Source organism: Panthera pardus, unplaced genomic scaffold, assembly GCF_024362965.1.
Source record: "Panthera pardus isolate Hobbes unplaced genomic scaffold, ASM2436296v1 HiC_scaffold_16, whole genome shotgun sequence".
NCBI classification, from domain to species: Eukaryota; Metazoa; Chordata; class Mammalia; order Carnivora; family Felidae; genus Panthera; species Panthera pardus.
The window spans coordinates 3,288,322-3,429,535 of NW_026526721.1; the positions used below are offsets into that span (position 1 = coordinate 3,288,322).

A 141,214-nucleotide genomic window follows, 5' to 3' on the forward strand; every position below is an offset into this window, starting at 1 on the left:
CATTTAGTGAGGTGCACGCACAGCTCGTAGTAAAATGCGTTTCTTCTCGGTGATGGACTCTGGCTTTTAGCCAGGCACATTGCTGCCCAGCCAGGGGACTGCGTTTTCCAAACGTGAGGGAAAATATTGGGTCCTCTTTTCCTTCCTGGCATGTAGTCATGATGGCTGGTGCTCCAGCAGCCGCCTTGGCCTGTGAGGCACTGCACCAAGGACGGCAGAGCAGGAAGAGGCTTATTTAATAAATACATATGAGGGGCACCTGGGTGGCTCAGTCAGTTAAACGTCCAACTTCAGCTCAGATCGTGATCTTGCGGTTTGTGAGTTCGAGCCCCGTGTCGGACTGTGCTGACCGTTCCGAGCCTGGAGCCTGCTTCGGATTCTGTGTCTCCCTCTCTGTGCCTCTCCCCTGCTCACACTCTATCAAAAATAAAAATTAACATTTAAAAAATTCACTAAATACGTATGAGATCTTATTGTGGGGTCTGCTGTTGTCAGGCCCACTCCCTCCCAGCCCCACGCTCGCTCGCCAAGCCGCAGAGATGAGGCACAGGCTGGTGTGAGCAGTGCACACTGCCCCCCGTCACACTGTCTCTGTCCCCCTACCGCCTCCTGTCTTCGTCTTTTCTGCCGCGGCTCATCTAAAGGTGCGAAGTTCAAGTTCATCTTGTACTCGGTCCATCCCACGCTTCTTCTCCTGCCTGATCTCTGCCTGAAACCAGCCCGCTGCTCCATCTGCCAGTTGGGAGACAAAAATAAAATCTTAACGGCACGCGGAGCGAGAAGCTGAACGCTGGGTATGGGGGCTGGGTGTGGCGGTTGTGGGCTAACCGCTGACCTCTCAGGAGCAGTGAAGACGGCTGGACACGTAGTGGGATGGTCAGCGTGCAAACCGAGGATGGGTAAACCCGTCTAAGTTGTTGTTCCTCAACTCGGATGACACGAAGACGTTTCCCAACAAGCACACCCGCGGGGGGCTCACCGAGACAGGAAGTGAAGGCCAGAGCAAGACAGCTCGGATGCAAGGGGAACGGTGAGCAAGAGCGGGAGATGGGGGTGAGCGTGAACGTGTTGACTGCGGAGGATCAAAACGATGGTGAGAGAGTCTTGTGTGAGCCGTTAACACAGCGGGGGCACACCCCCGAGCCCTGGGCCACAGCAACGCAAACAACAGGGGCCAGTCGGCGTGGGGCCCCCGAGGGGTGGGTGTCTTGCAGGAGGGCCGCGCAAGTGACTTCAGCCTTGCCTGATCTAAGCAGACAGGGAAAATTGTAAACGGCACCACTAGAAAATAAAGATAAAGAGAGTGGCTCTCGTTAGTAGCGAGAGAAATGGGATAGGAAGATTTTAATCCACAGAGTGAGGAAAAGATACCTAGAGGAAGCCCCCTGCCAGCAGGTGGTGGGAGGAGGGTGGCGAGGGGGAGGGGCGTGGCCGAGGGTCCCTGGGTGCCAGAGCCCAGCCCATGCTCCGCTCCCCTCCAGTCCCAGTGGGAGGCCCCATGGCTACAGGTGGAGACGGGCGGATTAGCATCCCCTCTGCCTCCGGCCAGAATATCAGCTGTGTTATGAGTCTGTGTGTTTTTTCTCCTCTACTAGATTTTCTTTTTAATTTAATTAATTTATTTACTTTTGAGATACACACACACACACACACACACACACACACACACACACACACACACAGTGTGCAAGTTGGGGAGTGGGAGAGAATGAGGGAGAGAGAAAATCCCAAGAGAATCCCAAGCAGGCTCCCACTGTCAGCACAGAGCCTGATGTGGGGCTCGAACTCACGAGCCTGAGATCGCGACATGAGCCAAAGAAATCAAGAGTTGGTTGCTGAAACCACTGAGCCACCCAGGTGCCCCAACAACTAGATTGAGTCTTAAAAGCAGAGACTGTTTTAAAAAAATGTGTCTGGGCGCCTGGGTGGCTCAGTTGGTTAAGCGTCCGACTTTGGCTCACGTCCTCCCCCGGCAGGTGCGTCCCCAGGGTGTTGGGGCGTGTCCTCCCCCGGCAGGTGCGTCCCCAGGGTGTTGGGGCGTGTCCTCCCCCGGCAGGTGCGTCCCCAGGGTGTTGGGGCGTGTCCTCCCCCGGCAGGTGGGTCCCCAGGGTGTTGGGGCGTGTCCTCCCCCGGCAGGTGGGTCCCCAGGGTGTTGGGGCGTGTCCTCCCCCGGCAGGTGGGTCCCCAGGGTGTTGGGGCGTGTCCTCCCCCGGCAGGTGGGTCCCCAGGGTGTTGGGGCGTGTCCTCCCCCGGCAGGTGGGTCCCCAGGGTGTTGGGGCGTGTCCTCCCCCGGCAGGTGCGTCCCCAGGGTGTTGGGGCGTGTCCTCCCCCGACAGGTGCGTCCCCAGGGTGTTGGGGCGTGTCCTCCCCCGGCAGCTGCATCCCCAGGGTGTTGGGGAGTGTCCTCCCCCGGCAGGTGGGTCCCCAGGGTGTTGGGGCGTGTCCTCCCCCGGCAGCTGCGTCCCCAGGGTGTTGGGGCGTGTCCTCCCCCGGCAGGTGGGTCCCCAGGGTGTTGGGGCGTGTCCTCCCCCGGCAGGTGGGTCCCCAGGGTGTTGGGGCGTGTCCTCCCCCGGCAGGTGGGTCCCCAGGGTGTTGGGGCGTGTCCTCCCCCGGCAGGTGGGTCCCCAGGGTGTTGGGGCGTGTCCTCCCCCGGCAGGTGGGTCCCCAGGGTGTCGGGGCGTGTCCTCCCCCGGCAGGTGGGTCCCCAGGGTGTCGGGGTGTGTCCTCCCCCGGCAGGTGGGTCCCCAGGGTGTTCACCAACTTGGAAGCTCTCTGAACTTCAGCTAGGGTTTTTATGGAAGCATCATTACAGAGGCACAGTTGATCAAATCGTTGGCTGTTGGTGATTAACTCTTGTTTAGTTCTCGTGATGGCTGGATGTGATTCTTACTTGTCTTTAAGTCGGGCAGCTGAAGCCCAGGAGGTTAGCAAAGAATAGGTCCTGAATATGAACCCGGCCATTCGGCTTCAGAGGCAAAGCCCAGAGTCCCTGCTGGTCCAGGGAAAATTACTGCCCCGTGGCCGCGCCTGGGAGCCCGTCCAGGTCCCAGCGCCCCCCTCACCTCCCTCGAGGCCCCTTCCCGCTCGGAGCCAGCAGTTTCCCAAGAAAGTCACCTCAAGGGCATGTGAAGCAATGCGTTTCCCAGCCCTTCCCGCCCGAAGCGGGATGATTGGGTCTCTGTCTCCTGAGAAGCCCTTTCTTGTCAGTTACAGTCAGACGTGATCGGAGGACCGGTTCCCATTAAATTGCCAATGATGGATCAGCTCGTCACTTCTCTTTAACCATTAGAAAGTTTCCAATCCAATAATTTCCTGTTCTTCCTTCTAACTATTCCTGCTTCAAACTGTGCAATCAAAGCAGGAGCAGGCAACACTTTTTCCCCCCTCCCCTGGGGTTTTCAATTTCCATCCCCCAGGACTCGAGGTGCTTTTATTTTTCTCTCTGTAGATTGGAAGTCACCACTGGAAACCTCTTCCTGTCATGTTACCCTTTAGTAACGGACACTTCCTTAAATGAGTTTCTGATGGAGGAATGGAAACGAAGAGTTTCCGTGGCGGGGCTTGGTGGCCGGCCGACCCTACGTGTGTTCCCCGGGTCACGTGGGGAGCGGCCCTTCGTCTGTGGTCAGCGAGCTGCCCGGACGCGGCTGCAGGACAGCGCAGAGTAGAAAGCACCTTCAGCCAGTGCTGGCGGCCGAGAAGGTTGAGAGCCCCCCGGCAGGAAAGGCCTGTGGCATGACCATGCGCGTGCACGCTTTGCCGGGAAGCAGGTGCACACAGTGGTCGCTCTCAGTTCCTGAGGACTTTGGATGGGTTGATGGGAAGCCCCAGAGAGCTGCGGGCGAGACTGGGAAGCCCCTGGGCGTGCCCCTTCCTGCCACCTGGGTGTCTCTCCAGCGAGACTCCTGCTGCAGCCCCAGCTGCCAAGGCGCCCTGTCCTGAAAGCAGGTTCAGTCTCCAATGCGCAAAGCACCCATTTCCACGCCTTTCTCCAGAACACGGTCTCTCCTCAAGTCAGCGGTCTTTCCGCTTGGGTTTCATTTCTTCCTTTCCAGAGGACGTCAACGGTACACTTCAAGGGGCGTGACTATTATGCAGTGGGAACAGTGCTCCAGCCCGTGGGACCTCCCCGAGTCTGGTGGGGAACCTACCAGCCCCACAAGAAACCCCCAGGAGTCCTTAAGGGACGCCCCACCCCATCGGGGTGGGCTTCTGCCTGAATCCCTCTTTCCGCCTGGGCAGTCACTAAAAGCCAGCTCTCTGAAGAGCCAATTTGCCAAGTGACCAGCTCCCCGAATTTATTGTTTCTTTGAACTAATTCGCTTCAGCTGAGCAGTTTTCAATTTGTGTTCATATCTGTGTATTCAGACTGCTCTCTTTTGTCTCTGCCTCAGCGCCCTGGAGACGCAGGGACATGGAGGGGGGGGGTTGGGAAGGCACTGGGAGCACATTTTGTGCCTATAATCTTGACTACAAAGAGTTCAAATCAGCCAGTTCTTTATTAAAATAATTGTCGTAAGCGAACAACTATTTCATGTTGAAGAGTAGATTCAAGACTGTATTCTTATGTATCCCCTTTTTCCACCTGAAGAATTTTTCAATCTGAGAAAGAGGTTGCTGGCTGCCTGGCCACTGTCTACTCTCCCTTTTCCCTTTTACAGAAGGCCTCTCTTTTGCGGAGGCATCACTGCGCCCCGCAGACAAAACACATCTCCCTGCCTCTCTGAAGGCAGGGAGGGTGGGAGAGATGTAAGCGATGTTTCTGGATGGATCCTCATTTTACAAGTCCTGTAAAGGGACTCACCTGGGAGGCATGCACTTTGCCCTTCTTCTTTTTCTAATTTTTAAAAAAATATTTAGTTTTGAGAGAGTGCAGATGGGGGAGGGGCAGGAGAGAGGAAGACACAGGATCCAAAGCGGGCTCTGCCCTGACAGCAGAGAGCCCGATGAGGGGCTTGAGCTCACGAACCGGGAAATCATGACCTGGCTGTTGCCAGGGGTAGAGGTGAAGGGGTCAAGCGATCAGGAAGGCATCAAAATCCTAAATGTGTGTGTCCTTATGTCAGAGCTTCAAGGTACATGAAGACAATCCTGAAGGGACTGAGTCTTGAAGTAAACAAATCCACAGTCACGGCTGGAGACTTGCGTGCTGCCTTCTCAGTAATGGATAGAACAAGTGGCCAGAAGTCCCCGGGCCCAGAGAGCTGCGCCCGTCGTCTCCTGTGGGCCTCTATCTGGTCAGGGGCCCGGCCAGTTGGGGTTTGTTGTTGCCATGGTTACCTCGGTGCAGACTTCAAACCCCTCAGGCTGTGGGTTGCAGTGGCCTTGCAGTTACACTGGGGTGCAGTGCTGGAGGGGAGGGTCCTTCTCAGGCTTCCTGGCCCCCTCAGCTTTCAGCTGGCCCTGCAGGACGGCCCCACGGAGCCTCCCGAGACCACTGGGTCTCTGCTTCTGCCTCAGGGGTGTGACTGTTTGATGCCTTTCCCTCAGCTGAAGACACTTGCTGGTGTGAGTCTGGGAAGAATGGGGAGCCTAAGGAGCCGCTGGTCCCTCCATGCACACCTGTGTCACCCAGAGAGCTCTCTGCACAGGACCCCATCTCTTAACCAGCTGTCATACTCACTAGCCTTTAAGAACTTCTTCAAATTAACTGAGTTTTTCTTGTCCATTTTGTGTGGTGGTCACGTCCTCCGCGTCCCATCAAAGATGAAACAGTTCGTGCCCTTTCTCTGTCTCTCTCTCTCCTTGAAGGGGCTCATTCCTTTTTGGAATTCAGTTTACTTTGTCCCTTTGTGACTCATCATCTGACTTTCACCGTTGTAGCGTGGGAGGGATGTTCTTTGCAGCTTTTGGCATTCTGAGTGGAAATGCAAGTCTCTTATGCATTTTATTGCAGCCCAAACCTAACTATTTCACTCCATGAGCTCATTTTTTGGTGGGAATATCCACCGTAGGAGTCTGGGGTAATAGCAGTAGCCCTCTGAGATATGTCTCACGTGATGAGGCCACAGCAGGAAACAGACGGCACAGAAAACTGGGTCACTGAGGAAAGCGACAGTGCGGTGGGGTGGGGCAGAGTTAGAGAACCCAGTATCCTAGGGCTCACGAGAATGGTGCTTGGCATCTGGAAAGGATCTGGTCTGCAAGGGTGAGGGAGGAAACTGTTTCTAGGGTCCAGAGAGCGTGGCCACATGGCAGAAGGCTGGCAGCAGCTGCGGCCTTCAGTGAAAGAGCTCAGCCAGTTTGTGGCTGGACATAAAACAAGGGATGCCATGACTGGTTGGGCATCCAACTCTTGGTTTCCCTCAGGTTACGATCCTGGGGTTGTGGGATTGAGCCCCATGTTTGGAGCCTGCTTGGGATTCTCTCTCTCTCTCCCTCTGCCCCGCTCCTCCCCAGCTCACACACACACTCTCTGTCTAAGAAACCCACCACCACCACCAACAGAAACCACAAGAAGAACTCGATGCTACCACCAACCAAGAGGACCTACTCAGCATTCATAGACCACTTCCCCCAACAACAGCACAGAACACACGCTTCTCAAGTGTTCATGGAACGTATCCCAAGATAGATGGCATCATGAGCCATAAAACGTACCTTAACAAATAACAGATGAAATCACACAGAGTGTGTTTTTTTGACCACAGCACAATCGAACAGAAAGCCAACAGGACCACCTCCACAAACAATTGGAATTGGCGCAAATAATCCATGGATCACAGAGGAAGCTCTCAAGGGAAATAAAAAATACATCGGGTTGAATGAAAACGAAAAGATAACACATCAGAGCAAGGTCAAGAGAGAAATTTATCGCACTAAATGCTTACATTAGAAGAGAAGGAAAATCCCAAATCAATAGTCCAGGCTCCACCCTCAAAAAGAAGGGCAAAATAAACCCAAAACAAGCAGAAGGAGGGACACAATAAAGAGAAGGCATCAATGAAATTGGAAACAGAGACAACAGAGAAGGTCAACGAAACAAAACCTCTAGCAAGGCTGAAGACACAGAGAAAAGACACAGATTACCCAAACCAGGAACAGAAAGGGAGATATCACTAGAGACCCTGCAGACGTCAAAAGGATCATAAGAGAACACTTCAACTCTACACACGCAAAGTTTACAACTTCTATGAAACAGATCAGTTGTCTGAAAAGCACAGACTAGCAAACTCACCCATTATGAAATATATACTTTGCATAGCTCTGTAACCATTAAGGAAGTTGAATCAGTACTTAAAATATTTCCCCCCCCAAAGAAATTCCCAGACCCAGATGTTTTCAATGAAGAATTCTTCCAGGCTTTTATAGGAGAATTAACACCAATTCTGCACAGTCACCAGCAGACAACAGAAGAGAAGGCAGCTCTTCCCCATACATCTTATGAAGTTAGTATCACCTTTATGACAAAAACCAGACAGTACAAAAAAGGAAAACTATAGACCAATATCCCTTAGGATATTACAAAACTTCTTAACATATTAGCAAATAAAATTCAGCAATATATAAAAAGAATTAACCACCATGGCCAAGCGGAGTTTATTCCAGGGATGCAAGGCTGGTTTAAGATTCAAAAAGTGATCAACGTAATCCACCACTTTAACAGACTAAAGAAGAAAAAAACCCATAAGGTCATATGAATTGACGTAGAAGAAACGTTTGACAAAACAGAACAGCCGTTCTTGATAAAAGCTGTCAGAGAAACAGGAATGGAGAGGAGCTTCTTGAAGCTGATCAAGAGTGTCTACAGAAGTTATGCTTAACACTGAAAGACTGAATGCTTTTTCCCTAATATTGGGAACAAGGCATGGATGTCTCTTCTCACCACTGTTACTCAACGTGGTTTTGGGCATTCTGACAATGCAATAAGGCAAGAAAAGGAAAGAGAGAGTCTCGCTTCCAAGTGGCACACCATGCGCCCCTGTGGCAGGCACTGTGCCAGCCTCTTCTGGGACACAACAAAGGACGGAACAGTGTGGGGTCCCCTGGGTGCCTCCTGCAGAGCTAGCCTGGTCACCGAGTGCTTCATCTGATAGGTCCTCTGGCCAGATGACCATGGACAACAGTGGGAGTGCTGACAGCATGGGGCTTGTGAGCACACCCTCAACGCCCGGCATCTGCTACCTCACTGCCTCCCACTGAAGCCCTAGGATGCTGACTGGGGCAGGAGTGGGGCTGTGCCCATCCCTCATGGGCCAAGTCAGAGAGGCCTTCTTCCACGAGGCAGGTGGGCATGAGCCCTGTCCTGTGGTCTCACCCTGAAGAGCCTCCCTCCAGAACTTGACCCTGGGCCTGGCCAGCAAGCCCTTGGGCCTCCTGCATCCAGAGCCCTACTGTCCCCTCCACAGCCACTTTGCCTCAGAGGACTCTGGCCATGCTAGCCCCCCAGTCCCTGGCCCCACCCCTGAACTCCCTGCCACCCGTAGTACTGCCCCTCTGTCCCCAGCACTGAGCCTCCACCATGGGGAGCTCCGGGGACTCATTTCCCAAGGTGAGCACGTTGGGTGGGGGCAGAGGTCTCCTCTTGGAACCATTTGCACCTCCATCCCTCCCACACCAGATTGGCTCTTCTGCATTATTGATATAAAACTGACACACAAAAGCCAGCTAACAACGACATGCCCCCACATCACGAGTACTTGTACATAGAACACTTGTACAAACAAAACTATTTTCTTCTTCTGCATGAAGCCGGGACACAAAGAACTTGACGGTACAAGTCAGACCCCCACCCCGCAAAGCATGTGTGGAGAGAGAGACACACGGAGAGGCAGGAGCCCGGCCACGAGCTGCATCGACACGCTTCTCCCACCTTGAGACAGAAGCACAGAAACTCTGCTGTCTCCCCTCCTACTCAGCATCGCACTTACCTTTGTGCTTCTGACAAAGACCAGGATCCCAGCTCAGGGTCACCGCATGCGATTTCCCTGATTTTACTGATCCAAGAAAGCCAGAAGTGCTTCAGTGCGTGGGTGCTTGTGTGTTAATACCTTCTTCTGTGAAAAGAGACCCAGCACCATGTTCAACAAAGGCTATGTTTCTCAAAATAAAAAGCAAATAAAAGGCATTCCGTTCAGAAAGGAAGCAAAAACTGTTCAAATGTTCCTGTTCGCTGATGACTTTGATGGTCTACGTGGAAAGTCCTAAGACATCTACAAAAACCTCCTAGAACTAGTACACGAATGAGTCAAGGTCACAGGATACAAGATTAATACATAAAAAGCAATTTTTTTAGTTTCTTTATTTTGAGAGAGAGAGAGAGACAGACAGACAGAGAGAGAGTGGTGGGGAGGGGCAGAGAGAGGGCCAGAGAAAAGCCAGGTTCACACTCAGCACAGAGCCCAATTCGGGGTTCAATCCCACGAACCAAGAGATCATGACCTGAGCCCAAATCAAGAGTCAGATGTTTAGCCGACTGAGCTGCCCAGATGCCCCTAAAAAGCAATTGTGGTTTTAGCCACTCTGACTAGCATGAGGTGGTATCTGAGTGTGATTTTTGATTTGTATTTCTCTGATGATGAGTGACATTGAGCATCTTTTCATGTGTCTGTTGGCCATGAGAAAGAATGAAATCTGGCCATTTGCAGCAACATGGATGGAACTGGAGGATATTACACTAAGTGAGATAAGTCAGTCAGAGAAAGACAGATACTGTATGTTTTCACTCATATGTGGAAGTTGAGAAACTTAACAGAAGACCATGAGGGGAAAGACCAGAAGGGGAAAAAATAGATACAGAGAGGGAGGCAAACCATAAGAGACTCTTAAATACAGAGGACAGACTGAGGGTTGTTGGGGGGTGGGGCGGGGGAGAGGGGAAAATGGGAGATGGGCATCGAGGAGGGCACCTGTTGGGATGAGCACTGGGTGTCGACCCACAGGAATCTACCCCCAAAACCAAGAGCGCATTGTACACGCTGTATGTTAGCCAGTTTGACAAGAAATGATATTAAAAGCAATTGCATTTTTATAGATTAACAACATTTGGACACTGAAGTTAAAAATACAGTAACATTCATAGTCACCCAAAACAAAAAAGAAATACGCAGGCGTAATCTCACCGAACCGAATGTGTATCCTCAAAATCACAAAGCACGGCTGAAGGGAGTACACGAAGATCTAAAAAAAGGAAGGGCACGCCACGGTGATGGACGGGAAGAATCTACATAGTAGGGATGTTGGTTCTTCCCTGTGTGCAATAACGTGTTTAATGGCGTGCCTGTCCGAATCCCAGGGTGCGGATAAAATGATTGTGACACTTACAGAAAGGTAAAGAAACTGAGTAGCTGAACACTTCTGAACCTGAAGATAAATGACAGGAATCAGCGTATCTGATTTCAGATACATATTATGTATTATGCTACATATTATGCAGTTACAGCAAATAAGACGGCGTGGTGTTGGCGGAGGGACACACACAGAGATCCGCGGGACGGAACGGGAACCCAGACAGAAGCCCACACAAACACGGCCAGCAGTTTGTGGACAATGGTGCAAACACAGGTCAGTGGACCAGGGACAGTCCTGTCCACAGAGGGTGCCGGAGCCCCGGACATCCCGAGGCGAAAACACAGACCTCTTCATGCAAAAAGTTGGATCGTGGATTAAAACGTAAAACTATGAGGGGCGCCTGGGTGGCTCAGTCGGTTAAGCGTCCGACTTCGGCTCAGGTCACGGTCTCGCGGTCCGTGAGTTCGAGCCCCGCGTCGGGCTCTGTGCTGACGGCTCAGAGCCCGGAGCCTGTTTCAGATTCTGTGTCTCCCTCTCTCTCTCTGACCCTCCCCCGTTCATGCTCTGTCTCTCTCTGTCTCAAAAATAAATAAACGTTAAAAAAAAAATTAAAAAAAACAAAAAACGTAAAACTATGAGACTTTTGGGAAAAAAAAAACCCACAAGATCTTCAGGGTCCAGGACTAGGCAGAGAGTTCTTAGACTTGACACCAAAAGGCAGATGGGTAAGAGGCAACGTTCAAGAATCAGACTCTGTCCGATTTGCAAAACATATTTGCTCTGTGAAAACCGCTGTGAAGAAGATAAAAAACACAAGTCACAGCCGGGAGAAAAGCGTCACAAACCGCACGTCTGACAGAGGAGTGGTGTCCAGAATATACAAAGCGCTCTCAAAGTCAACGGTGAAAAGAGTAAAAAAAAAAAACCCTCCCAACACCCCCCAGATTTGAAAGTGGGTGAAAGACAGGAACACACATTTTACCGAGGATACTAGCGTTCACCTTCCCGGAGGTTCAGCATCTTAGCCGTGGAGGAAACACAAATCAAAGCCCTGCTGGGTTTTGGCATGCACCTGTCAGAATGGCTAAAATGAGACAGAGACAGTGCCACATGCTAATGAAAACGTGGAAGAATTGGCTCACTCGTGCATTGCTGGTGGGACCGGAAAGGGGTAGGGCCGTTCTGGAAAATGGCTTGGCCGTTTCTTGAGAGAAGAAGCACCCAACTGCCCTGTGGCCCAGTATCACCTTCCTGGCACCCAGCCCAGAGAGATGGGAAGTCACAGTTACACACAGCCTGTGGACGAGTGTGTACAGCTTTATTCGTCACAGCACCGAGCTGGAATCAGCCTGCATCCTTCAGCCGGTAAATGATTCAGCAAACGGCGATCCGTCCACACTGCAGAACACTACTCGGCAGGAAAAAGGAATGCATTCCTGATACAACAACCTGGATGAACCTCCACAGAATGGCACTGCGTGACCCCATTCGTGTCACATTCAGCAAATCACAAAATTACAGAGATGGAGAAGAGGTTAGGGACTGCGGGGGCCGGTGGAAGGACAGTGGGTGGGCTGGAAGGGGGCGGCAGGGGGACCCCCGCGGGACGGAGCGCCCGGTGCCCACACTGTAACACCAGCATCGTGACCCCAGCATCACCATCCCGGACGTGACCGCGCACTGGAGTTCTGCAAGGTGTCACCACTGGGGATCTGGTAAAGGGCACGCAGGCTCGCTCTCCAGTCTTTCTTGGCGACTGCGCAGGAATCTACAGTTGTCTCAAAATTAAGAGTTTAACCTAAAAATGGTCACTTTCTTGGTTATAACATGAAGCATGTTGAAGAGAAGTGAATGTATTAGACTATTAGACTTTCCCACGTTTCCCGGACATCCCCGTGCGGGGAGGACTCTCACAAACCACTCCTGAATCCCTTTTGCCTTTCTGGCCACCTGCTGATCCAGTCCTGCCCTCAGCAATTCAGGCCGGAGTCAGACTTGGCCGTGGGAATGGGAGCCTGACAGGGTCACTGCAGAGAACACAGTTCACTTGTTGACTTTGAATGGTGCTTCCCAAGATTTGGGGATGGTGGGGGCAGCCTGTGAGCCGGGGAGTGGGGTGTCCTGGGAAGGGCAGTTTGTGAGCTGGGGGTGTCCCGGGAGGGCAGCCTGTGAGTGGGGTAGGGGGTCTGGGGCGGGGGCCGCCTGTGGGGTGGGGGTGTCCTGGGGGGGCAGCCTGTGAGCTGAGGGGATACAGGGTGTGAGGGACGCAGTCTGCACACATATTGGTCGCCCAGCCCCCAGCCTTGCTGAGGAGGGTCTCCTGCATGGACCCTCCTGTGGGGAATTTACAAGAACCACGGAGGATCCCACTGGAGGGGATCGTGGAGGCCTGGCCTACCACCACGGATGCCCCTAGAGGCTACGGTGCCGTGCCCTGAGTCACAGCGAGAAATGGCCCGGGAGGGACAGACCCACCTGGAGTGGGGGGCTCTCTCTAGCTCCCAAGAAGCCTGCTGGAATCGATGAGTTGCCCTGGGGGCCGGGGTCCCTCATTGCTGTCCTTGTGAGCACAGCGGGCGGTAATGGTGACTCACCGACCAGGAGACCAGGCTTCCGTCAGCAAGGAGGCCACCGCCAATCGTCGAAGATGCAGGGACCTCGTGGGCTTGTGTCACCGCGCACCTGCCCCAGGGCGCTGCGTGGCCCCACCAGCCCCTCGCTCATCAGGCCGCGGGGGGAGGCAGGAGGCCCCACCTGGCGCTGACCCAGGCAAGCCTCTGTCCCCTGCCATCATCCCTGGCTCGGTTTCTCCACCGCTGACAGAACTGCCTCCTTTTGCCCCTTAAATGACCCTTAAAGACCAGGAGAAAAGAACCCCCTTTCCCTTCCGCAGTGGTGCTGACACCCTCCCGTGGCCTCCCTCCTTATACCCTTTCATTCCTGAACAGGAACAGGCGTTATTTTCCTAAAGACAAATACATTCAGCACCTGCTTAGTCGAAATGGTGGACAGTGGCCCAAGATAACACGGATCAAGCGGATCAAGATAACACGGCGTGCTTTTCCCCGAGGGGTTTTGTGAAATCCTACCAGAGGTGGCTGGTCTAGTGTGTGGGGGCCGTGGCATGCCTTGGCTGCTGCTCTTTCTTTCTTTCTTTCTTTCTTTCTTTCTTTCTTTCTTTCTTTCTTTCTTTCTTTTTAATGTTTATTTATTTATTTTGAGAGAGACAGAGAGACAGAGAGAGAACAAGCAGGGGAAGGGCAGAGAGAGAGGCAGAGAGTCCCAAGCAGGCTCCGTGCTGTCAGCGCAGAGCTGAACGACCCTGAGATCATGACCTGAGCTGAAATCAAGAGTCGGATGCTTAACCGACTGAGTGAGCCCCCCAGGTGCCCCCATGCCTGGCTTCTTGTTCCCGGGTGTCCTCGGCCCCAGCGTGGAACATTAGGACTTCAGGGGGCCTGGGGTCCCGGGGTGGGGCTGGGCTGAGCGCCCCTCGCCGGGGCTGCCTTTACCGTTCCGCGGGTGGCGTTTCTCGGACAATAAGCAGAAAGGAAAATCTTACCACCTGATTGGAGGCGCGGAGACGCGTCCTCTTCGCCTGGACCGGGCTCCGCGCACAGGCGCTGGGCTCCAGCATTTGCATCCTCTGGGCTGCGACCTGGTCCAACCTCTGAGCCTCAGGCCACTGGCCAAGCTACCCCATCCAAATATAGTATTGCTCGCGGTTGTATCTTCTGATTGAAAAATGATACGTTTTTCTTTGTAGAAGATGAGGAGAATAAGCTGGAAAAACATTGGTTTTCATTTTACGCGGAAACAACCTACGGTAATATAGCCGTTGTTAACACTTTTCTTCAGCAAAATCGGGATCAGACCGTACAAACCATTTGGCATCCACTTTGCCCAGTCTGGCATCACCTAATGAGCATTTTTCAACGACGTGAAGTGTCCTCGAAGCACACAGTCTTTGGCTGTGGCCTCAGCTGGTGGGACCCTGTGGGCGTGCCCTGGCCTATCTGCAGTCTCCTCCACTCGTGAGACGCTGGTCCCACCTTCCTCAGAGTTGCCTGGAAACCCCAGCCTCCTCTGAATGTCTTAGAAAATTGAGTGTTCCTGCTCTCCCATCACTTGAGAGACCAAATGTGACACCTTCCATGAGCTCTTGGGGGCTCAGAGTAAAAGGTTGCACTCGTTGTTAGAGTCCCTTCATTAGATGCTTTTGCTGCAAGGTTAATGGTTAAAAATTCTTTGGGTTTTATTAGGTACCTCTGATGGCTTGGTGCAGTGAGTCCCGTGCAGAGAATCTGGTGAAACGAAACAATGCCAGGGGCAGGAAAACCCCCTTTGGGCTGCGGCACGTGGCCCTGAAAGTGGGGCGTGATGCTGTCCCCGACTTAGCGGTCGGAACAGACGGCGGCCAGAGCTGGTGGGAAAGCCGAGTGGAGACCACACGGGACGTCTGGGAAGCCCTCCGAGGACCACACAGAAGCGTTCAAGAGCTTCCAAGCCACACCCTTTCAGTGGGAGTCCAACGATCGCAGCATCGGGATGCCAAGGTAACTTTTCAGTGACACGGGGTCCGTGGGGAGCCGTCACTCCCGAAACGGCGCGGGGAGAAGAGGCTAAAACTGGGGCATGGGTGCCAGTTGTGTGTTTAGACCATGGGCCTCCTCACTCTGGTAGATGGCAAACCGCGTGTCCCTCTGTCGTGAAGTGGAGTCTGTCCCTGCCCCCCTTACACCCAAGCTTGACCGCGTGACTTGCTGTGGCCAGACGGACGTAACGTAACAGCTGTGTGTGTGGCAAGGCGTGAAAAGTTCCCCGGGCACTGGGGCTTAGGCGCTCTTGCCACTGGGATCACTTTGCCACCCTGAGGATGAACCACGTTGGCCTGCTGCACAGCGACACAGCCCGGGGCTGGAACTCTGGCTGGTACCAAACAGCTCCACAGACATGTGGCCAAGGCCCTTTAGACCCACCGGCTCCAGCTGAGCAAGGCCAGACCACAAATCCTGCCCCTCAGCCCCCAGAGCCACAAGGAGTGAAAAGCGATGTGGTTTCCAGTCCCTAAGTTTCAGGGCGGTTTGTTACGCAGCAAGAGCTGACTGATACGCTTCCCGTTTGTAGCCAGAGGTTTGAGCTTTCCCCGGGCAGATGGTCACACTTTGTCCTCCTGGGTCTGTACCTTCCTGTCAACCTCTCCTCCTAACCCCTTGCTGTCAGCCGTACCCTGTGAGTCCCCCTGCGCCCGGTGCCCCGGTCCTCCCGCAGAGACCCTGCTGTCCCTTCCTGTGTCTGCACTGGACTCTGAGTCTGACGTTCTCCCGCCTCACGGGTACCTGCCCTCTGCCTTCCTCGGATCCCCAAAGAGCTGAGCCCCCGCCCTGCCCGGGGCCTCAGCAGTGACGCCTCAACCCTCAGAGAGAGAGGCGGGCTCCCGAGGGGCCTGCTGTCGATGGAGAGCTGAGAGCCAGACCTCATGCTGACGGCTCGGCACTCACGGCCGCTGGACAGGCAGAGATGGACGGACGGGAAAGCTAAGACTGAGCGCGTAGGGGGTTGAACCGTGCCCCCCCCGCCCCCTGGGAAAGAGCGTAACCCCTTGCACCTGTGAACGTGAATTTCTCTGGAAATAGGGTCTTTGCAGAATAGTAAGTTAGGATGAGGTCACCCTGAGGTGGGCGGGGCCCTGATCCAGTGACTGATGTCCCCATAGCAGAAGCACATCTGGACACAGACACACAGGGAGGAGGGCCACGTGGCAGCAGAGATTGGGGTGACGCAGCCACACCTGTCCCTTTCCCCCTGAACAAAGCGCACACGTTCCTTGTTTGTCAGGCCCGGACTCGGTGCCCCCATCTTCCCATCTTTCCAGCTTCCCTCTCCAGCCGGGAGCGGGGCCTATGTGCCAGGAGGGGTTATGTGCCTATACCCCTGGGACCTGCCTGAGTATCCTTGACCCCACCGCTCGCACACACACACACACACACACACACACACACACACACACACACACACATTTTGCTGTTTTTTCCCCTTACGCGATTTCTCGGTCAGTGGCCACAAACGAACGCAGACTCGCTCATCAGTTGGCAGATGTCTGAGTTCGTGACGTGTACATCACCAGGGCTGCCCCCAACGCGGGTGGGGTCCTGGGAGATCATTTTGTGTCGGTGTCTGCCTTTCTCAACCATTCCAGTCACCTGAACCGGGAGCCGGGCATCCGAGCCAGGGAAGGGCCGGGGCCCAGATGGGCCCAGTCACCGGCTGGTCAAGCCCACTCGGTGGGGACCCCGGGTGGGCATCGCCCCCCTTGTTCTCACCAAGTCCAGCTGGGCCTAGGGCCTGCGCGGCCCCTCAGACCCCACCTCCCTCTCTTCCTGGATGGCGCGGGGTATCTCCCTCACCGGCCGCCGGCCTCCCTGTGTGGCCCTTCTGCACGGCCACACTCCAGGAGGCCCCGCCTTGCCCCAGGCTCGCCGTCCACCTGGCGGCCCTCGCCGCACACCCCAAGCTCACAAGCCCGCCTCCTGTCCTCGCTGCGGGGCCTCTGGCACACTGTCCGATCTTTGCCGGGCTCGCTGCGTCGATCGCCCGGCTGGACACAGGCTGACGGGTGAGCCTGGGGAAATGTGGGGACCCTGCGTGGATTCACTGTGAGTCCCCAGCAGCCTCATGCAGCTCCTCTGGGCTCCTGACAGAGAACAGCCCCCCCCCCCAAAATCCAGAGCGACAGGTTTACCCGCCCCTTAGAGAAATCACAGTTGAATTCTTTTGATTTGAACTTTACAAACTCCCCAGCGGTGATGCTGGGAGAGCGGGGAGCCAGAGCAAAGCCTCTCGTCTGGAACACGTGCCCGACTCACTGTCCCTCTTCGGCCCTTCCCGGGGTGGGGGCGGCGGGGCCTGGCGCCGCAGCTGCCCTTGGAGCCCGAGCCGGATAGGGCGTCTCCTGCGGGGGACGTGGCGGGTGGCCTTGTGGCACCCGGCTGGCCACGTGGGGCAGAGGCAACCGGAAGCCAGCGGTTCCCGCCCACGGCTGTTCGGCCAAGATGAGGTCTTTTGCGTGTTTAATGTTCATTCGTTTAACGTCCATCCGTTCCACCAGTGGAACTGGTTTCACGATGTGATTTGGCTAAAGGTGCCAGCACGCGAGGACTGTCCCGCTGGCCTCGGACAGTACAAGCAGAGGAAGCCTCAGACGGTACCCGTGGTCCGACACGCGACAGGCAGAGAGACAGGCGGTGTGGGGGCGTCGGGCCCGGGGTCACCATCCCGGGTGGGAGTGACGGACGCTCCTCCTTTCCTGTCTCCTTCCCCCCGGGGTCAGCGCGGGGGCCACAAGAGGCTGCTGTGTCCTCAGCAGGGGGAGAAGGGGTGCGCCGGGAGCCGCCTGCCCAGCGCCTCGTCAGGGCCCGGCTCGGGCAGGACATTTGGGAGTGGGGTTTGGGGGGGGTCCGTCGGAGCCGGGGTTTGACCCCACGCATCATTCCCTGAATCGCTACAAAGTTGGGAGAGGAAGACAATGCAAAACAGCGTGTTCTTGTCCCCTCGTGTGAACACAGGGTGATGGGGGCGTAGGGGGTTTGCAGGAAGGTGCCGGTGTCTTGCTGTCGTGTGCCGTGTGTGGGGCCGTGGGGGCGGCCGCCCGTGTCACGTTTGGACCGCGCCGGGCGCCGCGTGTCTCTGATGGGCAGTGCGGCTCTGAACGTTTTCTCCTTCACGCTGATGCTGATGCTCTTGTCCCCGTGTCTAAGCTTTCCGCTAGGAAACCAGGCTGTCCCACAAGGAGGGGGACTGTCACCGACGTCCTCTCCTTACAGGCCCCTCCTAGTTGCGGATTTCCTCGTTCCAGGACTTGGTGGGACCGCAACCCCGTGATGCAGACAAAGCGTGCGGGAGTGTGTATACGTGTGTGTGTCTGCAGCCGTCCGTGTGATTATGTGGATACGTGCACGTGAGCGTGTTGTGTATTTGCGTGCGTGTGCGTGCATCGGCATGTGTCTACGTACAACCCGGTGGGCAAGCACACGTGTGCAGCCCTGTGCACCTGTTCATGCAAGTGTGAGCGTGTGTGGATGTGCTTCTGTGTATGTGGGCATGGGTATGCTCATGCAGACGCGTGTGGACCTGTGTGTGTGTGTGTGTGTGTGTGCCCAAGTGTTGAACGCAGAGGTGGCTGTGTCAACTTTGACAAGGGGGCAGAGTGTGGCAAGTGGGTGTGGAGCACAAGTTAGCAGGTGGCCAGAAGGCTGCCCCGCTGGGGGAGCAGGTGGAGGGAACCGGGTAGAGCCTGGCTCACGGGGGTGGGGGCGTGGAGGGAACTGGCCAGAAGGCGGGCTCGGGGCGGGCAGGTGGGGGGCACTTGTCAGAGGCTGGCTCGCTGGGGGGAGCGGGTCACGGACTTCAGTGCAGGGCGCCACGCAGGCATGGGGGAGACCTGCATCGGGGACACCTGCTGGGTTTGCGCGTGTCGTGGCCATGTGCACGGGCTTTAGCGGGATTAAAATGAAAAACAGAACCGCGAAGGGCAATAGAACCGGGGTCGCCGTTCATACGGAACTGGATTCAAGAAGTGACGGAAAACGTCACAGCCCACAGATGAATTATTCAGAGGTGGAGAGCAGTATTCTGGAATTCACCAAGGCGTGCTCCGAGGAGACTCCGCGGCAGCGGGTGAAATGTCCACAGAGCTCAGATTAGGCGGGCGGCCTGACAGGTCAGTTCATCCGAGAGGAGCCTCTTCTGTCCCGAGGGGGTGCAGGGAAGGAGCCAGTGGCCCTGGGAAGCGTCGCGGGGTCTAAACACACGCAGCGGGGCCGAGGGAGAGCGTGACCGCCCGCCAGCCGGGGTCGGGTCTCCCTTTATGGGCACGGGGCTCCCCGGATTGTTCCCAGTGCTGGTCCCAAAAGCAAAGGCAGGAAGAAAGGACAGCTGTCCTCCCCTGAGACGTGCAGTGCACAGTCTGCTGACTGACGTGGCACGTTCCCACCTCCCCACACGCAGCCACCAACGCCCCCTCGCTGCTCACAAACAGGACACGCGCACGTCCTTGTGCTCCGGGCACCGCCTGGCATTTAATTCTGAATTTACACGGGAGGGAGCGTCACATCACACCGCGCAGACACATCTGCGAGCAAAGCACAGTTCCTGTCCCCCCGTGAGAGCTCGGGGGCTCTGGGGACTGCCAGACGCAGCCCCCGGATACACAACACTACAAAGAAAAAGTACAGTACCCGTTTCTGTATAAGAATATATTATTTAAAAGACAGTTTAAAAATAAAAATTCTGTACAGCATCATGAATTCCGCTTTCCTTTTTTTTTTTTTTTTTTTGTATCAGTGAACAAAACAGTTCTTAGAAAACGTGGTCTCGTGGAGTCAGGCGCTCGGAATGAACTTCTCGCCCGCGCGGACGGCTCGCGAGGCTCGGCCAGCCTGGTCCAGAACCACGGCCCGCATCGTCCTGCCTCCTCCAGGCTCCGTCTGCTCGGAAGAGGGAAAAGACCTACTGGTTTGTTTTCGTGGGGGCTGAAAACGTGCGGGCACAATCAACATCGTCACGGGAGGACGCACGGGATGTTTAAGGACTGGACACACGGCTGAGCACATTTAGGCCAAATGAAACGATTTTGATCCTTCTCCTGAACCACTAAAAAATAGGGTGTGACCGAAACATGCAAAGCCAGTGTTTCCCGAGCGCTTCTGATGGACCGGCATGTTGCTCATGGAAGGGGTAATGACCGTGTGATTATCTCGAGGCCGGAGATGAGGGCTCTGAGGCTCAGAGAGGCTGAGACGCCTGTGTGGGTCTCTCAGCTTGTGGTGGCTGCGCTCAGTTTCTCGGACGCCAGAGCTGGCCACTGCCCCCCTGCACCAAACAAGACGCAGGTTCCCACACCCCGCGCCTGGAAAGCTTTGTCCCGAGAATCTCTCCAGGGGTCCTTCAGACGAGCGTGTGCCAACGACCTTACCACGCGGAGGCCGAATGAGCTTGGTTTCCCTTTGACACGGACTAAACGAACAGCTTGCGTCAGGGGCACAGGAAAACGCTCACGGCGACAGACGCAAATGCTTTATGTTTGGAAAGATTTTAAAACGTGCTTTTCCTTATAAGCGGCACATAGGCTAATTACTGATCTTTGGCTATCAACCCAAGCGTGACCCCCCCCCCCCCTTCTTTCAGAGCCTAATTCTAAGAATTATAGGCCAGGAATAAAAGTCTCACTTTACTGAAAAACCATCCGTCTTTCAGGGGCGCCCGGGTGGCTCAGTCGGTTAAGCGTCCGACTGTTGATTTTGGCTCATGTCGTGATCTCACGGTTCGTGAGTTCGAGCCCTGCATCGGGCTCCGTGCTGGCAGCGTTGAGCCTGCTTGGGAGTCTCTGTCTCCCTCTCTCTCTGTCCCACCCCTGCTTGTGCGCACGCCCTCTCTCACTTTCAAAATAAATAAAAAACGTTCCAAAAACTTTAAAAAACCCATCTGTCTTTCAGATTTCTGCCCCCACCTTCTTTCCTTCCCCCCTCCCAGAGGGAGGCCCGTTTTAGGCTCTGAGTTACCATGTGCGTCGAGACGTCAGTTCCGAATATCACCCTCTTCTCTGTTTCTCACATCTCTGCTTTTCTCTCTCGACGACGACGACGTGTCGGTGCCCCCCGCCGTCAAGCTCTCCGTCTCCCTCTGTAACCGGGACAGGTACACAGAAGGCGACGATCAGGTCCCAGGAGACGGTGAGGACCTGACTGTCTGCTAAGGTGCTTCCTGTTGACTGAGACGCTAAGGCGTGTAACTGAGGCCAAAACACACGCAGCTGCACGTTGCAGACACGGCTCCGCGAGCGAGCCACCTTCCTAGCTGCGGGAGGCCGCCCCTTCTCGGCCAGCGTCCGGAGCTTGGACAATGCACTCACGGTGTCTGCCCAGCCCGGTGGCCTGGCGGAAGGGAGCACGGAGCCCGTCCACCCTTTCTCTTCTGGGGGGGGGGGTCTGTCCTTTCTGGGGGTAGGGAAGCATCCTGGAGGTCCCGGGGGCCCCCACTGGGCGGCGGGGCCTGGGACCTTCATAGCGACGGCCGGAGTGTGCTTTAGCGATCCTGCCGGGGCCCTGCCGGGCACACCTGCTCTGACATCGCTGTCTGTACCATTTGCTCTTAGCCTCTGGAGTCTCAGGACCTCTCGGGGACCTTGTAGTGGAGGGATCCCTCTAGAAAGGCCAGTCGTGGGACGCCCATCGACCAGTAGGCACCTCCTGAGCACTGACACATGCCCAGCGTCACACACAGAGCAGTTCGGGGGGTGGCGAGGGCAACACGGGGCGCCTGGGAAACCGCTCAGCGCTCAGTGGGGCTCGGGGGTTCCCGGCGGCAAGGTGGGGGGACGCCATGACCAGGGAGCCCCGACTGAAGTGAGCGGGGAACGGGACGGGGTGCGTGACGCTGGTGGAGGCCAGACCAGGACAAAGCGAGAGGCAGCAGGGACACCGGAGAGGAGGCGGCAGGGGGCTGAGGGGAGGCACACCCTGGTGGCTGGACGTCACACAGGGGAGGCCTGCAGGGGTCCCTGAAGCAGAGACGTGCACACGTGGAGGCCCTGGGGCGGTCAGCCCACTCGCACGCTTTGCAGGAAGCGTCTGCGCCGGTTCTGCCCACGTGAGCTGGACCTTCCCTGCGAACGGTCCCGTCCTGACAGCGACCTGGGGCCACGCCCCGTCTCCCCGACCCCGAGGGGGCCGAGCCGCCGTGTGTGAGAGCTCCAGGGTGCTTTCCCTGTGCCGCGAGGAGCGCCTCCTTCCACCACCCTCTCGCTCAGCAAGGCCAGCCCCAGGGCTGGAGGACGGGGACCCGCAAGGGGCCAGGGCGCGGCTCCGAGGGGGTCTGAGATGCCGCGACGCCCTGGCCCACCCGATTGCAGCACAGCTTTTGGGGACGACGTGGCCCCTCCGAGGGGCGAGGGCCATCGGGGGCCGTTTGGTTTCGCTGAGAGTAGACGCTCCCCGGTTTGCCTGGGTCTGGACTTCGGGGGGTGGTGGTGGAAATGAGTCCACAGCGGCCCCTGCAGGGGTGCCCGGCTCAGCCCGTCCCCGGGGAGGACCGCGTTTCCTGCCCGGCTCGCTTTACCTCTTTCACGGAGTCATCTCTTTGTTTCAGTTCCTCGTAACGGTCTCTGGATTCCCAAAGGGGCCGCAGCATGAGTTCCTCGACCACAGGGAAGAGCTGGGAGGGACAAGAAGATGTGTTCAGTCTGTCTTTCCACGCGGCCGCGGCGTCCGGGAGGCCAGGTGTCGGGTCCTGCGTGGCTCAGTGGCTCAGGCAGTGAGTCAGTCCCCTGCACCCTGTGGAGCTCTGGGGTCCCGCCTGCAGCAGGGTCCACGCTGACCCGGGTTCTGAGGCCGTCGGGTCAGTGGCCCCTGCAGACCCTCCTGGAGACCCTCCCACCTGCCCCGGCCCACCCACCTCCGGGTCCTGCTCTGTTTCTGCCCTGTCCCTTCGCACGGACCTGCCCTCCACCTGCCCGTCCCCCAGCGTCCATCTTCCACACGCCAGCCTCGCCTCTGGTCTCTGCACAGCCGCGGTGGCCGGAGGAGACAGGCCATTCCCGCGGCAGGGCCTTGGCCGTCCGCCTTCACGCGGGCCATCCTGCCATCCCGGCCCCACGGAACCCTGCGCACGTAGCTCTGGGCCCCGGGATGCCTTCCGTGCCTCCCCAGTCACATCCCGATCCTGCTGCCGGAGGGGGGCAGGCCCGATGTGGCAGCGCTGTGCCCCTGTCCCCGCTGGCCGTGGCGAAGGCCCAGAAGTCCGTGAAGGAATGTGCAGGAAGGCCAAGGCCCCAGAGAAGCAGGAGTGAATGGGGTTTAGGGAAGGGTGTGCTGAGGCGGTTCTGGAAGGCTGGCGGGTGGGACGGGGCCAAGGCCAGCTGAAGGGACACAGTCAGAGGTGGTCTGAAGAAAGGGGAGGACCAGGAACTGGGGGCCATCCTGCACGACCGGAGTGCTAGGGAGGGTGGGGGACTGTGTGTAACGAGGCGGGCAGTTTTCCCTGCATCGTGGGCAGTGGGGAGCCATGGAAGTTTCGGGAAAGAGGCAGAGATAGTCTCCTTGCTGAAATCTGCTTGGGGATGGCCGTGTGCCCGTGGATGGGGCAGGTCAGCAGAGGTGCCCTGGGAGTGGAGGGCAGAGGGGGGCCCCAGGGGGCAGGGAGTCCGGAAGACCGGGAGGGACAAGACGGGGGGGACGAGAGGGTGTTCTGGGCGTGCTGGAGGGGGCACTGAGCAGGCAGCTACAGCACGATGGTGCGTGTGTGCACGTGTGTGCTTCTCAGCGCGACGTCATTCAGCATGCGGTGACGGTCACTCACCTTGGTCACCGTTTCGAACATGGGGATCAGGACAAACTTGATGAACCCAATTTGGGCCGTGGCTTTGGTCACTTTGTCCCGGTCCATGAAAGGGGCCACGGGAAGGCCTTCCGACTTCTCGCGGTCGCTCTGCAGGGAGGCAACAGCCCGAAACGTTGGAAAGCGCGGAATCTGGGGGGCCCCGAGGGTCACCGGCCTCAGAGGGCAGAAGGCAGGTTAACGTGCCACCGCCAGCCAGCCCGCTCTGTCGTGGGGATGTTCACAGTCACCAGGACGGATGGCGGGAGCTGGGCAGGCAGGGCCGCGCCGTGACGACAGGGTGGAGGGACAGGGTGGAGGGTGGGGGGTGAGTCGCCGGGCGGCTCTCGGCTCTCGGCTCTGAACCCGGGGTCCACCGCGCTGCCGTTGCGAGCGCCTTACTGGCCCTTCCGGCACCTCCCGCGTGGGCTGGTTGGTCTTCTGTCTGAGGGCCTCCCCGGGCCTCAAAGCGTAGGCCGACCTGCTTGGTGTCGCCCGCCCCGGGGGAGCCTCCCCTCCTGCCTCTGCCTCTTCCCTTTCAGGCCGCTTGCCCGACGCTGCCGCCCCCATTCACTGCTCTTTCGTGGTCCCCGGTGGCAGCTGTCGACGCTACTTTGCAGGCTGTGGCCGTCTTTCCTCTCGGATGTGCACCTGCCGTGAGGCTTTCTGGGGGCCGGAGACCGTCCGCTCCCGTCCACTCGCCCCCTGGGCACGCCCATCCCCCTTTCCAACACGGGGCCCCCGCAGGGGGTTTGGTGGCACCGGGACGCTCTCACCTGCATGAAATACTCTTCCAACAAGCAGTCCACCCAAGGTTCTGCAACTGCCACCGGACGCACCTCGTTGGAGATATCACAGCATTTTATCAGAATCATCTTCAGCTGGAAGACAGAGGGGGGGATCAGGCAGCGGGGCCCGGAGCACGTCCCCCTGCTGCCGTTTGGGTCTGGACTTCGTCCTCCCCGGAGACCAGCCCTCCGAGTCTGGTGAGGTTTGCGCGCCCAGTGGGCACTTCAGGAGACCGGTCGGGCCAGGGCGTTTGCCCCTGAGCCCGAAGGCGGGTGCCTTCGGGGCCGGCACACGACCGTCCCCGGGAGTCACCGATGTCCTGGGCCAACGTGTGGGCCGGCGCTCAGGGTGTGACGCTGACTCAGCAGGCGGTGCTCCCGGGCACATCAGCTCGGGGCTGCGGGCCCCGGCCTCCCGGCAGGCGCAGGTGGGCCAGGCGACTCGGCAAGGCTCTGCTCGGCTCAAACCCTGGCACGGCCTCAGCTGAACCTGGGCTGACTCGGCTGCCCCTGTCCCTGTCCCCTTGTCAGTCCCCGGGAGTCGATCCCGGCCTTCCTTGTCTCCGCTCAGGTGACTCCAGAACACAGGCCATCACAGGGCTCTGCCCGGCAGGCCTCTCGGGGCAGTGGTCCGACGCCGGGCCCGGGGCACAGGCTGGGTGCTGCCGGGCTGCGGGAAGCTTCCAGGCCCCCAGGCCCGGCCGCGCGGAGCTCGTCAGCGTTCGGGCCTCCTCCCCTCTACCTCCCCCAGCCCTTGTGCACGAAGAAGTGGAGATCTGGGGGCTCCCCGGCCAGGGCACGACCCCCTGGTCTGTGCTGCGGGCCGCCACCCCTCGCCCGGTGTGGGGGTGGATGGAACCCCGGGGACCCGGGGCCTCTTCCCCACGGCCCCCTGCTTGGACGGTTGAAGGGAGGGAGTACAGGGGTGATGGTCACTCTGTGCGGCTCACGGTCTCAACACTGGCAGCAGACGTGTGGCCTCTGCCCTCCAGGGTCTTTCCTTACGTTTCAGAGGGAAAACGGAGGCAAAGGGGGCACGTCTACTCGTCCCTCTGTCTCCAGATGCACTGCCCTCACCCTGCCGTAGGGCCAGGCGGCCCCTCCCACATCCGCTGGTTTTCGGGAGCAGGGACACGGCTCCCACATGACTGCATCTCTCTGCGCCCCGTCCCCAAGAAGCGATGCCTCGGGAGGCCCTGGCCCCTGGGGACATTTTCTCCTGCCGTGTGACTTTTGCAGAACGCGAGGTCCTTCCCCGCACACCTTGTGTATTAGCTACGAATCAGTTTTGGGGACGTGACGTCAGACGGGCGGCCAGATCTCAGAGGGCTTCCTTGTTCATCAGCTTCCAGGGACAGAAAGTGACCATCGGTTTTAAAAAAGAGAGAGCCAGAGAGAGAGAGAGAAGGCCGGAAAGCAGGCCTAACGCCCAGACAAGGCTCAGCAGAACCCCTTTCTCCGAAGATGGGGAAGGGTGTTTCCACGTGTTTCTCTTACGAAGGGCAGGTGGGGTGCAGACCCAGGCGGGCCCTCCTCACGGTGAGGCTCCCTGCCCTTCTCTGCACAGCTGGCCCTGCTCTTGGAGGGCCGGGCCGGGAGGGGTGCTGCGTCCAGAAGCTGGTAATTGGGGTGCCCTCCCGGAAGCTGGTAATTGGAGTGTTTTCTGGGGCACCGCCTTCGTGGGAGAGCCAACTTTATTCTCGGGACTGAGCGGGATGGATTGCTTTTCCCCACGTACCACCTTCAAATCAGAAGGTGGCACAGGAAGCACAAAAGCTGCCTTCAACCGGAAGACAGGCCCGCTGGGGGCTGCCCGGGGAGAGCTGGACGCTGCAGGGCAAGGTTCAGGGTTTTGGGGTCTCGGTGTCCAGTCTGGGCCGGAGCGTAGGACGCGTGCACCAGGGCCCCCAAAACGGGTGTAGCGATCTACTTACAAGGGTCACATGCTGTTCGTTGCTGTAGTCAAAATTCTCCATTTTTTCTTTGAAAGAATCCATAATTTCTGCGTGTCTTGCCATGTCAGTGGCTAGAATCAGAGTGATCATCCCCTGGAAAGTGAGAGCAAAGCGTTAGCCCCGGGCGGAATCCCGGCAAGGACCCAGCGAGCGCCGGCTGGGCACACGGCCCTTCCCCGGGTCCGGGGCCAACTCTACGTGTGCGTCTGCACAACACCGTCCTCATTTGTAAGATGAGAGGCCGCCTCCCGGGGCCGCAGCTGGCGAGTGGAGGCTGGGGGTTCAAGCCCACCCGTGCGCTGCAAATGGGCCCCGAGGGCCGAGTCCAGGAGGGGGCAGGCCCATCGGCTTGCAGATGGCGGGCTCGGCGCTGGGCTTCCCGGTGATGACGGTCGGTTTCGACTGAGCACGGATACTTCCCCTCAATTCAGGAATCCAGATCCACGGCCGTTCCTTTCACGTCCCGTTGCCGGAGGTCAATCGCCGATCTTCCAGAAGTCTCTTTCCCCTGTCGTGTCTCATCTGTACGTGACTCTGCGCGCACACTGCGTGGGGGTGGTCAAAGCCCGCTTGGATTTGACAGCGTCGTTCTACTAACACATTCGTAAGCGAGAATGCGATGATTCTCTAACTACAAATACCTTACTACCTTGGTAAGCAAGGTACTCGATGACAAAATATTATTAAAAATTAGGCTGAATGATTTCACGGTCAGGAAAGTGTCATGTCTGACATTTGACAAGCCTCGTGCGTCCCCATGGCGGGCGGCGTGAGGAAGGCGGGTCCCCTGCTTGGGGACGCTGCTCTGACCGCTCCCGGGGTAGGAGGGCAGGGCACACACCAAGGGGACCCGGCTGCTTTGCTTCTCCAGGTCGCTCCCCACAGGAGCTCCTCACCGGCAGCCCTCGGGGACTCTCTACGGCTCGCCCCTTCCCACGCTGGAGAGGAAGACACGTCAGGGCTCATCCCAACAGCTCGCGGTGTCCCCGGCCGGCGGCTCCAGAACATGGAAGAGAGGCCAGAAAGCCCATAGATAAAGGGGACATGGTTGGGCCAGAAATCGGCGACTCGATGGGGACTGTCCTTCGGCACTGGCATCGGCTCTGAGCTTCCACGGCAGATGGAGGGACGGTGTTCTCTGATGAAGTGCAGCCCGTCAGACCTCCAGGAGGGACAGCCCGGGTCCCAGCGTCTTTAACAGGTGCACCTTGAAGCGAGGCCCCGGGCACCCAGTGGGTGAGGCTGTCATCCGTGGGACAGCAGAGTAGGGTGCCTCACCGTGAGGGTGGCTCCCTGTGCGCGTGTCCTGGGGCTGCCACATGAGTGCCGCGTGCCAGGTGACGGGGAACCACAGCGGGGCATTCTCTCCCAGTCCGGAGGCCAGAAGTCTGAAGGCGCCGGGAAAACGTCCTTCCTGACTTTTCCTGCTCCTGTGGCCCCGGGTCACTCCGGCCTCTGCCTCCGTCTTTAGGCCAATTTCTCTTCCATGTATCTGTCTCTTCCTCTGTCTCTTCTAAGGACACCTGTCACTGGCTTTAGGCCCACCTGGGTAGCACCAGCTAATCTCACGCAGAGATCCTAACTTAATCACCACTGCAAAGACTCTTTTCCAAATAAAGTCACATACAAAAGGTTCTGGGGGTTAGGAAGTGAACATACAATTTTTTTTTGGCTACCATTCAACCCATACACTCTTCCGAGAGATCATTCTGGTATCTTCCCTCCCCTGAAAACATCAGAGGGTGGTGCACAGAGCTGTGCTCAGCGTGGGACCTCCTGCGTGGGAGGGGGCATTACCTCCAGCGAGGTGGACGTCTGTCTCAGGACAGGAGGGCGACAGAGGCCTCCCCAGGGTCTCTTATGTGAAGTGGGCGGTGGGGCCGACCGGGTCAGGGTGGGGCAGGGGGAGGCAGCTGGGGGGCAGGGGAAACAGTCGGCTAGGTTGGACTCAGCAGGTGCATCTGTCCAGGGCCCGCACATCCCCACGGTGCCCCTCACCTCTGTAACCCCCACTCTCCCGGGCTGCAAGCTGGAGAAAGGACGGATCTCAAAGGCTTCGGGTGAAACACTGGATGTGAAATGCAGGTCAGTGGGGTCCCGTGTGTTTATGCCGAGGGCGCGCCTCTCCCCGGAATGCCACTGGCCTTGATGGGCGAGGGGGGGGGATGGGTTCCCCAGGATCCCTGGTGGGACCAGGGGCTTCTGGGGCCTCGGCCGCTGGCGGGAGGGGCTCTACTCCGTGGTTGTGCTCACCACCTCCCACTCTGTGGTCAGAGGGCCCCTGCACGCACCTGTCTGATCTGCTTGAACCCGTCCGGCTGCACGTTGGTGAAGATGTTGCACTCGGGCTGGGCGAGGATCTGAAAGGCCACGGCACAGTGGTGGTTCTCCAGGGGCGAGATGTCATTGTAACGGACGGCCAGCTCCGTGCGGGCGTTGATCTGGTACCTGGCATCGCGGGAGAGAGCAAACGGAGCCTCGGGCGCCTGCGCTCGGACGCGGCGGTGCCCGCAGAGGCTGGAAGGCAAGCCGGGCGTGCCCTGCAGGTGCCGGGGACTTGCTCCCCTGGGCCCTCTGACTCTGCCGCCCCTTTAACGAGACACCCTCGAGGTCTTAGAATCCCGCCGAGTAGACACCACCAACACACCTCGACTTCTCCCAGTCATGCCGCCCGAAGGGAATGTGTTCGGGCCCCTTGCAAACATCGGCATATGCAAAAGGCAGACGTTTGGGAGAAGAACCAAGATGTGTTCTGAGGTCAGAGGCTGCGGTTAAGGCCTGTGCTGTGCACATCATCTTGAGTGTGAAATGCGGGAATGGGCGCTCATGGTGCCGGCCTCCTCTGAGGAACACGGACGTCCACACCGTGGAACCCACTCCCGTCCTGACGGAGGCCTGCCGTGAAAGCCGCCGGCGAGTTCCCGGCCAGATGTGATGTCACCGCACAGACGCATCTGACCGGAAGGACAGGTGCCTCACTAGGGATGCGAACGGGCGCCACGCGGCCCGGACCTGATGGCTACACGGGGTGGACTCTGTGCCTCTGCCCCCCACCCCCGGGGTGGGAGCGGATCACCGATTCGGCCAAGCTTGGCCTGTCCTCCTGGCCCCCCACGGCGCCTCCCCGCCCCCTGCTGGCCTGCACTCCTTCTCTCCCTCAGTCCTAGTCTCTGCCCCGTTGCTGCTGGACACAGGCTGGGGAGTGAGATCCGGGGAATTGGCATCCTGTGCGGGTACTGCCCCCGGCTTCGGGCGGAGGGGAGTTTGGGCACCACCACGGCTCTGCCTGTGCAGAGGGACACGCAGGGTCCGGAGCAGGACCGCAAAGGAGGGCGGCGGCCCCTCGGGGTTTGGCGACCTGGAAGGGTCTGCCCCGGGGGGGCCCGAGGCCCTGGACAAAGTCCCAAAGTGGGAGCCGTGTCCTAAGCATCTGAGCCGGGGGTGCTGGGGAGGCCTTTGCCGCAGCCCCACCTCAGAACTGGTCTGTGCGTGAAGCTGAAGAGGTCACCTCTGACAACCAGAGAGCCCTTGAGAAGGAAGAAACGAGAGAGAGAAAAATGGTGCACGTACGTGTTGTTGTACCCTGGGTGATCCAAATCGTGACAGATGGCTGCCGTCATTAGAATCAAGATATCCATTTGGGAAAATTTCTCCTGGATTAGAGAGAGGGCGGGAGGGGGTGAGGAGGGGCTGGAATGGGGTGGGAGAGGCAGGACGCGGGTAGGACGAAGTCCCCTAGCAGCTGGCCTGTGGGGAGGACCGGCCCGCTCTCTGGGGCGGGGCCGGGAGGGCGGGCCCGCACCTGCCCGGTGCCCCGCCCCTGCTCGCCGGCTCACCTGAGGACAGCGAGGGGCGAGGTGGCTTCCCTGGGAGGGTGGGGGAGCCCGCGCCCTGGGAGGGGGCGGCGTCCGCGAACGAGGTGCACCCGCCCCCGGCAGGAGCCCCCCAGAGACGCACCTGGAGCCGGCAGAGCCAGATCATGCTGTACATCATCTGGGTCACGCAGAAGCAATGCCGGAAATTGTGGAAAGGGTTGTTTCTGTAGTTGTCGTGCACGCAGAGCTGGAGAGACAGAGGTCCCGGCTGCTGGCACGCAGCTGCCCGCCCTCCCCGCCCTGCACACCTTTCCCCCGATTTCGCCAGCTGGCTGGCGTTTCGGATACGCTCTGTGAAATCCTCGGCCGACCCAGAGGCCGGCTGTGTTCCTGTGCTTGCTGGAGGTAAGGACGAGTGGCCCGGGGGCCCGAGGACGCCCACTGGCCTCCCTGTGGCCTCAGAGGGCAGGTGGGGAACAGGCTTCCACCGGGGCTCACGGACTGAGGTGCCCCCCGAGGGGCTCTGAGGGGCCACGTGGGGATGTGAAGCCGGGGGAAGGGCTGGGGGTTACGGGAGGGGCTCCGGGTCCCAGTCACCATCACCCGTTTTCATATTTGACATTTAAGCTTTTCCTACTTGGTTCCGAGCAATCTTTTATTAAAAAAGAAAATCTATTGTGAAACACACATTCACACACTCATACGCGTACACGCACTCTGCTCTCTGCACACGCACTCACACACACACACCTGCACACTCACCCTCCCAGGCCGCTTCACCGGCCCCTCCCTGGTTCTCACTCTCGCCGCCAGAGCAGGGGTTTAGGGGGACTGAGTATTCTGGCAGGAGACAGACGGACACTGGCCACCTGTTCTCACAAAACTCTCCTGGGAACGTCGCCTCCGTCCGTCCAGGAAGGTGCCTGGCCGGTCTGTTCCCGAGTAACCGGAAGGCACTGTGTTGTTCAAGAGGGACGTGAGGGGCCCGCACTCACCAGCCATCTCCTGAGCGTGACGGGGTGGATGGAGAAGTCTCGGACCAGGCCCAGGTCGTGGTACATGTGCTCCAGGCAGCTCAGCATCTGGAGGCACAGGGGAAGCGGGCGGTCAGCGGCACAGGCGAGCCAGCCCGGCACGGCCCCTCCGGAGCCCTGGGGGACGCGCGCAGGGCCGGGGCCTGTCCCTACAGGATGAGCTCTCCCCTCCCGGGAGGCCCGGAGGGAGGAGCCGTGTTGAATGGGGCCGGGTGGGGGGCTGTTGTCTCAGGACCCCTAGAAGGACAGCGATCGGGTGAGAGGGAGCACCCCCAGATGACCGTGTCAGCGGCGACGCGGTGAACTTCGGCACACGAGAAACCGTCTCCCGAAGGGCATCACAGGCCGGGGCACAGATCCCCCGGACGCAGACCCCAGGGCAGGTGCGTGTGCAGACACAGAGGCTGAGCCTTGACGGCCTGCATCCCACACATGCTCCATTTTGCCCTTCGGGGGCCCGCTGGGACCCCACACACATTTTAATGCGTTAATTACAGGGTCTGGAAGGTGAGCTTCCCGCCCCGAATTCACTTCACTTCACTGAGCTGTCTTCTGTAGAAATCTCAGGCTGAAGTAGATTTGTTTTCAGTCCCAAAGAGGATGTGCTGTCATGGTGGCGATCTATTTAAATACAGCTCCGAGCTCTGGAGCTCATTAAACCAGGGAAGAAAGATTAAGTGATTTTTACAAAGCGGGAGTCTGATAAAACGGGCTCTGATTTCCGGGAGGCAGGTCTCTCAGGGTGACTGGAGACGCGCAAGGCAGGGATCTCTAGGCATCGCCTGGCGGCCCGGGGCGTGACATTGTGCCCTGCCGCCATGCCATCGGCCAGCCTCCTGGGGCCTGCACGGCCACGCTCCCCGGCTGTCTGTGGTCACGGTGTGACCACCTCCTCCCAAACGGGCGTGTTATGGACTGAACCGTGGCCCCCAAATCAGTGAATGGAAGCTCTAACCCCCTACGTGACTGTGCCGAGAGCAGGCCTTCAGAGAGGTCATCCAGGTTAAATGAGGTCACTGAGGTGGCTCTGATCCACCAGGACCTGTGTCCCCGCGAGGAGAGGTGGTCAGGACACAGACATGCACGGGGGGACGACCGCGTGGGGACGTGGGAGACACCAGCCCTGCCCACGCCTGGATCTCGGACCTGCGGCCTCCAGGATGCGGTTTGAGTCGTGGCTGCCCGAGCTAACACAGGGCACGCCACCCCAAAGCCATCTTCCCGGCTACGCGGTCCTGGGAGAGCCGGCAACGTCCTGGAACGTCCTGGAGGCTGACCACACACCGGTCTTCCCGGAGGGGACAGGATGGATGCAGATAGGATAACGTCCAGGGCGCCGGGTTTTGGAAACTGGAGAGCGGCAGGGGTCCGGGGCCCCTGACGGGTCTGCCTGTGGGGGGGCGGGCGGGCGGCCTTCCCATCGTGGATGCGTGGATCCTTCAATCTCCCCACGAGGCGGCGTGGCCTCCGTGGCCACAGGGAGCCCTGCGCTCGGTGAGATTCCGTAAGAGACGGGCGGCGAGTGCCCGTGTCCACGTGGGCGCTTTGCCAACCGGGGACCCCGGCTTTGCTCTCGCTCCCGGTGGGCCGGGGCCAGAATGACTTCCGGGAGCGCCGGCTCTTCTAGAAGTGCTGTGGCAGGGCTCCTGCCCACCCGCGGGAAGCGGGAATCTGTGCACGTAGAGCCACCCCGCTGAGTCCACTCGCCACCCGGCGGGCCCGGCCCAGCCTGGGCCCCGTTCAGACCTTAGTCCCAACGCTCGTCCTCAAGACCCAACTGCTGTTTGCTGGCCACGCCACCTCCCACCCTCCCGGCCACTGCCGGTCACGCACGGACCTCGCGGGCAAGGCCAGCCTCCTGCCCCTCCAAACGCACGCTCCGGTCCACACGTTCCTCGGTGGCCGCGTGTCGTCTGGCTCAGTGTTGGCTATGGGACGACCCCTGGGACCCGGGTCAGCACGAGGCGGGGCGGAGGCCTCTCCTGTGTCGGCAAGGACGACAGCACGAGAGCCCAGGCCCTGGAGACACGGACGGCGCCCGCTCAGGGCGCAAAGCCCTCCGTTCCCGTGTCAGCGGACCCGCTGTCCAGGCGGTGGGCTTGCCGGGGGCAGCTTGTCTACACGTCTGTGTTGCCCGAAAGCCGGACAATTTGTCCGTAGAGCTGCTGGGCCCGGTGTCCATGATGAACGGCTTTTGTTTTCTTGGGGTTCACAAAGGGAGGGGTACAACTGATATTATTAGACTAAACAAACAAACAGGGAGTCTCCATCTTAGTGTTTTCTCAGCAAAAGGGACAATGTGAAGCTCCTTCTCGCTGCGCAAAGGGACTCCGCGTCCTGCGTCCCCCTCCGCTGGCTGTGGGGGACGCCTCCCGGGCTTCTCCTTGGTGGGCACGGCAGCCGCCCGGGAGGGTGCTTGGGGGGTGGGGAGCCAGCGGCGCCACGGCCCAGCCCTCCTGCCCTTGACCGCCCACGCCTCTGCTCCGACACCCCCCTCGCTGAGTCCTGTCTCTGGGGCCCTCCTGGGCCTGCCCAGAGTCAGTTTGGAGTAAAACCTGGAGAATCGAGTTAAACAAACAAAGAGCAGAGAGGAGGAAGAGATCTGGGTGCCCGTGACGCTGGCACGGGGGCCCCTCACTCACCTCGTTGGGCTCCCAGAGCCAGACGTCAAAGGTGGGCTTCCGGAGCGCTTCGATGGTCTCTGGAGAGAGCAGGTACTAGGAAGCACAGAGGACCGTCAGCCTCTGGGCTGAGACAAAGGCCACCGGCCGCACGCGGGCTGGGGGATGTTTCCTCCACTTCCTCCTGTCCCCTTTCAAGGACACCTGTGCACAGGCTCCAGGGCCACATTCTACCAGAATTCTGGGGAGCGCCAACCTCCAGGGGCAGAAACCCCATCGGTGGCTGCCGGGGGCAGGGGGAGGGCACGAGGAAGGTCGTGGGGCGACAGAGATGTGCCGCCCCTTGGTACTGCTGGAGGTCACCTGAGGTTTTCCAAATTCGCAGTACTCTGCACCCACAGGAGGGAAACTTCGCTACGTGTCAGTTACCTCTCAATACACCGGACTTGAAAAAAATACACTAAAGTGAAGTCCAGGGAACGTGGCATACATTCAAATCCTGGCTAAGAAGCTATTCGGAGTTTCTTTTTTGAGGGAACCTGTCCCTGCTTTGGCCATACGCTGATGCAGCACAGCTCGCTGAGGGGTGTGGGCAGAGGGGAAACCAGAGCTCGGGTCAAACTGTCGTAGGAGATTGAGGCTGTGATCGTAGAGGGAGGAACCCCGTGATGACAGGGTTCCGGGATTAGCTATAACCTTGCCCTAGGTCTTTTTTATTTTTTTTTTAATGTTTATTTATTTTTGAGAGAGAGAGAGAGAGAGAGAGACAGAGTGTGAGTGGGGAGGTTGTGGGGCAGAGAGAGAGGGAGACACAGAATTGGAAGCAGGCTGCAGGCTCCAGGCTCCGAGCTGTCAGCACAGAGCCTGACACGGGGCTCGAACCCACACACTGTGACTATGTGACCTGAGCGGAAGTCGGAAGCTCAACCGACTGAGCCACCCGGGCGCCCCTGGTTTGTTCTTTTTTTTAAAGGGAGTTGCTAGAGGAAAGACACCTTTCAGTTTGGGCACCGGCTGGGTCTCATGGCTCCCTGGGGCCCCGGGACACCGGTCTCAGCGCCAGCACGCGGAAGCCTGAATCTTAGCGCGAGAGCGTGCGGTCAGTCGGGCCAGGGTTTTGCCAACTCAGCTGAAGGTACTGTTGAGATGGCGACTGACGCCACAGGACCCTTCTCTGTGGTGTTTGAAGACCCCCCTCAACTCCCAGGGCGCTGCTCCTGTCACCAGGGCCTGGGTTCCTGTAACTGAGAGATCTGAGACTAGAGAGAGAAACTTCTCGTAATCACTACGTATTATTTGGGGACGGGAGATCCAACCAGGCAGATCTGAGATAATTTAGTTAAAAATTAAAGCTCCAGGGGCCCTTGGGCGGCTCAGTCAGTTAAGCATCCGGCTTCGGCTCGGGTCATCATCTCAAGGTTCCAGGTTCGAGCCCCGCGTCGGGCTCTGGGCTGACAGCTCGGAGCCTGGACCTTGCTTTGGATTCTGTGCCTCCTTCTTTCTCTGCCCCTCCCCTGCTCGTGCTCTGTCTCTCCCTCTCTCAAAAATAAATACGCATTTAAAAAAAAATTAAAAAATTAACGCTCCTTGCAGTAACACGAGAGTGAGGACACGTTCACCTTGCCGGCGACGGGCGGACGGGGCGGGGGCTGTCCCTCACCTGCTGGCACAGGAGGCCGGGCCCGGGGCTCCTGTGGCAGACACACGGCAGACAAAACACTACCCTGCCCGAGGACAGCAGGAGCGTCCCACAGCCCAGCGCCGCATGGGAGCTGGGTTTGCGAAGGCGCAGCCAGAGGGGGCCTGGCCAGCAAGTTGGGGTGGCTGAGGGCTCGGGACCCGGTGCCCTCGCCGTGGACGCACAGCTGTGGTCTCGTCAGAGCCAGAACCTCCTCTCACCTTGGGGTAAGTGGGGACATCACGCCGGGGCGTCATCTTCTTGTTGGTGTCCACAAAATTGTACTTACAGGGACAGCTGGTCCTAAAGGGGAAAAGTCGGGGTTAGCTCTGGCATTGCCATTCAGCGGGGTGTCCACTGGGGCACCTCCTCGGAGCAACCCCGACCCCAACCCCCACCCCAACCCCACAGACCCCTGGGCCTTACTTGCTGCGGGACAGTAAATCCTAAATCTGGCGACATCTCATTGCTAACCCCCAGGGACCCTGCCTGGACCTCCTGGGATGATATTGGGGCTCTCAGAAAACACATCAGCTTCATTTTAAACAGGTTCCTAAATATCTTTTAATGACGCAGGTAAAACCCTTGGATTCTACAAAATTCAAACAAGGAAGCAGGTAAAGTGTAAAAAAAAAAAAAAAAGCAAGTCCCCCTGGCCCCCCTCCTTCCCCCCACTTTACCTATTTCTTTCCCCTAAACCTCACACCCTGGAAATGCCTTCAGTTAAGTTTGGCGTATCCTTCCAGAATTTTCCTAGGCATGGACACACAGGGATAGCGCCTTATATTTTTCTTTTTTAAAACCCAAATGGAATTGTACCGAACTTCCTCTTTTGCAACTTGTTTTTTTTTTTCACCTCATATATCCCACGCTCACTGCACGGCGCCCCACAGAGCGGGGCTTCGGGACAAGGCAGATCCTTGCCCAGTGCTTCTGGATGTGGCTGTGTTACCAGTCTCCCGGCACGGCCGTGCAGGACGTTTACGGTGTCCCCCAGCGCCTACCGTCGGGAGATGCGTTTGCTATCTGCCTTCCTTCGTCCCTCAGTATCGAGGTATATTCTCCACGGGGACAGAACACACCAAACGGGGGGTGCTCTGCAGGGAAAGCCTCCTCCCACCGTCAGGGCAGAGAGTGCGGACCTGGCCGTACCCCGGGGGGGGGGGGGCTGCACGTGGCCCCCTCCCCACCTTCTCGGACGTGAACACGCTCTCTATCCTCGGACTTGGCAAACTTTGTCTGTAAATAAAGTCCACCTTCTGGGAGAGCAGTTTAGTACCACGTAGTAAGAGCCACAGAGAAATTCATGTCCATGAAGCCCGTGTGTCTACCCTGGGGAATTTATCTTCAGAAACGAATTGGATGCAAGCAGCCATCCCTGTGCACAAAGGTATTCACTGCAACGTTATCTGTCGTTACGAAAACACAACCCCAAACCGGAAGCCACCGAAATGTGGGAAATAGCTTAAACCACGACGGACGATTACGTGTTCTTTAGGTAATTATGAGTATTCTGTGAAGTAAGGAGAGTTTAGGGGAGAGCGGAAAAAGAAAGGTTGCATTCGGTATGCACTGAAAGGTAACGCAAAAAGAATCCACCGAGGTACGAGGGCAAAAGACCACGTTTTTGGACAGACAATGAGGGGACTGTGGCCTCCTGGACAAATGGATGAGCTGGATGAAGTTGGTTAAAGAAATTAAAAAAAAATTTTTTTTTAATGTTTATTTATTTTTGAGAGAGAGAGGGAGACACAGAGTCCAAAGCAGGCTCCACGGAGCCCCACGCGGGGCTTGAACTCACGGACCGTGAGATCATGACCTGGGCCGAAGTTGGACGCTCAGCCGACCGAGCCCCCCAGGTGCCCGTTGGTTAAAATTCGATCTATTTATTGCTCACGGTGTTGTAAGTGAAAAAAGATTACAACACAGTATTTCTTTTCGAAAGGAGGTACTTATACCTAGAGGATCTGGGCGGCCCGGCATCCAGATTTTAGGCGGGGGGCCTCGCCAGCCGTGGTCATTGCTGGGGATTCGCCCCTCATCTGTTCAGTCTGGAGCTTTTACCTGGGGGCTGTGCTCAGAGTAACAAGCCTGTTTTCCTTCTGGAACAGGCGCCTTCAGAATGAAATGGTGTCGTGCTCTTTCCCTCCCCCGGATGCTCACAAAACCCACCCGACTCCGTGTGGGGAGGGGGTTTTCACACAGATTTAGCCAAAGAGTCACCGACGAACCCACAGAAGACACCGACCGGATGATTCCCGTGGTCGCCCGCGAACGAGAAATTGCAGCCTACACGTTTCTGAGAAGTGACAAGCGTGGTCTGTGCACTTGAGAAAGGAGACGACACTGGGGCACCCGGGTGGCTCGGTCGGTCGAGCTTCTGCCTCCTGATTTTGGCTCAGGTCATGGTCTCACAGCTCGTGAGTTTCGAGTCCCGTGTCGGGCTCTGCACCGACAGCGTGGAGCCCACTTTGGATTCTCTCTCCCTCCCTCTGTCTCTGCCCCTCCCCTGCTCATTCTTTCTCTCTCTCTCTCTCTTAAACTAAACCAGCTAGGTAGGCCTTGTGCGTGTCCCAGGGGGGTGGTCGCACGAGGCAAACTTCCTTGACCCTCCCGGTGCGTGTGCTGGGCGCCTGGCGACTCTCCCGGGGCCTCCCCACCTGGGCCCTCCCCTCTGTGCCCGTTGCCATGGGAACCAGCCTCCTCCAGCCACTGGAGCAGCTGGCACGCTGCCTTTTCTTTTCATTCTATTTGGGGCTTATTTTTGCTTTCATTTCCAGGGCCCCCCGGCCTCCCCTCCCCTGTGGCTCATCCGGCGGACGAGGCCCTTTGTTTCTGATGGAAGTGGGGGCCGCGGACCCCGGAGCCCTCAGATGCCACCCCAGGCCCTCGCAGCCCTTCCCCGGCCCCGGGGCGAAGCAGCACACTCCTCTCCGTGCTCAGCTAGGCCTGGCCCTGCCCTGAATGTGAGCAGGAACCTGGACCAGGAGAAGCCCAGGGCGTGGGTCTGGGAGGCGTGCGGCCTGTTCCGGGGGCGTCTGGGAGCCTGCCCACGGCGCTACCCCACCCCTGCTCCCAGAGCGGGGCCCCTGGTGCCGAGGCCCCGCTGGGCTGGGCTCACGTGCTGGCGAATGTGGGTCATTAGTCATCCCTGCGGGTACGGGGCTGGGCTCACCCCTGCCCGCCGCCTATGTCCCCTCCGCCTTCCGGAGAGGCTCGGTCGCCACCTCGCGGGTGGGTATCACTGGAAAGAGCTGTCCGGGGCGCCCTTCTCTCCCCGCAGTGAGGCGAAGCTAGGTGTCGGGGAGCCTGGTCCCAGGGACGCTAAATGCTGCGTGACGTCCTTGCACCATTACAACGGAAACTTGCAGCCAACAGAGACAGAAGGGGCAGTGCGAGGGGCTGACTGTTTCCCAGCTTCCCTTCTCCGCGAAGCAAGGGCAAGAGGGCCATTAGCGTGTGGCACGGAAGGGGCTGCCGGGCTCCCGGACCAGGGTCCGGGGTGGGCGGCGTGGCTGCGGGTGAGGCCCGAGCCCAGGCCCCCGGGGTTCTTTTTTCTAAATGTGTCAGCGATGTTGGAGATTTTTACCCCCCTCTGTTTGTGACTGAAGAGTCACATTTACCCGTCTCTCACCTACGTGGGATGCTGTGAAAACCGTCTGCTGAGAATATCGCCTCTCGAAGCAGTTAGGGCACCGGGAAGGCTTCTCTTTGGATCATGGCATTGGGAGCTCTAAAAATGGACTTTTTGGGCGGTGAGGAAGAGAGCTCCGTTCCGGGGATGAGCCCAGGCACCCACCACGCCTCAGCTTAGCCCACTTGGCCAGATGGGTGTCTGTGGGTGACGTTTTGCCTCTCAGCTCCCGGGTGGGCTTCTTCCCGTGGGCTCTGAAATCGGGCATATCGTCCCCATGTGCCACGTTGTGGTTGGATCACGTCCCCAAAGTGATCATTTGAAGTCCTAACGCCCCAGCACCCGCGAGCGGGACTTCCTTTGGAAACAGGGTCACTGCAGGTGTGATTAGTTAAGATGTGGCCGGTGTCCTTGTAAAGAGGGACATCTGGACCCAGAGACACACAGGGAGAAGGCCGAGTGAAGACCACAGACTGCATGATGCAGCTACAAGCCGAGGAGCCCCAAGCACTGCCGACGACCTCCAGAAGCTTCCGAGAGGGGCCTGGAATACACCCTCCCTGGAGCCGTCAGAGGGAGCATGGCCTCATCGACACCTCCCTCTCTGACGTCTGCCATCAGAACTTTGAGAGAACAGATTTCTAGTGTGCGATGCCACTTGGGCCACGTTAGTGTCCCCTTGCAGCCTGACCTGCGGGACCAGGGCCACAGCCCCGCCAGGCTGGCACACGCCTCGCTTCCACGGGATGGGGGGAGGTGGGGGCCGGGGGGGCGCCTGGGACACGGCAGGGACGGGACCAGCAAGGGTGGGGCTCGAGACTCACCCCGGCTGCTTCGGGAAGGTGGTAGGATGTGGTCATTTGAGAAGGGACAAGAGGCTGCCTCAGAAATGTGTCCCGTGGGTGTTCCGCGGGCTCCGTGGGCACGTTAGTGAGTGATGTGGTGCCCACAGAGGCGGGAAGGGACCTCAGGACATCATTCCCACCCAGGTGGTGAGGTTCCTCGGCCCGCGGTACAGACGAGCCGCTGAAGCCAGGAGGCCAGTTCAGATTCTTTCGTTTCAGACCGAAGCCAAGCTCCAGTCTTAGTTCCCTTTCCTGGCAGCTGCCGGATGAGGCTGGTAACGCTGGGTAACTGTCCCCGGCAGATCAGCCCGCCCGCACCTGTCCCCAAGGCGGAGGGCGGCTGGGGCACACGAGGGCGGCCCCGGGGCTGAGCCGGGCCGTGTGGATCCTGAGCCCGAGGGCGACTCCGTGACCACAGCCGGGGTGGGTCCGAGCATCCTTCCCAGCCCCGTCCCCGGCCCAGTCCAGGGCCCTGACCCGGTCCCACGAGGGTGCTAGCCTCTCACCGAGGGGATGTTGAAGATGAATCATTGCCTCCCAATTTTCTGTGCATTTTCACAAACGCCTTCGCCCTGACGTCCCCAAATCAAATGGGCTGAGACATCCCCAGATCCAAATCAGGCGTCACGTGGGTGTGATACGGACGGGGCCTGGTCCCTGGAGGACCACACTAACGTGGCTTTGAGCCCATCAGGCTGTTCCCCGAGCCCCCCCCGCCGAGGCCGGCCGGCCCCTCTGCATCGCACGGAACCTCGCCGGGACCATCTCCTTCCCCTTTACCTCCTGCCCTCAGAGACCTTTCTGCACAGCCGGCCTCCCTCGCTGAGCCGGTCGCCCTCAGTGTTTTAAAATCAGGGAACGATCTTCAAAGTGGCAGATGAGTCGTCGTAAGACAACCCGGTGTGTGTGCGGGGCGATTCTTAGGTTCCCTGTCTCCCCCTCAGCCCCGCTGAGGCCCGGCTGTGCCCCCTCCTGGGAGTCCCCTCCCGGGAGTGGCCGTGGGGGGGCAGGGGGGCTGGGGGCCATCTCGCAGGGCCGGCAGGTGTGAGGTCCCCACACAGCAAGTGCTCGACGTGCCCGCCCCCCCTCCTCATCATCTCTGCGGCCAGTTCAAACACTTGTTGTGCTCACAGCTTCGGGAGAGGGTCCTGCTGGACAAAAACCTGCTTTCGAGGGGGCGGCATGAAGTCCGGGGTGTTTTTTCCCACGAATTTCGGCTCCCCGGGGGAGAGTGATTTCTGTGTCCAGAACGGCCCGAGGCCTTGTGGCCTTTCTCCCTGCTCTGTGCCGGGGGGGGGGGCGGGGGACGTCCACCCAGGAGCACGGCCTCCGGGCACCAGGACGCCCTCCCCTGTGAGCCTCACGCCCCTTCCTCTTACCGGGCCCTTGCTTCAAAAACCGATGCCAACCTCTCTCCAGCTTCTCTCAAGCTGGGTAAGTTAATCCTGAGGCCTTGATCTGCGGGCGGATTCTTCCTCCTTTCCATGAAGTGTCGTCGCCTCCACCCGCCTTGGACGTGGACCCTCTTCTACGACAAGGAGGCCGCGCAACTGACAAGCACTCCCCAGCCAAACCGCGCCCGCCGCAGCCGGCGCTGGGTCGGGCCCCGCCGCCGGGCTCTGCGGGAGAGCGAAGCCCAGAGCCCCCTCGGGGGGCCCGGCCAGGGCAGCCCTTCCCAGGCCTGACCTCACCTGCTGCTTCGGGCCGCCAGCTCGTCCCGCATCTTCTTGATGTCGCTCTTGCATTTCTCAATCTCCACCACTTTCAGGCCTTCCACTGGGACAAGGAGACACAGGGGGTTACCATGGAGACACGTGGAGGACCTCGCAAGGCTGTAACCGGGGCTGGCCCTGCGCGGCGAGGACGGCTGGCTCGGGCTCCTGCACTGGTCCCCGCTGCGGCCCGCGGCGGTGCAGCTCGGCCACGGCGACCGCTGCTCCCCTCCCCCAAGTCCTGAGTTTTCCTGCACCCACTCCCCCCCCCCCCACTTTCTCTCCCCTCCCCAGCTGAGGACCGGGGACAAAGAAATCTCTTGTCCTAAAAAGACAAGGGGAGGAAATGTGGCCGCCGCGCATTAAAACACAGCAAGAGGCTCAGCAGGCAAAACCACAGCCTTCCCGGCAAGGATGAGCTCGTATGAGCAGAAAACCTCCGAGTTCTCAGGTCCCGCCGGAGCCGTTAGCCAGGAAGGGGTGTGGACGTGCGGGGGCGGGGGCTGGGGGCAGGCAAACAGGACAGGTCGTGGGTTAGCAGAGCCGGGCCGGGTCACATTCCCGCAGCCCCGCCACACAGGAGTGCCTGCCACGTCCGGACACCACGGGGCACCAGAGAAAGATCCGGAAAGAACTGGAGCTCGTGCCTCCCAGGGAGCGTTCACCTTTGAGACGTTTGCTCTGGCAGGTGCACCTTTAGCCCAGAAAGGCTGCCACGAAGCAGGCGGCTTCCCTTCCGAAAGCTGTTCAGATCAGATCCGTTCGAGAGCAACGGAAAAGATTGGCCTTGTTACTCTGTAATCGTACCTCGGTTTCTCTGCCAAAAGACGGGGCCCACGATGCTACTCTATTCCCCTCTTCCTCAAACGTGGTCTGAGCGCCTAAGCACACGACGGGGAGAGACAATTCCGTCCCCTGGCCTCCGGAGCCGTTCTGAAGCAAGTGTGGCGAGAGAGCCTGCCGGAGCCCTGAGCATCCCCGGGCAGTTTTCTAGACGCTTCCGGGGCCGGGAGCCACGCAGGGGCAAGGCTACGTGAAAGTACGGCTTCTTTCTGCCCAGAGTGGTGGGAATCTGGAGGATCTGATACTCGGGTCTGGTTCCAGCGACTTGTGCCACTTGGGGGATGCTGTGCGAAGCTCCACCGAGACGATATGGGACCGAAGCCGGGGGACATGGGACCGAAGCCGGGGGACATGGGACCGAAGCCCGAGGACAAGGGACCGAGGCCCAGAGATGTAGGACTGAGGTCTGGGGACGCGGGACCGAAGCCTGAGGACACGGGACCAAGGCCTGGGGACACGGGACCGAGGCCCAGAGATGCAGGACTGAGGCCCGGGGACGCGGGACCGAAGCCCGGGGCCGTCAGTGCAAGGGGCTGGGTGGCAGCAGCCAGATGGGGAGATGCAGGGAGTCTGAGCCGGAGGACGGTCCACTCTCTCACCGAGAGCCCACGCCCTCCTTTGGGAGTGGGGCGTTCTTAGCGCTTTCTCGCATCAGGGACCCTACTGGGAAGTGGACGGAAGCCGCGGGTCCTCCTCTGGGCAAAGCAGGCCAGCGCGCACCCCTTCCGGTTTGCATCTGGACCTCCCAGAGCGCCGCGGGAGGCTCAGCCTCGGGGAAGCCACGTCCCGGCGACGTGTGGCAGAAAATTCCCGAAAGGGAACAGATGTGGAGAAGAGTCCCTGCGTGCTGCACAGACTTTGATCCCCAAAGTGAACAGCCATGCAGTGGGGTGCCCTGCCACTTACAGTCCCGGGTTCCCCTTACTATGTTCTCGATACAGTTACATCTGATTGTTGTAGAAAATGGGGGAAATACGGAGCATCTCAAAGAATGTTTTAAAATTTATCTACGGTCCTACGGGCCCCGAGAACAACCCACTTAATATCTATTGACGTGTGCCTTTCCAGGTGTTTCTCTCTCAGCCCCGTGCATCGACACAGCTACCCGTCCATCCGGAGTTTTAAAGAGACAAAATTGGGATCATACGGCTTGTTCTGTTTTCTCTCACTTGCTTATTTACCGTTGTAAGTTAAAGGCGTGCCCCGCGTTAGCAGCTCTCAGTGGGGGCGTAATGTTCGATTATTGGCTATTGGTTCACGTGGATCAGGTTTCCGGGCCATTTACTGGGAGTGATGCTCAAACGAAGCCTTTTGGGCGAGACAGTACAATATCACTAATCTGAGTCCCAGAGATTCAGAATTTATGGCGATTACGTTTATGAAGAGCCTGGTTGCCAAGGAAATGGAGACTGAGTGACAAGACGGCAAAGTTGTGCATTAATCAATTGGAGGAGAACAGGTCGTGGGATTAAAGTCAGAACACGGGAGGAGGGGGCCTGGCCCTCAGCATTAGCATGCCCGTGTCTGCTGCCCCTGTCCTTTCCGGGCTGCCTCTGGAACCTTCCACTGCTCCCCTGGTTGGCCTGTCCCAGCTTCACTTTGCCCCCATTGCACAGGAGGGAGAGGGCCCGGTGCAGGACCCCTTAAAAGTCCCGCACGCACTCCGGCAACGGCTCTCGAGTGAGGCTGGGTGTCCGCCCTCACACTTTCAATAGGTGGGCACAGAGCGGAACCCCAAGCTAGAGCACGAAAGGATGCTGGAGTCCACCCACGAGGAGCGGCTTTGGGCCCCGACTGGTCACAGCTGCCTGACTCGTGGTTAGCACCCCCTGCAAGCCTGGCCACCCCCTCCAGGAGCCCCAGGGCACCTCTGCGAGTCACAGGGCGCCTCGAAGGAGAGCCTCTGGGGACGATTTTCTAGGAGGGGTGCCGGCATGGGGGGAAGGGGTCTCACGGGGCAGAGGCAACAGCACAGGGCGGGGAGGCAGGGCACTCCTTCGGCTCCAGAGCTAACGAAAGTTCCTTAAAGACACATATGACTGGAGCTACATTTCAACGTTTCCCCCCAACGGTTTTGGTACGGAATGTGCATAAAGCACGCGTCCCGAGTGGCACGGAGAAAAGCCTGGGTTTTTAAGCTTCGAGCCTTCCGGGTCGTTGGCACGACCTGGCATTAATAAACCTTGTGCCACGGGGTCGGCTCTCCCGGTGTGCAGGGTCTGGTGCAGGCCTGGGCACCCTGGCCCCTGAGTCAAGCCCCGAACCCACTCTCCTGTGCTTCCTGGTAGTTTTTCTGCTGCCTTGGTGGTGACTGGGGAGCAGGAGGTGATGATTTGGTACACGTGGTCCAGAACCAATCGTGACGTCAGGGAGGGCGTCGGCAGGCCTCGTTTGCGTAAAGAGAGGCACAAAGATGTTCAGCACAAGTTCGTCTCCGGGGGGCTGGTCTGGGGGACTCCGCGGTTTCGTTCTGCCCCTTTCAGACCCAGACACGCTGCCAGGCACCGCTGCTGGACACGTACCGTGGCCCGAGCCGCTGGGCACGCGGACCGTGTCACATGTTCCGACAGGAAGTGCTCACTGTTCTTGCCCGGGCACCAAAGACACGGGCGCTTACCTCCAGCCTCGCCTCACTCCCCTCGCCGCTCACCACCGGCCGTTAGGCGGCTAATTTAAGCAGAGGTTAAAGGACAAGGAGAGAGAAGCAGGGAGCTCACTCACGTTCGACGCGCTTCTCGAGCACGGCCAGGTGATTCGCGACTTCGGCTTTGAGTTCGTTGATCTTAAACGCTCTAGGAAGGAAAACGAGTCAACACATAACTCTTAAACTCTTCAAAATTACGATGGGCCTGGCGGTCACCTGCCGAACCCCTCCCGCGGGTAGGCTCACCCCTGTAGGGGGCACAGGGGGGCGAGGGGCTGCTTTCCAGGAGCTCAAGGTGTCTGAGGGTCGGGCAGAGGGAGGAAGACGCCCTCGGCTGACGTCCTTCCGTGACGGAAGGCACAGCAGTGCCAGGCTGCTGGGTGTGTTCACGTCCCCACACCTGGGCAGGGATGGCCCTTGCCCTGCACCCTGCTTGGCCGGGCACAGACCCCTTCGCAAACCCGCCACGTCCCTTCTGGGCCCAGCCCGTTCGGCGCAGCAATGCCTGGGCTTCGAGGGCGTGTCACCCATATGCCCCTGGACGGCAAGATGCCACCTTGAAATAACCAAGGGCGGAAAGCATCACTTCGGGACAGGCAGGACAACTCGGAGCGGAAGGAAGCCCACGTCTACACAGGGTCTCCGTGGCAATGCTTGTTTTCAGGCCCATTTTCAAAGTGGTGTCAATTCAGCGTGTCCGAGTGGCTCAGTTGGTCAAGCGCCCGATGCCGGATTTCGGCTCAGGTCACGATCTCGCGGTTCGTGGGCTCGAGCCCCACGTCAGGCTCTGTGCTGGCGGCGTGGACCCTGCTTGGGATTCTCTTTCTCCCCCTCTCTCTGCCCCTTCCCTGTGCTCTCTCAAAATAAGTAAAACATTTAAAAATAAATAAATAAGGGGCACCTGGTGGCTCGGTCGGTTAAGCGTCCAACTTAGGCTCAGGTCGTGATCTCGCAGTTCGTGGGTTCGAGCCCCACGTCGGGCTCTGTGCTCACAGCACGGAGCCTGGAGCCTGCCTCGGGTTCTGTGTCTCCCTCTCTCTGCCCCCTCCCCCCCCACCCCCCACTCACACTCCGTCTCTCTCTCCCTCAAAAATAAACATTAAAAAAAAAATTAAAAATAAGCGAATAAAACAAAAATGGTGTCAGTTCTTGTAGGTTGACCTCTGAAGCCCAGGAGAGCCGGTGGAGAGACCTGTCAGCAGCGTGAGCCCTCACGCTCCCAGCGCCCAGCGGCCCTGCTCTTCGGTATAAGGCGGGTGCTTCCTGGGTCCCACCCGCGCTGGCTCAGCTACAGGGGGTCATGCAAGGACTCCCCCTGGAAGGCCGCCCCTCCGGGTGAGCGACGTGCCAGAGCCTTGCCGGCCAGCACGGCCTCCAAGCGAGGCCCCACCATTGCCGTGAGCAGAAAAGCGTACCTCTGCAGAGACTATGTGTCTAGAAGATTCTGTACCTTGAGAACTGCTCTACGACCTGGGTCAGCATGCTCTGGATTAATTCTTCTTTCTCTGCAGACCAAAAGAGAAAGGCAGATGGAGAAAGGGAGAAGTCCGTGGATCGCTGTGGCCTGAATTGGGATGTCGTGGTGGGTGACAGTGACACCGGGGCAGGGAGCGGCCTGGGCTACCTGGGGGGGACGCTCCGGCCCACGGTCAGCACGCGGGGCCTCCCCAGGGCCTGGGGTCTTCCCGTCCACCTTCAGAGGCTCTTCCCTCCTGTCCTGCTCCCGCCAACCTGCGTGTAAGTGGCCTCTCGGCAGAGCTGGTCCTGCCGGAGTCAGCACGAGTCATAAAGAGCAGGCAGGACTGGTCTCTAAATACGGGAAGTTTTCACTTAGTGCCCCGCTCCATTTTATGGGGGCAATTACTAGGACAAAGCAAGTTCAAGGCATGCTCCAAACATAAAACACGGCGTTCTCATGGCGGGTCCTGGCGAGAGGAAGTGGGCCAGGGTGAGCGAGTTTGTTCCTGCACGTAAACCTGGGCCGCGTGATGGTTTTACAAGGTCCCGGTCCCGGGCTGAATATAACCTGCCAGTTTTCCTGTTTCCTGACTGGGCTCAGCGCCAGATGCCTCATAGGAAGGCACAGACGCTCACGGCACTGTTCTTTCCAGCACTCTCTCTCCTGGGAAGGGGGACGGCTCGCTCGCCTTGGCCTCAGGTGGCCGTTCGTCCACGCCCTAAAACACCAAGAACCCGCACAGGACTTACTCCTGAGCCACGTAATCTCTGCTGGCTCTATGCCTAAAACCAAAACGAATGAAAAGCAAACCGAACCTGCCCAGACAAACACGAAATCTCAATTATCTGGTTTGGCAGTGGGGCGCTAGAGCCACAAAAAAAAAAAAAAAAAAGAAAAAAAAAAGCTCCCGTTCCCACGTTCTGATCTGCGGTCTCCATTTTTAGGAAGGAACATACGCATGTACACAGAAGGCGTTCATCACAGCGCTACTGAACTTAGCGGGGATTCTAAAAGCCCAAGTGCCCATCAAATGGACATTAAGTAAATGATGGCCCATCTGTCCTGTGGAAATAAAGTCTCCTATCAGAAATAATATTTTGGAAAACGTTCACGTCTGTGTTAAAGAAAAAGAGAGAGAGACATTGCAAACCAGTAATGCAAACGTGGGCTCTCATTTTTGAAGACATTGGGAGGAGACACGTTGGTTGTGAGATTATATGTGCACTTTTTTCTTCCTTTTGTTTCTCTAGATCTAATCTATTTCTATAATGAACGCACGTTAATTTCACGAAAAGCATTTAAAAAACAATCTAGATTAGCCTCTTGAGACCTCTCATCCCTTCACCTGCCAAATGCAAGGGTGATGGACCAAGGTTCTCTGTGGCATTAGCATTCTGAGACCCGATGAGAAGAAGAAAAACGATGTTTTGTTAAATCTTTTGAAACTGTATGGGGCGCCTGGGTGACTCAGTCGGTGGAGCGTCCGACTTCTGCTCAGGTCATGATCTCACGGTTTGTGAGTTTGAGCCCCGCATCGGGCTCTGTGGTGATGGCTCAGAGCCTGGAGCCTGCTTCGGATTCTCTGTCTCCCTCTCTCTCTGCCCCTCCCCTGGTCATGCTCTGTCTCTGTCTCAAAAAAAAAAAAAAAAAAAAAAAGAAAAAGAAAAAAAAAAAAAAGAAAGAAACTGTAAGAGGAGTGAAAACGTCATCCAGGAAACTTTAAAAGAGCCCTTGGTGGAGCTGCTGGCTGATCCACGGCCCTGTCCTTCAGGGAGCCTACTCCTACCCCAGGGGAGAGACACAGCGACTCTACCAGCAAGAGCCACCGGTGAGAAAGCTTCACAGGCATCCTTGGTGGACTCAGCGGGATTTTAAATCACTTACTCCGAAATCTTTGGCGAAAATGGTGTAGCACAGAGCCTTCGAGAGTTAATGATCTCGAGGTCTTGAGATAAATTTAGAAGTCTATCAACCAATCGATATTTATAGACCACACCGCCTAACAACAGCAGAACACGTATTTTTTTCAGATGCCTAGGAAGCACAGACTAAGACAGACCACACAGAAACCTCAAAATATTTAAAAGAATTGAAACCATGTAGAGTATGGTCTCTGACCATAAGAGAATCCAGCCAGACATCGGTAACAGAAATCATAGGAGAATCTTCAAACACTTGGAAATGAAACAATACGCTCCTAAGTGATTCAGGGGTCAACGAGGAAGTCTCAAAGGAAACAAAAGAGACCTTGAACTGAATGAAAATGAAAATGCAATATATATCCAAGTTTAGCTGTGAGACATAGCTAATGCAGTGTTGAGAGGGACATTTATAGCACTAAATGCTTACATTAGAAGACAGGAAAGACTCGACTCTAATCCAACGGCCTAGAAAAAGAAGGGCAAAATAAACCCACCACAATAGCAGAAGAAAGGAAGTAATAAAAGAAATCAATGGAGAAAAAAAAAACAACTAGTAAAACAAGGCGGAAAATCAATGAAGCCAAGCGCTGGTTATTTAAAAGTATCAACAAGTTGCCAAATCTCTAGCAAGATTGACAAAAATAACACACAGAAAGACGCAGATTTGCAATATTAGGAAGAGGAGGGGATACGGCTACAAATCCTGAAGGATAAGGGACTTGACACACACAAATTTGAAATCTTAGAGGAAAATGAAGCAACTCTTTAACAAGCATGAATGACTATACTCACCCAATTAAAACAGGTAATTTGAACAGCCTATAACTATTAAGGAAAGTGAATTTCTACTTTTAAAACTCTACCCAAAGAAATTTCCAGGGGCAGATGCTTTCACTGGAGAATTCTACCAAACATTTGAAGAAGAATTAACACATTTCTAATTTTTTTTAATATTTATTATTTTTGAGAGAGAGAGAGAGAGATAGAGAGCAGGGGAGGGGCAGAGAAAGAGGGAGACACAGAATCGGAAGCAGGCTCCAGGCTCTGAGCTGTCAACACAGAGCCTGATGCTGGGTTCGAACCCACGAACCATGAGATCATGACCTGAGCTGAAGTTGGACGCTTAACCAACTGAGCCACCCAGGTGCCCCGGAATTAACACATTTCTAAACAATTTCTTCCAGAAAATAGAAGAGGAGGGAACATTTCCCAATTCATTTTATGAAGCCAGTATGAACCTGATACCAAATCCAGAAAAAGACAACCGAACAAAAGAAAACTACAGACCAATATTCCTCATGAATATAGATGCAAAAACCCTTAACACAGTATTAGCAATTAGAATTCAACAAAATATAGAAAGGATTATACATTAAGAAATGGGGTTGATTCCAGGGATGCAAGGCTGCTTTGATATTTGAAAATCAATGAAAGCAATCTACTTTATTAACAGCTAAAGAAAAAAAACACATGATCTATCAATTCATAAAAAACATTTGAAAAACTATTTAACATCTGTTTCTTTGATAAAACTCTCATAAGGGGCACCTGGGTGGCCCAGTCGGTAAAGCGTCCGACTTTGGCTCAGGTCATGATCTGACAGTTTGTGGATTCCAGCCCTGCATCGGGCTCTGTGCTGACAGCTCAGAGCCTGGAGCCTGCTTCTGATTATGTGTCTCCCTCTCTTTTGGGCCCTCTCCTTCTTTCCCTTTCTCTCTCTCAAAAATACATAAACATTAAAAAAAACTCAGAAAAGCAGGGATAGAGGAGAACTTTAAGTTGGTAAAGAACATCTACCAAAAACCTACAGCTGACATTACACTTAATGGTGAAAGACTGACTGCTTCTTGCTTAAACTGTGACACGGCAGGGATGTCTACTCTCACTATTGTCATTAAACACAGTGCTAAAAGTTCTAGCCAGTGCAACAAGGCAAGAAAAAGCAAAGCAGATCAGAAATGAAGAAACGAAGCTGTCCCCATTTGCCAATGACACGATTGTCTACAGCAGAAATTCCAAGGCATTTACAAAAAACTCTCTTAGAACTAATAAATGAGTTCAGCAAGGTCACAGGATAGGAGATAAATATACAAAATTGTATTTACATACATAGCAATGACGATGTAGACACCAAAATTAGAATCACCATACCACTGTATAAACACTAAAGAAAAAACCCCCCAAAACTTGTGTATAAATATAACAGAACATATGCAGAAGTTGTATGATGAAAACTACAAAACACTGATGAAAGAAATAAAAAAAGATCTAAATAAAGGGAGAGACATACCATGTTCATGGTTCGGAAGGTTCCATATAGTAAAGATGTCAATTTTCCCCAAACTCATAAATGGGTTTAACATAATTCTTGTCAAAACTCCAGCAAGATTTTTGTAGAAATAGACACAATTATTCTTTTTAAAAATTTATTTATTTATTTTGAGAGAGAGAGAGAGAGAGAGAGAGAGAGAGAATCCCAAGCAGGTTCCTCGATGCCAACACAGAACCCGATGCGGGGCTTGATCCCAGGAACTGTGAGATCATGACCTGAGCCGAAATCAAGAGTCAGACGCTTAACTGAATGAGCCACCCGGGCGCCCCTATTCCGACTTTTATGTGAAAATGCGAAGGAATTAGAAGAGTTAAAACTGTTTTTAAAAAGAAGATAAAGTGTACTGAATCAGTCTATCTGAGTTTAAGACCTATGACAGGCAGACCTCAGAGATATCGTAGGTTTGGGTTCAACGAACTTGAACATCACGATAAACTGAGTCAGAATGAACTGTTTGGTTTTCTAGTGTGTATAAGTTATGTTTATATTGCACTGCAGTGTGTTAGGTGTGTAATAGCATTATGTCCAAAAAATGTACATACCTCAATTCCAAAAGTACTTTTTTGTTAAAAAATGCTAACTATCGTCTAAGCTTTCAGTGAGTCCCAATCCTTTTGCTGGTGGAGGGTCCTGCCTCAATATGGACGATCGCTGACTGATCAGGCTGTGGGTCTTTGTTTCGCGAAGGTTTCTCTTGATAGGCAACGCAGTCTGAAAGCATTTTGCCCACAGTAGGACTCCTTTCAAAACTGGAGTTAGTCCTCTTACACCTTGCTGCTACTTTTTCAATGAATTTTAGGTACTATTCTGAATCCTTTGTTGACAACAATCTTCACGGCATCTTCACCAAGAGTAGATGTCACCTCGGGAAACCACTTTCTTTGCTCATCCCTAACAAGCAACTCCTCATCCGTTACAATTTTATCATGAGATGGCAGCCGTTCAAATATAATAAAAATGGAAGAGCCTGAGCTATTCCAAGAATGACGGAAACGTGACAGAGACATGCAGTGAGCAAAGGCTGTTGGAAAAGTAGTGCCACCAGACTTGCTTGATGCAAACCTTCAATTTGTAAAAAAAAAAAAAAAAAGAATACCTGCAAAGCACAATGAAATGGAGCACAAGAAAACGAGGTATGCTCCATGTACGGTGACACTAATCACGGCCGTGTGATACGAGCGGAGGGGTAGACAGATATCGGTGCAACAGAGCAGAGAACCCAGAGTTATACCCACACAAATATGCCCAGCTGATTCTGACCAGCGTGTAAAAGCAATCCAACGCGGGAAAGACCGTCTTTTCAACAAATGGTGCTTGAGCAGTTGAACACTCACAGGCAGGGAAATGAGACTCGATCTAAACCTCACAGTTTATGTAAAAATTAACATGAAACGGACCGTGGATGGAACATACAAAACTATAAAGCTGTTAGAAAAAAAATAGAGAAAATCTCCAGGTTCCTGAGGGAGGCAGAGTTCTCGGACTTGACGCTTCAAATACGATCCATAAAAGGGAAAATGGACAAAGTGATCTTCGTCAGAAGTAAAGCTCTTCGGGGCGCCTGGGTGGCTCGGTCAGTTAAGCGTCTGACTTTGGCTCAGGTCACGATCTCGCGGTGTGTGAGTTCAAGCCCCGCGTCGGGCTGACAGCTCAGAGCCTGGAGTCTGCTTTGGATTCTGTGTCTCCCTCTCTCTCTGCCCCTTCCCCACACACACTCTGCCTGTCTGTCTCAAAAATAAATACACACTAAAAGTAAATAAAATAAAATAAAATAAAATAAAATAGGTAAAAAAAAAGAAGTAAAGCTCTGGCCATGAGCGGGAAACACTTCGCAAAGTCCACTCGACAGAGACCTGAATGCAGAACGTGAAAAGAGCCATCAAAACTCCACGTAAGCCCTGTGAGATAAACTTTGCAGACAACCCCTTCCCCTCAAAACCCCTTAACGGTCAAAAACAGAACAGCCCAATCTGAAACGGGCAGGAGACACTAGCAGACGTTTTCCTGAAGCAAACACAGAGGGAGCACAAGCGTAGGCATCGTTAGCCATTAGGAGACGCAAATTAGAACCACAGTGAAATGTCACGGCGTACTTGTCAAAAAGGCTAAAAAAAAAAAAAAACGATGACAACCCCAAGTGTTGGTAACGATGGGGAGAAATGGATTACTCACACCTTGCTGAAGGGAATGCAAAACGGTGCAACCGCTCTGGAAAATGGTTTGGCAGCTTCCTGAAAAAACTAAATATGCATGCACCGTACAATTGAGCAATTGCTCCCGGGGCAGAGAAATGAAAATTTACGGTCACACGAAAACCTGCACACAACGGTCCCGGCAGTTTTGTTTGCAACAGCCCCAAACTGGGTTATGAAAAACAACTGAACACACTAGTGATCCGCACAACAACCCAGATGGATCTCCAGAGAATTACGTTGAGTAAAAGAAGCCAATCCCCAGAGGTACCTATCGAATGACTACATTTATAGAACGCTCTTGAAATGGCAACACCACGGACATGGAGAACACCGTGACTGTCAGGGGTTAAGGAGGAAGAATCTTGGTGGGGATGAAATGTTGTGCATCTGGACTGTATCGACGGGGCGCGGCTGTGACATCTTACTGTGTTTTCAAAAATATTACCGCAGGGGAAAACGCGTAAGAGGTACGTGGGCTCTCTTGCACCTTCCCTTACAACTGTGTACTATTCTATAATTATTTAAAAATAAAAAGCTGGGGTGCCTGGGTGGCTCAGTCGGTTGAGCGTCTGGCTTCGGCTCAGGTCGTGATCTCGCGGTTTGTGAATTCGAGCCCCGCATCGGGCTCTGTGCTAATGGCTCAGAGCCTGGAGCCTGCTTCGGATTCTGTGTCTCCCTCTGTCTGCCCCTCCCCCGCTTGTGCTCTGTCTCTCGCATGGTCTCAAAATAAATAAACATTAAAAAAAAATTAAAATAAAATAAAAAGCTAAGGGGAGCCTGGATGGCTCAGTCGGTTAAGCATCTGACTCTCGATTTCGGCTCAGGTCACGAGCTCAAGGTTTGAGACCGAGCCCCACGCTGAGCGTGGAGTCTGCTTAAGATTCTCTCTCTCTCTCTCTCTCTCTCTCTCTCTCTCTCTATCCCTTTGTCCCTCCCTTGATCAAATGCACACACCCACACACACTCTCTCTCCAAAAAATAAAAATAAAAAGCTTGATAAAAAAATATGATAGAATGGAATAGAAAAGTTAAGGAGCAATTTTCCTTTTTCCTTTGGACTCTCGACATCGTATCCTTTGAGCGTTTCTGGATTTTAATGCCTAAATCGAATTTCCAGCCCCAAAGCACTAGTAAAGATGTTTGGCCCCTCATCCTGTACCTTCCCATCTCTGGTTCAGTCCCGGGGGGGACACGGGTGTTCTGGTCTCTGTTAACAGCTATGTGTCAGCCCAACTCAGGCCTCTACGTCCGCTGTTCTCAGAGGGGGCCCGAGAGGAGGCCGAGCTCTGGGTGATTACAGCCACCGGGCACCATCACCCGCCACGGCACCGTGGCTCCCGCGTGCTTTAGATACTCGCACGGCCTGCATTCTTTGCGAGGGGAAAGAGGCAAAAATGCCTATGTGCGCAAAGGCCAACCACACCCGCACATCCACAAACAGCCCTGATCAGGAAGTGGATGCCTCCCCTCCCCACCAGGCTCGCTGGGACTCCTACAGCGGGCCAGCGTTTCCTCCCGGTGGATTTCAGAACTGAAAATGAACTGTGATTTCGTGTGTGGGAAGTCCTCAGGCCAGCGCCGGGCCCACGGTAAGCGCTGCCCGCAGGAGCCATCGGAGGCCGTCGTCATTAAATCACTGCGGGTCCTTGACAGCCACGAGCCCTCCTGGACACCCTTCCCTCCTTTCAGTGCCTGTCCTGGTGAGCCCCTGGGGGACAGGCTGAGCTCCGGGTGGGGGGCACATCCTGCCTGCATTCTGTTGGCAACTCTGGAACCCTCTGATGGCTCTAAACCCCCGGATCAGGGGGAGCAGCAAGCAGTTTTCAATCACAAATGTCAGTTATTCCCAACCTTCCCGGTTGGGACTCAGAAAAATCTGACATTATGTAGGAAACTCACCTCTTTCTCCTAAATGTGGCATGGCACATACTGAATTTTAAAAATTAAAGCATATTTAGGTGTTTCGCTTTGAGAAATTCTTTTTTTGAAAAAAACTTTTCTTAACGTTTATTTATTTTTGAGAGAGAGAGGGAGACAGAGCATGAGTGGGGGAGGGCAGAGAGAGAGGGAGACACAGAATCGGAAGCAGGCTCCAGGTTCCGAGCTGTCAGCACAGAGCCCGATGCGGGGCTTCAACCCACGAACCGTGAGATCATGACCTGAGCTGAAGTCGGTCACTTAACGGACTGAGCCACCCAGGCGCTCCATCTTTTTTTTTTTCTTTTCTTTTAAAGTTTATTTACTTATTTTGAGAGAGAGAGAGAGAGAGTGAGCATATGAGTAGGGGAGGGGCAGAGAGAGACGGAGAGAAGGAGGTTCCCCACTGACAGCACAGAGCCTGACGCGGGGCACGATCCCACGAACCACGGGATCATGACCTGAGCCGAAGTCAAAAGCCGGGTGCTCGACCCACGGAGCCACCCAGGGGCCCCAGCTTTGAGAATTTCTGAATCGCTTTGAGAACCAGCAGCAGCAACGCGGACGGCCGGGCACTTCGGGGCTGGAAAATGGGGGGTGTGGGAAGGAGGCTCCGAGGGGACGGGAGGCCCGGATGAACCACCGCCACCGCACGCGACGGGGGCTGGGGAGAGCCAGCTGAGAGTCGCGGGCAGCCCGCTCACCGTGGCTCCGGATCTGGCTGCCCCGACGACCAGCGCTCGGGACACAGGCTTCGGCAGGCTCCCCGTCGCCTCGCCAGGCCTGGGCGCCGACTTCAGGGCGTCGTGGGCGCGTGTCCGGGGGCTTCCCAGGCGACAGGCGCCGGCGGGGACGTGCCGTGGCTGGCAGACTGTCTCCCACGGCAGACTCTGGTTTGGTTCCGGGGCAGCCCCGGAGGTCGGCGGAGGCCGGGTCCGGCTGCCAGGACGCTGCCGGATCAGCGCAGCCTCAGGCCCCGATCTGCACTCGAGTGGCCCCAGGACCCGGCCCCCGGGACAGAGCCAAGGGGACGCCCGGGGCCCGGGGGCAGGCCGGGCACCCTCCCCCACGTCGTTTACCCAGCGGCTCCCGCGAGTGACCAGGGCAGAGTCCGCCGCTGCCCGACGACGCCTCGGCCGCTGCACACGGTTCTCGGAACCCGCCTCCGCCTCTCCCGGCCCTTCCAGGAATTGTTTACTTGTTTCAGATAAATCCCGAGTCTCCCCCCCCCCCCCCCCACGGAACGACATGGAAATCTGGTTTAACTGATCGACAGCACAGCCCAAGCGATAATTCCTCCTCTAAGGGGTGGTTTACACGATGCGCTAACCCGATCGGCAGCGAGCTGGCCGGGGCGCTTCTCCATCTTGTCCTGAACAGAAGAACGGTGACGGCCGGGCTTTCGTCCTCCTTCACACACCTCAGCCGGTCTGCACCTGTGCCTTTCTCCCCTGGGCAAGTGACCGCAAACAGCGCCCTAGGACGCCGGCCCCCAAACCCGCAATCCGAGGGCAGGCGGCGTGGGGACCTCGGCCCCGCCACTGACCCCCGGCACGTGTGGGGTGCTTGCGAGTTCAGGCCAGAACCATCTCTCGGATGCGTGGGCCGGCGTCGCACGATGCCACTGCCGCGCTCCAGCGGCTCCTGTGACGCGGGAGCGGTGCTTCCCCTCGTCAGTCTCACCCGGGAGCAGTGGGGTGAGACACTGAGCATCCTTCCAGAAACACGGACTGGAGACATTCTCCCAGAGCACTTACAAAACAAGACTCTGCTTGCTATCCCTTCAGAAAGGGGTATCGTACTTCGCACTGGGGAAAACGATGCCCATTAGTGGGCACCAAAGAGACGCCCCCAAAGCCCTGAAGTGAAGGTGCACATTTCTGTCCCTCTTGTCCAGGGCTCCGCCTCAGGGGACAGGGAAGGGGAGTCCCCGCCCGCCCCTGCCCATCCCCTGCCCCGTCCCTCCTTCTCGGAGTGTCACCACCCTTCTCCAGGGAAGCAGAGGGGTGAACTCACCCCTGCTCTGGTTTCCCTCCCCCAGCCCTTCTAGCCGGTAGAGGACATTCTGGCCCAGGGCACAGCCGTCGGCAATTCAGTGTTTATGGACATCATAAAACAGACATGCAGAATGAGGATGTTTCCCTAATAACCCAGGAGCACAGTAAAGATATATGATTAACAGTGAACTCACCTTGCTTCTTAAAGGCACAGGTGCCCTTTCTAGGGTCTGTCCGACAGAGAAATCACTCATGTTTATCGGCAGCCAAAGGGACACTTCCCTGTGACTGGTGGTGACCTTGAGTGATTCCTTTGTCTCCTGTTAGCCGTCAGATGTAACAGAAAGCAAGGTGGCCCAAAGGACTCTGATGACCACATCTGAAACTCTGGAGCGTATCTTGTTACCGTCTTGCCTGGGCTACGTGCAGGGTCGTTAGGGACCCATGGCACCTCAGGGGCAGGAGTAGGGTGCAGCTTTTCCCCTTTCGGTTTTGGAGAGGGGGACTTCGTGTTCTGCATAGTTTAATTTGATCCCAGATGTCTGGACACGATTTCTCTCTCTGCCCTTCTCTCTTCCTTAGGCTTAGTTTGCAAGACAACTTACCCGTGAGGGGAGTTCCCTCTGGGGCAGCCAGCAGTGCAATTTTCCTTTATTGTTTTATAGATTGCAGCAACCACAACAATCTGTACTGAGCTCTTCCTATGGCCCAGGCACTGTCCTACGTGGTTTGCACAGATCGGTCATTTAATCCTCTGGGTAACCCGATGTGGCTGGGTGATAAAACCGAGCAGCGTGAGTCATGACGTGGCCAAACTCATCCTGCCCTACCCGGGTCATGTTTCCATTTAGGGCTGCGAAGACGGGGCGGGATGGCGCTCACCCATGCGGGAAATATACTCCGCACACACTCCTCCTCTCTCAGAAACGCCCTCCCCCATGGTTGATGAGGTGCGCTGTGCTTCTGAGGTAGAAGGGTGTGGGTATGATATTCTAGTGAGGATGCCCCAGAGGGATTTGAAGTTGGCAACGAGCAGTGGACTGTACATGTTGCTGGGACTCCGTCCACCATATGATAACCTGCACATATCAAAACAATGTCATAAGATTAATTTTGGGGAGAATTCTGCAGGAGAAACTCTGACCCAATAAACGAATTGGTTATGGTAGAAAAGATAAGGCTTTTGCAAAAATCTATTAAAGATTATAAAGACTGACAGACTAAAGGTTGCGCTCCATCTATGGACTCGAACACGTCGCACACAGTTGTAGGGGCTGTAGCAAGAGGAACGGAAAATGGCTAACTTACTGTTTGTAACAGCCCAAGATGGGAAGTGACATAAATATCCATGGTGGGGGACTAGCTGGATAAACTATGGTACATCCCCATGGCTGGGCTGCTAGAGAAGAAAGGAAGACGGTTCCTAAGTTCTTTTGTGGAGTGAGCTTGCAGTGTGGGGTGGCTAGAATGTAAGCAGAAAGCTGCAGGTTCACGGGGTTGAGGGTTCAGAGGGCAGAGCCTGGGATTGTCAGAGAGAAAGTGGAAATGAAAGGGATAACTCTCAAAGAAGGAAGTCTGTGGCTGGGAGTGACCAGTTCTGTAAGAACTCCCTTGTTCCTTCCCTAATCCATCTCTGAATTACACATTTATGTGCCTAGTAGGGTGAGAGAGCTTAGCACTGATATGTCTATATCAGTGGTCCCACATGGGAGACAAAGCTTGGAGTCTGAGTCCAGGCTTCTCTCTCTCTCTCTCTCTCTGTCTCTCAAAATAGATAAACTTAAAAAAACCAAAACAACTCCCCCCAAAGCAAAGTGATCACTCAACAATTTAGCTGCCAGCTCGAAAAAAACAAACACTCTTCAGAGGAAGATAACAAAAGCCAGAGTCTCTGCAATGTATTATTCGTAGTGTAAGCCTACACTAAAAAAGAGACATGCAAAGAGACAGGAAAATGTGATATGCAGTCAAGAAGAAAAATCACCCCCCAGAAGCCCAAGATGATGCGTATGTTGAAATTAGCAGACCAAACTTTTAATGAAGCAAAATTATAGTCATGTCCAAGGACTGTGAGAAAAGGATGTTAGTGGATAGTACCGGATGGAGACTCTCAAGACAGAAATCTATGACGAGGAATCCTATGAAAACTGTAGAACTTAAAAGTAGATCTCCAAACATTCACGGATGGGCTTACAGCAGTTTGAGTGAACAGAAGAGTCAGGAAACTTGAGGACTGATGAACAGAAATTATGCAACCTCAAGAGCAGCAAAGAAAAGACATTTAAAAAAACACCCAGAGCCAACCACTTGAGGGATAATAGCAAATTTCTAACATATGTGCAGTTAGAATCTCCGAAGGAAAGGTGAGATAGAATGCCACGTAGAATGCATTCCAAGAAATAAAACTGAACATTTCACAAATCTGGAGAAAACCCGAGTTTACAGACCATGGATACTCAATAAATACCAGGTAGGACAAACAAACAAACAAAAATACCAGGGCCGGGTGCATCATAATCAAACTGCCGCAATCCAAAGATGAAGGAAAAACATCTTGAAAGTTGCCAAAAAAAAAGGACACATTCTTTGCAGGGGAATAACGATAAAGGAAAAGCTGATTTCTCGTCAGAAACGACGAAGGCAGAAAAAAAGGATCCAACATCTTTAAACTTCCCTCAAAATACAAGACCAAAACCAAACCACGCATGCAGAATTTATACCCTGAGAAACCATCTTTCAACAGGAAGGCAAAACAGAAATATGTTTGGATAAGTAAAAGCTGACAGAGTCAGTCACTAGCAGTTCTGCACTGCAAGAAATGTTAAAAGAAAAAAGAAATTCTTCAGGCTGAAGGCCTAAAACACCAGTCAGAAGTTGGAATCTACAGGGGTAAATGCAAGCACCCGAAATGACATACATGTAGGTAACCATAAAAAATTATTTTTAGGGGCGACTGGCTGGCTCAGTTAGAAGAGCGTGCAATTCTTTACGTTATTTTATTTTTGAAAGAGAGACAGAGTGTGAGTGGGGGAGGGGCAGAAAGAGAGGGAGACCTAGAATCTGAAACAGGCTCCAGGCTCTGAGCTGTCAGCACAGAGCCCGACGCGGGGCTCAAACTCACAAACCACGAGATCGTGACCTGAGATGAAGTCGGACGCTTAACCGATTGAGCCACATGGTGTCCCCACCCCAATTTTTTTTTAATGTTTACTTATTTTTGAGAGACAGAGAGAAAGAGAGAGACAGAGTGTAAGCGGGGCAGGGGCAGAGAGAGAGGGAGACACAGAATCTGAAGCAGGCTCCAGGCTCTGAGCTGTCAGCACAGAGCCTGACATGGGACTTGAACTCATGAGCTGTGAGAACATGACCTGAGCTCAAGTCAGACGCTTAACTGACTGAGCCACCCAGGTGTCCTTCTCAACATGTTTTATAAGGCCATTATAACCATATATAAACATAACAAAGGCATTACAAGAAAAAAGTTACAAACCTATATCCCATTTGAATGTTAACACAAAAATCCTTAACAATTATTAATATTATTAGGAAATCAAATTTAGCAATATGTAAAAGAGAATACATGTTACATCAGGGTAGAGATCCTGTATACCTTTTAAAAAACTCATTCCTAAGTATTTTTCAAGGAATACAAGTGCAGCAATCATGGAAAAACAAAGTTGTTTTAACGTTTAAAAATCAGTCAACGTAATTCACTATCTGAACAGAATAAAGGAGAAAAATCATATGATCATCCACTAGATGAAGAAAGAGTATGTGACAAAATCTAATACCTGTTTATGATAAAAAAAAAAAACATTAGAAACCCAGGAATAAAAAGATTGCCGCAACCCATCTCAACAGATGCAAATATAACACCTGATGCAGTTTACCAAGAATTTTGTCAAAGAATATTTGATGGAAAATGTTTATTAGCACCTAGGGGAAGAAGACATGTTCAACCCCATAAGAGGCATTTACAACACACCTGTGGCTCATGTCACACTTGGTGGAGAGAGTGAAGACATTTCTCCTAAGGCTGGGATAAAGGAAGGGTGCCTGCCCTCATTTTTACTTAATTGTATCGGAGTTTCAACCAGGGCCATAAGACAAGTGAAAGAGATAGAAAACAAACAGAGGTCAAAGTGTTTTTATTATCAGAAGATATGATTGTTTTTATGGAAAATCCTAGGAATCTAGAAAATAACTACCCGAGCTAAGAAATGAATTAAACAACGTCAGAAGATGCTAGGTCAATATACGAAAATCTGCTCTATTTTTAGAATAATGAGCAGAAAACAAATGGAAAATTAAATTCAGGTCCCCTTGGCAATTACACTGGAAAACAGAAAATGCCATGGAATAGGTTTAACAAAAGATATGTAGGACTTTCATCTTGAAAGCTAAAAATCTTTGCTGAGGCAAGTTAAGGAAAACCTGAGTAAGTGGAGGGTGTACCATGTTCATGGGTTAGAAGACTCAGTATTGGTAAGATGTTAGCTTTCCCAAACTAACCTCTGTATTGAAAGCAATCCCAATCAAAGTCATAGATTGCTTTTTAAAAAAGAAACTGACATGTTGATTCTTAATTCTGAAATTTGTAGGGAAAAGAAAAAGGCCCATATAACCAAAATAACTGTAAAAGAAACACAAATGTGGAAGGCTCCCTGGTTTCAAGCCCTAGCAGTTAAGCCAGTGTGTTATTGGTGTCTAGATAGACACACAGGTGGATGAAACAGAGCAGAAAGACTACAAAGAGGCCCATGCATGGAGACAAATAATTTTCTAGAAAAGTGTCTAAGTGATTCAATGGAAAAAGGGAAGTCTTTTTAACAAGTGGTGCTATGATGACTGAATATACATACAGGGAAAAAAAAAAAGGTCGATCCCTACCTCACACCACACACAAAATTAATTTAAATTGGATCATAGATTGGGGCTCCTGAGTGGCTCAGTCGGTTAAGTGTCTGACCTTGGCTCAGGTCATGATCTCACGGTTCGTGGGTTCGAGCCCCGTGTCGGGCTCTGTGCTGACAGCTCAGAGCCTGCAACTGGCTTCAGATTCTGTCTCCAGCTCTCTCTGCCCCTCCCCTGCTTGTGCTCTGTCTCTCTGTCTCTAAAATAAATAAACATTAAAAAAAATTTTAATGGATCATAGACCAAAATATAATAGCTATCACTCTCAAATCTCCTAAAAATTTATCTTATCTCTTCTACCTGGGGGTAGGAGAAAGTTTCGTAGGGAAGACACAAAAAATACAATATATACAAGAAACACTTGTTAAATTAGACTTTATCAGGTTAAAAATTTCTGCTCATCAAATGCCCTCATTAAGAAAATTAAAAAGGCAAGTCATGAAGTGGGAAAAAATATTTGCCATACATATATCTGACAGATGAATTATATCCAGAATATAGAGAGTTTCCTACAAACCAGTGATAAAAAAAAACAAAAACAAAAAGACACACACTTGTTTACAAAATGAGCAAACACATAGAACAGACACTTCACAAAGTAAGATGTTCAAACAGCCAATAAGCATGAAAAAACATGCTCAACAATCATTAAGTCATCTGAGAAATGTGAATTAAGACCATGATGAAAGGCGCCTGGGTGGCTCAGTCAAATGTCCGACTTTGGCTCAGATCAAGATCTTGAGGTTCGTGGGTTTGAGCTCCGCGTCGGGCTCTGTGCTGACCGCTCAGAGCCTGGAGCCTGTTTTGGATTCTGTGTCCTCCTCTCTCTCTGCCCCTTCCTGACTCTCTCTCTCAAAAATAAATAAACATTAAAAAAATTAAAACCAAAAAGACCATGATGAAATATGATTTTATACCTACTTGATGTCTAAAAAATTAAAAGCTGAGACGTTGCGTTGGGTCGTACGTGGAGCTCCCAGCTCACCTACACACGGCTGGTGGGATGTAATGCGGCACGACCACTGGGGCAATCAGTTGGCCAGTTTCTTATAAAGCCAAGCATCCATTCACCATATGAACCAGCGACATCGCTCATGGGTTACGGCCCAAGATAACGGACAGAGATGCCCACGGTAAGATCTGTACGATTTTTACAGCGGCACATGCTGAAATCACCCAGCGTCCCTCAACAGGAGAGCCAGCGGCGGGGAACTCACAGTGGAACACTACTCCGCAACATGGAAGTTAATAAACTACACGCATGCGTCTTACAAACATGACGCCGACAGAGTCCCCCATACGGAACAGCATCTACGGGATGACTGCGCTCCCGCGAAACTCCGGACCAGGACCACGTGGTCTGTGCTGATGGAAGTCTGAACACTGGTCTCCTAAGTGGGCACTGACTTGAAAGCAGGCACGGGGGACTTTTCAGGGTGACACAACTGCTCTTCATCTCGGTGGGATGGGGGTTACACGCGTGGGTGCTGTCATCGAGCTCATCCAACTGTGCGCTTCGGGCGTGCGCATGTTGTCTCAGCCGCACGGGATGCGGGCGTATGTGACTCTGCCAGGTCCTCACGCGTGCCCAGAGGCAGACAGCGCTCGGAGCAGCGGCCTCCTTGGGGTCCTCAAGGTAACGTTCGGACCCCGCCATTTCTGCGTCACCAAATTCTGGGGGCAGGACACAGGTCCCCAAGGCCCCGAATGACTGTGTGATGCCCGCGCGTCTGGCAGCGACGTGCTAGGCGCCACTGCCTTTGCCGGTGGGACTGGGTCGTGCGATCCCGTGAGGACCCCGCGGGAGTGGGGTAAGCCCCTTGGAGGTGGCAGGGCAGCAGGGCTGGTTATCTTTTGTGTCTCAGGAGTGGCGCACATCAGGGTGACCGAGGCCGTGATCGGGAGGCTCTTCAGGCGGAAGCGGAACTAAGGATGGAAAACACTACGAAGAGCGTTATTGTCTCATCAGCAACGCTGTGCTTATCTCCAGGCATGCACCGGACTCGAAAGGGACAGCGGCCAGCGGCACGTGCCGTTTTCGACCCCAGGGCCCTTCCTGTCCTAGGAAACGTCAGCAGTGCCAGAGAGGCGTGACTGCAGCCCCTGGGTCGTTACCGACGACAGCTACCGTTTACTGAGCACCTACCACATGCCAGGCGTCAGGCTAAACACTGTGCATGAATTCTGTCATCTGTCCTCCCAAGAACCCACGGGGTGGGTTCCCTGTTCTGCAGGGAAACTGAGGCGCCGTGTGGTAGGAAACCGTCCTGAGGCCATTTCACCCGACTGACAAGGGACTGGGGACAGCTCTCAGGTTGGCGCCTGGAAGCCGACCCACAGACGGGGAGATGGGTGCAGCAGGGACCCCAGCAAGCCCTGGAGGGCATGTGGGACCGAGGCGAGGGACGGAAGAGAGTGCGTGGAGGGCAAGTCAGCACCAGCCTGTCACGGGGTCCCCTGGGCAACCGTGACGGCCACCTCAGAGGGCCTCCCGGCACCGGCAAGGGCGCCGAGGTGCATTTGTCCCTTGGCCTCCTCTCGAGGCGGCGACTGCTCCCGGGGCGGCAAGCCCTCCCCACTTCTGGTGGGCCCTGCGCACGGGAGGTCCACAGGCAGGCCGGGAGCTCGGGTGGGAGGACGCCGTGGGCGCCCCTGGCACCAGCGGCCTCTGCTCTGCGCTGCTGGGCACCGGCTGGACTTTGAAAAAATGTTAGTATTTTATTTGACCCAATATATCTCATCTCAACGAGCATCCCACGAAAACGTGCACACCCACGTTCCGGGCAGCATCACTCGCAACAGCCCTAAGTGGAACCCACCCCGATGCCGTCAGCTGATGAAAAAACGCGGCCCAACGTCTCGCGAGGACGTGGCTCCTCCGGGAACTGGAGCGGAGTACGACACCGAGGAGCCCGACGACGCTGCTCAGGGGAAGACGCCAGACGCACAAGGCCGCGTACTCCATCACAGGAGGCATCCTGAACAGGCATCTCCATAGCAACGGTGGTTGCCAGGGACCGGGCGGAGGCGGGGGTGGGGGGGTGGGGGGGTGGGATGAAGTCAATGGGCGTAACTGCCGATAGGTACGGGAGTTTTTTGCGGGGTGACGGAAATGTTCTGGATCTAGACAGTGGTGGTGGTTGCACAAAACAAAAAAATGAATGTACTAGAAACCATGGACTCTGTCACGTGAAAACGGCGCATTCCACGTCGGTGATTTCTATCTCACAAGGAAAACGTGCAATCAGAGAACGAGTGGCGAGGTGTTGCACGTTCCTTTATCCGTACGGAGTCTTCGGAATCCAGTGTGAGTTCCGCATTTGGACCGCGGTGACCTTGCATACACTTGGTCCCCTCCTGGAAGAACAGCTCCGGGGTCCGTCACCGCAGTGCTCTGCGGTGTTGGGATTTCAGCAAGCCACCGCTCAGCCAGGGTGAGTCCCGGGCACTGTGACTCCTGCTTCCTAAGCGGTGGCGAGCAAGTTTGGGGCGCTGGGTTTCTTGGAGAGACCCGAGCAGGCAAGCACACGTGGGGACATCCAGACGGGCCCTTCTGGCAGGGACTCCCTGAATCTCGCACTAAACTGGGGAGGGAAAAGGGCAGGAGAACGCCCGGTGGACAGCGCTGCGTGTGGCCTGCTGGAATTCTGGGCAACGTTCAAGGCACGGCCAGCACCTGTCACTCCCCCCAGCGACCTGTCACCCGTGACTTGCAAAACCACAGGCAGGCTCCGTGGGGGCTTCTGATGTGTCTTCACGGCTCACTTTCTCTGTCTGTCCTTGGGAACAAGGACAAGGAAGCTCTTGGAAGCCAGGCCTGGAGTCACCCCTGATCTCTGCCCAGGAGGACAGAAATGAAAGCCAGCCTCAGGGGCAGCCCCCACGGGCCCTCCCCCCCCACCAGCCCCCCAGATGAGGGGCCAGCAGAGGTGCAGCCGGGCGGTGCGATGTGTCCTGGTCCTAGGGATGGGCAGGGAACGAGGGACCAGCTGTCAGTCCTAAAGTTGAAGACGCTCCCCTGGAGAAGCGTGGCTCTCAACACGTAGCTGCCGCCGCCCTGAGAGACCAGGGCTCCCCCAGGACCAGGTAGGAGCGTTGACCGAAATGTGGGGCCAGCGGGAAGGACGGCGACCCCCAGGAAAGGCCAGGCCAGGGGCCTCAGCAGCTGCATGGAAGTCTGGACCCCAGGCTCCTACTTCCTTTCCTGACCTTTTTCCTGCCATTGTGACCGTGGCCTGTTGATTCACGGGCAGCTGGGGCTCCTTCCCGCCACACTCAGGGCGGCAAGGCCGGGGCTGACGACTGACCCTGGGAGAGGCTGAGAGGCTCTGGAAGCGAGGCCGGGCTGGGCCCCGATGCGTGGGCGAAGGAGGGGCATTTCCTGCCGAGAGCCGAGAGTTCCCATTTGCAGAAAAAGCTCCAGATGGAAAGACACAGCGCCATTCCCTGACCTGTCTCAGGAAGGCTCGGACCACGGGGGTCTACCTGATACCAACTCTGTCCCCAGAGGAAAACCCAGGGATACTGTGCATTTGTAGACAAGGGGTCCTCGTGCACCAGGGTGTGAGCCCGCCCATCAGTGTGCAGACGGCGAGCGCGGACCGCCCTGCGCTGGTGTTCACGGTGCTGGGGGATGCGCACGTTTGGAGGACACCCGCTCGCCGTCACTGCAGAGAACACATGCCTTTGTGCCAGCTCCCGCGGGAGGCTGAGTGAGTCCCCACACGGTCAGGTGCACTCCAGCTTTTGCCAAGTGCTTTCCCTTAAGGAGCACAGACCCACCTCCACGGGTCCAAGTTGGGCCCCGAAGTTACACAAAAATCCCTCCTTATTCTTCCTCCAGCGACAATCTTGTAAACACCTGGGCACGCCTGCCACACCCCCCAGGCTTCCTTCCCGAAGCTCATTCCTGTCCGGGCGGCCGCGCACTCGGCCTGTTTTTTGCTTCGTTATTCCTCAAAGGCTTCATTATTCTGGCCCCTCCACTCTGGATGGTGACAAGGCCAGCGTCCTTCTTCCGATGGAATCCTGTGCCCGAGTGTGGCATCCCGGGGCCCCATCCTGGGTCCCTCCTGCTAGCTCCCTGCCTCCCTGGTGAGCTCACGGAGCCCGGGCTGCAAACACTGCCAGCACCATCACTGGCAGGGCCACGGCACATCCCCAGTGAGGGCTGGGGGACGGGGGAGCCGCAGGCTCTAGTCACATCTACTCAACACTGGTGCCCACAGCCACACCGCGCGGAGATGTCCCAACGTGAGCCGCCTTCTCCTCCCGTGTGCCAGACGCCCTCAGCCTGTTCCCACGTGGGGGCTGCCGTTCCGTCCCCTCAGCGACTCTGTGGGCTCCTCTGACTCCTCTTTGATGTCCCATGTCTACTCAGTCAGGAAATAAGCAGGGCTCTTCCCTCAGAACACACCAGAATCTGGGGGCGCCTGAGGGGCTCAGTCGGTTAAGCGTCTGACGTCGGCTCAGTTCACGATCTCGCGGTCCGTGACTTCAAGCCCCCCGTCGGGCTCTGTGCTGACGGCTCACAGCCGGGAGCCTGCTTCGGATTCTGTGTCTCCCTCTCTCTCTGCCCCTCCCTTGCTCACAACTCTCTTTCTCTCTCTCAAAAATAAACACTAATAGTAAAAAAAGGAGAACATACCGGAATCTGGCCACTCCTCACCACCCCCGCTGCTTCCATGCTCCTCTCTGCCTACGGGAATTACAGCTTCCTGATGGGCCTTCAAAGTCACACATGATGAGCCCCTGACACCCCCAACCTTATCTCCAGGAGTTCAAGGGACACCCTGGAGGCCTCACGCCTTAGCAGTACGACTAAACTATCCCTGGATCCTGGTCCACTACAACCATCCTGGCAAAGCCTAAAGGCAGGTCTCAAAGGCATCAAACTGAATTGTAAGTAACTGAACTGCCTGCCAGGACAGAACCCACACTCTTTAATGGGAGAAGACAAAATGCAGATGATCAACAATATAGCAAAAAAAAAAAAAAAATGCAAATGTGGATTTATACAAAGAAATATAATTGACTGTTGAAAGCAAAAAATGAGTAACAGTGGATTATGGGCCTAAAAACATATGTAGCACACAAGTAAAATGTATGACATAGAGCACAGGGTGGGGGCACACACAAGCACACGGCTCTGAGACCCCACTCCTTCAAGAAGTGGCAGGACACAATTTAAAGGAAGACTGTGATACGTCGGTGATACCGATTGTGAAACCAAGGGCAGCCAAGAAGAAACAAAGAAGAAGTACAGTTTAGAGACCAAGAGTGGAGAAAAGATGGTCAGTATCCAGAAGACAGGAAAAGAGAGAAAAAATTAAAAAAATAATGAATGAGACAAGCCAAAATGAGTGGCAAGGTAGCAGCAAGATAACCCTGCTGTATCTATGACTACTTTTAATGTAAATGGTTTCACGGCTCCAGTTGAAAGGCGGAAATTGCCAAGATTGATAAATGTTGCCAATAAGAAACCTGCTTCAAATACAGAGGCAGAGACACAGTAAAATAAAAAGATGGAAAGGGTATAATATGTGAGCACTAAAGCTTAAGGAAGCTGGGGTGGCTGCATTAATATGAGACAAGGAAGACATTCAAAGAATAGTACCAAGGACAAAGGCCACATTTTTGGAAGGATAAAGGGATCGATCCATCAAGAGTATAGAATAATCCTAAACAAGTATGCACCCAATAACAGGAGGGGAAATGCATGAAGCAAACCTGACAGATGGAGAAAAGCAATGGATACATCTACAAGGCATTTGTATATTTCAACGCCCTTCTTTCAGCAATTGATGGAACAAGCAGACAGAAAATGAAGGCGGAGGAAACTTGAACTACCCTATCAACTCACTCGACCTAACTGATACTGGTGGCATATTCTGCTCAGCAACAGCAGGGTTCACATGCTCCTCAGGTGTATACGGAACAATCCCCAAGCCACACCACGCATTCCAATACATTAGAAAAGACAGAAGCCATCTAGGGTCCACTTGAAAAAATTTTTTTTTAATGTTTATTTATTTTTGAGAGACAGAGTGTGAGTGGGGCAGGGGCAGAGAGAGAGAGAAAGACACAGAATCTGAAGAGGCTCCAGGCTCTGAGCTGTCAGCACAGAGCCCAACGCGGGACTCGAACTCACAAGCTGTGAGATCATGACCTGAGCCGAGGTCGGACGCTTAACTGACTGAGCCACCCAGGCGCCCCAAGGGTCCACTTTTAACCGCAGTGGAATGAACTGAGACATCAATAACAGAAAGGTAACTGGAAAATACACAACCATCTGCAAATTAAACAATACGCTTCTAAATAAAAAATAGATCCAAGCAGGAACCACAAGGTAAATTAGAAAATATTGTGAGCTGAATAAAAACGAAAACACAACGCATCGACATCTATGAGATACCGCTAAATTATATTTAGAGGGCTATCGTTAGCTTCGAATTATTATAGAAAAAAGAGAAAGATCTAAAATTAATGATCTAAGCTTCCGCCTTCAGAAGCTGGAAAAAGAGGAGCAAACTAGATGTGGAGCGGGTAGGAAGGAAAGGAAGGAAATCAAAAGGATGAGAGGAGAAATCAATGAAAGAGGAACCAAATAATGGAGAAAACCAATGAAGCTCAAAGCTGGCTCTTAGAAAAAAGAAATCAAGAAAATGTATAAATCAGACTGACTCGAGAACGGAGAAGGTCTACCTTCCGGGTATCTCGGATGGAAAAGCAGAGTTAACGCCAACGCCATGGACATAAAGGGGATGACCAGCACTTCCCAGACTCCATCCTGCCAACAAATTCTTAGATGAAATCTTTGTTCGAATGGGTACCACTTCCTGAAGTTCATTCCAAGTACACAGAAAACCTGGACATACTTGTCTCTTAAAGACACCGGATTCATAATTTAAAACCTCCCAACAAAGAAACTCGAAGCACAGAGGATTCCCTGGTGAATTCTAGGACACATTTAAGGCAGAAATAGTGCCATCCCTGTACAAACTTCCAGAAAGCAGGAGGGCGGAGCACCTCCCCACTTCCCACGAGGCCGGCATCACCCTAATGCGAAAACCAGATGAACATACTGTACGAAAGTAAAACTATGGAATCCTTGCTGATACAGATAACAAAAACCTTTCACAAAACGTATTTAAATTGAATCCAAAGCAAAAAGATAGTAGACCGTGGCCAAATGGAGTTTACACTAGGAATTCAAGGTTAAAGTTTTACAATCAATCAGTACGTCCACCAGTAACAGAACAGAGGAGTAAAAAACACGATCATCTCAATAGAGGCAGAAAAAGTATTTGACAAAATCCAACACTAATTTATGATCAAAACTCTCAACCAATTAGGAATTAAAGGGGGGAAAAAAACCTCAACCCGAGAAAGGGCGTCTACAGAAAAACCCTACAGCTGACATCATAACCGATGGTGAAAAGCTTCACTTTGTCTCCAAGATGAGAACGGAGCAAGAATATGCATTCTCACACCATGTGCTTCTCTCATATTAGATATCCCAGCAGGAGCAGCAAGGCAAGAAAGAGAAGTAAGAGAGACAAAAGACATCCAGGTCTGAAAGGAAGAAGCAATTCTCTATCTGCAGATGTAGACAATCATAGGAAATCGACAAGAAGGTACTAGATCTACTGAATGAGCTTACCTAAATCAATACACAAAACCAATTATATATATTTTTTTAATTGTTTTTTTTTAATCTTTATATATTTTTGAGAGGGAGACAGCATGTGAGCAGGGGAGGAGCAGAGAGAAGGAGACACAGAATCCAAAGCAGGCTCCAGGCTCTGAGCTGTCAGCGCGGAGCCCGACGCCGGGCTCGAACTCACGAACCGCGAGATCATGACCTGAGCCGAAGTCGGACGCTCAACCGACTGAGCCACCCAGGCGCTCCCAATTATATTTTTTGTAAACAAAAAACTGCTGGGAATTGAAATAAAAACCCATTGACAGTAACATTAAAATATTAAATACTTAGTGATAAATTTATTAACACAGATTCAAGAACTTTACATTGACAACTATGTTATTGTGAAACATTAAAAGAAACCCAAATAAATCGAGAGATACCACATTCATGAATCAGAAAACTCAGCAATATAGACAGTAGTTCTTTTCAAATTGTTCTGTGTATTTAGTACAATTTCAAAGTCCCACTGAAAAAAATTTTTTTTCCGTAGCAACTGACAGACTGATACTAAAATTTATTTGAAAATACAAGGAACCCGGAACAACAAAAGATGTTGTGATAGCTCGATGGGGGGAAAGGACTGTCTTTTCCACAAACATTCTGGAACAAAGGGATATCCATGCAGAGAGAATGAATCTCAGTCCTTTCCCGCCCCGCATGAAGGTGGGCTAGACTGAGCAACATTCTTCCAAAGAGCAGAGTAAGGAAGGGGAAAACAGCAACTCGGCAGTGGGGAAGCCAGGGATTCAAAGGGATATCGTAGGCCCCTCATTCTTTCCCCAGATCCATACCCTTAGGCTGATCTTGAAGAAAACCTCAGACAAACCCAGCCTGGGGGACATTCTATAGACTCTCCAAAGTGTCTGAGTCAGACGGCCCTCTCAGACGGGGCCAAAGGAGAAGACCCAAGGGCCAGTGTGACACAGACGGGACCGTGGCTTGGATGCTGGACAGAAGACGGACATCCAGAGAAAAACTGGTGAAATCCGAATAAAGTGTGGGGCTTAGTTAATAAAAAAAGTCACGTTCATTATCAAGTCAAGGGCTCGATCGCTTTTTGTTTTAAAAAAGGAATTTTCCTTCTAGAAAAAGTTAGACCTATTTTATTCTAACATCTACTATCAAGAGAATTGAATTAAGAGTTTTCAAAGAGCTACTGAAGCATTAAAAACATTTACTTTATTTTATTTTAAGTTTATTTATTTATTTTGAGAGAAAGAGTGCAAGTGGGGGAGGGGCAGAGAGCGAAGGAGACAGCGAATCCCAAGCAGGCTCGGCATTATCAGCACAGAGCCCAGAGTGGGGCTTGAACTCAAGAACTGAGAGATCATGACCTGAGCCGAAACCAAGAGTCAGACGCTTAAGGGACTGAACCACCCAGATGCCCCAAGCATTAAACAAATTTAAAGCAATCAGTGCCCACATGTAAACGCTGTCACTTAAAAATTTTTTTTGAACATTTTTTATTTTTGAGAGACAGAGCATGACCCGGGGAGGGGCAGAGAGAGAGAGAGGGAGACACAGAATCCAAAGCAGGCTCCAGGCTCCGAGCTGTCAGCACAGAGCCCGACGCAGGGCTCGAACCCACAAACTGTGAAATCCTGACCTGAGCTGAAGCCGGATGCTTAACCAACTGAGCTGCCCAGCACCCAGGTGCCCTGACAACTGTCACCTTAAAGATGAGACAAGGTACAGACACATAAGTGCCTCATCCAGGCCTGCATGGGATGGGTGGCTTCAAAATTCTATTCTGTGGCCATCAAGCTTATAAAAATCAAAATTAAATTAACTTTACACTTTAAAAAGGAAAGAAAATAAACCTCGACTTCTGTCTCAGGCCATACACAAAAGTCACCTTGCAAGGGATCACAGCCCTAAAGGGACAAACTAAAAATACAAAACCTTCGGAAGAGAGAACGGCAGAAAACCTCACAGGTAGGGGACGAACTAGGACTTCTCGGGTAGGGTACCGAAAAGCACAAACCATAAAAAGATCAAAATTGATAATCCGGGCCGAATCAGGATGGAACACTTCTCCTCATTGAAAGATATGGCTAAGAAAACGAAGGAGCGAGTTCCAGGCTGGGAGAAAATATTTATGATACGGGTCTGCCGAAGGGTGTGTGCCTCCAATAAATCAGGGACACTCACTGTTCAATAATAAGGAAAAGCAGTCACCTACCACGACGGATCATGAGAGAAGATTTATGACCGGTTAGTAAATACATTCGCCATCATTAGTCACTGGGGAAGCATAAAGTCCAACCACACGCAATATCACACCACACCCATTAGAATGATTAACTGACAACTCCGAGCGGGGCCGGGGACTGCTCGCCCCCGGTGGGTGGGAGGGTCAGGCGGTGCCGCCACTTTGGAAACACCGATGGGCAGGCTCTTCGGCGAATTACTTAACGCTACGACCTAGCGGTCCCGTTCGATCCGAGAGAAATGAAAACGTCCGTCCCCACGAAGGCATCCACCTGAATGCTCATGGCGGCCTTACCCTAAAAGCCCCCAGACTGGGAGTAACCCGCTGTCCTTCAACAGATGGATGGGGATCCACACTGGGGTCCAGCCACACCAGGGAACACTACCCAGCGATACAAAGGAATGAACCACTGGGGCAGCTGACACACACACACGTCCCAAAGCCGTTAGGCCGAGTCAAAAAGCAGGAGGCATCCTATGTAATCTCTTTTATACAAAGCTCTCGAAAAGCTAAATTTACGGGGTCAGAAAGCAGGTGGGTTGCTGACAAGAGGCCAGGGGTCATGGGCGGGGGTGGGGGGGCGGTTAACTGGGAAGGGACACAAGGGAACCTTTTCGGGTGACGTAAATGTTCCGCGTCTTGGTTTTGGGAACGGTTACAAGGGGGTATGCATTTTTCAAAGCTCATCAAAATATACACTTAAATGGGAGCATTGTATTCTGCATGAATCATACATAAGCAGGAGAGAGAAAAGATCCAGAAGGAAATGGGATTTTACCACCGTAACACCACTGACCGCACCCGGCGTCCCGGGGGCTGGGGGCTGGGGGCCGCGGATGGCCCACGCTCTGACGTGCGGACTTGGCGGCTCATGGGTCTGAGCGCGCAGGCCAGACTCCGCGCCCAGGAAGACAAGGGCGGACTGTCACCCAGGGTCTGCTAAGTCTGTGGGGACGGCCTGGGAGGGAGGCCCCCGAGGGGTCGTCAAGGGTGGAGCGTAAGACAGGGCTTCAGATTCTGTAACAGCACAGGGTTTACGTTCAAATGCTTACCTAATATATATTCAATCACAGGGGCAGCCTGGAGCCTTCTTTTTTTTCTCTTAATTTTAAAAATGATAGCAGGGCCTTACCAGACAGCTGCTTGATGGCCACCGGTCTCACTTTGTACGGGGTGCTGCAAGACAGAAGACAGTTCTCTGTGAGATGCCGTCCGAGGTGCTCCCAGCACGCCTGCTACGGGAGATAAGCGCTCGGGAGAAATTGGAATTCAGCGGATTAGGGTTTTTTTTCTGAAATTAGTTTCTCTGGCTGTTCTGAGCTTCCTCGTTCGGAAGAATTCCAAATACTTTAAACGTATCATTTAAATGATGAACTTCCTCTCTGATGTTCACATGTGGTGAATTCAACAAATTTGGTGATCAGGACCACTGACGCTCGGGTGCGGGATCCCGCCGGGAAGGGCTCCTGTGCCCACGTCCGTGCCAACACCTGACTCGCACAGGGAAGGCGCTCTGCCCCTGGCCCGGTCCGAGCTCCTGACGGCCACATCTCCCAAGTGCACGAGAGCGGGTGGTGTCAGCCGCCTGGCTGAACACGCACGGGCATCTCGGTGACGCCATCCCCAGTCATCACGAGGCCCCGAGGGGATGGACACAGAAGGTTTGCCCCTGACACACCAGGACTTACAGCAAGGGGCAGGGGGAGGGAAAGACGACTGAGCCAACAGAAAATAGTTCCAAAGAATAGGCAATAGGTCGTAATAGTTTTTTAAAGAGGAACCTCAAGAGAGAGGCTGTTTGGGTTTTTGGTTTTGTGTTTTGTTTTTTGTTTTTTTAGCAAAATTGCAAAACCTGTGACTGGCAGGCTGCAAGGACACAGGGAAGCAGGTGCAAAAGCATCACTGGGGGAGTATGGATGGTCACAGCCTTGGGGAAGGAGTCCTGGCAAGACCGCTTAACAGGCCCACGCGTGATCCTTGATCTTGACAGGCCATCACATGTCCTTGACTCAGCACAAGAATTTAGGAACAAACGTACCGGATGAAACCTTACTAGCCCGTGGGGATATCGTCCCGTGTCCTGTGTTCAGGTCGTTATTCAATAAATTGTTCCCGGAGGGCTCACAGGTCAGGTACAGGTGACAAAGACAAAAATGCTCCTGTCCTCACGGAGGTAACGTTCCGCGTTCAAATACGCATTAGAGGGCCAGGTGTTCCTGCGCTGCTTGAATGGCTAAGCTCTAGAAATTCTCTGGCCCCAGTCAACAGGCGGCTGAGGATGCACTGGAGGCGTCTGGACAATGTCCTGTGGCCAACAGGCCCCGAAGCAGGCCGTGCCGGGAGCACTGCGATGAAGCTGTGTTTGGGGCCGAGTCTCCTGGAAGGTGCACGGGGCTCGGCTGAAGGGCACCTGGAGGCAGAGACCAGGCGTCTGTGCATCGCAAAGCCCGGATGAGGGGTAGGACAGTCCAAAGCAAAGGCTGGCTGGGAGCATCTGAAGAAGGCATTAAGGGGAAACGTATTTTGAAGGAAGACTCAGACGATTATGATATTTGCTTTGAAATGAGCCCAAAAGTATCGGCCTGAGGGCCACCGGGACCCCGCTTCTCATCAGTAGCCAGGTGGCCAGTCACGAGCCCTCGGAATCTGGAGAAGAGACCCTGGAAAGCTGACAGTCACAGGAGCACCAGCACCAGCCCTGTCCCGTGAGATGGCTCCTGAGTCTGAGGCTGGGGAAGCAAGCAGGCGACGAGCGGCTGCAAATGTCTTCAGAAGTGGAAGACGCTGGAGAGACAGCCTGACCACATGCACGGCCTACTTGGCCACTGTTTGCTGGGAAGAAACAAGATTCCAGCACTTTCCCAGAGGGGAAAGCCCTGTGTCTGGTGGACACGGCTTTCTGGTGAGCACCGACCTGGGGTCAAGGGCAGTTTCTTACGTTTTCCACACTCTATACCGGTGGCTCTCCCCCAGGGCTGTATACTGGAGTCACCTGGTGAGACTGAAAAAATCCCTCAAAAATTCACATTTAATGGGTGGGTCTTAGCGGGGTCTGGACCTCAGGGCCTTTGTGATGCTCTCTGGTGGTTTTGATCGGCGGGAGGGCTGCAAGTCACTGGGTTAGCGGCACTGGACCCCCAGGCAACTAGAGAAGTGGCCTGGAGAGACCTGGGGCAGGCGGGGTCTGGGGGCCGCTGGGATGGGACCTGGGAGGTGGCATCCACCCAGCATCACCACCACCACCTGGGAGCCGAGAGAACAGCAAATTCTGGGGCCCCAGCCCAGATCCAGAGCGTGAGGACCTGAGGGGTGGGCAGGGAGGGGAGGGAGGACGGGAAGTCTGTGCAGCTGGGTGGGGGGCTGGTGACCTGTGAGCAGAACGGGTAGCTCTGGAAAGAAAATGCCAGAGAGCACAGAAACCCGGGCTTCTTAAGTTCGGCTCCCCTGGTGTTTCAGGCAGTGGGTCTCTGCATGGAAGCCACCCTGCGCATAGTAGGACCATCCTGCGCACAGTAGGTCTGTCCTGTGCATAGTAGGACCATCCTGTGCACAGTGGGACCATCCTGCGTGCAGTGGGACCATCCACACAGTGGGACTGTCCCATGCACAGTGGGACCATCCTGAGCATGGTAGGGCCATCCTGCACACAATGGGATGGGTAGCAGCAGCCCCACTCTCGGCCCACCGCCCCAGTTGTGACAGCCACAGTGTCTCCAGACACTGCCCAGTGTCCCCAGGGGAACAACGCCTCCCCTGCCGAGAGCCACTGGCGCAGAATAAAGTACAAAGCAGACATTCGGAAGCCACAAAGTACAGACAGACAAGCTACGGACAAACCGCTGTTGAGGAGAAATGCCGTTTCGCTCAGAGACCAGCTTGTACTGGTTTGAGTGGAACGCCTCCCCCCCACCCCCCCACCCCCCACCCCAAGGTCAGTTTAGTCTGTGGACGTCGGGGGTGACAGGTCGCTCAAGACTCAGCTCCTGAAGCGCGATCTGGCCGAGCGTGTGCCGTGATTTACGGGACTCACGCTGGAGTCTTTGGGGAGCAGGTTCGCGCCGCTCTTTCCGGGGAGCCCGAGGCTGGCAATCGGAGCCCGAGGGTGTGGGGCAGAAGCTCCCGACGGGCGGAATTTGGGAAGACCGATGGGCACAGTGGAGGGGAGGCCTGGCGGAGGCAACTGGGTGCGTGGAGAAGGACAGTGCCCACCACGGCTCGCCGAGCCTGAGAGACGGTGTGGCTACGAGGACGGTCGAGGACTTTGTGCCTCCCAGCGGCTTCGTGCGGCTCCTTGCACTGAAGCCTTAAGCTGTGCGGGGGAGGGTCTGCGCCCTGGGCAGGGCCTGGGGGACCCGGCACCCAGCCCGGGGCGGATGGCTGACAGGCTGGCTTCTGGGCGCGGGACGGAGAGCAGGTGCCCACCTCTGGGTGCTCAGGTGTGCACACACCTTGGGTGGGGGGGATCCTTCTGGGGGCCTCCAGTGAGGGTCTCAGACCACCCCATCACATGGAGCCCAAATGTTTCCAACTGTCAGTAAGCACCGTGGGCCCTCCAGCTGCTGGGGCACGAGTGGGGCCCGCCTGGGCATGCTTTCTCCTTCAGGTTTGGAATGGCCGGGAGGGCTCAGTCATCAGGTGGGACAGCCCAATGGCCGGAGTGACAAATGTCCCTCGGAGCAGATGTTCAGTGGGAAGCAGGAGCGGGAGAGGGGCTGGGGGGAGGGGGTCTTGAGGGGCGTACCCCGTGGCCCCTGCTCGCCCACCTTGCCCAGGTGCAGACACAGAGCGGAGGCCCCGGGGACTCGGTAGGTGGCTGGGCCAGGGGGCTGCTCAGGGAGGGGAGGGCCCCCTGCCCAGAGGCCCTGTCCTTCTTCCCGCCATACTGCAGGCTTGGCCAATTTTATGAATGTTCACGTTCACAAATGTCCCTTTCCCTTTCCAGGTCTCCCGCAACCGCTCCTCAGGCCCCCAGGCCACCCTCCCCCCCCGCCCCGCCTCCTGTGCACACTGGTCTGGGCAGGCAGCACCGGGCCACCACCAGGCCACCACCAGATCTTGCTCCAGTGTGAACGCAACACCCCCGGGGCTGTGGTCAGGGAACCTTCTGGAGGCAGACAGTGGGGCCGTCAGTGCAGGGCCCCGGGACCTGGCTTCACTGCTCCTCGCCTGCCCTCTGTGCCTCAGTTTCCCCATCCGTGGCTCCTCAGAGGACTCTTGTTGAGAGCGAGCCCTCCTGAGCACTGTTGCAAATGTGACTGTCTTGGGGAGGGACTGGTCTGCAAAGGAACAAGCCTCCCTCGCCCCCCCCCCCCCGCCCCTACCCCATCTTTGGCTTAAATTCGGATTTTCCTACAGCAGCAAATCGCAAGGACAACCTAGAGCCCCTCCCGCGCGTGTAGAGAAGCGTCAGAGACGCCCCAAGAACCCCGAGCTGCCGAGGCCGGCTGGCTGCCGCTTACCGTTCTGAATTGGCAGGCATGGTGGGGTCGATGGACACCATGGCGTCATCCGCGGTCAGCAGAGAGATGGTTGTGTTCCTGGAAGATACACCGCGTCAGCGTCCCCACGCGCAAAAGGGCAACAGGGGTCCCGGGGCCAGTCCGGCTCCCAGACACGACACTTGCGTTTGTAACACACGAGCGGCCGTGCGTAATTCCAAGGGGGGTTTACCTTGTCCTTTTTTAAGTAACTTAAAATAATTCTTGTTAAAGTTTATTTTATTTTGAGAGAGAGAGAGAGAGTGAGCACAAGGTGGGGAGGAACAGAGAGAATCCCAAGCAGGCTCCACACTGTCTGCGCAGAGCCCAACACGGGGCTCCGTCGCACAAACCGTGAGATCGTGACCTGAGCCAAAATCAAGAGTCAGCTGCTTAACCGACTGAGCCACCCAGGTGCCCCCATTTTTAAGTAATTTAAAATGGGAATCGGAGGAAGTCTAAGTTACGGAGTCGGGAGATCAAGGAGACGGCAGCGAGACAGCAAGGAGCGTTTATGTTGGCCAACGACGAGTTCGGTTTGCTCCCCGACCGCACTGTGGGGGCCCGTGTAAGCGGGGCACGCTCTCCTACGAAGCAGTTTCGAGTGGGTGAGCTGAATCTTCCCCCGACCTCTCGCCCCTGGGGTCTCGCCTAAGCCGTGTGGCCTTGACCATGTTATTTAAGCTTCTCTGCCCTTCTGTGGCGTGCACGGGGTTGTGGGGGGTGATACCCAGATCCCGGGTTGTTCTCAAGAATTATACACGTGTATTGTTCAGCACAATGGTCAGGGAAAGATGTCCGGGACTGTGGGCCAGTTTTGCAGCTAAAAACTGCCATTCGTTGTCATTCCAGGCACGCAATTTCCTCCCCTGTGAGACGCTCCTGGTGTTCCGTCCCGGCCCTTGACCGGGGCCACAGCTCTGGAGTGAGATGCCACGCCACGGCCACTCCTGACCACTCTTTACAATCAGAAAGTTAGGAGAGAGGGGCGCCTGGGTGGCTCAGCCGGATGAGCGTCCGACTTCGGCTCAGGTCACGATCTCACCGTTCGTGAGCCCGAGCCCCACGTTGGGCTTGTTGCTGTCAGACCGTCAGAGCAAAGCCCGCCTCGGATCCTGTGTCCACCTCTCTCTGCCCTTCTCCCGCTTGCGCTCTCCCCCAAAATAAATAAATATTAAAAAAAGTCAGGAGAAAGACTGCACTCAAACAGGCTGTTGATTGGGGGAAATAGCTCTTCTGGAATTGTGATGATTCCGGGAGGGGGTCACTGGCCTTTTCAACTACTCTCAACCCGTCTTCCCAAACGGTGCCCCGTGGCCACCAGACCCCGTCCCGAGATGGAAAAATCTCACCTGTGTTAAAGCCAAAACACAACCACCCTCCTTTGGCCTTTCTTCGAAAGCAAATAAACAGAAGGAGAAAAACCCCTCGGAAGACGGTGATTTCTGCCTAATTCTGCCCAGCGGTTTCCTCCACGAACACAGGCCGTGGCCCAGGCCCGCGGGGTCTCACTCACGGATCCGAAAGGGCTCCCACGTGTGAACCGAGCCCACCGGGCCCTGGTGCGCCTGTCGTCCTCAGCCTTGGCGGCTCGCCCTTCCTTCCCAGGCGCCTTCCCCTCAAGGTGCACTGGCCTGGCGAGGCCTGGCCGGCAGCGGGGCGTCCGGGTCACTCACCGAGGCAGGCCGGTGGCAATGCAGAACAGATCCATGATGTCACTGGAGTTGCAGTATTTGCTGAAAACCACCTGTAAGACACAAGCAACAGGGAGGTGACGGGCGGGCGGGGCGGCGTGCCGGTTTCCATGGCGACGTCAGGCGCCTCCAGCCCTGCCTCCCGCCCGGCCTGCAGGCTCACCGTAAAAAGAGACCATAGAACTGTGGGCACGAGAATGCTGGAAGAATGTGTTTTCATTCAGCCCATCCACGCGGACTGTGAAAACTTCAGTTTTTCTTTTGTGTCTGGGAAAATGTCGCGAGAGGTAAAGCTCTCACCCGTGGCGCACACCTGCGGGGGACGGTCACCATCGGTGACGTCTGACGCGCAGGCTGACCCCCTCGGTTTCGTGACACGGCATTGCGGGGAGTCTCCAATGACTCCTGGAGACCGTTATGGAAAAGAGTTTGTTAAAGGTGATTAACTTAAATAAAAAAAAGGTTGCCCTTGTGGACTTCGGGGGGCTGAGGCTGTAGGACTAAATCCAAGGGGGCATCACCACGGGAAAAGCCAAAGCGAACCGGCCAACCAGCGGTCTCCACAGCAAAACACGTAGAACGCGGGCAGGTGCACAGCGCCCGGGGGGTCCCGCCCCGGGAACGGGGGAGAAACACGTTTGCATCAGCGTCTTCTGTCCAAGGGGTCCCGACTGTGAGTCTCTGCTCTGAATCCCTCCCCGGCAGCGGCCGATCTCCGTGGCTGACGGGGTGTGGACAGTCCACGGCAAAGCCCCCGTCTCCACCCACTGGACGTTTTCCTTCCACATCGTCCCTGGCTGACCGCCCCTCCCCTCGTCCCTGCGTGGCGAGAAGCAGCCCTGGGGTGGGTGGGCATCTTCCGGTGCCCAGAGCACTACTTTCTCTTCTAAGACCCTCTGGGTCTCTCTTTACAGGACGCAGTGAATACTCTCCCCCGTGCACCTCGCCTTTCTGAGACCAATGCCACCCGCCGTGCGCTGCTGGCCTGGCCACGCTGAGGCCCAGCCAGCGCGCCCTCTCCCCGCCGGCCTATCTGCACCCGCAGTCACGGCGCTGGTGGCCCGCCCCGCTCTGGTGGCCGCCGCCCTGGCTCAGCCTGGCGACCTGCAGTGGCCCCTGCACTGTCCCCGCTCCTGGTCCTGCCCCAGCTCCCAGCCTTGGGACTCGGACATGGCCGTGCCACTCTCCTGTGCAGCAGGGACTCTGGCTGCCCGTGTGGCCGCGTCCTAGCTGGCTGCGGGGGGGGGGGGGGGGGGTTCCGGCCTGGGGCCTCGCCGGGGGCCGCCCCCGCTTCGCTCCAGGCCGTGGTGCCCCTCCCCGGGCCCTCCGATCGGCGCCACCCCTGCTTTCTGAATGCCCCTCCCCCCACTGCTGGCTGCATTACGAAGCCTCCCCGCCCCCTGGAGAGGAGCCTCGCCTTTATGCCAGGCCTGCATTTTCACGACGGCGCATCCCCAGTGACCCCAGCGCAGGCCCGAGCGCCACAGTCTATGCCTCGGCTTTTCTGGCCGCGCTGTGAGCGGGCAGGGCCGGCAGGGCTGGGTCTGGGGTCCTGGCGATTCGCCCACCGGCACAGCACCACTTCTGACGTTCTCGTCCTGAACCTCTGTGAGGTTGACTGGGGGCTTTCTTCCAGGCCCCGGTGAAGGGCAGGGGTGCACAAAGGTGGCAGGCGAGGGCGTTTGCAGAGGGGAACGGAGAGTCACTTCTCCCCTGGCCCTGCTGACGAGATGTTCCTCCAAGGGTGTGTTCGGTGGAAGAATGCCGATGTCTGGGCCCCGGCACGAGGATTCTGAGGCAGAGGGTCTGGGCTGGGCCCCGGGAACTTCGGGTTAGGAGCCGGGGGTCTCCCGGCTGCCGTGAGCCCCGCTCTCCTCCCTCCCTGCCTGACCACAGCAAGGTCCCTCCCGGGGGCCTGGGTGGGCTGGGTGGGCTGCCTCAGACCAGGAGAAGGGGCACCCGTGTCGTCGTCAGGGCAGACGCGACACCTTCATAGAGGTCGCCGCCCACGCGGCTCATGTGCACGGAGGCTCCCCACGGCGGGTCGGGGCCCTGTGCCAGCCTGCAGCGTTCACAGGCAGGGGCGGTCTCCGAGATTCTTTCTCTCCAGCTTCTTCTGGAAAGCCAGCTTCCGCCGTGGGCTCCTGGAGGCTGGACTGAGGAGGGGCGTGGACAGCAGCGTCCCCGAAGATGCATGAACGCAGCCCGTTGAGACAGGGAGGGCTCCTCTGACTCTGCCCAGCGCAGCCGGCCCGCGGGCGGGGATTTCCTGTTGCAGCGGTTGGGGTGACAGCGTGGGAACCGGGGCGCCTGGGGGACGCTGACGCGGTGCCTCTGACCTCTCCAACCCCGGGCAAGCTTCTCTGTGCTTCAAATTTCTCTTCTGTGGGAACGGGCAGAACTGGGCAGAGTCACGTCTATGCCGTGTCTCTGCATCAGCCAGAGGCCAGGCTGTGATTCCGCCCGGAAGGGCCACCTCGGAGCCCCAGAGAACGGGACGAAAACTACCTCCACGCCAAGGGGCAGACTCCCGGGGACGGGCTTCTGACGGCCTCGCTCAGACAGCGTTCAGACCGTGACTCTTTTTAGCTGGAACACAGACAGCTTCATGGGCTCACTCAGCCCACAATCGGTGGACGGGAACGCGGTCCAGGGGGGCGTGTCCTGTGCTTGTCTGCAGAGGCTTCACCGGCATCTAAGTGCCGCCTGTGGCCGCTGGAAGAGAGACACTGTCCTGCTCGCCCGCCCAGCCTCAGGACAGCTAATCACAGAAGCTTGAAAAAATGCACGTATGGGGTCTCCCGTTGAGACGAGGTCAGGCAGGCTCACGGGGCGCCCCGGCCCGCCTGCTGCCCCGTGGAAGCTACCCAGCCACACCGAGCGAGGCCAGCCTCGCTCCAGACCCAGAATAACCCCCCGTCGAGGTGATTTTTGACAACAGACCAGGAGGCCGGAAGGAAATCCGGGGTAAACAAAACAGATGACGCTGGGTGTCTCCACTGGAAGGTCACGCCGCGTCCCCTTGTGATTCTGCTTCAAGATTACCGCACGCAAGGGGCGCCTGGGCGCCTCAGTGGGCTAAGCGTCCGACTCCGGCTCAGGCCGTGATCTCACGGTTCGTGAGTTCGAGCCCCGCATCGGGCTCTGTGCTGACAGCTCAGAGCCTGGAGCCTGCTTCCGATTCTGGGTCTCCCTCTCTCTGCCCCTCCCCAACTCACGCTCTGTCCTTCCCTCAAAAATAAACAAACATTAAAAAAAAAAGATCACCGCATGCAGGCGTATGGTCCTTGGATTTCCCTTTTGTGCTGGTTGTGACATCTTCCTAGTTCCCCCCCCCCCCACCTTCAGCTAATGACGTCTTGGACGTGGGGCCGTCTTACGTGTGTGTGAGAGCCAGGCTTTCCCCTGACCGAATACGCCGCGAGCAGGTGAGAGGCTGGGGCACAGCGACTGGCGTGCCTGATGGTGGCAGGGCTGGGACGGGGGTTCTTCGCTGGTGGCAGGAGAGGCTCCCCAGCTGAGGTCAGGTGCTCCTGGCTGTGGGAGATGCTTTTTCGGCTCGGGAGACCCCCACCCCCCACCCCGGGCAGCCTTGCCAGGGGGCCCCGTGGCTTTTGGTTCCCGCACCGAATCATTCTGCAAATCCTTTCCCTTTTGTGCAGCCAAGAAAGAGTGCTGGAAACAGGAAATGTAAACGGGAGACATACGGGGAGCAAGCCCGCAGAAAAACACAGATTTCGTATTTCCATCCGGCTCGAGGCAGCGCCCGACGCTCGTAAGTAAGCGACGTGGGTCCCCCTAGACCCTTTCGCGCGGTTTGACTGGCAGCACCGTGATATTAGAGCAAGACACGAGAAACACACGAGGACCCATCTCTTGCCTGCTGGATGCTAATCTTCTTGTTCGGCTGGGGCCCGTGATGCCAGCGGGAGCTTCCGTGTCTAGAACCTTCCTGTTGCCGCATAACCGATGAGGGGCACGGGGGCCACAAGCCCAGCCCCATGCTGGGATCAAAGCCAAAGAGGCCCCCTCAGGCCCCGCCAGCCAGTGGCGGTCGGAACGCGTCCAGGGCCGCCCCGCCCTGTGCACACGCCTGGCCGCAGCACCTAGACTCCCAGGTCGTGGGTGTCATTCCGTGCCTGCACTCACACCAGCCTCCTTCCAGCGACAGGGCAGGGCAGGGCAGGGCTTGTCCCCACCGGCTACTCCCTCTGCCCACCGGCTCCTCTCTTGCCCTCCCCACCCCTCACTGGGAAGACGGGAACCTTGGAGCCTCGGTTTGCCATTCTGCAGATGGCACCGATCGCATCAGGCGACCTGCTCCCAGGTCCGTGAGGAGCGACATGGGAGGGCGGGTGGCTGAAGGCATCATTCAGACACCGTGTTTCCACACAACCCCAACGCCAGCCGTCTCCACTGCGCACGGACCTCACGGTTCCCGCTGGCTCTGGAATCCCATGCTTCTGGGTGCCGGTCTCCCCGGGGCTCCGGGTTGCCAAACGCACCGGATGACCTCCCGCTCCATTTTGTTCGGCACCCAGTTTTGTTTTCGTAGGACTTCAAATTTACAGCCTGTGGGATTTCCAGGGCTTGAAGAAGGAACATCTAACCCAGTTCTCTGCTTCACTGTTTCTTGGGGAGGGAGCAATGCTTGACTCCAGAAAGGCAAAGACGGAAGCAGGGGTTGGGAGGGGGATCTCCAAGCTCACAGCAGGACGGTCCTGCTGCTTTGTGGCACCGATCAACAGTCGGTCAGGACGAGGAAGAGAGGCAGGTGTCGCTGGAGCCCAGGCTGACTGGACTTTCTGGCTCAGCTCACAGTTGGGACCAGTCTTGACCCATTCCTATCGGGCCGCCCAGGGCTGAGACCCGGGGCTCTGGCCAGGTTGGCTGAGCGGGGCTCCTTCCTGACAGGCGTCCTCCGGGCCTGTCCTTACAGGTGGGGACTCAGGTTCAAGGCGCAGGGACGGCAGTGGCCAATGCACACCCGTCAGAGCGCAGGGCATCTCCACCCGCTAGCTGTCCAGCACATTTCCCGCAGCCCCAGATCGGGACGTGCCCGTACGCACCTCCTCACATCCGTCCACCGCGAACCCTGAGCCTCTTGAACTGACATAACCCCACTTCTGTTTCCAAGTATCAAAAGGACCTCGACCGACGTACTTAGAGGAGCAGGGCTGGTGGCTGCAGAGGGCGGCCATCGGCCGCCAAACCCGCGACCGGGTGGTCTGCGGGTTACAGACACAGGATGGGCCGGTTCTAGAGGACGGGGTGTGGCTTCTCTCTGATTCTGGGTCCAGAGGCCTCTTCCCGGAATGTGATTCTGTTCACAGAGGGCCCTGGTCTGTGTTTTCCCCGCTCTCCCCGGACTCCCCTTTCAGAGGCTCGTGGAGGGAGCGTGCGGGGAGGGACCCCCGAGGTCCCGGCTTCCAGCCACACTGTGCTGCTTGCCTGCCAAAGGCAGGGGGGTGGACGGGGTCTCCGGGCCGCAGCGCCAGCTCCAGGCAAACGAGTTCCCCGCTACAACGCTAGGCGGGTGAAGATTTGATCGTGGCTGAACCGCGGCTCCCGGAGGGCACTCTGTGTGTGGTCTTCCTGCAAACCCACGCGCAGGACAGCGCTGCTCCCAAGTCCCCTCCGGGAGCATTCAACCAGGACCTTCCACGGAGCGATGAAGCTGTGTATCCGGCAGGAAGCGCGCGGTGCAGATGTGGGCGGGCATCCCACGAGGAGAGGAGACCCCAGTGACAGTGATGAGCCGCCTGGGATGTTCTGGAGCAGAAACAGGATTTCGATGGGTGCACTGACTGGGAAACAGGACGCGGGCCAGCAGTGACACGGGGATGGGGTATGGCGGGGGGTGCTCCAGGCTTCGGCGAGACCAGCAGAGGTGATGAGGCATTCACCCACAGATGGGGGCAGCCCGGACCTTTTCCAGAAGGTTCTTCCCCCTACTCAGAGGGCCTGGGAGTTTGGGCTTCCTCATCCTCAGCCAGTGGCAAGCTGCCAGGGCTCCTTCGTGTTACCCTCCCGTTTCCGGCTGTCACCTCTCACCCGGACCACTCCTGCGTCACCACACCTGGCTCCGTGAACCTGCGAGGTGTGGTGTTACGCCCAACAGTACGGAGGGACTGGCCTGGCGAGACACCTTTGGTGGCCAATTCTTCAACTCGGCAGCAGTGTGCATGGCGCGGGCAGCGGCCAGGCTGTGACTCACAGGCTTGACGAAGCTCCTACTCCAGCGGAGGAAGGCGGTGGCTGGTGTGCGCCCCGGTCCCCGCACGTCCGCACCCCTCCCCGGGCTCCCAGCCCTGCTCCGCTTCTGGCCGTGTCAAGGCAGGCCCGGCCCCTGCTTCCACGTCCACCCCAGCCCTGACCACAGGTGGCCGTGGCCGCCACACCGTCCGTGTCTCGCTCTGCCGTGCCCAGAGCCTGGCGCGGGTCCAGCGGGTGGCGGACGCTCAGGAAATGCCGGATGCCTGTGGCGGGGGCGGGGGGGGCTGCATCCCACGTTGGCCAGATACCGGGGACCGTTGAAGGATGTATTATGCCTCATGACACATTCACGTGCAATTCACAGACAAAGCAATGTTTGAGGAAAGCTGGTCTTAATGTCCACCGTCTGCTCTCCTTTTGTTTCCACTTTCCCCTCGGGGAAGGACGATGACAAAGCGTGGGGGGTGCACAGCCCCGGGCTGGGCCCCGCGGTCCCGGTGCACAGAACCAGCCGGGCTGCCCGGGGAGGGCCGCAGGGCGGGTGGGCGCTTGTGTTCCGGAGGGGGCAGGTGCACAGAAGCGGGCTGACGGCGTCTTCATGGCCTTCACACACATGACTTGCGGCTTCCTGCCCGCGGGCCTTGCTCTGCCAGCTGTGGCTGGCACCGTCTCCGAGGAAATGACCCCCTCTTGGGAGCCGTCGGGCTCTTGGGCAGGAGTAGGAGAGCCGCCGAGGGCTCAGGCCTGTGGGTGCCCCCCCAGGCCCCGCGCTGCGCCCTTCCGGGTTTCCCGCACCCCAGCGCCCCCCCAGGCCCTGCACCCTGTCCTTCCAGATCTCCTGCACCCTGTCCTCCCGGGTCTCCCACACCCGCTCGGGGAGGCGGGGGCCCGGCTGAGGCGCTTCCCCGCAGCTGCTGAGAACAACTCTTGCTGTGCTTGTCACATTCTCGGGTGGACTGGCACGAAGTCAGTGACCACTAGAAGCTGGGTTTCCTGCGCAGATATCTGTGGTTTTGCATTATGAAATGCTCCCCATCCGGACAAGTAAGATAACCAAGTGGCTGTGTGGGTTTGGGCTGAGTTTTGCAGCCTGGGAAAGACGACGACCGCCACCATCGCAGAAGAAAAGTTCAATCTGCGGATGTCGGGAGGGGATCAGGGACCGGGCAGGGTGGGGGTGGCGGGGGTGGCCTCCCGAGGGAGCTGAGCGTCCCCGGGGATCTCCTCCGCGAGGCCGGCCACCATCCTGATCGGGGCGCGCGCAGTCTCACGAAGCTGGCAAACCAGACGGCGTTAGTCACCTTCCAAAGTCACGGAAAACGTCCCCGGAACCCCTGAAAATCATTAAAAACCTCTCGGTGTCAGACATGTCGTGCTTTCGGGGTTGGCTGTTGTAAAACATGCAATCACGTTCATTGACTTGCTGTTCCCGTGTATGGCGCCTGTGAAATTTTTTACTCAATTGCCTTAGCAACAGTTTTCACAGAGCTGCTTAGAACCTGGGGGTAACGAATCTCAGGCAAAATTGTCCTCATTATGATTCTCCTGCGGTGTTGCCCCCCAAGGGATGTTACGGGCTTCCGCTGAGGATACTGAGTCACGGACACCACACTGCTGGGGTCCTAGCACAGGGAGGGAAGACGCTTTCCTCTTCCACCAAGTCCCCCTTCCCGCGGAGCAACGGGTGAGCTCTGCTTCTCCACACAGGGAATGTTCCGTGTGGCCTCCTCTGGTTAATCAGAACTGGATGGATGCTTCCGGGACGCTCGTTTCTGGCCCCCCCCCAACCCCCCTCGCTCTGTTCACACCGGCTGTTGATCTCAGCCCCCCGGGGCATTTTAAATCTCAGTGTTAACTTGTATTTACTCTTGTAATTGATGATGATGTTCATTAATTATAAATGTCCCGCTGACATGAAAAATCTGTACTCCACCAAAACAACGGTACGGACTTCTAAAAATAGCCATATCGGCCTCCAAGAAAATAGAAGGGAATAACCAAATTGACGATGGTGAAAGAGTGATAGACGGCCAAAATCTGGAAGCGACGAACGCGCCCTTCGACGGGTGAACGCCAGCACGCTGGGGTCCGTCCACACCACGGAACACCGCTTAGCAGGAAACAGAAATAAATTACCGGTCCACACAACGACCGGATGAATCCGGAGGGATTCGTGCCAAGTGAATAAAAGCCAATCCCCGAAGGTTCCATACTGTGTGATTCCATTCAGATGACACCCCTGAGATGACAAAACTTTAGACACGGAGAACGGATTAGCGTCAGCCAGGAGCTGGGGACTGGGTGGGTGGCGGCAGGAGAGGGGAGGATGAGTGGGGGGTGGGGTCTCAAAAGGGGTGATCGGGGGGTGGCAATGAGAATCTGTGCGTTTGACAAACATGTATACAATGCAATACGCACACGCGAACAAGCACGATAAAGCGGGCGAAACCCGAGTGAGGTGTTGGGTCAACTCAGTGTCCACGTCCTGGCTGTGACACTCCTATAATTTTGCAAGAAGTTGCCACGAGGGAAACTGGGTTTCCCTCTGGTTTTTTTTAAGTTTATTTCTTTATTTTGAGAAAGAGAGAGAGAGAGGGAGCAGGGGAGCGGCAGAGAGAGAGAGAGAGGGAGAGAGAGAATCTCGAGCAGGCACCGTACCGTCAGCACAGAGCCCAGTGCGGGGCTCGAACCCACGAACCGTGAGATCATGACCTGAGCCAAAGCCAAGGGTCAGATGCTCCAAGGGCTGAGCCACCCAGGCGCCCCTCTCGGTATTCTCTGCTACAACTGTGTGTCTACCTATCGAGGGGTTTTGTGCGGTAGCTCTGGCCGGGGGTCGCGAGGGGGCGCCCTGTCTGGAATGTGCACCCACACGGCCCTGGCGGAAAGTGGTTTGGCAAACGCGTGCCCTCTGACCCAGAAAGCCATTTCCAGGAACCGCTCTTAGGGAAACAATAACAGGGAGCATAATAATAAGAGTATTTATAAAGTGCCCTTCTAACACCGTTCGGGCCCTTTTCACGAGTGAGCTCACGCCTACGGCGAGCCAAACCCCTGACCTGCGCGGACCGCTTTGCAAGCAAAGAGCCACGGCCAGGGAGGCTCCTCTCCTGTTACGTATTGCAGAGAAACGGGATTAGGAGAAATATCACATAAACGACGAAATGACTCCATTTGAGCTAGTCTCCAGGACGGAACGTTATGTTGGCACTAAAATCATGTTTCTGAAGACGACTTCACGTTCTATCGGAAAGTACGGCTGACGTAATGCTGAGTGAAATGATCAGGGTAAAGAATTATGTAAATAAAAGAGAGCCACACACGCACACACACACGAGAACACAGCCTCGGGAGAGGTCCCGAAACGTCTGGTGGCACAATGGGTTCTTTTCTTTTTATATGCTCTGCGTTTCCCAAATATTCTACAGTGACTCTGCAGGGCTTTTAGAAGCAAGAGTTATCTAGATCTGGAAGCTGAGGTTAGTAACTGATAACAGAAGTAGCTTTATGAACATCCCCCCCCCCCCCCCCAGAGCACGTGCTGTGCTGCATTTACATAGAATTCTTAGGAGACAAACGGCCTTTACCATTTTTTATTCGGAAAGAATATTCTTTGGCAATACGCCAAGCAGATGAGGAAATTAACCAGAGGACAAAACCCAGAATTTAAATAGCACTCAGCAAGGAGTGTGGGAACCAGCGTGAGAGGGAGGCACCAGGGGAACATGGGGGGCAGGGTGCAGAGCCGGCGGGGGGTGGGGGGACCCAGAGAAGGCGTTGGGGGGAGGGCAGAGCAAGAATCCAGGGCAGAGAACGAGGCCAGGTGCCTCCTGGGGCAGAATGAGGTGAGAGAGAAAACTGGGGCCTGGAGGGACCCCACGGGGCACTGGGACCCGAGGAAACCCGAGTCGGGGAAACGGAAGGGGGAGGCCAGGGGGCGCTCCCGTCCCCAGCAGGTGCTCTGAGTGCTGGAGACGCAGCCAGGTGCTCCCCCACGGGCCGGGACTCCCTGTTAAAGAATTCCTAGGCTCCAGACCTTACTGGAACGCCCCTCAGACCCATGCATCTTCAGGGCCCTGCTGACCAGGGACCAGGAAGGGTGTGGAGGCCCGGGACCTCCTGCTGAGGAAGCTGCAATGAGCAGGCTCAGGGGCCCTGCAGAGTCCAGACCAGCAGATGGGCTGAGACCGGCTCAGGCGGGGAAGCGGCTGACTTCTGAAGGGCGCATTCTGGTTGACCAGAGCCGCCCAGGGGCACGGGGGCGCAGGACGGGGTCCTGGCAGCCCCTGATTCAGATTTCCTTCCTTCCAGTAGATCGCCTCAAACTCCTTTAGATGTAATTACAAAGCAAACCCTCGGCTGTAATAACCTAAGTATCAATGATCTGAGGGGGGGACACATTGTCTTTGGGGTCAGGTCCACTGGGTTGGCCCCCACGAGGCTGCCCCTGACCGCTGTCCTAAGGCTGAGTCCTGGCCCCCAAGTCATGGGGCCACACAGCCCTGCTCACGTCCGCAGGACAGTGTGGGCCAGGGTGCGCTCCTCAGGGAGCGTCTTGGGGGCCAGTAAATCTGGGGCCAGTGACGTTAACTGACGCTGAGGCCGTTAGCCGGTGGATGCCGCCCCGAGCTCCCGATTCTAACCCCAGTGCTCACGCAGGGACCCCCTGTTCCCATTCGTTCTTTACTGCGTGCTATAGATGTGAACTTACAGGACAAATGGGTACTAACACATGTCACTTAACTTTATATAAGCTTCACATATTAGGATTGCACGCAGTTGCAGTTGGGAAGCAGTTGGGTTGCTAGCACTGTGCAAATCACAGCACTAACTCTTTGGCCATCAGGGCAGAGTAAGTGGGTCTGGCCACGAGTAAGTCAGCTGGGTGAGCGGCTGCTCTCAGCTGGCTTGGTCTGAACCGGCCGGTCTTGGTTTGCCTGGAGCGTGGGCCATTTTAGCTGTCTCACATCCCTTGGATTACCCCTGGCGGGACGCTGGTGTTGTGCACTGCTCCAGGCACATGCAGGGCAGAGGGGTGAGCAGGGAGGAGCCACAGACGTGAGTTCACTTCCAGCCTCTCCTCTTACCGGCTCAACCCAGGGCAGATTTCTTAACCGCTCTGAGGCTCTGACTCTCCGGCAGAGTGAGGAAAGTAGTTTTCCTGTGCCTCTGGGATGTCAGGAAGGTTCATCATGACACACAGAGAGCTTGGTGTGCACCAAGTGCTAAGTTATGTGGCCGCTGTGATTACAGGAGGGGCCCTTTGAAACCCTTCCCTGGGGATGGGGCTGGGGAGGCTCCTCCTTGACCCCTCAAAGGCCATTTTCACAAGCAAGAGGCCGCAAGGGCACACAGCTTCGGCCTCGACATGTCGGCGTTCCTGGGTGTTTCAGCAGAGTGTGGCACGAAAGGACGTGTTATCTCGGGAAAGCTGTCACAGAGCGGGTTCCATCGCTCTGGTATCCTTGTACTGCTCATCAACCACATTCAACTACATCCACAGTGCAATGAAAACTGGGGTCAGATCGACGCAGACGTGTATTGATTAGTTCATTGAATCACCAAGCAGGAGTTGAGAAAACTTTGCTGGGCTCAGGGATCAGCGTGACCTCACTCTGGTCCGGGTTCGTTTTGTCTTCGTTAAACAGGAAGAAAGTCTTCGGAAGATGAGGTCCCCGAGGGCAGAATTGTGGGCGGTTCTTTGCCTCCCACGGAGCACAGGATCTGCCCATCAGATCCGGGAGCACTGGCGCCCAAGGGTTGGCCTGTGCAAACGAGCTGGGGCTGAAATTTGCATCCGCTGGTTTGTGTCACACCCCTGATGATGCCAGAGCCACCATCGTCACCTCGACTGTCACCTCCGCCATCACCTCCACCTTGACCTCTGTCATCACATCTTCACCACCACCACCATCACCACGACCTGACAGGATCACGACTATTCTTGAGCCAGAATCTGAGCCCAGTGACCCTGGGACATCATCATCACCCCTGTCACAGATGAGGGCTCCGAGCCACAGAGAGAGAAGAAGCTGGCCTGGCCAGCGCGGTCCCAAATGCAAACTTGGACCCGCCTGGCTCTGAACCCAGTGCCGCGTGCTGTTCCTGAAGGGAGACCTCTAGGGGCGGTCTGCACGGGAAGCAGGAGTGGTCTCTTGGCCTCTGCCACTGTCACTTGCCCGTAATGGCGTATCCGTCCTCCGTTTGCCTTGTTTTCAATTATCGGTACTTCTGATGGCATATTGACTTAGGCTCCTCTCCCAGAGGAAAATAAACCAATTCAAATTCCTTATCTTTCGTCTATCAAACTGTGACTTATTTTCTGTAGTTCCTAGAACCTATTCAGGTTTACATCTGCTTCTAGAAGCTTTCGTAAGGCTTTGTCTGCCTTCAAAGCACACCAGGGTATTTCGGTCTGACTCCTGGATCCCATGCCCCAGCTTCAGGAGTTAGAGCTCAACCCGCACCGCCCATAAAGCGGCCAAATCACGGCCCATCCCTGGACTCACAACTTTTCTATCTTTGAGGGAATTAAAAGACGAATTTCCACCGGCTTTTTAGTGCCCAAGAATTACAAGTGTTTAATATAGAGAACAGGCTAAAAAGAGACCAAGACCAAAATCCCACATTTTATGTTTTTAAATACTCAAGAAATAAACACGTGTCGCCGAGGAAGCATGTGGGCCGTCTACCTCTCTCTCCATCTATCTATGTCTGCAATCTGTCTGCGATTCACCTCTAATTACAAATTTTACAGTCATATAAATGTGAGCACAATGTTTTGCCCCTTGTTTTCGAACCCTTAAGGATGATGCCGCAGAGTGGATTACAGTTAACTGTCAGGCAATCCGCTAAAATAAACTCTCTATCAGGCCTCATTTCCCTTTCCAAGTTAGGAGGTATTTTTCTGGTCACTGCGTTTGAAAAGAATATAAAATAACAGCGGAAACTACCATTTATAAGTATGCACCAGACTCATTACATACATTCCTCTACAGAAGAGAAGTTTTGTACTCTGGAAACGTTCGAGCGTGCACGACAGCGGAGCCCCACCGCGGCCCCCTACCCCCACGGCCACCAGCACAGGCCCAGCCCGAGTCATCTGCACCCCGACATCTCCCCCGCGGGGTGATTGAAAACCCAGGGTAGACATATGGCTTCATCTGTATGGACTTCAGCCTGGATCACTAACCTACGGGATCCTTTCTTACGGTTCAAGACAGCCACGGGGCGATATTCACATGGAAGGAAAACTAACAACAATCTCCCTTATCATCCTTCGGGGCGTCATAGCTACAGGTGCATCTGTATTTCTATATCTGGGTCTGTATCCGGGCCTGTATCCGTGTCTGTGTCTTTAAGGATCAGAAGTAGCATGCGTTCATCTCCAAATAAATGGCAAGGAACGTAAAGGGCACGAAATACGCGGATAGGAAGAGACTTAGGGAGACCGCAAATAAATACAATGTGTGGGCCAGGTTTGGATCCCGAATTGAAAACAAACATGTGTGTGAGACACAGTCCCCTTTCCTTTCCCTGCGCGATTTGGTGAAGAAAGCTCATAACCTTTGGTCCTTAAAGTACCCTTGAGGGTGGGTATCCTTCTTCCCGTTTTGTAGATAGGAAGGCTCAGAGAGCGTCAGGAACTTTTCCAGAGTCACACAGCGAGGGAGCGGCGATGGAGGGGAAGGGCGTGCGTGAGTGTCCGGCAGGGGGCGATGGTCGGCGGGGAGGGGTGAGGATGCGACGGCTCAGGGTGACGAAGGACACCCGGAAATACTGACGACCGCCCTCGGACACGGCACAAAGTCTCCCGGAATCGTGGAAGGGCTAGCTGGGAGCAAACACAAGGGGAGTCCCCCAAATACCACCCTCCCTGCCCCTGCAGGGCCCTCTCATCCTCACAGTGGGGGTAATACAGCTCCACGTGCCTCGAGGTGCCGGGAGGCCCCCACGGGGCGGTCGCCGCACCGAGCCCGAGGGCTGGAGTGACCCTCGCACCCCATGGGTAGACCTTTCCCTGAGGTCTGTGCTGTGGCGCGCGGCACCCGAAGCCAGCCTTCCTGGTTCAGCCCCAGCTCTGCCTCTGACACGCCCTGGGGTTGGTGGGCACGCTGTCCTCATCTGCAACACAGGGAAGACGAGACACTGGTCGCCCTTGTAACATACTTGCAAATCCCTGCTACTTTGTGGGCGCGAGACGAATGTGTGCTAGGCAGGGACTATCCCCGTGGCGCAGGTGTGGAATCCGAGGGTCAGGATCCCACAGCTACACGCGTGTCTGTGCCAGATGCAAACTGCAGTCTGCTGATCCCAGGGCTGCCGGATAAGCAAGCGGGGCCACGGTGGCGGAGGGGGCTGGGGGGCGGGCGCACGGCCAACGGCCCACCAGGCATCTCCTCTCGGCTCCCGTGCACGCACGGGGGGCCCTCTCGTCTGTTAAGCGAACGGGTTTGGAGGCACGTTTGCTCAGCACGGCATGAGTTAACTCCGTCAAAATGAACAGCAAAATTTGGTGTGGGAGTAGAGTAGACAGAAATGTAGGACCCTGCTTGGAGTGTGCGGGCAGCCGGCAGGCAGGGGAGGCAGTGACGTCATCACACGCACAAATAAAGGCAGATGTGACCCATCTGTGAAGGAGGGCCGGCCTTGAGGGACGGGAGGCCACAAGGAGCACGAGGCACCGGGCCGCAGGTGCAGGGAAGGCGCGACCGCCCCACTGCGCCCCGTCCGCGCTCCAGACCGATGATCCCGCCGGCTTCGGGGAACAGCCGTTATGTGAGGAGCCTTGGAGACAAGGGCCTGTGGTTTAATCCGAGGCCGGAAACACGTACAACTGGGCGGCTAAGAGCCCTGTGGCGTCCTTCTCCGCCCTCCGAGGCAAAGCCTCAGCAGACGCGGTAAGATTGGGGATCCTGGGAAGAGATGAGCCCGGATTCTCTGGATGGGCCGTATGGGAAACCCCCGAATGGCGAGGCCGCAGAGAGGGACAGGTGACACAGGAGGAGGAGTGGTGTGAAGACAGAGAGTTCGGGAGGTGCTGAAGTGTGTGGCCACGAGCCAAAGGGTGCTGACAGCCCCCCGAAGTAGGAAGCAGCGAAGAACGCTTCCCTCTAGAGCCTCCGGGGGCGGGGGGGGGGGGGAGCTCTGCCAGCATCTTGAGGGAGGTCCCGTGGTGCTGATCCTGGACTCTGGCCTCCAGAACCGCGAGAGGATAAACTGGTGCTGTTTTCAGTGACGCTGACAGCGGGAATGCGCTGGTGTCGGCCCAGGAGCCGTTGTGTCCTTGGCCTCCATCCTAAGACTGGACTCTCTTTGCAGAGAATAGGAATCCTTGAGGCTGTGTGAGGCACGGAGTGCGGATATGACTGGGGGCGCACCCCAGGAGGGGCCGGGGGGGGCCGGATTCCAGAGAGGGGACCCATCACCTTGTCCCCCCGCCCCTCCCCTCCCGGAGGGGCCGATGGGGGCCTGGGCGGGGAGGCCGGACAAGAGCAGCCTGGGGATCCACGGGAACTCCTGTCCTGGTTGACAATGCTCATCAGCAGGACACGGCCGCCCAGACCCTCTAAACAGCCCTCCAGCTCGGGGTCCGGGCCTGGGCTCGGCAGGATTTCAGGGCCCCTCTCCCTGCGCCTGTGTCTGCGAGGGCCCGCGGCCCCCTCCGCGCTGAACCCATTTGTCATGGCCGATCCATTCACCCCTCGTGTCACTCTCCAGCTTGCTCTGTTTTGTTTTCTACTTCTGGTGTCTGAGGCCAGTCTCCGCCGTGATAAATAACGGACCACAGGGGACGGAAAATGCAAAGAGCAGACAGCCGAACGGGTAAGAAATGTGTGGGGGTGGAGTCCCCCTCCAAGGACTGTTTTGTGTGGGGACATTTCTGAAGGTGTCTCTCCGGTGGACAATTGCTTTACTTCTGGGGTCCCATTCAAGGGTGCCCGACCGTCCCGTGTCCCCTCACTGGGCCCCTGCCTGGCTCTCCGGCCCGACCTGCACCCTTGTCCCCCAGGGCTCTGTTGGGCTCGGCTGTATCAGGAGGCTGAGTGCGGCCAGGGAGACCGTCCTGGGCCCCAGGCTCCTTCGTGCCCGGGGGGAGGGGCCGCGAGGAGGGCCACCCACGGGAGACCCCCAGCCTGCAGCCCGCAGCCGCATCCGGGAGGGGCGAGGGGGTGGCGGGGCAGGGTGAAAAGACGTGAGGAAGCCCTGTGGCAACCAGACCTAGCCTGGGAGTCAGGAAAACCCTCCCCAGGGAGACCCCGAGCTCTGGCACCTTGGAAAGCGAGCGGCATCACTTCCATTGTCTCTCCCGGCAGGAATGAAATCGGGGCGGGGGAGGGGGGAGGCAGAAGTGCGCGGGCGGAGGGGCTGTTCGCGGGAAGCGGGTCCTGCACCGTGTCCCAGAGGCCTTGGCCGAATGGCAGGTGTTGGCTCTGAGGTCAGGAGCGGGGCGCAAACCCTGGGGATCCGGGTCCTGCAGCCCTTTGAGGAGAACCCGTCAAGGCGGGAGGCTCACGCCCCTTCCTGCTCCAGCCTCCTTCCCGGGCATCACACAGGGGACCGCGGCTTCTCTCGAGAGGAATCCGCGCACCATCATTCTCTCCTTATCCAAGTATTTTCACGGAACCCCAGAAATCACTCACCACCTCTGGCCGCCTCGAGACACACGATGGCCCGAACTCGCACGGAACCTGGAACCCCCAGCTTCCGTGAGCAGAGACAGCCCAGGACGGCCCGGAGAAGCGGGTCACATTTTTCTGTCCTCCCGTCCACCTTCCGGGGGGCCGGCCTCGGGCAAACCCCGCTCCCTCCCGCTAGTGACGCCACGGGGACCGTCCTGCGCCACACCGCTCCCTCTACAAGGCCACTCTGTTGCCGGCGCGGAAGGCAGGCAAACGGAGGCAGGGGCATGTTTTTATTCAAAGTTCTTTTTCATGACGCTCCTCCAAATATAACTTTAAATCCTCTTTGAAATAACTGTAATACTCCCAGAAGGACTGGAGGTTAGGATGGGGACAGCTCATCCGGCATCAGTCACGAGCTGAGGATGACGCGGGCAGCGGCACAGGGAGGGGATGGCGCGGGCAGGCGGGGCCAGACGCCCTCACCCAGCCACCCTGGTGAGCCGAGGCCAAGGCGTGGAAATCGGAGATGTGGGAGAAAGTGGGCAGCTGGGTGGCCACGGGAGTGGAGGGATCCAGAAGCCCTCATCTGCACGGGGGAGGAGTCCCTCCTTCCTGCGTCCGGGGTCTCCTCTTTTCCCTTTCCTTTTCATGACCTTGAGATTTCACTAGAAAAATCGAGGATGGTTTTCCTGCCAGAAAACAAGTGTCTCTGGGTGTGGGCGGCAGGGGCCTCGCGCTGGTCCCAGCGGGCTGCGTTCCTGCCGCCGAGGTGGCTGGAGTGGCCCCCCGGCCCTGCTTCTTGTCCTCCACCCGCCAGGCTGAAACGCCCCGTGCCTCCTGGGTGGCTGCCACACGTCCCTGCAAAGGTCAGGGTTTCTGCTCAACGCCATGGGACTCTGGGGGTGGCCTGTCACCGCGATGGAACCTCAGCCGGGGGCCGTGTCTCCGCAGTCCCGCTGAGCCAAAGGCCCGCACGCGGCTCACCGTTTAGTTTGATGCCTGGGGCTCACAGCAGCTGCGTGAAAGCCGCCAGCTCCCCGACTCTTTCTTCCAGAAGGAGAGCCTGGCCCTTAGGAGGGGTCCGTTTGCTGCCTGGACCCGCCTCGCTCCAGGGCGTCCTCTCAAGCTGCCTGCTCCTGGATCCCTCTGGAGGACGCACAAGGGCTCACTGCAGGGGCTGAGGCCGAATCAGAAACCCACACTGGGGGGTCAGGGGCTCTGCATCCAGCCTGCGGCCTCGGCTGCTCCCGCACCAACACCCAGGAGACCCAGGGTCCCCATCCCTGGGGAGGCTCCGGGCTTCAGGGGAAGCCCTGGGGGTGAAGCTGCAGGCCAGGAAGCTAGCTGGAAGAAACAGGGTGCTCCGGGCAAGAGGTGGGGCGCAGGGTGTGGGGTGGCCTGTGACGCGTCTATACCTTCAGAACAGGAGCCCGTGGGAGCCGGCGCGCCCAGCCACAGCCCTCCAGGCTCGTTCAGGGCCACGGCGTTAGCACTGGCGACATTGATTAGGGCTCTAACACAGGCAGCACCTGGGGGGCAGGTCTGATTCTGACTCCAAGAAAGCCCTCTCCCCACCCACCTGTCGCTTCTCAGCGCCTCCCCCTACCTCCCGCCGACCTTCATACTACCTGCCCACCTGCCCACGTGTCCACGCAGCGCCCCGAGGCTGATGCCCCACCTCCTTCACCTGCTCAGCCCCGGGCCACCCGGCACCGCTTCCAGAAATATTTGCGGGGGCGGGGAATTCACTGCTCCTACATTTCCCTACTCACTCCTCTGCTAGGGGAAGCTCCTCTCTGGACCCCGGCTCCTTGGAATTTTCTGGGCTGGCTTTGCTAGTGGGAGGGCACAGAGGCCATCTCCCTCCTCTGCTGCTTAGGGCTCAGCCTTCCAAACAACACCCACAAAATGGGATCAAATTCACGCCGGGATGGGACCACAGCCCTGCACCCTGGCGGCTCAAGGGCGGAGTCTGAAGTCCTAAGGGCTCCGCAGGCCACGGCCATCTCTGGAGTCCTGTTTCCCAGCCCTTCTGGTGTCTGTTCTGAGCTCCGGATTTTCTGTTCTCCGCAGGGCCGGTAGGACGTCTTAGGCTTCAGAAGCTTCTAGAGATCTGAGGGGATGTACGAACCTTTAAGCACTGCTCACATCTTAACTGTTCTCTGTGTGAAGTTTATATAACGCGACTCTGGGCGAAGACATCATTTTGGGGGCCTCCCCCCAGCACTTTGGAAATGGCTCAGGCTCCCCAGCCACACCCAACCCCCAGCGGCTTCGGTGGACAGCCAGCCTTTCCATAAGCACCCAGGGGGTTAGCCGCTCTTGCGAATGTAAATTTAACGTTATTGAAGATTCTAGAGGATAATGTCAGCGGTACTGGGTGCTGCCTCTCTCTCTGGCATTTGTAAGACTATAAAAGTTTAAAAAAAAAAAAACACCCGGAAGGCAGAAGCTGGGAGGATAAAGAGCCTGAATCACCGGGCTCCAGGGCTCCGTTAACCGTTCTGCTTACAAAACAAATCGGCCCAGTGGGCGACTGGCCTCCAGGGTGACCAGACTCCATCTGGACACCATGCCCGTTACCCTGACCGTCCCTTTGGTGGTGCCGATCGCAGGACAGGGTGGCAGCTTTTCCTCACGGCCGTGTTCTGGGCTAAACGGAGCGGGGAACGTACCAGGTCCCGCTAACTCCCGCCTCTGTACGGGTAGGCTCTGACTTTGTTTCCCCGAAGCACCTCCCATCTCTCCCAGGGCTGAGGTGCTCCCCCGGGCTGCACATGGGGGGCCAGGGGCCCGTGGGGGGAGGTGTGGCCAGCAGCCCCCCGCGGGCAGCCCGGACAGCGACCAGCCACACACTGTGAGCCCGAGCCCTGCTCGCTTCAACAGCACAATTACTGTTGAGTGCTTGTGGCATCCACACCCCTTCCGGCAAATCAATGAAGCTGGAGCCTGGAGCCCTAATGCGGCCAGTGGGGGGGGGGGGGGGGGGCAGGCTGTCCCCGTTCATCCTGCGCAGCAGGCATGGCAGGGTCAGCGGCCACCCCGCCCGCCCTCCCTCCTCTCCGCAATCCCGGGGCCCCACCTCTGGACCGGCGAGAAGAGAAAGGAAAGGCAAGTGTGGCTCCTCTCTTCGGTGAGAAGGCTGGGGGGCAGGAGGGTGGATGTAGGGCTGCCCCGGGAAGCACGGTGTCCCTGGGCGGGAAGCATCTCTGCATGTCACAGAGCGCGCCTGGACACGGGCCGGGCGCGGGGACTGACGGCCAGCTGCCCGGGAGCCACCTGCCGCCCCAGAGCGGGAAGCCGGGGGTCTCGGCGAGTCCCTCCCAACAAGACACGGGCATCTGACTGCCTTCCGTCCGCAGCGTGAATAGATAAACTCTCAACAAATCAATACAAGCGGCGAGGGCTCTACGCGGCACTCACCACGGACTGGCCCCGCTTCGGCCCTGGACACACAGTCCTGTGTCTCATCCGAACGACCCCCGAGGGAGACGCTCCCTCCACCCCCCCTTCACGGGTGGAGCCACCGAGGCACGTAAGGAACTTGCCTGCGTGCCCCAGAATCCGGGCTCTGGACTGGGACATCATAATGTCGGTACGTGGACAGAGCGTCACTGAATCTGAGAAGCGCCCACCCTCCCCGAACTGTTTACCGTCCCCGCCTGTAACATGTCACCCTTCACGGCCACAGCACACACCACGTCCTCGATTAACGCAACTGCGGCCAGGAAACGGCGGAGGGCTTTGGGGAGGACACCGCTTTTCAGAAAAGACAATAAGAGTGCCACCACAGCACGGCCCGCGCTTTGCACGCTGAGGAAAGAAGGGAAACGACAGAGGTTGAAAGACCGTCAGGCAGGTTCACCGAGAGTGGAACCGAGAGACAGAACGTGGGCCATACACGCGGGGGGATGTTATTCAGTCTTAAGAAGTCAGGAAGCGGACCCATGCCACAACGTGGATGGACCCCAAGGACATCGTGTTCAGGGAAACGCGCCAGGCACAGAAGGACAAGGACTGATTCCATTCGTCCGAGGGGCCCGGAGAGTCAGGTCCACGGAGACGGAGCAGAGGGTGGGCGCCGGGGGCTGGGGAAGCGGCATGTACTGGGGACACAGTTTCGGTCGGGGAGGATGGTCGGTGGGGATGCTGGTGACCTGACTGTGACTCTGTTCCATGCCCCAGAGCTCCACAGCCAGGAGTGGTTAAGATCATAACTTTTATACATATTTTCTTAAGTTGACTTATTTATTTTGAGAGGGCGCGCACGTGTGAGAGAGTCCCAAGCAGGCTCTGTGCTGTGAGCGCAGAGCCTGATGCAGGGCTCGATCCCACAAACGCTGGGATCGTGACCTGAGCCGAGATCAAGCGTCGGACGCTTGACCGACTGAACCACCCAGGCGCCCCCAATTTTATATGTATTTTGCTATAATTTAAAAAAAAAGTCACGCAGGGCACCTAAAGCTAACTCGATGAGACTTTCTGGCTCTACTTTAACGCTCTAGACCGTGTTTTTAGGGGTACTGCTTCTGTTCAGGCAAACGCTCCCCTCGGGCGATCAGTTTGGGGATTCGGGGAGCAGGCGTGGTACCGCGGTGGGGGCGAGGGGGGACAGGAGGACAGGGAGGGTGTGCTCAAGGCAAACGAACCACACCGTCAACTACAGACATTTGTTTTTTTGAGGTTGCAACCGTCTGGGGCCATCTCCCGCCACGTGGCCGCGTGCCCAACACACCCGGGGAGAGACGCCGCGTGCTCCTCGCGCTCCCGCAGGTGGCTCTTGACGTGCGCGCTTAGGATATTTTTTGCTCAGAAAGATCCGGAACCCTGGGAACGCAGACACTCGACCACCAAGCGGGAGGAGACGGCCCCGGGAGCCGAGTAAGAGGCTGTGGGTCCAGCTCCAGTTCGGGGCCGGGGTCGCTAACTTGCAAACCACGCCGGCTTCGAGCGGTCCCCGCGGCCTGGAGCTTGTGCCTCCGCGGAGGATGGGAATGTTGGGCCTGGATGTGCCTCGAGGCGGCCGCCTCTCAGCTCATTGTCTGCATGCCCGAGGGGGGAGTTAGGACGTGCAGGGACATCCTTCGTAGGGGCAAGATCAGCCGGCGGGTTGCTGTCGAGGTGGATACTTGGGGGGCCCTCTGCGTCTTCCGGGGACTCTCTTATCCCCTTTTGCTGGGGGAAGGGCCTTGGGGACGTGCCCACCACTCCCAGGAGGCAAAGCCAGGGTGTGGGGACCCAGCCTCCAGGGAGCCACGGCTGCCTGTGCCCCCCCCCCCCCCCCGGTCCCTGCTGTCCCACCGCCGGGCCGGGCCCTGGGCTCCCCATCAACGCCACTGACATCGGCGGCTTGGCCGTGTCCCTGATTCGTCTTTCATTTGCAAGTCGCGTGAGCTGTCTGAGGGGACACCAAGCCCTTCCTCTGCCCTTGCTTTCCTTCCCTGAAGACCAGAGCTGTGCTCCGCACGTCTTTGAGGCCACGGCGGCCCCGGGGAGGCCGCTGGCCCAGGCCGCTCGGGGCTCCAGGGGTCGTGTTTCCAGCAGGCATCCGGGGTCCTGGGGGCTGAGTTCGGGCTCGCGGTGGCCTCACAGAGATGCGGACAAGTGACAAGAGTGCTGCTTCGGCTCCTGCCGCGGTCTCCCAGGGGAGAGGGAGGGGCAGGGGGTGGCGGGGGGGGGGGGTGCCGGGCCGGGGGCTGCTATCAGGACAGGACGTGAGCCTCCCTGCGGGGCCAGCTCCTCCCTGGGCACTCTGCCTGTCACTTGGTGCCATCCGTGGTCACCCCATGGGGGCGCCTCTGCCGTGCCCGCCGTACCAAGGAGAAGGCGACTTCCCTTGGGCTTCCTGGCGGTCAAGCGACAAAGCCGGGTCTGTGGGGCCCGTGGTCCTCGCCACTCTGTGCGGTCACCCCTCCAAGACAGGGTGAGCTGCAGGCCGTCTGAGAGATCTCCGCGTCCTTCTGTTTAAGAGACCTTCGGGCCACGGCGAACGGGAAGGGGGAGGGAGACCAGTGGTTCCCTGACTCGTCGGTGCCCTCGGGCTAGACAGGATTGGACAGGCCTCCTCTCCGAGAGGTGTCCAGTCGATCTACTTGTCCAGTAAGAGACCGGACACCCCCGTTCTTGTTACATCCCCCCCTCCCAGCTCCCACCCAGCTGGAGACAGAGGGGTCATCGCAAGCCCAGGGGGACAGACCTGGAGGAAAAACGCCTCCTCCCCCATCACTACCAGACCATCTCCAGCTGGAGACCCTCTCCGAACCTGGGCGTCTCCAAACTTGGCGATTAGCTTATGTTACCATTTCAAGTATCCACTTAAATATCGTTAAGTTACAAACACTTAAAGGAAGAGAAGCAGACTGCGCTGGAGGATGGCCACGGGGAGTCGCCGTCACCTGGCGGTCATGCAGGGATAACAGCGGCGCCCAGGCCCCGAGAACTCGCGACGGGTCGTGCGGCCAGTGGACATGGTCCTGCAAAATGGAGCGGAGGCCCCTCCGTCGTCGGCTCTGCACGTGGGCAGGGCAGGGCACACATCTCGGATTCCAAAGGACAATTTCACCAGGCTCTGCCAGGTGGCAAGACAGACATATTTTCCAGGAAGGGGGGAGATACCCCAAAGGGGGTCTCCGGGCCTGGCTGTGTTGACCACATGCGGGGGGGGGGGGGCCAGGGGGCAGCTCCACGTTTCGCAAAAGAGAAGGTGGGGTTTCCCTAAAGAAGTGTAGTAGCTGTTTGTGCCCAAGGCAAGAAAGGAAGGCAGAGGAGCCTGGAGTCCCTTGGAGGGTGCAGGGCTGGAGCAGGGCGGGTGGCGGGCACAGGGAGGCAGGCGGCGGGGAGAGGGACGGCGGGCAGGGCTGTTGGAGGCCTGGCCGCAGAGGAAACCGCGGGGACTCAACGGGACCCAGGCACTGCAGGCCCAGGCTCTGGGGACCACGGCTCCTGGTGAGAAGGGACGACAGCCGGGTGCACTGGGGCGGAGGGACCGCAGTCAGCGGGTGGGGCGACCGCAATCGGTGAACCCAGCACAGTCTCTCACAGATACTAGAACAACTTTCCAACACCGCTCTCCGCTTTCGGGTTTTCTCATTTGTTCCCTCGTTTTAGAGCAGACACAGCTTCACCAAGTCAAGCGGCCGTTTGCTTCTGGGGACCTGGGCTCCAGGTTCAGAGTGAGGCTGGGGTCCCAGCTGCGGTGAGGCTGGGACAAGAATGCAATGGCTCGGAGTGGGGGAAGGGAACGTACCCATTAAGCCCCCCACGTCCTGCCCCGCCCCCATGTCCTTCTGTCTGTCCCGGGGCGCCCTGCGGCAGCTGTGGTTGCCTATTTGTGAGGCCATCACCGGGGGGAACGGCATCGTGGGTGTCACGGTCACACCAGACCCAGCGCTCAGCACACGGTAGCTGTTCAACAGCTCGTCGGGACAGCGGGCTAAGTGACTCGCCTTGTCCCGTTGATTCTACGTCAAGCGGCACTGGAGGTTCGCGCACCTTACGAAGAGGTTAAGGACCGCGCCCAGGCCATGTGGACGGAGGGGTGAGGCTCTGAGAGTGTGGCCCGCGGTCGGCCTGGCTCTGTGTGCTGCCTTTGTGTGTGTGGGGGGGGGGGGCAGGAGGGGTGCGGGCCCCAAGCAGAAGGCACCTGTGCCCTCCGAGCCCACTGTGCACAGCCTCTGAAGGGAAGCTCGCAGGCGAAAGATCGATTCCCCAAGGCGGTCCGAGGATCCCCCCAGTTCCCACTGCTGTTGTCACACTGTATGCCCCGGGGACTGTATGTGACGTGCGCGTCTGGAGTTGCCTTCATGTCAAAAAGCACTGAACCAACTATCCGATGGCTGCAACGGTGTCACCGGGCACCTGAGACGCCCCAGCCTCATCACCCCAGGACAGGGAAGGCAGCCTCCCTTCGGACAACTCCGGACCATCCCCCTAAGCTCTGTTGGACCCGGTTCTATCTGTGGGGGTCACTGCTGGGGGCGTTCTTCCCCTGCATCTGTGCCCTCTCTGGGGGGAGCGTGCAGTGACCAAGAGCCGGGTGAGTCGCGGAGCACAGGGCAGAAATAAGGCGGAGCCACAGGACTGATGACCAGGGGGGCAAAGCAGCGCAAACGCCAGAAGACACGCGCCTCAACCCTCCCCCGTCCCCCCATCACGCTTTCCCCTTGGAAGCAACGTGGGGTCTGTGTCCACGGCCTTCGGTGGGGGAGAAGAGCTCTGCTGGGTTAAAGGGAGACAGAGCGCGGCCAGCACGCGGGGACCTTTCAGAATCAACCGGGCGCCTGTGACCTTAAGGAAGGAGGGCGCAGCCACAGAAAACACCGCTGGAAATGCTCTCGGCAGAGACGTCTGACGTCCCCACGGTGCTGCTGGGCGTGCGGTGAGTGGCCCGTTGTCATTTTCCGGCACGTGCCTGGAAACCCCAAATGCGTCGGCTCTGCCCAGGGCTGCAAGTCCAGCCGAGCCTCCGACAGCATCAAGGGCAAAGGCAGAGCGCTCCGAGCAAGGTCGAGGAACAGTAACAGGGGCTGCAGACGCCTGCCCGCACTTCCCCTCCCCTGCGCGCCGCGGCCAGAGGCCGTTCGTGGCCGGAGCCGGGGGTGGGCGCCTGATGCCCACCCTGGTCCCGCAGCCCCAGGCGCTCTGGCCGCCTGCTCTTGCTGCTTCCCAGGCCAGTCTCTAAAGCAGATGCGATTGTCCCACTTTTCGGATGTGGAGGCCAGCTCCGCCGCGGGGGGACTTGCTCAGAACCACGGGAAGGGGTGGAGCCGCCCCGGGCAGCAGATCGGGCCCCTAGGAGGCCGCGGCCTCCCCGCTCCTGAGGGCGGGTGTGCCTTCAAGGGCTGCCTTCTGGAAGTCGCCCCCACCCCAGGTGCGTCGGCTCCTGCACGCCAGCCTGCCCACACCGCCGGCGGAGCCCCCAGACTCAGCCCTCCCCTCGCACCCTCCGACACCTGCCTTCCGCTTTTCACCCGCTTCCGGTCCAACTTCTTGGGGAGACCTTTGGGAAGCTCTGGGGGAGAAGCTGTCAGTGCTGACCCGGCGGCAGGGTCTCATCTCACCTCTTTCGAAAGATCGAGGGGGCCGGCCTCAGAGAAGTCTCATCCGGCAGGGCGGGAGAGCGTGTGCTTGTGTGTGTGCAGGCGGGTGTGCGGGTTTGTGTTTGTGCACGTGTGTGCTGTGTGCACGCATGGTTTCGTGCGCACGTTGTGCGTGGAACCACGCGTGCACGCGTGTAAGTGCGTGTGTGGGGCTGCGTGTGCGTGCGCCTGAAGTGGGGCCGTTTCTTCCTCTGAGGAGGCCGTTGAGGCTCCTGAGTGGTCCGGCAAACGCCTAGTCCTGGAAGTCGGGGGGCCGGAGGTCCGTCCTGACCACCTGCCCAGCGCTCATGAAACGAGAGGGTTGCCAGCCTGCCCTTGCAGATGCTTCCTGTTCCCTGCTCTCTGATTCGACCAGGGCGGGCTGGGGTGGGGGAAGGGTGGGTCCTCACGTCCCCGGGACGGACATGGGGACAGTGGCAGTGAGGGTGGCTTGTTGGCAAGCTGGCAGAGGCACTCCGGATCTCTCGGAGAGACCCTCTCCTGCCCCCTGCCTACTCCGTGACTGGCGGGGGCACCCTCCCCTGGCTTCCTGGCAGGGGTGGGGGTGGGGGGTCCTGGAGAAGAGAAGGGGAGAGACGGCAGCTACGGGGGCTTCTGTGAAATGTGCAGCTGAAGAATGGAAGTCATTGCCTCACGGTGGCTTCCCCCCCTCCCCCGGGGCCTTCAGGAAGAGCTGAAAATCCCCCCTCCAAGCCAGCTTTCTTATTGTCCCTCTCTGCCAATCAGAGGCACGGGTCCAGGACTCTCTGGGCTCAGGCCAGGGGTTTAGAAAGGGAGGGGCCCGGGACAAAGAGGGGGGGGGTCTGTCCCAGAAGCCTCTCCTATGAGACTCAAGTTGGTTAGGGTCACTGGACATCTGGAGGGCTTCATGTCTCCAGAGAAGGGCAGAGGGACCACAGAGCCTGTCGCTTTGTGGGGGGGGGGGGGGGGATGAGCAGCCTCAGGGAGCCCCCTTTGCGGTCAAAGCTGACCGCCTGCCTGGGAGGGGACACAGAGGGAGTAGGGGCAGGTACGAGGGTCCCTTCTCTCTAAGACCCCCATCCCCCCTCTGCACCTGCTCCCCACTGGGCAGGAGGCACTGCTACTGGCCGGGGGTGGGGGGTGGCGGCACACTCGGTCACCCTCAGTGCCACAGTCACCATCCCTGCGCGGGGACACATCCCCCAGGGCTGCCCATCGCTGCCCACTGGCTCGGCGGTGTCTGCTTCGGGGTCGTTTGGAGCGAAATGAAAGGCTTAACGTACCAGCCCTCTGAACATGCAAACTCAACCGGATGAGATCTGTTACAGAGAAAGCTCTGCCCATGAGGCGGAAAAAATACCCCCGCGTGGGTCGTCCCCTTTCCACGGGGCCGAGGCGTGGGGATGCCAGCTCCGCGGGGCCCCGCCGTCCCCCAGCCCAAGTTGTCAGAGGCTGCAGCCCGGACCCACCACGCGCGGACGCACAGACGACGGTCCCCCACCCGCCGCGGCGACCCCCCCCCCCCCCCCCGCGCGTCGCCCTTCACCCGGGGAGGGGCCACGGCCCGGGATCACAGGGCCACGGCGCTGACGGGGGGAGGGGGGTGGGGGGCGCGGACGGAGCACAGGGGTGGGGGCACCCAGCGGGGGCTGCAAGGGCGGGGAGGAGGCTACCTTCTGAATGCGCCCATCGATGTCCAAGTAGATGGCCTTGGGCCGGTAGCTGGAGGAGCCGGACCCCATCTTGTGCGCCGAGCGGCTGCACTTGGACTTTTTACTGTACTTTCTCGACGCCAGCCGCCGCGGGGAGGGCGGGGAGTGGGAGGGAGGAGGGGGCGGCGGCGGGAGGGAGGAGGAGACCAGCCAACCAGAGCGCCGCGCCGCACCGGTGCGGGCTCTGCCGCCGCCTCTGGCGCGCGCGTCTAGGCTCGTGCTCCGCCTCCGGCCTCGGCCTCCCCCCTCCTCCCTCCGCCCCCTCCTCCTTCCCCCGTTTCCCTCCCACCTCCTCTCTCCCTCCTCCCCCTCCCCCTCCCTCCCGATTCCTCCCCTTCCCTCCCTCCTCCTCCCACCTCTTCCCTCCTCCCTCTTCCCTCCCTTCCCACATTAGGGCACACCCCCTCTTCTTCCGCTTGACTCCAGCCTCCTTGGGGACCAGGCCAAGAGAGAAGCCTATCTCCAAGTGACCTCTGGACAGGTGCCCATAGCGAGTGACCCCTCTGGCTGCAGGCTGGTCACCTCCCCATGTGACCAGATTCCCACAGTAACCCCCTCTAGCTGCCGGCTGGTCACCCCTCTGCCGGCCAGAAAATCCCATAGCGACCCCCTCTGGCTGCAGGCTGGTCACCTCCCCACACGGACAGTTGCCCATAGTGACTCCTTTGCCCCAGGTGGCTAATCAAACACCTCAGGGACTGGGGGCACCCCCCCCCCCAGGCTACCTGCAGTCATTAGCCAACCCCGGCCCCCTTTCACATCGGGCACCTCCCCCGGGTTCAGCCTCCCCCTGCTGCGATTGCTATCCTCGCCTAATTTGACGAGGAAATGAGAAAAGTTGCTTCTCATTCATGCACGTCCCTCGCCTAAGTTTTCCGTACATCCTCGGGACTGACAGCCTCTCCCAGCTGCACCCAGAGCTGAAATGGCAATTTTATTTCTGTCCTTACTGGAGCCAGAGTGAGGATTACCCAGCCACCGGCTCTGTGCTGGTTTCCGCGCTGTTCTGCCCACCCTCCCCACACCTGGTTCGTGGCTACAGGGAGTGTGGGAAAGGCAGGAGGGAAAGAGAAGGGATTTCAGGCAGCGAGGGATCTGCAGACCACAGTGGGGGCTCCTTTGTGGCTCCCAGTTCTCTGGGATCTCCCAGTGGGAACCCGATGGGGGGAGGGCTGGTGAAAACCGGGTGTTGCTTTTTGAGAGAGGGCCCGGTGCACACAGGCTCCTCCCGCCCTCCACGCCGGCCCGAGCCAGCCTGACCACTGCCAATGGTCATCGCCTTTGCCTTCTCTGGCCACCCGGTTTTCGCCTGGTGCCCAGGCTTTCCAGAGTCTCCCCCCCCCCCCCCCCCCCCCCCCCGCCCAGCCACACGGAGCACTAGCCAGGCTGGAGCCCCGGGGAAGGTGGGGCTCATCGTCTTTAGGCGAAGTGGTCTTCCTCACTCAGCCTTTGGACAGTTGGGCACGTGTGGCTTCATGTCCCCGTAGCGTTGCCCTGGCCTCCAGCCCAGCGAAGGGGCCACGTCAGAGCCTGGGCACACGAGACTTGATTCGGAAGTGACTAGGGGGAGATAGAGGGCAGCAAGGGAACTTTGGTGCGGGGGTGGCCTCGTTTGGGTGGCTGTCGTCGGTCACCTGACTCACAGTTGTGATCACGTGCCCCCAGAAAATTAGAGCAAGCACTGTTGTCATGGTTCAGTTCTGTTGTCGAATGTTCTGATGCTGTTTGGGCTGAGCCAGCGATGGGTCCGTGGGGCTGGTGCGCCGTGTGGTGTGGGAATCTCACCACCCAGCAGATGGCTCATTAGCCCGGTGCTTGTTTATTCCCTGTGTCTTACAGTCATCTGGTCTGACCCTCTCCAATCATCTCCCTCTGGCGCCCCGGACAGGCCGTGTGCGGCTCTCCGCGGAGCTCTGGGTCCCAGATCGGAGCGTGGGGCTCTGTGACTGCTCCCGGCGTCCTGGGGGGGGGGGGGGGGTGGCGTCCTCACACTGGCTGGCTGGGTCTGGATTCAGAATAATAATCACTCTCCTGAGTGTTTCCTGGACCGGCCCTGCGCACACATTCTCGTTCAGGGAGCCCGCAGCCGTTGGGGGCCCAAGAGGATTACCCGCCATCACCTTATTCCCGAGCGGGCCGGCGGATCTAGCCAGCACTGTCCTCACTGTGCGTCGATGCGTCTCTAGGAGCTGGCGGTCAGGAGGGAAGAAACACGGTCTTGGGCCTGGAGGAGCTGGCGTTTCTCTGGGACACAGACGAGACGGGACAGACAAACGTGACCTGTGGCCTGTGGGGTCATGAGGAGTGCGAAGGAGAGAAGTCACGGGGGAAGGAGATACAAACTGGGGCATGTGGGGAGCTGACATAGACAGCACACAGGCGTCGGGGAGCCAGGAGCAAAGAACCTTCTAGCGAAGGGTGGAGAGGCTCCACGCCAGTGCGGCCGGTGGGCGGGAGGGAGTGGAGGGGGGGGCCTGGAGTGGGAAGTGAGGTCCCAGAGACGAGGGGGCGGCAGGCCCCCATGTGGACCGTGCAGGTGACCCGGTGGCACTCTCCTTGGCCAGCCCCACGGGATGTGGTCTACTCTAGTGTTGGTGTTTGGACAGGATCATCCCGCTGCTGGCCAGCAGGGCTGTGGCAGGGAGAGCCGAGAACACACCCCTACGGTAATGTTTGCTAAGAACACTGGTGGTTGGACCAGGGCCGTGAGAAGTGGCTAGAACCTGTAACCACTGGGGAGGTTGCTCAGATCTTTCCTTTCTGCTCATTGCTTAGGTTGACATTATTTCTGCTTTTTGCTCTCCTTCCCTTTTACATAATGTGGCCCTGCCTAAATTCACGCTCCTTCATCCCGGACGGCCCCTGGGGTAGGCTCGGAGGGGCCAGCTCTCCCCTCTGTGCACCAAATCAGCCCAAGCGTCTCCCCGGTGTCCTTGACCTGTGTTCCTGACCCTGGCTTGGCCACCAGGAATGCAGCCAACGTAAGTTCCCAGAATCAAGACAAAAACGAAAGAAACCGCCTGCCTCTGCCAGGTGGGCTGGGGGCGGGGGGCAGGAGCCCCAAGAGCGTTATAGGAACTTGGCCGCTGCGTTCGCATAGTCCCAGGGGGAGTCCCAGGGAAGGAAGCTTATGATTGTCTGGGAGGTCCGAGAGCCAGATCCTGCCCGAGTCTCACAGGGAAGGGGGAGGAGAAGGAGCCCCCAGAGGCGCGAAGTCCCCCGGCGTCTGAGAGCCAGGGCTGGGTCCAGCCTCCGTCTCTGGCCCGCACGTCGACCACATTTCTTCTGCTACCACACACTCAAGCTCGTTCCTGTGCGCAGAACCTACTCTTTTAATCTGCCACAAGGACCGTGCCGAAGGAGACGCCAGAGTCAGGCATCAGGGCCAAAATGAAGATGACGGGGACTGAGCCGAGACCGGGGCTGGAGGGGCCGGGCCCCGGTCCCCGGGTCCCACGGCTGTTCATCTCCGGCTCAAGGAGACGAAGCCACACGGGGAGGAGAGAGGGTCTGCCCTGTCCCTTCAGGGTGGGCAGTCTCCGGCAAGGATGCAGAGATGAGGAAGGGGGTTCGGGCACTCGGGAAAAGTCTAGAGGATGTATCCAACCGCAGAGGGAGACGCGTGTCCGAAGTGGCCGGGCCAGGCACGGCGTCTTCCCCTGTGGCCAGCAGCGCCCAGCGCTGGCTCCCGGCGGGGCCCCTGGACCGGGACTGGTGGGGGGGGGACGGGGAAATGGGTCAGCGGGCTGCTGTGCCCTGAGGACACCGCCTGCCTGTCCTTTCTTGGGTCTACTTGGTGTTGGTAATAACCATTCTGAAAGGATCCAACCGCCTCCTCTGCCAACTCTTTTTCCGAACCCCGGCGGGGGGTGGGGGTCGCCGAATGAGCGCGTTGAACAAGCAGAGTGTATTAGTGCCCCCCACACACCAGGCACTGAGCGGCCTTATGAAGGGGGATTGGGGCGCCCTGGACTCTGGGAGCACCGTGGGGCAGGGAAACGGATGAACTGCCCAGAGATCAGGCGCGTCACACTCTGACAGCCGCACTGCCAGCCTCTTGGAGGGACCGCCTGCTTCACACGTACATAACGAACCGAATACCCCACAAACTGCTCTAACCCTCGCGGAAAGCCGTTCGGCAGGATGCGCCAAGAGTTTGAGAACCGGCCTGCCCCGAGCTCCGGGGCAAAGGGAGGAGAAACGTGCAGGCAGCAGCCATCCGGGTGCCAGCGTTCCCGGCGTTTGATTTATACCCACATCAGCTTGTTTCTTTTTATGGCTTTGGTAATTACAGAATTATGACCGGTTGTAAATGCTTCAAACGGTGCAGTGGAAGAGGCAAAGTCCCATCCGGATCCGGAGGTGGGGACGTCCCCTCTTCCGAACCCGCGCCCCGCGGGTCCCTGACACGCGTACGTTCGTTTCTCTTCCCTCGTTCGCCGGTTCCCCACGGGACGGGCCTGGAGATCTTCCCAGCACATCGTGGTTGCCCGTGGTGCAAAACGAACCCGCGTGTGTATCCCTGGGTAGTTGTGCTGTTATTCTGTGCGACTGATTCTTGGAAGTAAGACTTCTGGGTGGGAGTGTGTGCACGGCTCGGTTTTTTATTTTGCTTGATTGCCGTCTGTGACGGTGCGGCTGACGTACGTGCCCGCCGTCAGAAAGCGGGGGTGCCGTGCCGCCACACTCTCCGCAAAATAAGGTCGACTTAATCCTGTTTGTTTTCCAGTCTGAAGAGAGAAGAGACGTCTTGTTTCGACTTGCATGTCTGTGTTTACGAGCGAGGGGAGACGTCTCTCCTGACTGTGGGCCGTTTGTGTTTCTGTGGCAAATCCATTTGCTTTGCCCTTTGTTTTATTAAAAAAATCTTTTTATTATTGATTAAAATACATTCTTTTTAATGTTATTCATTTTTGAGAGAGAGAGAGAGAGAGAGACAGAGCGCCAGCAGGGGAGGGGCGGAGAGAGGGAGGCACAGAATCCGAAGCAGGCTCCAGGCTCTGAGCTGTCAGCACGGAGCCCGACGGTGGGGGGGCTCGAACCCATGAACTGCAAGATCATGACCTGAGCCGAAGTCAGACGCGTAACCGATTGAGCCACCCAGGTGCCCCTTATTATTGATTTTTTTTAACCAGCTCCTTGTGTGCAAAGGATAGCAGCTCATCGACCATCGTGTATTTTACAAATATTTCCTCCAAGTTGCTGGCTTATCTCTCGGCTTTATTCATGGTGTCTTTATAACGTGCCTCTTATGTGTGTAAGGAATCAAGGCCCTTCTTAGTCTTCAGGGGGGCACTCTGGGTTTCCTGCCAGCTTGGAAAGGAAGTACCATTTATAATAAAAAAATTTAAAAAAGAAGAAAGAAAGAAATGACCTGCATTTCCAAAGATTGGCATGGGCTAATTAATTGTGGCACATTTGCTGAGGGGAATCCAACAGGGTAAATCACGACGAGCGTGTGGAGATCCAGGGAAAGGTCACGTGCGGAACCTTCAGCGACGCGGCAGGATCCTCAGAGGCGTTTACACGCAGGCTGCTCGTTCCCGCATACCATCCGTCCGTGGGGCGCGAGCCACACGCTGAAGCTGGACGCCTGCCGGGGACAGGACCATCCCGGGCTGCACAGTTGGCACACCGGGGTTGCTCTGCGAAAACCGCCACAGAGCTGAACTGGTTTGGAAAGGGAGTAAGAAATGCTTGTGTGTTCAGGGGGTAGGATTCTAGGCATTTTCTTTCCTTTTCTTTCTCTCTCTCTCTCCTTTTAAAGTTTATTTATTTATTTGGAGAGAGACATCGTGAGTGGGGGAGGGGCAGAGAGAGAGGGAGAGAGAGACGATCCGCCGTGGGGCTCGAACTCCTGAACTGTGAGATCAGGGACATGAGTCGAAGCCGGATGCTTAACCGACTGAGCCACCCAGGTGCCCCTGGGCATTGCCTTTTTCAAAACACTTTTACATTCTGTGGTGTTATTTTTGCCATAAAATTGGGCAAAGGGGGAGCATCAGGTGACTGTGTTGAGCGGGACTGACGGGTCCCCTCCCGCCGTCTTCGCGGTGGCTGGATAGGAGAGGACGCATCCCATTTACAAAAGTTGTGCCGTGGGACCCTTGGTTTACCATGCGGTGTGGAGATAGCCTGCTTCCCTGGGCTCTCAGCGGGCCTCCCTCCTCCCCCGCTCCTCGTGGACAGTGATGGCCTCCGTGGGAAGCTGGCTGGCCCGGGCCCTCTTTCTTTCTCTCTCTCGGTCCATTTTCCTTCTTTTTAAAAAAGTTTATTTTGAGAGAGAGAGAGCGAGAGAGAGCAGGAGGAGCAGAGACAGAGAGAGACAGAGGATTCCAAGCAGGCTCTGTGCTGTCAGCACAAAGCTGGACCCGGGGCTCGATCTAACGCACCTTGAGATCATCGCCTGAGCCGAAATCCAGTCAGACACTTAACCGACTGAGCCACCCAGGTGCCCCTCTCTTGGTCCGTTTTAGCGGCTTCCTCCCGGGGATCCTGCTTCCCCAGCCCCTGTCATCCTTCTGGAGCACGTGTCCCCAGGACCTTCCTACTGGGCCAGTCTGGGCCTGTCACTTCCCTGACTGGCCTCTTTGGGGACGTTTCCTCACCTCCCAGTGTGGTATCGTCCCTGGCATCTGTCTGCCCTGTCCTTGTCCGTCCACACCAAGGAGACACCAGAAACTCACTGTCGCATCTGTGACTTTGCACCTCATTTCATCGAGAAGAACGTCCCTTCCTGTCTCCTCCCCTTGATCACCTCTTTTTCAAGTTCCATTAAGGTGTCACCTACACGGTGCCAACTTCCCCGAACCCCCTGACCTCGGGAGCCAGGCAAGGAGCTCCTGCCCTGGGCCCCTGAGACCCAGCACACCTCTGCGATCCCACATGTGGCCCCGGACAATTTACATGCCCTCCCTGTGCCTCAGGGTCCTCACCGATCAAATGGGGAGGACGACCCGGCCCGGAGCCCTCTGGAGACTAGTCGGGAGCACAGGCTGATGCGTGGGAGTCCGCCGGCCCAGGGCCTGGCGCACAGTAGGAGCACGGGGCCGTGTGGTTGTCGTGTCAGGAATAAGCCGCATTGTGCTGGGCGCGGTGACTACCACCGTCTTCTCTGCTGAATTATGACGTCAGGAGGGAAGACCGATTGTGGGGGGTCTTCCCGATGGGGGCCGGGCTCCCCCTGGGGCTGAGTGGACAAACCACGCCCCGTTAAGGAACGAGTGGCCGTGTGTGATTCAGCGGCCAGCCTTCCTTCTGCACGTGGCCTGTGCTGAATTTTTGGCCTTGCCCTTAATGGACATTAAGAGGGTCCTGGGAGCCAACCGTGCATCCTTGACGCCGTGGCTACGGTGACGTTTCCGAGGACGGAAAGGCTGCCTCGTGCTGACTCTGCAAGGGCGTCTTTCGCCCTCCAGCCTCGGGGTGAACTTGGTTTCCGTCTGCCCCGCGGAGCTGGACAGATGCACACCGGGAGCTCAGGAGTCGCGCGCTGCAGCCCCGGGGCCTGGTCAGCTGACAGCTGACAGTGGGCTCTCTGGGGCACCCTCACCTGTCCCTGGGCACGTCTGCCGGGCAGACCCCCCCAAATTTCCACCGAGGCTTCGTGCTCCCCGACCTGTGGCACAGACTGGTGCTGACCGTGGCCGCCACCCACCCTTTGGACCGCTGTGTGTTTTCGACTTGCAAACCCTCTCGAGGGACCTTGGCTGGTGTCTCAGGCCGGTTCTCTGTGAGGAGCTCCGAGGTCGAAGGTGAGTGCGACTGACTGACACGTGCCCTGGGTCGGGGGCTGCCGGCCTGTGAGGCGACCCCCAGTCTCTCTGGACCGTGTTCCCTGTATCGGGTCGGGGGCAGAGCGGAGAGCGCGTTCTGGTTCCCAGAGCTGTGTTAACTGCCAGAAGGGCACAGACCAGGCTCGTTGTTGAAAACGAGAGGAGGTTCCAGGTGTGTGAAGGTGGGCCGAGTGGGGGGCTTGCACATGCCGGCCCGGGTCACCCGGGGGGGTCCCAGCTTGCCAACCCACCCCGCCCTCATTTTGGCCCCCGTCACCCCCAGGCTCTTTGGCAAGTGGGGACATGGCTGCCCCAGACACCCGCCCGGCACACTGGCTTCTTTCTATCCGGGCCCCTGGGCAGGTGCTGGAGACCGTGCTGGGCCACCGAGTGGGTCCTTCGCGCCCCCTGCGTGCGGCAGCGCCCTCGGTGACCGTGCGGGGCAGCTGCAGAATTTTACGTCAGGATCCAGGCTGGTCCGAGAACCCAAATGACCTCCCGGCCCAGGCTGACCCGGTGGCCGTGCGTGGGGTCCACGGCAGGCCGATGACGTCATTTCCAGAAATAGGGCCCAGAGTCATTGTGATGCAGACCTGTCCTTGGTTATTTACCGACAGTGTGTGTCCGCAGAGCCTAGCACTCCGGCTCAACGGGGTTCCTCCTGGGTGGTCCTTGAGCGCGAGGCTTGTGATTTTGGATGGCTTCCACAACGCCTTGGGGTACCTTAAAAATCCGCCCAATGTGAGTTCTAAGGGGTCAGAGCCGGTACGCATTTCAGTGCAGGAACCTCTTCCGTGAACTCCAAGTTCCGCCCTGGCCACGCCCCTTGTACATTTGTGGTTAATTTCCTAAGTGCCCGCCTGTCCACAGGAGCTGGAGGTTCCCTGTCCCCTGACCTGAGAGCCGCCCTCTCTCTCCCACGGGACCCAAACCAGAGGTGTATGAGGCCAACGGGAGGGGCCTCTGAATCCTCCCAGCAGGTGGGGGACACGGCTCCTTCCTGCCGGTGTCTTCTCGAGCTTCCGCCAAACGCAAGCGCAGAAACCCAAGGCGCCCCTCCGCCAACAGGTGCCAGACTAGAGTTTGCAAACGGTAGCGTGATGGCAAAGAGAGATCTTAACAGTAGGAAAAGCCCGTTCCTTTTTTTGTTTTCTTTCTTAGCAACTGAGCTGTTACTGGTATTTGTTCATTTAAATCATTTGGGTCTGAGAGCCCGGGACTGGGTGAAGTTCCCGGCGTCGGCTCGTGCGCCTTGGGCCGCCCCCCCCTCAGAAAGGTGCCTCCAGTCTGTCTCTCCAGACTGCAGCTGGGCTGGGTTACGGCTGCCAGAGGACAGCTTTATCACCCCCTGGACACCCCCCACCCCTGCTTCGTTCTACAGCTCCCTTAAATTGCCCTCCCGCCCCCCTCCACCCTCCCCACCCCCCGCCACACCAGTGGATTTCCTTTACCTTCCTTCCTTCCTCCCCCTGGCCGAGGGCCCCTGGCTGCTGGGCCTGGCTTATTCTTACCACCATCATGACACCCTTAAGTGAAGGAGAGCATTTTCCTTGATCAGTGGACCAGATAAGCCTGGAGATTTTCCAAGAAGCTTCCACTACGAAATTAGGCCAGGTGGGAGATGGGGGGAATCAAAAGGGTTTACCGGCGTCTCTCGTGGCCTCTTTCTGACCGGAACCTCACGAAGGCCAAGCGTGAAGCAGGTGAACTGACGGGATCCATCAGGCCTTCCGACCTCTGGGTCCAGCCCGGTTCAGACGACAGCAAATAAAGCTCACCGAGCATCGGTCGGGGTGAAGCACGGGGCCAAGGGCAGGGAGCTGGGAGCCTGGAGCAGGCTTGGGGCAAAGATTTGTGGGGCTGGTTCTGCTCTCTGATGAGCTCGGAGGCAGAGAGGAGGATATAAAACAAAAGCAGACACACCGTTGCCGCCCCCCCCCCCCCCCCCCCCCCCCGCCGCACACACGCACAGTGTAAGCCCCTCTCTCCGGGGCGGCTGGAGGAAAGCTCTATCAGTAAATAAGGCGCGCACAGTTCTACCAACTTGAGACTTATATTCTGGTGGGGAAACCGACCACAAACACCCCCCTGCCCCAGGACTTGTATTCTGGCGGGGAGATAGGCAATGGAGGAAACACCATACAATACGTTGTATAAATAAATGTACAACACCAGGACAGAGATAAGACCCGTAACGTGACAAATAAAGCAGAGAAAGAGGATAGAGAGTTTCTTAGGCTGACATTGTAGATATTGTGGTCAGGGAAGTCGTCACGGAGGAGGTGACATTTGAGCAGACACTGAGTCAAGTGAAGGAGACTTGGCGGAAAGGAGAGCTATGCACACGGAGGGAGCAGCAGCGAGGAGAAGCCAGACGCAGCCAGCGCTGGGGTGGGGAGACGGGTCGGTGGGGGAGGCAGAGGAGGGGGCAGGGGTCAGAGAGGCCGGCTTGGCAGGATTTGGGGCTCCATTCTAGGTGTGACGAAAGCCACCGGAGGATCAAAAGCTGCGGCGAGAGCTGACTGACACGGATGCAAGCGGCGTGTGCGAGGAGGCCGGGCTGACCAGGGCCGCGGGTCCTGGGACCAGGAGTCCAGCTCTTCCTTGCTGGGCACCACTGGCTGAATTGCTAAGCCTCAGTTTTCCGCTCTGTAAAATGGGCCCACGGGGCCTTTGCAAGGATTAAATGGTAGAGGTGTATACAGCACCTGGCATGACTATCTGTGCCTTTCTTCTTCCCCGTCCTGACTCTTTATGCTTCCTTCCCTCCCTCCCTCTTTACCTCCTCCTTCCCTCCCTCTCTCCTTCCTCCCTCCCTCCTTCCTTCCCTCCCTCCCTCCCTCCTTCTTTCCCTCTTTCCTTCCCTCCTTCCTTCCCTCCTTCTCTTCTTCCCTTCCTCCCTCCCTCCCTCCCTCCTTCCCTCCTCCCTCCCTCCTTCCCTCCTTCTCTCCTTCCTTCCCTCCCTCCCTCCTTTTTTCCCTCCTTCCTTTCTCCCTCCCTCCTTCCCTCCTTCCCTCCCTCCCTCCCTCCCTCCCTCTCTCCCTCCCTCCCTCCTTCCCTCCTTCTCTCCTTCCTTCCCTCCCTCCCTCCTTTTTTCCCTCCTTCCTTCCTTCCCTCCTTCTCTCCTTCCCTCCCTCCCTCCCTCCTTCCCTCCTTCTCTCCTTCCTTCCCTCCTTCCTTCCCTCCCTCCCTCCCTCCTTCCCTCCTCCTCTCCTTCCTTCCTTCTTTCCCTCCTTTCTTTCTTTCTTTTTCTCTCAAATATTTTTTTAGTGTTTATTTATTTTTGAGAGAGAGGGAAAGAGAGAAAGAGCACAAGCAGGGGAGGGGCAGAGAGAGAGAGAGAGAGAGAGAGAGAGGGAGACACAGAATCCGAAGCGGGCTCCAGGCTGAGCTGGCAGCACAGAGCCCGATGCGGGGCTCGAACCCACGAACCGCGAGATCGTGACCTGAGCCGAGGTCGGATGCCAGGCGCCCCGTGCTTTCTAATGTATGTGGATAGAATTGACACCACTGTGTGGAAGCCCTGTGCACGGGATCACGGTTGCCATGGCAGTGGTGATTTTGTCCCCCTCGGGGCAGCGGAGGTTTAAGGGTTGCTAAAGAGGCCCCTTGAGAGCAAGTTGAACACGACAGAAAATTTCTAATGCCCAGCCATGTGTGGCTGCTGGGAGGGTGGCCCCTCCGCCCCCGGGTCACTTCCGTCCTTAATGAGAATCACCTGGGGCCTGGCGCGGGCTTCCCATCCCCCCCACGCCTTCCGCCTTCCAGGAAAGGAGCCCATCCCGCTGACGCATCAGCCAGAGCCCCGCTGGGACGCCTGTGTGCACAGAGCCACCCTTCCCAAAGGCCATCTCCCTGGCGACCAGCCGTCCGCATTTCGGTGGCATTTGAACAGGAGGAGTTCTGCAGCTGTGGTCACAGGACACGCCTGGGGTGTCGTCGACATCGTCTGCACATGAATCTACTTACTGCCCCTCCTTCCCCTTGAGCACAGAGTAGCCTAGCAGCAAACCCTGCGGTGCCCTCCGAGGGCCGGCCAGTCCTCAGCCGCATAATACGCCAGGGGGACTCAAGGGGGTCCAGCCACCGTGTAGACGAAAGCTCGGTGCTTCGGCAGACAGTCTGAGCTTCTCCTCTGGACGTGCCCCATAAAAATTCCAATTTTTTGACAATGCGAGACACGGCTTTCCAAATTTCTCCCTGTTCTAAAGCACAGGACGGCACGCAGGGTAAAACGTCATATCCGAGGCGCGGAGCGGGGCTTCCTTACATCCCGGGGTATCAGGACGCTTGGATTTGCAAGCCACCGAAAGCAAAGGCAACGAACTCTCTGATCCGGGTCTCAGTCTGTCTGTCTATCCGTCTGTCTCCCCTCCGCCCAACGCCCCTTCCCCCTGAGGCCCGTGCCAGGGCTGGCTGGCGGCCCGGAGCCCCCGTCCTGTCGGCCCTGTGACCCGAGCAGAGGGTACTTCCTGGGTGCTGGGTGACCAGCGTCCCGGAGGGAACCCGGAGGGCCACACGGCGCCCAGCATGAGTCACTTCAGTAGGGGCCGAGGTGACTGGGTCACTGCCGAGGCAATACGACCCGTGAGTCACAGGCTGAACAGTTCATGACGGTTTATAAAACCAAGGTTTTATGGTGGAACTGCTCGAGGCTTACAGAAAACTTGCAAAGGTCCTACAGAAAGCTCTCGTATACCCTGCCCAGTGTCCCCGTTGGGAGTGCCCTCTCTTCGTGAGCTACACTTGTCACAGTGAGCGGCTATGGATGCCGTATTCTTTAAAAAAAATTTTTTTTTAAGTTTATTTATTTTGAGGGAGAGATATGACGACTGCGGGAGGGCTGGAGAGAGACGAGAGAGAGAATCCCAAGCAGGCTCCGAGCTGTCAGCACAGAGCCCGTTGTGGGGCTGGATCCCATGAACCGTGAGATCCTGACCTGAGCCGAAGTCGGTCACTCAACCGACTGAGCCCCCCGCCAGGCACCCCCTTGATAACTGTATTCTTGTGGCAAGTCCAAGCCTTGGTCAGGGTTTCTTGTTTCGTTTTTGTCTTCTTTTATTTTGCTTCCCTAATATCCTTGGTCTGTTCCGGGATCCCACCCAGGAAGTCCCCTTACATTCGGTCATCAGGTCTCCTGAGGCACCTCTTGGCTGTGACGGTGTCTCAGACCTTCCCGGCTGTCGACGACCTTGCCAGTTTTAAGAAGCCCTCGTCAGCTGTGCCGCCCCTCCGCTGAGATCTGGCTGGTGTTTTTCTCATGATGAGACTGGGGTGTGGGCGGGGGGAGGAAGGCCACAGAGGTTAAGAGCCATTTCGACCGTGTCGTGACCGGGGCGCACGCTGTCAACATGCCCCGTCACTGTCGGCACCGAGCCTGATCCCCGGGCTGGGACGTGCCTGTCAGGAAGCTTCCCTGCAAAGCCAACCCACCGTGCCCTCCCACAGTGTCCTCTTTGGGGGGAGGTCACTGAGCCCAGTCTGCGCGGGAGGAGAGTGAGGCATGGCCCCCGTCCATTCACAGAAGTGGTTCTGAATTCTGCGTGGGAAATTGGTCTGCTCTCCCCCTACGTATTTGTTTATTCAACCATTTATTTTCTCTGTATGGGCTCTTGGATACTCAGTTTCTTCTCTGGGTTATAACCCACTGTTTATTTTCTTTCTCCAACTGTCCCAGTCTTGGTCACTGGGAGCTCCTTCAATAGGCTCCTGGGTCCCTTTGACACGCCTGTATGTGGGCTCTTCCTCCCTCCCTCCCTTCCCCCCTCCTTCCCTTCCTCTCCTTCCTTCCTTCTTTTCTTCCTTCCTTCCTTTCTTCCTTCCCTCCTTCCTCTTTCTTTCTTTCTTTCTTTCTCCCTCTTTCTCTCCTTCCTTCCTTCCTTCCTTCCTTCCTTCCTTCCTCTCTCTTTCTTTCTTTCCTTCTTTCTCCCTCTTTCTCTCCTCCCTTCCTCCTTCCTTCCCTTCCTCTCCTTCCTTCCTTCTTTTCTTCCTTCCTTACTCTTTCTTTCTTTCTTTCTTTCTTTCTTTCTTTCTTTCTTTCCTTCCTTCTTCTCCCTCTTTATCTCCTTCCTTCCTTCCTTCCTTCCTTCCTTCCTCCCTTCCCTCCCCTCCCTCCCTCCTTCCTTCCTTCCTAATTCCTTACTTTCTACAGCTGCAAGATACTCGGCTTATCTTGTGTAATTCCTACCCTAGTCCTGGATCAGCCATTTCCCCAGGAGCCCTGGGGCCTCGGACTGGAGGATGGTGTGTGAGACCAACACCCGGGCTGGGTGTGCTCACTGCTTCTGGGCTGCCTCAACCGACAGAGCAAGAAAATATATGTGTATATACTGACCCGTGTGTAGGCACAGACTCACAGCCTCTGTATCTATATTGCATCAGATGCGACCATACTGGCATCTTCAACTTTAACCCATTACCACACAAAGGGATCTTTCCGGCCCCTCCTTTTGCTTCTGTCCCCTCCCCACCGGCCATGGTGGGAAATCTGGCTCCCGCCGCCCTTCATCCTTTGCTTAATTGTTCAAGTCCGGGATCCACGGGTCCTGCTGTTGGGGTGGGTGGGATCTCAGGGCCGGGCCACCTGGATGCAGAGGTGAGGAGGGGGACATCTGATCCTGCAGTGTCCAGCTGGGCAGGCTGCCAGGGTGACCCAGCACATGGTGTGAGCTGCCCGGCTCCGGGACCACCCCAGGCTCCCTGCCCAGTAAGCAGTGTCTGGGGAGTTAGCCTTCTGCTGTGGAGCTCAGGGGCCGTGCAGCTCTTTGTCTGCACCGTGTGCGATGCAGGGCCTGGATGGGTGCTCTTCTCCTACCCCAGCTAGGGCAGGACTCGGAGTCTGTGGAAAGACCGAGACAGTAGGAAGGATGTTCTCGTGAGAGCTTCCTGTGCGGGCGGCAAGTGGCTCCCATCAAAGGCTAGTCAGGGAATAAATAGACACGTTGGGAAGGGACCTGCCAGACCAGCCAGGGAAGGCCTCACACCCAGGCACGTATAAAAATGAAGACGATGCTGGCCGAGAAGGAACGCGCACTGATTTCGAACGAAGCAGCGAACCTCTTGGTGGGAGGCCCAAGGTTGAAATGGCAACGTCAGAGCTCACTGTTGAAAGGTAGCCTTCGCCTTGCCCTTCATCCAAAGTGACCTGCCCCTCCTGCGTCCCCAGGCCAGACCCAGCTAGCCTAAGGGGGGGCCCTTTGGAGCCCACTTGGTGAAACTGATGGCTTTATACAAGTATGTGGGGCGGGGTCTGCTCGTGGGGCGGGTCTCCCGCAGGCCGGTGCTAAAGCCCTTGCTGTCACTTTGTTCTCCTGGGACCCACTGGGCCGTGAGCTTGGAGGAGGCTACCCTGAGGGCTGTGGTCGGCCCTCTGTGGGGGGCAGCTGCGGCCAGGAGGCAGTCTCTGTGCTTTGTAGGTCAGCAGCGCCAGCTTCAGGACTTTGCTCAGAAATAGCCCAACAGGACACCTGGGGGTCTTAGTTGAGCATCCGACTCTTGATTTCAGTTTAGGTCATGATCTCACAGTCCATGTGTTCGAGCCCCACGTCGGGCTCTGTGCTGACAGTGCAGAGCCTGTCTGGGATTCTCTCTCTCCCCCTCCCCCCCAAAATAGCCCAACACTAACCTTCAGGGCATATGGGACGTCCTTGTAGAAATTAACCCTCAGTATTGGTTTTCTGTTGACACCCAAGCTATCATTTGCAGATTGCCCAGTGAAGCAAGCTGTCCTCTGCGTTCCCCTACACCTCTCTGTTACAGAGCTGAAATATGGCATCCCCTTGTTGTCACAAGCTCCTTTCCCCATCATGAGGATGAGACATTGCTTCTTAACAGAATTTGCAAGTGAGATCACAGAGCTCAGAGATGGATGGTTCTGGGAAGGAGACGTGGGCCATTAGAGGCAGCTTTCCTCTGTGTGTGTGTGTGTGTGTGTGTGTGTGTGTGTGTACGTGTGTGCATGTACCGGAAGATCCTATTCCCAAGCCCATTTAGCACCAATGGGGAGTCGACACGTATCTGCCTTCTGGTGCATGCTGATTAATCTCACCCCGCCTAGAAAACACATACACCCTCCATGACCTACTCCATGAAAACCTCTTAACGGTGGCTTAAGAAAACACACAGTCCTTCAGGAGTCTGGAAACATTCATTTTTATCATTTTGTAACCCAGATTGGTTCCTTTAAAGGATGCCGTTATTAGGCACATGAGTTTGATGTAATAATGTGCATGGTAATAATAATGCACATCCCACGTTACCAACAAATGACGTCATTTGCCCTGTTCCATAAGGTGGCTTATATCCTGGCTTTCCGCTCATTTTCCAGCTTTGAGAAAGAAAATGGTGCATGAAATGCCATCTAACTAGAAAAGGCAAACATCTTTGGGAAGTCATGCAAGGCTTATTTAGAAATGCTCCTTAACTGAGTTATGGTGTTTGCAGAATGTTATTAATATGTTATGTAATAGCACATTATTAAGGTATGAGTATTACAGAACAAGAAAACCATTGCTTCAGTGGAAAAGTTAGTTACTCTGTGGAATAAATATCTAGTAATTTGACAATGTAAACCTTTCCACTGACTGATTTGATGTTCTGTAGACAGAACTTTAATGAATCATTGTTAAATCTACTTAGCTGCCTCATGGAGACAGGGAAAAAAAAAGCTATCTTTAAGTGAACAAATGAAACCCAGACGATATGCCCCAGAGCTCTCTGCCTTCTATTCTTTGCTTTAACTGGGGGTGGAGAATAAGAAAAACTGCCACAACCAGTTAGGGCTTCCCTGCCTGCCCATCCTATGGTGGGTGTGAAAGTGTTCATCCTGGACCCTTGGTCAGAGAGAGAGCTACTTTGCCTTAGTGTGGAGATGGGCTATGGTGACCTAAGAAGCAAAGCTTTCTCCGGGGTATCTGCATCTCAGTGTCACTTTGTGTGTTTCTTCACACAACCTCCAAGAAAAGAAGTCAGAGAAGTTAAAGATGAGGTTCATGTCATTAGCCACAGGCACCTGGTAAAGTGATGGTGGTGCTGAAAGGGATAAGAGAATATATCTTAAATGAGTAGATGGGTGGATGGATGAATGGGTGGGTGGATGGATGGATGGATGGATGGATGGAAGGATGGATGAATGGATGGGTGGCTGGATGGGTAGATGGGTGCATGGGTGCATGGGTGGATGGGTGGATGGATGGATGGATAGGTGGGTGGGTGGGTAGGTGGATGGGTGAATGGATGGATGGATGAGTGAATGGTTAGGTGGGTGGATGGATAGATGGATGAATGGATGGTTGGATGGATGGATGGATGAATGGATGGGTGGATGGATGGATGGATGGATGGGTGGGTGGATGGGTGGGTGGGCGGATGGGTGGGTGGGTGGGTGGATAGGTGAATGGATGGATGGATGGATGAGTGAATGGTTAAGTGGATGGATGGATAGATGGATGGATGGGTGGGTGGATAGGTGGATGGGTGGATGAATGGTGAGATGGATGGATAGCTGTATGGATGCTTGGATGAATGGATGGATGGATGCTTGGATGGTTGGATGGATAATGGATAGATCATGGGCACTTAGATATGTGGATGGGTCCTTGGATGAATGCATGGATGGATGGATGGGTACTTGGTTATATCTATGGGTGGATGCATGGATGCATGAATCATGGATCACAGATGTATGGGTGGATGAATTAATAAATACAGATGTTTGGTTTGGGTTGGGCAAATGTCAGCACATTCAATCACAGAAGTTCTGTAGATAGGTGGACACATATCATGGAGTACTTACTTTGTGGGAGACACAGTGCCAGTAGGAGGCTTACCTTTTAGAGAGTGGGGACCACTGTGGTTTGTAGAGGGTCAAGAGACCATCTGAGGAGATGGCAGCTGGCTTGAGCCCAAGTGAAGATAGAGCTGGCCTGGAGCAGGCAGGAGCCAGAGCTTTCCAGCGGGGAGAAGAACTATGGTAACAATCTGGAGACAACAGCCTGGTGATGATACTGAGTGTCACAAAGGCCTGCAAGTCTGCAGCATGGTGCTACAGGGCAATGCCCTCTGAGTCCACTCTCTGTCCCTTTTCTTCACCTGTCCTGGGGCTGACCCATGTGAACACACCAGGCCCCTTTCTCTTCTGGCTTCTGGTGGGGTTCAGCCAACAGGGAGTCCTTCCAGAAGCTCAGAGTTGGAGGAAGAAGTCAGGGCCTTGGTCTGTGTGACATTGCTCTCATCAGGCTGCTGTTTCCCATGACTGAAGGTCACTACTCGGCTCAAGGTGTCCTACTACACATGGCTGTCTTCTTTCAGGCTCCTGCTAAATGCTTTCCCCCTCCTTATGACCCTTTGGGACAGGGTGGTAACAGCTCCAGGTTACCCCCCTGGCCTGCCCACACCTTTATAAATAGTCCTTTTCCAAATAATCCACAGATTACCTTGATTCTGGAGTTGGTTCCTGTTGGGATCTTGACTGCTAATATAGTTAGTACAAGAAGGGGCCTGGAAAACAGATCCTCAAAGTGGGATCTGGGAATGGGTTGGTCATATATTCGAGGGACCCAGGAGCAGCCCCCTTGCCAAGGGAAACGACATAGGTAAACACAGGCACAGTGGCATCTCGGTGATTCTGATAATCACTGGTGTCAGCATGGACTGGAGGACGTGGGGAGGGCAAAGCACTGGGACAGAAGCCCCTGTTAGGGCAACAGTGATGACTGAGGAGAGTTTAATCTCCTGGCTTCGTCCTACCTCCCTAGAGAAAGGAAAAACTTAGATTACTGGACACGCATGAGATAAGGGCCCTGGTGGGCAAAGAGAGGGACCCCGACCCATGGGATGAAGACACGTAAGAGCTGAAAATGTTGAACTTCCAGGTTCCCTGAACCCCATTTCCCCCTTGAGGCAATCCCCTCCCTTGTCCGAGGACACCAGCCCTGCTCTGCTCCAAAACCTTTCAAGGACTAGACTGGTCCAGGTGCCCCCTGAGCTGATGCTGAGTCTCCTTGTTCCTTCTCCCCACTCCAAACACCTCCATTCCCACCAGGTGCAAATGAAAGTGGGGTCAGCTCTCCCGTCTCATGCTTCAACGTGTGTGTGAATCCTCAGGGGGTCATGTTCAAATGCAGATTCAACTCAGTGGGTCCAGGTCGGGGCCTGGGAGGCGGGTCCTAACAAGCTCCTGGTGCTACCACTGGGCTCCGGACAGCGGGTTGAGCAGCAGAGAGGCAAGCTCAACACAGTACTGTTGGGGAGGGAAGAGGCAGCCTACCCACGGAATGGGTTCAGGACTGTGACAGATGATCAGCAGGAACCAGGGGAGCAGGTGTGAGGGGACTCTGATGGTGTAAGCTCCAGTGGGGATATGAGTTTACAAAGGCTTACCCAACCCACTGATCTGGGGCAGGGGCAGGCCGCAATCATCTGCAGAGCCTGAGTGCCACCTCTAGAGCCTCTGATGTAATGATCTGGAGTGGTAGGGCATTAGGAGTTGTAAACATTCCCCAGGAGAATCTAATGGGCAGCCAGGGCTGGAACCACTGGTTACATGTGGTTAAATGTATTGTCTTCACGAGTGCTCTACTGGATTGCTCATCAGAGCCTGGACTCAGTGATGGCCAACAGAAGGGCCGGGTGAGCCTGTGACTCTGCATTTCTGAGAAGGGGTCCTGGAGGGGCAGAGGCCAAGTGTTTACCCATCAGAGACAAGTGGGCTCCACTTCCATATCCAAATAGGAAGGGTAGTCATTAGAGGTGTTTGGACAAGTAGGATGTGCAGCAGTGGCTAACTGATCATGGAATTACTAGAAATGGAACAGGTGAACAGCCTCTCTCAAGAGGTATGTGTTTAAGGAGGGAAATTCTATCTTCTATCTATTATCTATCTATCTATCTATCTATCTATCTATCATTTATCTATCTATCTATCTATCTATTATCTATATTATCTATCATCTAGTCTATCATATGTATCATCTATCTATTATCTATCTGTCTGTCTAATCTATCATCTATATCATCTATCTATCTATCTCAATTTGTTTATGGAAAATTCAAGTTCTAAATTGGCTGGCAGAGATCCAACTTAAATGACCAGAGTAGGGATGCGTGACCCATTACCCAATCTGGACCTAAAGCCAGTTCACAGATCCGGGTGCCTGCACTGATGGAGAGGCTGTCTTCCTTTGAAGAAGGTGTGTTGCAGTGAGGCACAGGTGTGTATTGTGGCCCTTTCCCCAAGCCTTCCCTAGCAGTGCCCATGTCCTGGGGCTAGGGCATCGGCCAACCCTCTGGGTGTAATTAGATATCGATATGGAACATACACGGATCCCCAAGGGACGCTGTGACCCACTAATAAAAGTGGAAGATTTTGGCACGGCGATCATGGAGTCTCGGTCCAAGTTCACCTCACGTGGAGTCCAGTGGACTTACAGATCCATTCCTGATTATTTCCCCAGACCCAGAATATATAGTGGGGATAAATATGCTTAATGTCTTAGCTTGGGCTGCCCTAATAAATACTACAGACTGGGTGGCGTAAACAATGGACATTTATTTCCCGCAGTTCTGGAGGCTGGAAGTCTGAGATCCGGGTGCCTACAGATTCAGTCTGGTGAGGCCTCTCTCCTTGGCCTGCAGAGATGGCTGCCTTCTCACTGTGTCCTCACATGGCAGAGAGAGAACCAGTTCTGGTGTCTCTTCCTCTTATAAAGACACCAACCCCACCATGAGGGCCCACCTTCATGTCCTCACCTAAACCTAATTATTTCTTAAAGGCCCCACCCCCAAATGCCATTGCACTGGGGGCTTAGGACTTCAACATATGAATTTGGGGTGGCGGGGGTGGGGCACAGACATTCGGTCCAAGTATTTAACAACTGGCCAAATGTCCGTGTTGGTAGAAGGGGCACCATACCCTCTACACCATACCCCTGGGAAATAATGACTCAAACCCAAAACTGTATCCCTGAGAACCTGAAAAGTTGGGGCACCAGCAGACTTGGGAGATTCCAGGGTGAAGATTCGTACCACGAGCCCATTTAATATACCCGCTTAGCTGGTACACAAGTTAGATGGATCCTAGAGCATGATAGTAGGTTTTCACAAACTTGATTAGAGGTGATGATGACCACGGTTCAGAGGTATCTTTACTGGAAGAATCAGCATAGCTACTGGCACCAGACTTGTCTCTGTTGCCTGGAAAATGCCTTCTTTTGTGTTCTGATCAGTAATGAGAATCGTTAACAGTCTCCATTTACATGGCAGATTGGGGGACACGCACGGGGGCTCAGCCACATGGTTCTCCTCTCCCCAAAGCTGACCTGGTTCCTACCACCTGCTGAGTGCTGACCTGAGACCAGTATGGTGTCCCCCATTTTCCCCCACTGGGACAAGCTGACTACCTGGTGGCTGGCCGGTTACACCAAGCCCCGCCCCCAGTGCTTCTGAGCATTTACCAGTCTTGTTCTGCAGGAAGTCCCAGCCACCCACTCGTACTACATCGCTTCCAACGGCAACATATTTCGTGGCCAGCAAGTGCTGCTGCCCCTGAAAGAGAAGATCACCAGCTGGTCATGTGGCCCAACCGTGAAATTGGATACACACAACAGAATTCCATTACAAAATGGAAGTTTTCATGGGAGACCCTGGGCATGAGTAGACCACAAGGCATATAGAAAACTGCATGGCAGAGAGCTCCGACTCTATGGGGATCCACGAGTCCCTTCATCACCTTTCCCTTGGCCCACACCTGTGGCCACCAGGGGTGTTTCCTATGGCCAGTCAGTGGAGAAGGAGCAGCAAGGGCCTGGCCAAGGGAGGGTCTGCAAGTGGTGCTGGCACCAGCTGGGAATAGTGGCAATGTGGTGCAACCAAGGCACAGCCTTAAAAGACAATGATGAAGGTGCAGAAGAATGAGCTTGGACCACTTCTGTAAACCATGCACAAAAATAAACTCAAAATGGATGGAATACCTAAACATAGGATAGGAAGCCATCAAAATTCTAGAGGAGAAAACAGGCAACAACCTCTGAAACTTCTTACTTGATATGTCTCTGCAGGCAATGTAAACAAAAGCCAACATGAACTATTGGGACCTCAAGATAAACAGCTTCTGCACAGCGAAGGAAACCATCAGCAAAACTATAAGGCAACTGCCAGAATGGGAGAAGATATTTGCAAATGACATATCAGATAAAGGGCTAGTATCCAAAATCTATAAAGAACTTATCAAACACAACACCCAAAAAACAAATAATCCAGTGAAGAAATGGGCAAAAGACATGAATAGACACTTCTCCAAAGAAGATATCCAGATGGCTAACAGATACATGAAAAAATGCTCCACATCACTCATCATCCGGAAAATACAAATCAAAACCACAATGAGATACCACCTCACACCTGTCAGAATGGCTAAAATAAACCACTCAGGCAACAACAGATGTTGGCAAGGGGGTGGAGAATGGGGAACTCTTTTGCACTGCTGGTGGGAATACAAAGTGGTGCAGCCACTCTGGAAAATAGTATGGAGGTTCCTCAAAACATTAAAATAGAATTACCCTACAACCCTGTAATAGCACTACTAGGTATTTATGCAAGGGATACAGGTGTGCTGATTCGAAGGGGCACATGCACCCCAATGTTAATAGCAGCGCCATTGACAATAGCCAAAGTATGGGAGAGAGCTCAAATGTCCATCAAAGATGGGATATATGTACACACACACACACACCACACACACACACACACACACACACACACTGGAATGGAATATCACTCAATGTTGAAAAAGAATGAAATCTTGCCATTTGCAACTACGTGGATGGAACTGGAGGGCATTATGCTAAGCGAAATTAGTCAGAGAAAGGCAAATATCCTATGACTTCACTCAGACTTTAAGATACAAAACAGATGAACATAAGGGTACGGAAGCAAAAATAATATGAAAACAGAGAGGGAGACAAAACATAAGAGACTCTTAAATACAGAGAAGAAACAGGGTTACTGGAGGGGTGTTGGGTGGTGGGGTGGGCTAAATAGATGATGGGCCTTAAGGAAGGCACTTGTTGGGATGAGCACAGGGTGTTGGAGGTAAGTGATGAATCACTAAATTCTATTTCTGAAATTATCATGTTACATGTGAACTAAGTTGCATTTAAATTAAAAAAAAAAAAGACAATGATGATGGAAATCTTCCTGGTGGATGCAACACCACAAAACACATGAAACACATTTAGTTGTCTACTTCATGAGATGTAGAGCTCACTGAAGGTGACAGGTCTCTGTTGGCTCACGGGGAGTGGCAAAAAGTTGGCCAGTCTTCCAGAGATGTGGAAAGAACACAAATAGAAACCTGATGACGAAGTGCGTCCTGGGGAGATATGTGTGGACCTTGCAGAAAGGGCAGAGTGTGAAGATATTTGTATCCGACATAAGTATCCACTGGGGGATGTGGGGGCATCCCAATATTCAGGGCTCATGGGTGACCCATCTTATGGATATCAGCTAATTTAATCTCCTTCTTCAACCAGCCTCGTGCTTCCTCATTGGATCCATGTAAAAGAGGCAATGTATTTTACTTACTTACTTTTAACTGTTTGTTTATTTATTTATTTTGAGAGAGAGAGAGAGAGAGAGAGTCAGAGAGGGTGAGAGAGAGAGGGACAGATCTCATGAACCGTGAGATCATGACCTGAGCCAAAATCAAGAGTTGGACGCTTCACCGACCGAGCCACCCAGGTGCCCCAAGACATTTTAAAAATTAAAATGCACAAAAATCCATAATAAACAAAGTATTGAAGTTTTAAATAAAACCTGGTGTACCAGCATACCATATTGGAGCCGAGGGAGGGGGATAAAACGGAACCCCTGGTGTATTACTCTCCTGGGGCTTCTGTGACAAGCTAGGTGGCTTAAAACAAGATAAATATATTCTCTCCAGGCTCTGGAGGGAGAGTCCGAAATCAAGGTGTCAGCAGGGCTGGGTCCCGCTCCGGGCTCTGAGGGACAGTCTGCTCCAACCTCTGTCCCAGCTGCTGGCTGGGTGCTGGCAGTTCCTGGTGGCCCTCAGCTTGTGGCTGTGTCACTCCCATGTATGCCTCCTTCTCCACGTCACTGTCCCCCCTGCGCGTCCCACCCCTTCTCTTCTCTTCTAAGACACTTGTTTTGGATTTAGGGCCCAGCCTGATGCAGGATGCTCTCATTTCCAGACCTGTAATTTAATCACCACCCCCCCCCCCCCCCCCCGCAGACCCTTTTTCCAAATAAGGTCATATTCATAGGCTTCAGGTAGACCTATCTTTTCGGGGGGTGGGACCACCATTCAGTGCACTGCACTTGGCTTTCCCGAAGCAAACGCATCAATAATATATCCAAAGTGGACTTGTTTGCTAATCTGATGTTTAATGGAGAGAATTTCCCAGTTTGACGATTTCTCTTAGCTAAGCGGTAATCTTAAATCATTTTTAATTAACTTGATTTGAAATAGACTTATAATAAATTCTGTTTCAATCTAAAATTTTTTTAATGTTTACTTATTTCTGAGACAGAGAGAGACAAAGCATGAGTGGGGGAGGGGCAGAGAGAGAGGGAGACACAGAATCGAAAGCAAGCTCCAGGCTCTGAGCCGTCAGCACAGAGCCCGATTCGGGCCTTGAACTCACAAACCGTGAGATCATGACCTGAGCCGAGGTGCCCCAGACGCCCCAAATTCTGTTTCAATCGAAATACACCAGTCGGGTAGTGATTTTTAATACACCTACTTTTCAGCTTTTCATTATTTTTCGACTGCTTTAGCACTCTGGGGAAAAACAACCAGCTCCAACTCCAAAAAACATGCGTATGGGGTCCATATGCTTCCTTTTGTCCCAGGTCTACTCCAGGTTGGCACAGCACTGCTCAGGTATCAAAAGCAGGTGGGGGGCGGCCAGTGGCCGGGCTGGTGGCCCCCAAGGGATGAAGGCAAAGGGGGATGGGCCGGCACTGAGGTATCATTCGGATTAGACCTTCGGCCGCTGCCGTTCATAGTTCGGGGTTCTCTCCCGGTTTTGGTGTCTTTACCATGGCGGGCACATCTCGTGAAGGCTTCCCAGCTTGGCAGGAATCAGGATCTCACCACGGTCAGGGGCCTCAGAGGCCGTGGGAAACCAGCCCAGCTGCCCATCTGATTCCCATGTGGGGCTGGGTGGGTTCCACATCAAATCACCACGGCCGAGGCCCTGACGGTGGCCCAGACAGGCAAGAGCCAAGCCCCCGAGTGTGGGCTCTTCCCCCAAAGCATCCTTTTGGCCGGCCGCCTGGGCCTGGCTTCCTGGGCGACCAGTGATGTCTTTCCCTCAGAGCATCACATAGATGAGGGCGCCTGGGACAGACCGCGTGTCACTTCGCGGTCCTCGGTGGGGCAGGAACACATACGCCATTTTACATGAAAACGCGCTGAGAGAATATAATCTGAACAGCTTTCGACTTTGAGCTGCTTCTCTGCCAGATTTGTGAAGAGCGGGCAAATGCCTCCTTTCTGATTTCACAAACTGGGCTCCAGGCGTCAGCAGGAAAAGATCCTAGAAAGCGAAGTATCGTAGGTGGGCCTGGGGATCCCGCTGTGGTGACCTGTTCTGAGGCTCCCTGACTCTGGTGGAAGCCAAGCTTCTGCGTGAACCCCAATGACCCTATTTGCAAAAGCGTCTTTGCAGATGTCATTCGGTTAGAGATCTCGCCATGCGATCATCCTGGATTTAGGGTGGGCCTCAAATCCCATGGCAGGTGTCATTCTAAGGAGGGGACACAGACACACAGGGAGAATGTCACATGAAGACAGAGCAGAAGGGGCACCTGGGTGGCTCCCTCAGTTGAGCGTCTGACTCTTGGTGTCGGCTGGGGTCACGATCTCCCAGTTCGTGGGATCGAGTCCCGTGTCAGGTCTGCTTGGGATTCTCTCTCTCCTTCTCTCTCTGCCCCTCCCCTGCTGGTTCTCTCTGTCTCTTAAATAAATAAACTAAAAAAAAACCCCCAAAAACCACAGAAAACCCAACAACCCAGCCTGGGCGTGCGTGGGGTGCGGGGTCGGGTGGGCGACCGTCGTTGGGTGGGGCTGAGCCGTAACCCCGAGTGCCGGGCACTGAGGAGGTGTTCGCGGGACCGCGGGTCCCGCTGCTTTTGGCAAAGCCCGTTAGAGGCAGGCCGGGTGTGAGGGCTTCCTCTCCCACTGCCCCCACCTGCCGGTCCGGCCCCTGCTTTTCCGGCCGCGGAGTATTACACACACAGAGCTAAGGCTTCGCTTCTTTCCCGTTTCAGTTATCGCCAACTGCACCTTTAAAAGTTGCGTGTAGCGTTCTGTTCCGTTGCCCGCTTTGGCAAAAAGATTTCGCAAAAGCCTGAGGGCTCCACGCGTGTTGGGGTGGTGGAACTCCTATTGCCTCCGGGAAGATCAGCCCCGGAGCCCCTTTCCTCGCAGGGAAGCTGGGGCCACGTGACGGCAGGTCGGCCGCGAAGGGGCCCTCACCTAGACCTTGGGTGCCCAGTGCAGGCCAGAAGCAGGGACGAGGGGAAGCCTTCCTGGAGGAGGAGGCAGGAGCTTGGGGGGCCGTGTCCAGGCCCGCGGGGGCGTCCGCTGCAGCGACCACGTGTGGGGCTCCGGCTCTATGCCGGACCCTTGCCTGGTTCTGCCGCCTTCCTGCAGACGGAGCACGTCCCCCGACATCCCTTCAACACCCCCCTTTCTGATCAGCTCGGCCAGGGTCGGCTGGCGTCCAGAGCCTGGCCGATCCGCGGGAAACAGCAGCCGCCGCTCCCTGAGGACGCGCCACCCGCCACACCGTGCTGGTGCCCTGCCTGCGGTCTCCTTCGACACATCCAGTTGTTTCCCGCTTCCCCCGCTTTCTGGACCGCTAAACCGGAAGCCGGAAGTCCCTCTGGCCCCCAAGACCTCGGGAAGGGGTGGGGCCTCCAAGCCCCGGCTGAGCGCCACGGTGACCCGACGTCTGGGAGCGGGGATCCCCGCGCCGGGGTCACTCGTGGGGAGGACCACACCGGATTCTCTAGATGCCCACCTTCATTAGTCAGCAGAGGCGCCCAGCCTAGGTCTGGAAGGCGCCCTCAGGGTGGATATGAGGGCAGGGAGCAACCAGAACCTTCCCGCACGGCTGGTGGGGGGCGCGTAAGCTGCCACGTGGCTCTGGAACACGAGCCAACGGCACGCAGCGAGCCCGGGAGCCGCTAGGACTCAGCCGTCCCTCCCCCCGATACCTTATAAACCCACGGAAGCTGCGCTCGCGTGGGAGCCGAAGACGTGGACACCGTTCACAGGGCCACGTTCATCTTCGCCCCGAGCGGGGAGCTGCCAAGGCACCCGTGACCCGCAGCATTAGGGACCGAGCCCGTGGCACCGCGGGTGGCGGGGTTGACAGGTGCGTTCATGGGGCGAGTTCATAAAACTAGATTCTTCGGAGTCGTGCATTAGCTTTATGCAGGTTATACTTCAAGAAGGGGTTAAAAGAAGAGAGGACATGAAACTGGGGATGGGTGGGGGCGTGCGGGGAGCTGGGTGTGGCTGGAGCTTGAACTCAGGTTCCCGACACTGCCACAGGAAGGCAAGGGAGGAGGGAGAGGAGGAGGAGGAGGAGGAGGGGAGGAGGTGGAGGAGGGAGGGGGAGGTGGGAGAGTGAGGAGAGGAGAGGGAGGGGGAGTAGGGGGGAAGGAGGAGGGGGAGGAGGAGGAGGGGGAGGAGTGCTGCTTGCGGGCCCCTGGGCTTGGTTGACTCAGGCCTCCCTCCCTCGGGTCTCAGCCTGGACCCTGGACGGCAACTGGTGACCCTGCTTTCCCCGGGGGGTGGGGGGCCCTCCGGTGCTTCTCCAGCAGGTGCAGCAGATGTCCCGTGGTGCAAGATCCCAGCTCAGCGCCCCACCCCCCCCCCCCCCAGCCTTGCCTCCGCCACCTGGTGGACAGGGAAGATGGGTGGCCTCCTCCTGCTCAGCCTCGGATTCTGTGTTTGACCACAGTGAGGACTGGAGGAAAAGTGTGCGATTCCCAAGCACGGGCAGGGGAGAGGTACAGCGTGGGGCGGGGCAGCAGGATGGGGAGACCGGGGTGCTCAAGCTGGGGGGGCCGCAGGTGGGTGGCAGGCCGGGTGCCAGGAAAGGGCCCATGAGCGGGAGGGGCTGAGGAGGCCCGGGGAGCTGGGCTGGTGGCAGAAGCACTCACTGAGTCCCGATGAAAAGCCCCCAGCCTGGCCCCCCAGTCCGCATCAGCTCTTGTCGAGGGCTCCCGGTCCGAGCGTGTTCACAGTTCAGTGCGTGGCTGGCTCCTTCCTGCATTTTCCGTCTTGTGTTAAATGTGAGGGACTTGGCACTCCCGAGGCTGGCTTTTATACAGAAAACATAATTCAGAAACTGGCTTTCGTTGAAAAAAAAATCTTCATCTTATCAAAGTGGAGAATTTGAATAACTAGCTTCTATCTTTCGGAATTTAAATAACTAGCTTATATCCTTATATCTAAGTTCAGCTGATAGGTTGGGAAGCAATTCCTTTAACTAGGCCCTTGTTTAATATGAACTAACGTCAAACACCTCTGAATGCACGTGTCAGTTTAGCAAAGTGGCTTTTCTTGCTTCAGCTATTTGATTAACAAGCAAACCAAACTTCCCTACTGATCTAATTAGGTAAGAAATTAACCTTGTAGACGCGGAGATTCTCAAGTTCTCTTGAATGTTCCCATGCTGGAATAAATTTAGTAAAATTTCTGCCTAACATCCCCAGTCTTGAAATCAGTCACTTCTATTTTAACTGAACAAAATAAGCCAGGCAGCCCTTGTATTGCAGTTATGAACACAGCAAACCCCAAATATCCGTAAATTCTTTAACGTGAACATATGGACTATGAGTTTGAGTTTCTTAAAATTCCTGTACATGACTCCAAACATTTCAGCTGTGAAAAGTCCTAAGAGGTGAACCCCTAGAAGGCCACCAAGGAAGCAGTGGCATATTCCCAAACCACTTTGAGGACAGAAGGTCATGTCTCCATGATGATAAGGATGCTCACTGCATTTGGACATATTGAGCTTGTAGTCTATAGGAGGGGTGGTGTCGTAAAAAAGATCCCTTATTTTATTTTATTTTATTTTATTTTATTTTATTTTATTTATTTTTTATTTTTTTATTTTTATTAAAAAAAATTTTTTTTTAAGTTTATTTATTATTGAGGGACAGAGAGACAGAGCATGAGCAGGGGAGGGGCAGAGAGAGGAGGAGACACAGAATCCAAAGCAGTCTCTAGGCTCCCAGCTGTCAGCACAGAGCCTGACGTGGGGCTCGAACTCACAAACCGCGAGATCACGACCTGAGCCGAAGTCGGACGCTCAACCGACTGAGCCACCCAGGCGCCCCAATTTTATTTATTTTTTAATGTTTACTTATTTTTGAAGGAGAGAGAGACAGAGTGTGAGTGGGGGAGGGGCAGAGAGAGAGGGAGGCACAGAATCCGAAACAGGCTCCAGGCTCTGAGCTGTCAGCACAGAACCCGGCGCGGGGCTCGAACTCATGGTCTGTGAGACCATGACCCGAGCCGAAGTCAGACACTCAAGCGACTGAGCCACCCAGGCGCCCCCATGCATCTCCCTTTCTGAACGATGCTTGGGCTTCATAGATTCCCAGTAGCAGCTGCCTCTATACTGTGACCGTAAAGGTCGCACTGCTTTCAGGGACCTTTTAAATACAGGGAGAGGGTTGACAGCTTTTCAGAAACCACCTGTAAGAGGACACAGGCTGGCCCGATGATACAGGGCCGCCGTCTGTATAAAGGTAAAGTCAACACCCCAGGCTTGCTTTTGATAAACAAAGGGAGACCGAAAGACCTCTTGCTGAAGCTTGTCCTTCACGGCTCGCCCTCCTCCTGCATTTCTTCCGTAACATCCACCGTCGGATTCTAGGTTCTGGGGCGACAGGGGCTCGGTCAGCCTCCAGGCAAGGCCTTCACTGCCGGCCCAGGGCCTGACTTCACCACTTGGGAGAAACCATCGGCAGGAAGAGACCAATGTGGTCGGGGTGTCTCAGTCTGCTCGGGGAGGCACAACAAAGTCCCACAGATGGGGCGACGTAAACAGTAGAAGTTTATTTCCTCACTGTTCCGGAGGCCGGAAGTCCAAGGTTAACGTGCCGGCAAGTTGGTTCTTGGCGAGAGCTCACTCTCCGCTTGCAGATGTCCGCACGTGGCCTTTCCTCAGCACGTGCACTGCGGTAGGGGCGGGGGAGGGACCGAGCTCGCTCTGCTGGACTCTCACGAGGACGCTAGTCCTGCGGGATCAGGGCCCCACGCTTAGGACCCCATTTAACCTTATTGCTTCCTTTCTCCAAATGCGCCCACCGTGCGGTTAAGACTTTAACCTATGAGTTTGGTGGGGGGCTGGGGGGACAGAATTCAGTTCACAGCCGGGTGGTAGTTTAGGAAGATTCACGGGCACAGCAGAGAGGGGAGGTCGTGGAGAAGAAAGACATTTATCGAGTACCTATTGTATACCTGGAAGTTTTAGGGGTTTCGTGTACCTTTTTTTTTTTTTTTTTTTAAATTTTTTTTCAATATATGAAGTTTATTGTCAAATTGGTTTCCATACAACACCCAGTGCTCATCCCAAAAGGTGCCCTCCTCACTACCCATCCCCCACCCTCCCCTCCCTCCCACCCCCCATCAACCCTCAGTTTGTTCTCAGTCGTGTACCTTTTAAAACATCATCCTTACCTACTCTTCTTTCACAATAAGGGAAACTGAGGCCAAGGTGGTTAAAGAACTGCCCAAAAGTATACAGCTCCCACGTGGGAAGTGAGATCTGACCCCTGGGTGATCCTACCGGAGCCTGGCTCTGTAAGATGGCCAAGGCAACGAGCGCTGGAAGGGGACATGGCTGGGGGCAGAGGTATGAGTTTGCGGGTGCTCTGGGCACGCCAGGGCACAAGGGCAGGCGGGTTCAGGGTGGGCTGTTTGAAGGGTACACCTGCAGGATCTGTGAGAGGGCCAGGTCTCACCCAGAGAGACCCGGAGAGAAGCCTGAGACCGGATCAGGCAGCAATCGTTGCGTAGAAACATCCAGCTGCCGGGGGAAATCTCACGGTCTGAGCAGGTGCAAAGGTCTTTGTGAGGGGCTAGGAGGGTGTCAGGTGCTGTTGTCGACCCTTCTTTAGTTACGTGGCCGTGTTGGGGTGCCGTCAGAGTGCCAGAGGGAAGGGGACGTTTGTCGGGGGCCCGACGGAAGCGTCTACAAGGTTCCCTGTCTCAGAGAGAGGGGAGCGCAAGTGCCTGGAATCCACAGAAACTGGGCCCTCGCCCCCTTTGTTAAGGGAGAACACCACAGCCGTTCAAGTCCTTGGAAAGCAAGGTGATCCGAGCACAGGCTGGAGGGGGAGGGTGGGTTTAAGACAAAGCATTCCCCAAGGAGGCCGAGCCACTTGGCACAGATCTCCCTCCTCAACACAGGGCCGTATCTTCAAACCCAACCAACCAACTCCAACTCAGCATTTAAAAAACCTGTTGTGGGGCGCCTGGGTGGCTCAGTCGCTTGAGCGTCCGACTTCGGCTCAGGCCGTGATCTCACGGTTCGTGGGTTCGAGCCCTGCGTGGGGCTCTGTGCTGACGGCTCGGAGCCCGGAGCCCGCTTCGGATTCTGTGTCTCCCTCTCTCTCTGCCCCTCCCCTGCTCACGCTCTGCTTCTCTCTCTCCCACAAAAATACACAGACATTAAAAAACCTGTTTCTCAGTCTTTGATGCAGAGGTCAAAACCCAGCAGAAAATAATTCACTGCCCAAAGACCCACATACCAAAAGGGGGAAAAATTAAAAGGGGACCCGTTCCTTCTGGACAGGGCAGTGAGGGCCTCACTGCCCAGGGCTGTTTCCCATCCAACCTTGGATGTCCAACCACACTCTGGCCGCCACGACCTCCATCAGCCGTGATAACCCCCGCGGTTCAGAGAGGTAAGTGCCTCAACCGTGACAGAGATGCAAATTCGGGGCACTCGTGTGCCCCGGGGTTCCTGTCCTGATGGCCCCCGAGATGGGCAGTTCTCCTGCCGGGCATTTCCATCCGCGGTTGGCTTGTTCTGTGAATGTGACACGAGCACCAGATGGGAGAAGGGAGCCGCTCCCGCCGCTCCGGGCCTGGCAATCCTCTTACATTCATGAGCAGAAGCCGGTTTGACACTTGCTTCCCGGGGAGCTCTCTTCTGTTCTTCCTCGTGGAGTAAGAGAGGCAGACAGGCTTCTCCAACACCGCCCTGCGTGGGGCCCACCCCACAGGGTGCGGGGCAGGTCTGGGTCAAAGGCACATAGAACGGAGTCCGGGCAGGCGGGCGGATTCGTCAGGGCTCTCCAGAGGGACAGATGATATGTGTTTAAGATAAGGGATCCGTGCACGTGATCACGAGGATGAGAAGTCCCTGAACCTGTGTCTGCAGCCTGGAGACACAGGAGGCCGGTGGTGAGATCCAGTTTGAGTCCAAAGGCCTGAGGTCCAGGTGGTGTGAGACCCAGTACAAAGCCAGGAAGTCCGACGTCTCTGCTTCAACAGCCAAGCAGACGGCAAGTCTGCCCTCTCCGCCCTTTGCTCTCCGTTCAGGCTCCAACAGGCTGGACGGGCCCCCCAACGCTGGGGAGGGGTCCTCCTGCTTTACTCAGTTCACCAGTTCGAATGCATATCTCATCCAGAAACACCTTTGCAGACACACCCAGAACCATGTTGAACCAAATACCTCCGAGACCCCCCTGGCCCGCGGCAGTGGACTCACAGTATTCGCCCTGACAGTGGCCTTGAAGTCGGCGGGAGAGGCCCTTCCTGCTCACTGGGCCTGAGCCCAGGATCCATCCACTCTGTACTGTTAAGAAGCTGGCACCTGCGTCCCGCACTCGGGCAGTGGGGCTGTAAGGGAAGGGGCCTGGTCCTCCCAGCTGACCCACGGGATTGGGAGAAGATGGTGTGGTGGACCCCTTGTTTCTTGAAACGTGTGCGTGTCAATTCACGATTGTGTTCACATGCTTGCCCGGATGTTGCTGCGACATGAACCAGCACGCAGATATGCACCAGGGAGTCATTTAACATCACTTAGGCTCAGGTTCCTAGTCTCAGCAATGGAGACCAAAAGGTGCCCCTTCCCTATGGAGACCAATGGGTGCCCCTTCCCGATGGAGAACAAAAGGTGCCCCTTCCCAATGGAGACTAAAGTGTGCCCCTTCCCTATGGGGACCAGTGGGTACCCTTTCCCTATGGAGACCAATGGGTGTCCCTTCCCAATGGAGACCAAAATATGCCCCTTCCCAATGGAGACTAAAGTGTGCCCCTTCCCTATGGGGACCAGTGGGTACCCTTTCCCTATGGAGACCGATGGGTGCCCCTTCCCAATGGAGACCAAAAGGTGCCCCTTCCTAATGGAGACTAAAGTGTGCCCCTTCCCTATGGGGACCAATGGGTACCTTTTCCCTATGGAGACCGATGGGTGCCCCTTCCCAATGGAGACCAAAAGGTGCCCCTTCCTAATGGAGACTAAAGGGTGCCCCTTCCCTATGGGGACCAGTGGGTACCCTTTCCCTATGGAGACCAAAAAGTGCCCCTTCCCTATGGAGACCAATGGGTGCCCCTTCCCAATGGAGACTGAAGGGTGCCCCTTCCCTATGGGGACAAATAGGTACCTTTTCCCTATGGAGACCAATGGGTGCCCCTTCCCTATGGAGACCAAAAGGTGCCCCTTCCCAATGGAGTCTGAAGGGTGCCTCTTCCCTATGGGGACCAATGGGTACCCTTTCCCTGTGGAGACTAAAGTGTGCCCCTTCCCTACGGGGACCAATGGGTGCCCCTTCCCTA

The 141,214-nt window shown here is 56.2% G+C and overlaps 1 protein-coding gene across 2 annotated transcripts; it reads right to left on the bottom strand.

The window, feature by feature from the left end:
* Positions 1-19,279: 19,279 nt before the first annotated feature.
* Positions 19,280-107,736, bottom strand: PDE9A (phosphodiesterase 9A). Of its 2 annotated transcripts, XM_053903026.1 has the most exons (19): positions 107,570-107,736; positions 79,979-80,049; positions 78,285-78,362; positions 73,958-74,001; positions 46,621-46,675; positions 45,248-45,318; positions 41,663-41,747; positions 35,714-35,795; positions 33,836-33,910; positions 31,155-31,241; positions 30,302-30,406; positions 29,915-29,997; positions 28,636-28,792; positions 26,324-26,437; positions 24,378-24,482; positions 23,584-23,712; positions 22,345-22,440; positions 20,790-20,910; positions 19,280-19,715 (listed from the first exon to the last, which is right to left on the bottom strand). In XM_053903026.1, the coding sequence occupies exons 1-18, from the start codon at positions 107,636-107,638 to the stop codon at positions 20,806-20,808; spliced, it is 1,611 nt and encodes a 536-aa protein (XP_053759001.1). In that variant the 5' UTR covers positions 107,639-107,736; the 3' UTR covers positions 19,280-19,715; positions 20,790-20,805. The 2 variants fall into 2 exon arrangements, with proteins under 2 accessions (XP_053759001.1, XP_019288213.2); XM_019432668.2 differs by lacking the exons at positions 73,958-74,001; positions 78,285-78,362; positions 79,979-80,049; positions 107,570-107,736 and adding an exon at positions 73,878-73,902.
* Positions 107,737-141,214: the final 33,478 nt, after the last annotated feature.

Excerpts from the sequence above, each read along its gene's own strand:
- PDE9A (XM_053903026.1), bottom strand. The coding sequence starts at position 107,638 with ATGGGGTCCGGCTCCTCCAGCTACCGGCCCAAGGCCATCTACTTGGAC. Across the intron at positions 46,676-73,957 it reads GGCCATCAAGCAGCTGTCTG|AGAAAGAAGAATTAATCCAG; the intron begins GTAAGGCCCTGC and ends TTTGGTCTGCAG. Across the intron at positions 20,911-22,344 it reads GAGATGACTCCGTGAAAGAG|AGGGAGACGGAGAGCTTGAC; the intron begins GTAAAGCGAGCC and ends TCCCGGTTACAG.